A 144,179-nucleotide genomic window follows, 5' to 3' on the forward strand; every position below is an offset into this window, starting at 1 on the left:
GCAAATAGAGGTGTTTTGTCTGATGAAACATGAAGACAAACAGATGATAGCGATAATATATCTGTGTTCATTAAGCTATCTAAGGTATTTTCGTAAGAATGATGTATGACTTTAAATGGATAGTTCATCCAAAAAGGAAAATTAGCCCATGATTTACTCACCCCCAAGTCATCCTAGGTGTAGATGACATTCTTCTTTCAGACGAATGCAATCAGTTATATAAAAAAAATGTCCTGGCTCTTCCAAGCTTTATTATGGCAGTGAACGGCTGGAGAAAATTTGAAGCCCAAAAAAGTGCATCCATCCATGCTAAAAGTGCTTCACTTTTACTCCAGGGGGTTAATAAAGGCCTTCTGAAGTGAAGCCATGCGTTTGTCTAAGGAAAATCCACATATTTAAAACTTTATAAACTATAATCACTAGCTTCCACCAGATGGCCGTACACATTATTTTACGGTGGAAGACTAACCCCTGACCCGACGCACAGCGTAATGATGAACGTGGAAGCTCAGAGGAAAGAGCTAAACAAAACACCGTTCACGAATTAGCAATTTTGAAGAGAAATGTCAGAGGATTTCTATATGATAGAAGAGGAGCTTCAGTTTGTTGCACAGCCCTATTTGAAAAACCACGAGAGGTTTCTAAGGTTACGATACTCCTACATCCTACGTCATATATGCATCACGGGTTACTCTTGTGGCACAAGTCGAATTGCGTAGTATGCGTACGGTCGACTGGCGGAAGCTAGTTATTTTAGATTATAAAGTTATAAATATGGGTATTTTTCTTACAAAAACCCATGGCTCCGTTTCTGAAGGCCTTTATTTACCCACTGGAGCCATGTGGAGTAAATTGTTTTCATCATATATTCTCATATATTCTCAAATCATATATTCTCAGTCCTACTTGAAATATGGATTTATCGCAACAGGTGATTTACACACACCAAGCCCGCTCTGCATAATATGTGGCAACCAGCTCTCTATATGAAGCAATGAAGCTCAATAATATATTCTCACTCTGTGTTAAGAAGCAACATGAAACCACAGAAGTCATTTTAAACATGACTGACATGTATTGTGTTTTTGGAGAAAAACATGATATTAAACTCATAAATTGTAGTGTTTATCGCAACAGGTGATTTACACGCACCAAGCCCGCTCTGCATAATATGTGGCAACCAGCTCTCTAATGAGGCAATGAAGCCTTCAAAACTGCTTCGCCACTTGGAGACCAAGCACCCCGCATTAAAAGACAAGCCTTTTGAGTATTTTGAAAGAAAAAAGTGTGAACAAGAAGGCCAGAAGCAATTACTGAGGGCCACCACATTAATAAATGCGAGTGCACTGAGAGCATCATACTTGGTGGCTAACCGTATTGCTAAGGCTAAGAAGCCATTCACTATTGGTGAAGAATTGATCCTTCCCGCCACAAAAGACATTTGCAGTGAACTTCTAGGAGACGCTGCAGTTAAAAAGATAGCACAGGTGACTCTTTCGGCTAGCACTGTCACTCGGCGCATTGACGAAATAGCAGAGGACATTGAAACACAATTGTTGGAGAGGATAAATACATCACCGTGGTACGCACTCCAGGTTGACGAGTCTACAGATATTGACAACAAAGCAATACTACTTGTTTCTGTGCGATATCTTTATCAGGAGGATGTGCATGAGGATATGTTATGTGCACTATCGTTGCCAACCAAAACCAGCCGCAGAACTATTCAAGTCACTGGATGACTATATATCAGGAAAACTGAAAACTGGGCTGGGTTTCCCGAAACCTTCTTAACGCTACGTCGTTCTTAAGTTACACCTTAAGCTGTACCTTATCGTTAATATGTGTTTCCCGAAACGTTCTTAGTTAAGTATACATTCTGTAAGTCATACTTTCGGAAGGTTGGTCTGGACCACTCTTAGCTTTACCTTATCACTGTTGCAGGTCTATACGAATATAATTCTGAAGTTTTAATACACCCAGACAGTGTTCGATTAGGCTAATTCAAGTGTTTTCATGCAAAGAATAAAATTGTCATTACACTGATTGTTGTTAGAATTTGTATTATATTATTATATAATACAATTTTATAAATTTATTTTAATTAAATAGTGCTTTTAAAGGCCAGTGAAAGCATAGGCTACTGTCCGTTAAGTCCTATTCGGACGCTAATATTGTTTCTCATGGGCTCGTATGGTATTTTAAACATTTACAGGGGTAAGTCGGTTATTTTAGTGCCGTCCGAATCCATATCAGTGTTTTTTCTCACCCAACCCGCGTGAAAAATTCCTGGCCAAATTATACCTACTGTTTTTTGACAAACAGGTCGTGTGGTAATTAAATTGCCGTCTGAATCCACATCTCCAAGTTTACAAGAAGAGATTCAAAATCCACTGTTTAAATCCTTTTTGATCACTGCCGAGCACCGTACGTGACGTACACTTTTATTTACTGAAATGCTGGAAAGTATTTACAAGAACAATATTTCATCGCAGCTCCACCTCAGCGAACAAAAATGGGAAAGAGAAGAAAGCACATAAATTAAAATGGTTATTATGGCAGCAATATATGATAGCCTACAATTTTAAAATATGTAGGCAAGGCTATTATAGGCTATTATAGTTTGGATTATTTTTTTAAATATCCCATGAGTCCTAATAAATGCAATTTAAACTATTTCTGAAGTGCTTCTTTTATAAAGAACACCGCTTTCTCACATAAACAGCCCCTGCACGAGAGAATAATTGATTCTCGAGCCATCGAAATCAACCAATTCAGCACCATCGCCACGGACAGCACCGAGTAACGTCGCACGTAAGAAGGTATATCTTAAGCAGCTTCCTAAGGTATAGATCGGGGAACACACCTAGAAATGGTATACCTTCAGTTAAGTTATACCTTAAGAGTCTTCGTAGCGCGCTAAGAGACAACGTTATCGGGAAACTTAGCCCTGGTCCTTTTGTGTTGGCATATGCACAGTCGGAGCTGCTGGTTTAACTGCTCGGATTAAAGAGGTTGCACCTGAATGTGAGTCTACGCATTGTGTCATTTACAGGGAAATGCTGGATAGCAGAAAAATGCCACCGGATCTTAACAGTGTATTGAATGATGTTTTTAAAGTTATTAACAACATTAAAGCACACGCCTTTAACTCGCATCCATTCGAGCAGCTTTGTGAGGAGATAATATAATTCTTTCTGGGATTTTGGAAGAGACTGAGCCCGAGCCTTCATTCTCCCAGCTGGTCTTCGAGCGCTACTTCCCAACTACAAAAGACCCACGAACTGCCAAGAAATGGATTCGCGACCCATTTGTCAACAAACCAGGTGAATCCAGCATGTCTGTGCAAGAAGAAGATCAACTGCTGGGGATCGCAAATGACGTCGGCCTTAAAAGTATGTTCGAGACAACAACTCTGCCGGTGTTCTGGATAAAAGTCATGGCAGAATACCCTGAGATTGCCACAACAGCACTGAAAACCCTATTGCCATTTCCGACATCCTATATGTGGGAAGCGGGGTTTTCGGCAGAGACAGCAACCAAAACAAAACTATGGAGTAGACTGGACATAAGCAACACACTTCGGGTGTCCTTGTCTCCCATTAGCCCTAGATACGACCCTAGAGAAACAGGCTCAGGGCTCCCACTGATTCAGTGTTATAGTGAGTTGTATTTTTCATGCCCTTTATATTTGTTTTTGTGGTGTATCTTATTTTGAAGGCATATTTAAACGTTACCATAGCGACCAGAGAGCGTTAGGGGGCAGAGAGGATGTTACTCATGTTATGTTGTTGGCGCGATGTTACGAGGACACTGCTAATAAAGTTGCGAGTAGGCCTACACATTGGATTCACGGTTATAATTATATTTAAAAAATACCCCAGTTTTTATGCCGGTCATATTTTGTTGTATTTATCCGCCACACCTTAAAGGCCGGTCCGTGAAAATATTGTCTGATATATTAAACCGGTCCGTGGTGCAAAAAATGGCTATTTTTGCTTATAACTTATGAACAATTTGTCCAAAAATCATAAAAGTGGTCTCGTTAGATTCAGGCCATCATGACGAGTCGATTGATATCCAATTTTGCCATATCAACCATTTTAGGCGTCGACCATTTTGCATTTTGTATCAAAATGCTGTAATTTATGAACGCATGAACGGATTGTTACGAAACTTGGTATGGGTCATCAGCACCATGCCCTGAAAGAGCCTGAGAAGTTCCGGACCAGCGCGACCAAGTGGTAAAATCATTTTTTCAAATGCTTAGAACTTTGGGTGTGGTCAACTTTTTTTCACGGGAGTAACTTTTGTCGGTTCCCGAATCCTTGCCGAGTCCAAAGATATCAAACATGCTAGGTTTTGCCTTTACGGTTTGTGTAGAATTGTGATTTAGCGCTTAAAAAACATTTGTCATTGTCAATCTTCAAAACCGCTAGACCGATCGAGACGAAACCACCGTAGGAAAAACGGAAACATAGGTTGTTAGCTAAACACTAATACCAAAATGTGAAAATATTGATAGTAAGTGGCAATAAAATGCAAACAAAGTCAGGTGTGTGTCATTTTTTATGTGTTTATACATATAAATGTCAATAACTGAGATATTTTCACCAAATTTGACACACACATGTATGGGCTCAGTCTGAGGACACATAACACATGGGGTTTGTGCCTCTTGGTGGCGCTATAATAGAACAAAACATGAAATTCCTATTGACTTCAATACAGAATTGTGATGTAAAATGCTATTCTTAATGAACGCATTAGCGAATCGTTACGAAACTCGTATGAGTCATCGGCACCATGTCTTGAAGGTACTCAAAAAGTTTCAGGGCAGCCCCACCTTGTGGTAAAAAAGTTATAACAAATAATGCTATTTAACTTTTGAATAAATATTCCTATTGTAATGCCTCTGGTCTTAACTACGCCACCTATTGGTCGAAAGTGATAATCCATTAAATCATATTTTTAGTTAATGTAGGCTATGTGATTTTTCAGCCATTTTGCTTAAATTCATCTTTAAATGTCTTTAATTGCTGCAGTTGGTCTGACACTCTATATTGCTATATTGCAGGCTGCTTGTTGATATTCTTGTAATTCTAATTCCATGAGACATATATTTATAACAGTTCTGTCCTTTAATTTCTCCTTTTAAAGTTGGCATGAAATTGAAGTCATAGTCTTTTCTTTCCTATTGTGAAGACATGCTTTTCGATCAAGAAAAATGTAGGGCGGGACTTGATTCACTCCATCACGAGATTCCGACTTGTAAAACGTGTCCACTTGCCCATAGAACTCGTAATTATGTGTAATATTTGAACATTCTGAAAGCTGTGATTTTTACCATGTGACCGCTGCAGATTCATTTTGGCGCTGATAGTGTTGCCACAGAAACAGCTCAGAGTAGAATTTATTCTAATTGGTATTTATGGATGGTTGTGATAAATGGTTGTGATAAATAATTATCACAACCATTGGTTGATGGTTGTGATAAATAATTTATAATAAACTCTGCAATATATATATATGGGTCATTCTATGGAAATGTCCATTTTTCAGTCCCTAGCCTTTACATAAATATTGCACTTAAAAAAACACTTTAGGGTTACAATTTCTTTACATTTTAAAATAAAGTAATATGTTATTTGAACAATTACACCTCCTTGAGCCATCAATTTGGCAATATTTGATTTTTATTAATTATATAGAATTCCAAGCACCACAGAAGTGCTCGTCCCCACACAGGGAAAATGCTTTATTTTGAGGTCAATAACAGGTTTTTACACCATTTAATCAAATATCAAATATATTATGTAAATGATATTAAAAACCTGTTATTGACCTCAAAATAAAGCATTTTCCCATCAATTTGGCAATATTTGATTTTTATTAATTATATAGAATTCCAAGCACCACAGAAGTGCTCGTCCCCACAGAGGGAAAATGCTTTATTTTGAGGTCAATAACAGGTTTTTACACCATTTAATCAAATATCAAATATATTATGTAAATGATATTAAAAAACAAAATTCAGAATAAATATTATAAAATTTATAATGATAGTAGTGGTCCCCTGGTCACTGGTGTTACCATTAAACAAAAATCTCTTATTTTGAAATAAAAATCACACTGATGACATCAATCGACTTCCTTCTTCCAATTTCCTGAATATCTATGAAGAAAAACCCATGGTAGATCCACTGTCTCTTTTCCGTAATCAGAAATCTTCTCATTTATGTCATGATTTCATATGAAGCTTTTAGTTTAACTCACTGGTATGACCTACTTTATTGTTAGGTAATTGTAAAAAAAACTACAATACAAATGGATTAAACTACTTAATTTAGTTAGTATACCATGATTGACAAGATGTGGTTTGATGCCTTGCAACAGCCATTTTGTAAAATGAATTTTTCATGAAAATTGTCACTGGTGTCACTTTTCTTATGGGTAACACCAGTAACACCAGTGACTCACATTTATAGATAAACTTTATTCAAAACTATTAATTTAGATTATATGCCAAATGTAACAATTTAGTCTCATCTACTTAATTATAGTTGAAGAATAAGGATCTTTGATCTTATGTGTGTCATTGGTGATTCATTGTGTCACTGGTGTTACTGTCTTTTTTTTTCTGTCACATGTGACATAATAATAATTTTACATCCATTTAATTCTGCTACACTCAAAAGTTAAGATTTAAAGGATTGCATCATTACTTGATTTTAACTGGTTTTCAAATATTTTCATTGTTATAGCAAACACATGGTTGCGCAAACGAACTAACCTCATTCAAGCACACTTTTAACAAACCTGATTAAAATAAATAAAACATAATCTCCTTATTTGTTGCATTATTATTATTTTTCGTAAAATTTGACTACATGTGCTGAAATAAAAAAATAAAAAAAAATCATAAAAACCTTTAATATTGCCTAAGAAGTAAGGTAACACCAGTGACAAAAAATGGTACATGCGGTCTTTAAATAAATGCACAAAAAATATAAAAAATCATTAAGCTGTCATTTATGCATATTCATAAAGTCAAAGGGTAATATATAATAACGTGGTGTAAGCTTAAATGTTAGAAAAATAAATAAATTTTAAGACATCTTGCCATACCAAAAGTGGACATTTATGACCCATATATATATATATATATATATATATATATATATATATATATATATATATATATATATATATATATATATATATATATATATATATATATATGTTAGGGGTGTAACGGTTCACGAAATTCACGGTTTCGTTCGATACGTCACAGTGGTGATATATATATATATATATATATATATATATATATATATATATATATATATATATATATATATATATAAATTAATTAACGTTTTTACAAACATTTAAAAAAGCAACATATGATGGTAGAGTTTTCAGCTTATAGATTTCCCTATCCTAGGGAGTGAATTGCTAAGTGCTAATCTGTTTACATTTTGCAAAAGAAAACCTCAAAAAGGTTAATTACAGATCAAATAAGACAGAAACACACCTGTTCACCGGTCATTTTCCTCAGCTCTGGGCCATCTACTGTTTTAGAAGAGGAAGTTGCTCAACTGCATTTGTGAGAAAATCTGCCTGGACACATTTGTGACAAAATCGAGCGGAGAGATATCATAAAAAGCCAAGTGTCTCACAATCATAAGAGACAGATATGCATTTGTATGCACTAGATTTGGTATTTGCTCAAAGGTTACATGCAATTTGTAGGATGGTTTGTATTTATTTGTGAAGTATTATCTAGGCTCATTTATTTATACTTGTAAAACACAATACATATTTGTTATTCCACTGCATTTTCACTCAAACTGACTTTGTACTTGCACATTGCTTTCTGTTTGTTTGCAAGTCGAGTTTTCCTTTGCGAAGTAGATCGAGTTTGTTTGCAAAATGCTGGATTTGTTTGTTTAATTATGGCACATAATTCGCTCCAAATGGTTCTCAAACCTGCCTAATGACTGACAGCTTTATACAAACCGTTTTTCCAGCTCCATTAGGTCCCACAAGCACCGTGAGAGGGCTGAAGAAGGAGATCACTTGTTTGTCTTTATCTTCAACTCCAAAACTCCTCACTCCCAGAATACTCATCTTTTCCATCTTTGACATACTGGACCAGTGCTTTGACTTGTAGCCTTGAAATTATATAAAAGTCTAATTAAATATCAGTGCACACAATCAAAACTTGTCAATTTCTTCCTATATTAATGAAAGCATGTTAAGTTTATTAGATCATACACCTAATTACTTGGACAAGAGGCATTTATATGGTTCTCAAACAGAGTCATTTTATAATGACGACAGAGTAGAGTGCAGCTAGCAAAAATACAGACAAATATCAACACAGCTATAAAATAACATTAAATTTTATTAGAATACCTCACACAGGACAAATAACGCTGTAAACTCCACGTAAACTGCGCAGTGCAGTACTTCCGCAGTCAACTCAGCGTCACGAGAATCATCTAGAAACTACATATCCCACAATGCGATTCTGTTCATTTAATGACGAATGCATAAAACATTATATATTATTATAATTAAATAACACTGAAAAATACGTTTTATTCACGCCATGACCATTTAATGAACTTTATCAAAACGCGAACTTTGTATGAATTGCTTTCTGGATTAGCAGCACTCACAACATAAGCTCATGTCACGAAGTGCAACTTCCCTGAGGAAACTGTCGGTTAGTTTAACAGTATCAACATGAACACGAACTAAATGAAACTAAACATGAAATGGTGAAATGATGTTTGATTCAGCATGAACACTACCAAAGTCAAAGTTTGGTTTGTAGATGTGGCTAAACTAAATTGTTGTATATTCAAGGAGAAGATTTCAAAGGTGTTCAGAGACCTGCAAACCTCCACTACACCCACAATCGCTCAAATCTTCCCTCTCATACTGTTTCTTGTTTGTAAGTTTTCCAAAGTAGGATCATATCATTCACATTCCCTTGTGAAAAAGAAGTGTGCTTAATTGTATTGAAAGCGTACTTTTTGTGTGCTTAAAATAATCAAAGTATACTTTTTGAAAAGTGCACTTGCAGATAATATAATAAAATTAAAATTAAAGACCACTTAAGTGTACTTAAAGGGAATACACTTTAATGACAATATTTATTAACACATTTAAGTGCACTTTTTACAAATGCACTTTGTAATAATATCTAATTAAGTTTAACTTAAAGTAAGTACACTTTCATCACAATATTTATAAACACACTTAAGTGCATTTAAAAAAATGCACTTTGTAATAATGTCTAATTAAGCTTAACTTAAAGAAAATACACTTTCATCACAATATTTATAAACACACTTAAGTGCATTTAAAAAAATGCACTTTGTAATAATGTCTAATTAAGCTTAACTTAAAGAAAGTACACTTTCATCACAATATTTATAAACACACTTAAGTACAATTTTTACAAATGCACTTTGTAATAATATCTAATTAAGTCTAATTTAAAGTAAGTACACTTTCATCACAATATTTCTTAACACACTTAAATACACTTTTTAAAAATGCACTTTGTAATAATGTCTAATTAAGTTTTACTTAAAGAAAGTACACTTTTATCACAATATTTATAAACACACTTAAGTGCATTTTTAAAAATGCACTTTGTAATAATGTCTAATTAAGCTTAACTTAAAGAAAGTACACTTTCATTACAATATTTATAAACACACTTAAGTGCACTTTTTACAAATGCACTTTGTAATAATATCTAATTAAGTTTAATGTAAAGTAAGTACACTTTCATCACAATATTTATTAACACACTTAAGTACACTTTTTAAAAATGCACTTTGTAATAATGTCTAATTAAGCTTAACTTAAAGAAAGAACACTTTCATGACAATATTTATTAACACACTTAAGTGCATGTTTTAAAAAATGCACTTTGCAATGTCTACTAAGTTTTGCTTAAACATACATTTTAAATAATTATGATTTATAGTGTTTTAAATTTATTAAAGTTAAAGTTATAAGTTATTAAAGGGAATTTATTTTGATGTATTGACTAATATATAAAATAACAGTTTTAATGGAAAACATGGAAAATAATTGATTTTAATTCCAACTCAAGTGTGTTGTCCAAAATTAATTGGTTAATGTATTTTAAATGTGTTTTGTCTATAATACTGTGTGCATTATGCAGTTGAAATGCATTTTTCCAATACATCTGCTTATACAGTATAATCCAGTACAACTTATTGTTGACATTTTTATCACCAGCCCTTGCTCTATGATCTCAACTAGTGTCAGCTTTCTACATAATATTTGAAAATAAAATGTAATATATGAGAGGAGTCTAATAGTAATGTGTTGTAGCTACTTTACATCTGTGAACATAATACAAGTTTTCAATATCATTATGTTGTTCTAAGTCAATTAAACACACATTTAAAATTGTATTAATTGCGAGCAAAAGTTAAACAAATGTAAACAAAATGAATTTGCATTTAAATTCAGTTAAAATACTTTTAATTTTAATCACACTAGACTACATTGAAAAAAAAGATTGACTTTTAGTTAGGTTAATGAGTAAAGTTTTGTGAACTTACAGAGTTTAACAACACAATGAGTTAGAACAACTTTAACTTAAACAGAAAAGCTGAAGTAACATTTAACCATGCATGATATATGAATATGTTGTTTAATGCGCATGCGCGAGAAATACTACGTCATTATGACGCTCTACTTCACTAGAGTTTGAAAAATGCGCTATGTTTTGCGATCCGTTTGCGATGCGTGATGATACTGAAGCTAGCCAAAAGAGAGAACAAAAGGAGCACCACGTTTGGATGTTTGTTTGCAGATGAGACGTTATGCTGCAAATAATCAGTCAAGTAAGTATATATTGATTCTTTGGTTAATTTTTTTTTTTTCACCGTAACATGCCAGTTGCTGAGTGCATTTTAATCGCAGATATTATAAACTCAATAGACTCGGGAGGTGAATTAATCATGTTTTCAATAATTTATATATGATTGCATTCTAACAATGTCTTACATTGTAATGTGAGGAAGGCGTGTGTGGTCGTTTTCGAGGAATTTGGTTGCTGATTTTTTTTTTAAACCAAACCGACTTTTTTAATTATTTTAAACAAGCTACTAAACATTTGCTGAATGCTGATCCAATATTGTAACACTCGAAGACGTTTATATACATTTAATACAAATAATCAATCTTATAACCACCATAAATATTTAATATATTAACGTTACCCACCTCTAGAAAAAATGCTTGTAATGTGTTCAATTTCATTTTGTATTTAAAGAGTTGTTCAATTACTATTTGTTTTGGAATATGTAATATTTATGTGTTTACCTGGATTTAAACATTCATTTTGAAGGATCAGTTCATATTTGTTATTGGAGATACAGTGCAAGCGGTGTGGAATCACAGACCTGTATTGATGAGGTGATGTTACAAGATTTATCATGACAGCACATCCTGATCAAGCTAAAACACTACTTTCAAGTCACTAACTAACGTTATCCCTATAGCTTTTAAATGCTTTGAATCTTTTGCATGTGCAAGTAATAAATTCCCACCTGTGCATTTACACCTGCCCTATAATTTTATAGGTAACAAACCAAAGGAAGAAGGCTTGCAGCATTGCTGTGTCAACTGTGGTAAATACAGGAACAGGAACATCCTTCATGAAGATAGCTATGTGGGGCAAGCTTAAAATGTAAGAATACCTTTCTTAATTTGCATTGGTCCTGGGTTTGCATGGGTCATATACTGTATCTTTGTGTAATTGATAAAGTTATGCTTAATTCGCTGTAAAGTAGCAATAAAAAGGTTCTCTATTTTTAATCACTTTAAGCCCAGTGTCAGTAAAGATGGCGTAGTCAGTGGAATCCTGGTGTTTGTTTGAAATAGAAGGAACCTTGCCCAGCTTTCTACTACGATGTGGCCCTGATGACTGAGGTAATCAATCACATCACACAATTTATCAACAGTTAACAGTCAAAAGTTTACATACACCTTGCAGAATAAACTGCTTCATCAGGGTAGTACTAAATAAAGATAAAACGTACATTTTGTGATCCCTGTTATTGATAAAATTGTTAACATTTTGCAGATACTGCAAGGTGTATTTCAACTTTGAAGTGCAACTGTATATCTATCTCTTTCATTCAATTGAGCCAAATATAATAATGGACTGGATCTGTATTATAAACAAATTTTCTGTTTTTTTGTTTTTTTCCTCAAGGCATTTTTTCTGACTTTCCTGCATCTTTGAAACATTTCCATTCACATATACTCTGGAGAGCATCTGGGACATTGACATAAACAGCACTTTCCAACAACTTAAAAAATTGGGTGACAAATCATTTTGATTTTTGTGCTTTTGGAGTTCTTCGGTGTTTTTTTTTTTTTTTTAGTGTTTTTTTTTTTTTAGACAAACTTAGATTCACTGTAATGCAAGCATTTGGTCCTGTTTAATGTTGGTGCTGGTAAAGGTTTAAAGGGATACTCCACTTTAAAATGAAAATTCTGTCATCATATACTCACCCTCATGTTGTTTCAAACCTGTATGAATTTCTTTCTTCTGCTGAACACCCCTTTAAGAGCTAAATAACAAGGTTCTGCAACTTTTAATTAGGTCTCATTTGTTAATATTAGTTTATTTTATAGCCAACATGATATAACCGAGACTAATATTATCTTACTTAGACTAATAAATGCTTAAAGTATTATTCATTCTTAGTTCATGTTAACTGAAGTAGGTAACTAGTATATTTTTGTAAAGCATTACCCAAAGGTCTCTTTCCAAAACTGTTTGTGTTTATGCATAGTGTTTCTTGGGGTTTTCTTGTGCATCAACAGAAAGGTTTTTATGTACTTCTTTTAGAGATTATTTTGTCAGTAAATTTAGAGGGTTTTACATTTAGTTTTGTTGATTGTAACATTGCATTTAATTCACACTTAAGTGTATTGTTAACTGACATTAAAGTACATTTTAAATCACATTAATTGCATGTCATTATATTGTGTAGTGCACTTTAAGTATATTTTGAAGATATTAGAAGCAATTATGAAAGTAGATATAAAGTTGTATTAAAGTACCAATTAAGTTGTTCCAAAAAATTACTCTTAATGGCAACTTATTGCATTTTATTTCAACTTAATATGTGATATATTTGAAATTAATTGCAATTAATGTGCATTCAGTGTGTCGAAAACATTGCATTTAATTCAAACTTAAGTGTATTGTTAACTGACATTAAAGTATATTTTAAATCACATTAATTGCGTGTCATATTGTGTAGTGCACTTTAAGTATATTTTAAAAACACTAGAAGCAATTATGAAAGTAGATATAAAGTTGTAATAAAGTACAAATTAAGTTGTTCCAAAAAATCACTCTTGATGGCAACTTATTACATTTTATTTCAACTTAATATGTGATATATTTTAAATTAATTGCAATTAATGTGCATTCAGTGTGTCGAAAACATTGCATTTAATTCACACTTAAGTGTATTATTAACTGACATTAAAGTATATTTTAAATCACATTAATTGCGTGTCATTACATTTTGTAGTGCACTTTAAGTATATTTTAAAAACACTAGAAGCAATTATGAAAGTATATATAAAGTTGTAATAAAGTACCAATTAAGTTGTTCCAAAAAATCACTCTTAATGGCAACTTATTACATTTTATTTCAACTTAATATATGATATATTTGAAATTAATTACACTTAATGTGCATTAAGTGCGCCGAAAAGATGGCATTTAATTCACACTTAAGTGTATATATTTAAAGTATATTATTTATGTAATAAGTACACTTTATAAAAGTACACTTAAGTGCACTTTTTTTTCACAAGGGTTGATTTACTGACCGTGTGAAACAGGTAAAAAGTACATATTCTTATGTGTGGAGTCACATTTGATATTACAGTGGCTTATTCTCAATTATATTTTATACAAATATATAATTTCAAAATCACTATGAAGTTTTTTCCTTCATATTCGTTTATATTCACATTCATTCGGCAGGCACATTTTTGGTTGTCATCACCACATCCTTCCACATGATGTCGGCGTTTCACTGCTGTTTTGGATAAGGATGTTGAGAGTTTACCAACTAGGTCCAGCAGGTTGCTGTTTTGTAAGTAGATTTATAGAAAACGGAGATCAAGTCGCTCTTTGTATTCACAGCCTTTGCCATGACACTCAAAATTATGCTCAGGTGCTGTTTCCACTGATCATCCCTGAGATGTTTACACAACTTGATTGGAGTCCACCTGTTGTAAATTCAGTTGATTGGACATGATTTGGAAAGGCACACACCTGTCTATATAAGGTCCCACAGTTAACAGTGCATGTCAGAATTGATCTTACACTTGTTTCAAATTTACATGCGGGTGTATGCTTATGGGATGTATTTAGAGAAATGACAATAGGAAGTGAGCATTACCCTATAGTGGTGGAAGTTAATTCAAGTCTAGGAGAATGTAATACAGGAGGAGTGTATTGGAGAATGGGCTGGGGTTTTCACTTTTTGCTGATGATGGGGCAATCTGGAAAAGGGGAAGGAACATTGGAGGCTATTACAATAGTTGAAGAATGGTCATATTGATGGGGTTTTAAATTCTCAGTTGACAAGAAAAAATATATTTTTTTAACAAGAAAAAAAATTGGAGGTGAGGTAAATCTAAAATTATATAATCAAGAACTGGAAAGAGTGAAACATTTGAAGTTTTTAGGGTTGTGGTTTGACGAAAGGATTACATGGACGATGCATATCCAGAAAATATTGGACAAATGTAAGAAAGTGATAAATATAATGAGGTGTTTAGTAGGAAGTGAATGAGGGACAGATAGGATGGCATTAAAAGGCCATATATAGTGGGCTGATTAGATCTGTATTAGATAATGGTTGTGTGGTGTATGGATCAGCAACAGATACGTCACAGTTACAGCATCAGGTATTGAGACTATGTACACCAATTGTAGCACTACAGGTAGAATTGGGGGAAATGTCATTAGAAATGAGAAGGATGCAGTTATCACTGAATTATTGGGCTAATTTACAAGGCCATAGTCAAGAGCACCTAACACAAGACACTTTAAAGCCCTGTTGGGAAAAAGAGAGGCAAAAAGCTTCGGATGGACAGTAATACAGAAAGCAACAGAACTTAAAGTTAATCAGTTAAAATTTAGTCCAACTAAACCGATACCAGTAATAAAACCTTGGTTACTTTCAGACGCCACAGTAGATTTTACATTGTTAGAAAAGAAAAACAAGGATAAGGAATGTAATTCATGTAATGTGCAGACATATATTAATGAGTGCCACATCTATGTTCAGATCTACACATTTGGAATAAGGCTGCAACATAAAATGTAGAAAAAGTGAAGCGCAGTGAATACTTTCCAGATGCACTGTATATTGACGATTACAAATTTTAATGTTAGGTGCAATTACTTGTGATTAATTACAGAAGCCTTAACTATTTTTTTTTAAACCAATCGACAGCCCTAATCCAAATATGTTTGATGCCACCATTACAGATCATGACGTGAGGTCACAAATAATTAGATCATGATTCAGAAATTAGAACAAGAAAAGATTTTTTTAATATTTCAGAAAAAAGGCAACTAAATGTACAAACTAATATTAGTAAAGTTGAATCACATTGTGCCTTTCATGAAACAGAACAAATTTGTGTGTAAATTTTACGCAAAACCATTCTTATGTAAAATGTTGCATTTAATTTAACCCGACAATTAATGCATGTATGGTTATGTGGACAATTTACTGCTCGGTGCTTAGATTTGGCCCAGATTTGGTACATGGAGACTGATATGCCTTATGTTTAGATCATGCTAATCAACTGTCTAATAAATTGAACTTTGATTCTGTCACCTCTGAATATAGACTAACAGTCTTTCTTCTCTCATCTGATCTGAGGCATCAGTGCAGGTAGGAGTTGAGTGTATTGATACTGCACTTTGTGATTTCTGAGCACTGGTCCTGGTTCTTCCTGATCCTGTAGAAATGCTCCACATAGTTGGATCGTCCCAGGAGCTCGACAAAATCCTCATCGTGAGTGATAACAAGCAGCTGGAAGTTACGTTGGCGAGAACGACTCTTGATTATCCTGCAAAGAAACCAATGACACATCTTTTAGTTAGTGAAAGTGTCAAATGGCAAAGTTCTTGTTTTGTCATGTTGCTCTTGCTGTAAATAAATTGTGTTTCCTGTTTAAAGACTGGCTGTATTTATGTAAAAAAAAGACTCACTCCACAAGTGCATGTGCCAAGGACTCTATATTCTCTCTGTCTAAATTGGTGGTGGGCTCATCCAGCGCCAGAATCCCACAGTTCAGACAGAACGTCTCAGCCAGAGCCAACCGTATTATGAGGGAGGCGAGAACCTTCAGACAAACATGCAGTAAACATTTAAATGGGAACCTTGGGTGATTCTAAGAGAGATTTTTATTCACTGGGGTGATTGAGAAACACAAGATACACGTAGCTGCTTTTTGACCTTTTGTCCAGCACTGCAACGTCCCCGCATGTCCAAAGCCGTGTCTCCTTTGACCATTACCACTCTATAGTTGTAAGTCCTTCTTTTCAGGCCGGCAGAGGCGTTCTCATCCACATCAGAGCGAATCTCCACGTACTCAATGTCTGTGGGAGATCAGGAGACATACTCATGGTAAAAGGTCATAGACTCATGGTAATATATAGTAAGTCTCAGACAATCAAACAAAGATTTGACACCTTATCAAGCAGGACAAAAGATTCATGAAAACAAAGCCATAATTGCAGACAAACATGTGTGTGTAAAGGCAGACCTTGTCCCCTGTATGTGCTTCGCCATAAATCTCTGATGATTTTATTAATCTCCTCCATCTTCATGCTGTGAAACTTCATTATTGTTCTGTAATAAAAAATAGCTTCATGAATATTCATATATACTAGGGATGCACGATATGTGACCCGTCACGGAAACCAAGGACACAAGTCGGCAGCACAACTTTCGAGCAAAATGAGAAAGAAGCGGGTTTTACTTATTTTATATTTTACTACTTATTATGCAGCGCTCGGGCCGGCTCTATCTGATTTCAAAATTCAATGAAGATGGACATTACGATGTCCAGCAATCGATTTAAATAGTAGCTTACATGGGGTTAAAATGGGGTTTAATTTGTCGTTTAATGAGATGTAGATGTAGATGTCAGTGTGAACACATAGATCCGCCAATGTAGTCAACGTGCATATGAATGGTACAGTGGTAGAGCGTTCGCCAGCTGTGGCAGAGGTTGAGAGTTCGAATCTGCCCTTGAATAAGTTTTTTTTTTTTTCTCGTATAATTTTTTTTCTCTCTTCAAAACGATTATGTTCATCAGTGGTTGTATATCAAGCAGGGACATGCAAACGTTTGAATTATTTTGTTATTTCAACAGAACAAATAGAGAGTATCCGCAATGGATTGAAGCGCGCGTCGAGTGAATACAATGCAGTGTGCGCGCGAGCCACACGAGTAAACACTGTATCTGCGCCACTGATCGCAGCAGCAACGAGCACTTTGATCACTTGATAAAAAAAAAAACACATTTCAGCGCTAGTATCTTATTTAAAAAACGAACTAAATGAATGCTCTGCCAGTTAACTGGAGATGTTTTATTTAGAGAATTTGTAGAATTGGTACATTCAGGGGGGAGGGGGAGACGGGGGAGCTTTACAGGGGGTATGACTTATCTAAATGAGATGTAAATGAGCCCTATTGTCATTCCCAGAAGCGTGAGAACTTGCCAATCTTTAGAAGCAGATTTCTACCATTTCAGTTTTTTTGAGTGCCTACCTTCAAATGGCCACAACTTCTCCAAATATTATCAGATTTCCATGTGTTATACATCGTTGGAAAGCTTGAATACTACACTTTCAGAATATGTGAATAACTCAAAATGCCCCAGAACCGACTTGTGTCCCTACTTTCTGTGACTGGTCACATATCTGTACCATATCTTTTTTTTTTTTATCAGTATCCGTCGATATTGGTTATTTAATTGTGCATGCTAGCCTTGCTGCAGTATTCAGTGTTACAGGTGTTACACAGTGTTACGCTAATATTAGTCTCTCTGTTTATCCCGAGGTTTACCGCAGTCCCCCGGATCCAGGCCGTATCCGTATCTGATGAAGGACCTGCTCCTGGACACAATGACAACGCAGTCCTGAAGTCTCAACTAGTCTCTCCCCTGTGAAAAACGCTGTCGGGATAATTCCGGTTCACGTGGCTACGCGGAAGTGATACATTTTTTTTATCATTTTTTTCAAGGCTTGTACCTTGAAACCTATTTAATGGTTTGTGTTCTCGAGTCACCCGGCACTGTTTTGTGCAAATGGGCGGCCGGATCGCATTAAGAGGGTTTTCTGTTAGAACGGTGTCGTGTTAGCGACCCCTAAGTTAATAACTAATGGTCGTTGCGACAGAAGTGAATCAATCAAAACTAACTTTAGCTGGACAATAACTTTATTGTAGAGCTGCTGTAAAGTAAATCTCTGTTACTTTAATTTCCTATTATCACTGTAAAGCTGCTTTGAAACAATCTATATTGTTAAAAGCGCTATATAAATTAAGTTTACTTGACTTGGCTTGACTTGAGGATTTGGTGCGCAACAGATCCTGAGTGTCATTGACAAATATCTAGTAAAATGTGCTGCCATTCCCTATACACAGTGTACACACACATCATTGTGAAATCGAAATGAAAAGCTACACACTCCATCGATTAGGGTTAGAAGAACTGTTCCCAAACATATAACTAGATATATGCTAGAAACATAATGATCACTGCAATAATAATTAATGATCAAGTCATAGGCTTTTTATTTTCCTATTTAAATTCAAACACCAACTTTTTTTCAGGTCGGGCAGTAATGTAATGTAAAACGTCACCTCGCTAGTGGGGAAGGAGCCTGAGATTGTGCGTGAGGTTGAGAGATTCCGACGGATAGGTCTCTCACTGTCGTGTGTGCCTACGGGCCAAACGGCAGTGCAGAGTACCCGGCCCTCTTGGAGTCTCTGGGAGGGGTGCTGGAAAGTGCTCCGACTGGGGACTCCGTCGTTCTATTGGGGGACTTCAATGCCCACGTGGGGGGCGACAGTGACACCTGGAGGGGCGTGATTGGAAGGAACAGCCCCCCTGATCTGAACTCGAGCGGTATTCTGTTATTGGACTTCTGTGCTAGTTACAGCTAGTCCATAACGAACACCAATTTCAAGCATAAGGGTGTCCATCAGTGCACATTGCACCAGTACACCCTAGGCCGGAGGCTTTGTGGTCGTTTCATCGGGTGAAGAGAGGGGCGGAGCTGTCAACTGATCACCACCTGGTGGTGAGTTGGATCCAATGGCGGGGGAGGAAGCTGGACAGACCCAGCAGACTCAAACGTACTGTGAGGGTCTGTTGGGAATGTTTGGCCGAGTCCCCTGTCAGAGAGATCTTCAATTTCCACCTCCAGTGGAGCTTCGACCAGATCCCGAGGGAGTCTGGAGATATTGAGTCCGAGTGGACCATGTCCTCCACCTCCATTGTCGACACGGCCGCTCGGAGCTGTGGCCGTAAGGTCTCCGGTGCCTGTCGAGAAAGCAATCCTCGAACCCAGTGGTGGACACTGGAAGTAAGGGATGCCGTCAAGCTGAAGGAGGAGTCCTATCGGGCCTGGTTAGCTTGTGGGACTCCTGAGGTAGCTGACGGGTACCGGCAGGCCAAGCGGACTGCAGAAAAAGTCAGTCCGATTTTTTGCCGCCTGCAGGGCACGTGGCAAGACACAAGGGGGTGGATGAGATCCGCCCTGAGTACCTCAAGTCTCTGGATGTTGTGGGGCTGTCTTGGCTGACACGCCTCTGCAACATCGCGTGGCGGTTAGGGACAGTACCTTTGGGGTGGCTTTGGGCTGGCTGCAGTTTTCGTCCCGTCGTGGAACACTGGACCAGCTCTATACCCTCTACAGGGTGCTGGAGGTTTCATGGGTTTCATTGGTTTTCCCAACCAATCCACATGTGCTTTGTGGATTTGGAGAAGGCATTCGTCTGTGTCCCTCGCGGTGTCCTGTGGAGGGTTCTCCGGGAGTATGGGGTCCGGGGCCCTTTGCTAAGGGCTGTCCGGTCCCTGTACCACCGGAGCAGGAGCTTGGTTCGCATTGCCGGCAGTAAGTCAGACTTGTTCCCGGTGCATGTTGGACTCCGGCAGGGCTGCCCTTTGTCACCGGTTCTGTTCGTAATTTTTATGGACAGAATTTCTAGGCGCAGCCAGGGGCCGGAGGGTGTCAGGTTTGGGGACCACACGATTTCGTCTCTGCTTTTTGCGGATGATGTTGTCGTGTTGGCCCCATCAGACCAGGACCTTCAGCATACACTGGGTGAGGAGCTCAGTCACTCGAGAGGAGCTCAGAGTAAAGCCGCTGCTCCTCCACATCGAGAGGGACTCGGGCATCTGTTCCGGATGCCTCCTGGATGCCTTCCCAGGAAGGTGTTCTGGGTGCGTCCCACCGGGAGGAGACCCCAGGGAAGACCTAGGACACGCTGGAGGGATTATGTCTCCTGCCTCGGTGTCCCCCCCGGAAGAGCTGGAGGAAGTGTCTGGGGAGAGGGAAGTCTGGGCATCTCTGCTTAGACTGCTGCCCCCATGACCCAGCCCCGGATAAGCGGAAGATGATGATGATGATGACTTTACAATAAGGTTTCATTAGTTAACAACACTAACTAATGAACTGCACTTCAACAGCATTTGTTAATCTTTGTTAATGTTAATTTCAACATTTACGAATACTATTAAAATCAAAAGTTGTATTTGTTCTGCACTGTAAGGTAACATTAACAAACAACGCACAAATATTGTAACAAATGTATTGCTCATGGTTAGTTAATGTTAGTTAATAGATTAACTAATATTAACAAATTAAACCTTATTGTAAAGTGTTACAAATTTATCTTCTTTGTTAGTGTGCATAAAACATTAAAAGTAGTCGACAAACAAAATGGGAATAAAATCTCTTATTTGATGCAATATTTACTGAAATATCAAAATTTACTGAAGTTATTTTATTTTATTCAATGATAAGCCATATCCGGTGTTTGCTAGAAGCAATGTGACAAACCCTGAAACTTTGAAATAATCTGTTGTGGTTTTAAGAGAGTTGCACAATGTGGCCTAAAAACTGCTATTTCTGGTGCAAACTGAATACAGTCTAAAATAGAGATTATGCAATAAATGCTGTTGATTTATTAATTTATTCACAATGGAGCAGTAATGAGTGACTAATAGACCACTATAGCTACTGTGTCTCAAGTACTGATTATTCAATATTTGGAATGAAATGACTGTACTGACAACTGTGGTCTTTTAAAGAAAAGATCTTGTAAAGAAAAGTCATTGACAATTTAAACTTGATATCTTAAAGAATAAGAATAAGAAACTGAAGATTAACGGCTGAAAAGTCAGGATAACGCCTCTGCACTGTAGATAGGCTGATGACGGCAGAACGATTCAGACAACCACAGGCCTGCTGATGTAACTTCTGTGAAGACACAGGACGATACCGATCTAAACCAAAGATAATGATTTGTCACTTCCTCTGTATATTCCTCAACAGAAACCAGCAACATCATTTTGACCACCATTTTTAATAATAATGCTCAATGCTTTATCATTATTGCTAAAATTGTAAATTTGTGCAGAACAGAGACCAATGAAAATGAGCTCAAATTTGGACGAGGCAAATGAGTGTAAATTGTACACAAATAAACTATAACTGAGTGGTCAGTGCTTGTGCATCAAACCACTTAGCCAGGGTCTTCAGGCAGGAGAGAATCAACATTTAAATATTATCTGAACCAGTATAGTTCCACAAGGACCTGAGTTTAGTGTTAGTACTAGTCCCACAATTGTGTGGAAAAATATCATATGCAAGTGTATTTGCCCATGTGACATCACAGACCCCGTAATATCCTAAAAAAACTGCTTTTGTAGCTTGGTTAAATGCTTTTGTTTTAATGAGGAGGATGTTTTAACAACTTCTAGGGTATTTTAATGATAAAAAAAACTCTTATCTGTCAATTTGATTTCTCATGTCATGAGCCCTTTAAAGTTTAGCATCTTTCTGTGGAGTCCCTGTGATATTAAGCCCACCAGTTAGTGATGATTCAACTGCACCATTAGTGCTAAAAGTTGAGTCAGACTTCCTTTAGTCTAGGTCATCGCACACATGGGCTGTTGCTGATTGTTGCTTCTTGTTCTCTGCCGAACCACATCAAAACCAAACCTACACACTCTGACAAACCGCTACTTGAAATTACCCTTCAGAAAACCCCAGATAGCAAAACCTACTTACTGGTCTAGAGCTTTATAGTAGATGTCCAGGTCTTTATTGGCCAACTCTGTTGTTCTCATGACAATCATTTTGTCTCTGTAGAGATCCTCAGCCCGGCTATATTGATCCTCATTGAGCTCTTTACGAAAACGGAGGATCTCGTCCTCGTAGCCTTTCTGCCGACCGACAGCCACACTGCGGTTCTTTTTCAGGTCATCCAACTTTCGCTCCACTTCTCGCCGCTCACTTGACAACAGAAGATACACTCTTTAAGATACACACTCATTTGAACTCTCACCCTTTTGAACATTTAAAGTGGCGCTATGCAGTTCTCTTACGAGAGTTCTCTCGTACTGCGTTTGAATAAACGCTGCGGGAAAAGTCTCTTTTCACGAAATACTGAAGCAAAATTATCCTTAATTTTCATATTTGTAAAACGCATTGCAGCAGTGCACAGCCATGGCGAGACGGCTCGCTCACTCATTGGCTGTTCTGCGGCAACTGCATGAGCCTATCGAGCGAGGGCTGATGCAACATCAGACCAATGAGAGCGCTTCGCGCGCTCCTCGTCACATCCCGCCGAAACGGGTGTGGCCATCCCCTATAAAAGGAGCTCGAGTAGGCTGATTCAACTGATTTTCATCTCTTCAGCGAAGCTCACGCATCGCTGGATCACGAAGAAGCAAGCGTCGTCGAGGCAAGCTTTTCAGCGGGACGAGCCCTTGAAGCCGCTGGCCTTCGCCGCCTCTACTGCCGTACCTGCTGCGCTTTCCGGCGCTTCATATCCTTTTACCTGCTCTGTTCTGTGTGTGTGTGTGCAGTGTTCCCTGAACACTCACCCCTAAAAGAGCCGCGTCTTTATCAAGATGCCATCCTGTGGCTCGTGCCGAGCCCCGCTCACCGAGGGAGACCGCCACGTTATTTGCGTCTCCTGTCTGGGCGAAGATCACGCAGCGCTCGCGCTCGCTGACGGCGGCTGCCCTCACTGCGAGCTTTTGCCGATGGTGACTCTGCGGACTCGCCTGGCACATTTCTCCGAGCCTGCGCCCCCCGCCGCGGTGCCGCGCCGCAAGAAGCGCCGCTCGCAGCGGGCCCCGGAACCCTCTTCCCGACAAAGCTCGCCGGCTCGCCCGCCAGCTTCGCCGGCTTCCCCCGAAGCACTTCCCGATGCTCAGCGCCCGCAGTCTGCCGCCGCTTCATCTGAGGAAGTTGTTTCTGAAGTCGAGTCGGTCGAAAAGGATTCCTGCTCTCTGCTAGCTTCAGGCAGTGAGGACTGGGCGAGCTCTGCGGACCTCACGCCTCCTGCCCGAAAGCCGTCGGCTAGAGCTAGCATCGAGAGGGAGCTCATGCGAGTACTCGCGTTGGCCGCGGCGAGCCTCGGCCTCGAGTGGTCTGCACCGGAACTCCCCTCGCGCACCCGAACACGTTCGTCTGTATCCCCAGCATTTTCCTCCCTGGATAATGCTCAGGACCGAGGCTACCTCACTCTGCCGCCGGTGGAACAGGCGATAGCAGCCCACCTTTGCCCGCCCTCTGCTGGACGGCGGACTAAGCCAATGCTGCCGTCAAAAGCCTGCCGCATGACGTCGTCGCTGCTCGCGCGGATCTTCTCCGCCGCTGGGCAGGCGGCATCGGCCCTGCACACCATGGCCACGCTTCAGGTTTTCCAAGGCGATCTCCTCCGCAAACTGGACGAGATGGGACCTGAAGCTATCTGCATCACGGACCTGAGAAGCGCGTCGGATCTCTCCCTCCGCGCTACCAAGGCTGCAGCACAAGCCATGGGACGCTGTATGGCTTCCGCTACCGTAGCCGAGAGGCATTTGTGGCTGACGCTCACGGAGATGGCTGATGCAGAGCGCAACGCGTTCCTCGACGCCCCGCTATCCTCCGCTGGCCTCTTTGGATCTTCTCTCTCCGAGTTCGTGGAGAGATTTTCCGAAGCCCAGAAAGCGTCACAGGCATTCAAGCACTTCCTGCCGAAGCGCTCCAGTTCCGCAGCGGGCCGTGAGAAGCAGGCCCCTCGGAGCTCACAGCCTCAGCCCCCGGCCGCCCCCTCACAGCGACAGCAGCGCAGCTCACGCCCTCGCTCTCGCTCTACCAGCCGCCGCCCCACTCACCGCGGGCCGCGACCAAGGGTTGTGTTGAAGCCGGAAGCCCCAAAGAAGTCCTAGCACGCCTAGGAAAGCGCAGGTGTGTAAGCCCCGTTGCGACCGGGCCCTCACCAAAGCGCACCGCTGTCTCAGTCCCAGGAATTGCGACTGCTTCAGCGTTCTCAGCAGAGCACAAGCCCGCACAGCTGCCCGCTTGCCTGCACACAAAAGCCGTTTTTACGGCTACCCAGATAAATCCCGAAAAGAGTGTATTTTCTGGTGTCCCGGCCAAGGCCGATGGTGCTATAAATGTAGTGTTGATGCCCACTTCCCTGTGCCCATCCCTACACACAAGCACAGCCCTGCACACAGGGCCCGTACTCATAAGATCGACGCAGTTCGATCGCGCCACAAACATAGTCAAAGTGCCCACTTCCCAGTGCCCACAAACGCTATGTCTGGCAAGCCACAGGCTCCCTGTAAAAACGGGACCTGTGAGCGCCCGCTCTGTTCAAGCAGACAGCGCGGCCAAAGCAGTAAACGTGCCCGGTCCCCGCCCACGTTCACTTGTAGGCTGCATGAGTCCCATGAGACCTTCTCAGACCTCCCTCGTTCAGATAAACACTGTAGCGGGGTCGAGGATGAGCGTGTTGCCCGCTGTATTACGCGCGCTCCCCGCCTCAAATGTCACAGGCGTAACGCCTATGCTAGCGCGCCCCGAAGCGCCGCCGTCGCACAGCGAACAGAGCGCGCTTCGCATCCAACCCCTAGCCGGCCATGCAGACGCATGGGCCGCGCTTCCAGGGGTTTCGGACTGGGTGCTAGACATTATAAAGAGAGGCTTCTCGCTACAGTTTTGTCGGCGCCCTCCACGCTTCACAGCGCGCGTCGAAACTACGGTGAATTCAGAAGTAGCACACCTACTTCGCGCCGAAATATCAAAACTGTTGAGCAAAGGGGCGATACAACATGTATCCCAAGCTCAAAGCGAAGGGGGGCTATACAGCAGATACTTCCTAGTTCCAAAAAGGACGGTGGTATCAGACCCATACTAGATCTAAGACGACTAAACAGAGCTTTAGTGAAACGCAGTTTCAAAATGCTCACGACCAGCAAAATCCTCGCGCACATTCGCCGAGAAGACTGGTTTATGTCGATAGATCTAAAGGACGCGTATTTCCAAATACAGATAGCGTCACGCCACAGGCGATTCTTGAGATTCGCCTTCGAGGGTCGGGCATACCAGTATACAGTCCTGCCATTCGGCTTGTCCCTGGCACCCCGTACATTTACGAAGTGCATGGACGCAGCGCTCGCCCCCCTCAGACTCAGGGGCATGCGAGTGCTGAACTATTTGGACGACTGGCTGATCATAGCTCAATCACGATCTCAGCTCGTGGAGCACAGAACCATGTTACTCGATCACCTCGAGAATCTTGGTATCACGATCAATTGGACGAAGAGCTCCTTGAACCCCAGCCAAACTATTTCGTTTCTGGGCATCGTTCTGGACTCTCGTTCTATGACGGCGCGGCTGTCGCAACAGCGCGCGCTGCGCATACAGCACGCAGCGAGGTCCTTCCGCTGCGGTGCGATTATCCCGCTCAAACGTTTTCAGAGGATGCTGGGCCTCATGGCCTCAGCATCATCAGTTCTCCAGCTGGGCCTGCTTCGCATGCGCCCTCTGCAGTTCTGGTTGAAAGCGCGAGTGCCACGCGGAGCGTGGGCACTCAGCCGATTGCGCCTCAAAGTCGATCAAGACTGCGCAGCAGCCCTGAGACCATGGGCGGCGGGCGATTGGTACCGTTCAGGTGTAAGCCTGGGGACTTCCTCGAGAGTGAAAGTGGTGTCTACGGACGCATCCACCTCGGGATGGGGAGCGCTGCTCGAGGGCAGGCCGTTCTTTGGCCTCTGGTCAGAACGAGAAAAGCTCCATCATATCAACTGCCTGGAAATGCTAGCAGTTCACAACGCGCTGACGCGCTTTTGTCCCCACATCAAGGACCAACACGTCGTAGTCCGCTCGGACAACACGGCCGTGGTGTCCTACATAAATCGCCAAGGCGGTCTCGGTTCCAGTTCCCTTTACAGGCTGGCCGAGCGCCTCCTAATATGGGCTCAGCGCAACCTGAGCTCGCTGAGAGCGGTGCATGTGCCCGGGACACTCAACCTGGGTCCAGACAGGCTGTCCAGGAACAATGTTCCCACGGGCGAATGGTCTCTACACCCACAAACAGTCCGGCTGTTGTGGCAGAGATTCGGCAGAGCGGTGGTGGACCTATTCGCGCCCCCAGAAAACGCTCATTGCCCCGTGTTCTTTTCAAAGAACGACAGCGCGCTGTCCCACAAGTGGCCGCACTGCCCGCTATACGCGTTTCCCCCAGTCTCCCTCCTACCTCAGGTGCTGGAGCGAGTCAGGGAAGTGAAATGCCCAGTACTGCTTATAGCACCGTTCTGGGACAACCAAGCCTGGTTTCCAGTCCTGATGCAGTTAGCAGACTCCGCTCCATGGCCAGTGCCATTGAGGAGAGATCTCCTCTCGCAGGCCAGGGGCTCGATTTGGCACCCACACCCAGAGCTGTGGTCCCTTCATGCGTGGACGTTCAACGGTTACCCGTTAGCCTCACGGATGGAGTGCTGAACACCATCACTCAGGCTAGAGCGCCTTCCACCAGGCGGCTTTATGCCTCGAAGTGGTCGGTTTTCTCCAGCTGGTGTACAGCTCGGGGCCTGTCACCCCTCGATTGTGAGGTGACGGAGGTTCTCTCCTTCCTACAAGAGCTGTTGGATAAGGGCAGATCCCCTTCCACGCTCAAAGTCTATGTGGCGGCTATCGCAGCGTGCTCGACAGCAACGCCAGGCCAGTCACTGGGAAGGAACGATTTAGTCATCCGCTTCCTCAGGGGAGCTAGGAGGCTGAATCCCCCCAGACCTCCCTCAGTCCCGGTGTGGGACCTTTCTACGGTCTTGGCAGCCATGAAAGGCCCCCCCTTTGAGCCTATCCAATCTGTTAGCCTCAAACATCTGTCTTTCAAAACGGTGTTTTTGATGGCCCTCGCTTCGGTGAAGCGCATAGGCGATCTGCACGCGCTCTCTGTGAGTCCAACGTGCTTGGAGTTTGGGCCCAATGACTCCAAAGTCATACTCAAACCTAAGCACGGCTACGTGCCGAAATCCCTCAACACTCCGTTTAGGGCTCAGGTTATTTCCCTGTCTGCCCTGCCGGGGTCAAACGAGGAAGGGGACTCGAGCTGTCTTTGCCCCGTTAGGGCTTTAAGAGCTTATGTGTCCCGCTCCGCTGCCTTCAGACAGACGGAGCAGCTCTTTGTCTCGTTCAGTGGACGTTCCAAGGGAACGGCTGTTTCGAAACAGAGCCTGTCCAGATGGGTGGTTGACGCCATAACAATGGCTTATACTACCAAGGGCCTTCAGTGCCCGTTGGGCATTAGAGCGCATTCCACGAGAGGCGTTGCCTCATCGTGGGCCTGGTCTAGCGGGATTTCCTTACAGGAAATATGTACGGCGGCGGGCTGGGCCTCGCCGTCTACATTCATAAGGTTCTACAACCTAGAAGTTCCCGCCTTGCAGGCCAGGTTGTTTTCGGTTTAGCCGTATCAGCTGTCTACCACGACACTGATTTCGCAGGCGCACAACGCCACCGAAGACTTCACCGCACTTACAAGCCAAGTATTTTCGGCGTATTCGAGTCAGCTGTCTAAACACGGCACTGATATCGCAGACGCACAGCGCCGCCGAAGTTCTCTGGGCAGAATTGTGTAAGACCCATGTTTTCCCACATTAGCCAGGCTCCCTCCTGCCTATGTGATGTTATATCGCGTCTAGAACGCACCTATTTGGGCGAAAGTGTGTAAGTCCCACATTTCCCACATTAGCCAGGCTCTCCCTGTCTATGTGACGTTGTATCGCGCTTAAGGGCGCATCCATTGGGCGAAATTACGTAAGACCCACATCTCCCACATCAGCCAGGTTTTTCCCCTGCCTATGTGGCGCTGTTTCGTACTGGTCAAATTTCATATATCTGGGCAAATTTGCGTAAGACCCACATTTCCCACATTAGCCAGGCCTTCCCCTGCCTATGTGATGTCATACCGCGTCTTAGGACGCAGCTATCTGAGGGTGGTTGTCCCCCCCCCCCCCCTCCAGACTCTCCGAGTCTACCGGGTGATTATGCACTGTATACCTGGACTAGCTTCCAGTGGTCGGTGTTTTCTCATCCCAGCACGCACGGCGTCTTACAAGTGGTTCCCGCAGCGTTTATTCAAACGCAGTACGAGAGAACTCTCGTAAGAGAACGTACTCGGTTACTAACGTAACCTCGGTTCTCTCTAGAAGAGGGAACGAGTACTGCGTTCCCTGCCGTGCGCGCGGTTCGCTCTGGTTCGCTTCGGCGATGAAAACCAGTTGAATCAGCCTACTCGAGCTCCTTTTATAGGGGATGGCCACACCCGTTTCGGCGGGATGTGACGAGGAGCGCGCGAAGCGCTCTCATTGGTCTGATGTTGCATCAGCCCTCGCTCGATAGGCTCATGCAGTTGCCGCAGAACAGCCAATGAGTGAGCGAGCCGTCTCGCCATGGCTGTGCACTGCTGCAATGCGTTTTACAAATATGAAAATTAAGGATAATTTTGCTTCAGTATTTCGTGAAAAGAGACTTTTCCCGCAGCGTTTATTCAAACGCAGTACTCGTTCCCTCTTCTAGAGAGAACCGAGGTTACGTTAGTAACCAAGTACGTTTTCGTAATTTCTTCGCTGTTTTCTCGCAGGTTTTTCTATAGAGCTTCCCCTACAGCTTCGGAATAGATATTTGACAACACTGTCGTCAAAACTCGTTGGCGCCTCTCCCCCCTCCCATCTTCTAACTCTGGTCATGTGCATTTGTTTTCAAAGAAGCCAGCGAATGCATGGAGCCATGTCCACTGAGGTGTGTATGATACACAGAAGGCCAGCATATAAATGTTTAGATAGTGTATGTGTGCAGTGCCGTAAAGCAATTCGTTACACGCGAGACCAGATATCACACGATACTTCCTGACGCTGAGGTCAGGCCCGCCGGCCCAAAGTTGCAAGGGTGATTTTTCCGCTCCAGGGTTTCTGCAGGTTTCAGTAAGTCAAATTTAAGACCTTTTTAAGACATTTTAAGACCATAAAGATTGAAATTTAAGACCTACACGACGCATTATCCAAGTTAGATAGATAGTTACCTCGGGATCATTAGAGTATCTATCTATCTATCTATCTATCTATCTATCTATCTATCTATCTATCTATCTATCTATCTATCTATCTATCTGATGTGTGTGTGAGAGAGATAGGGAGAGGTAGATATTTTTTTAATAGAAAATTGTACTTTTGCATATTATACTGTAAAAACACAATTATTGTTGATTTTAGTTGATCATAGTTGATCATAACTAGAGAGGAAATGGTGAGATGTTTAAAGTGACCAAAATTATCACGGTTATCACAGAATCCTGTTCAAAAAGTACTAATACTACAGAATGAAGTCAATTCAACAAGTTTTATGTTGAAAAACAGCAAATAACAAATTGATTAGCATCAATATGCACTTTTTGTTTACGTGAACATTAAAAAACCATTAAAAGTGATGGCCAGATTTTAAAAGAGTGTCTTGCAACATGTTATCTACTAACATGTACAAGTTCAAATAAAGTTTTGACAAAAAAGGTTTTATACAAAGATAAACCTCATATTTCAGCCTTTAATTTTTTTTTTTATAAAATAATGAGTCAAAAAAGATAAATAACTGACATTTACACATTAGCTTATATTTATTAGTAGTGTTTGGGTGCACCCCCATCCTTCATATTGACTGAGCTTTCAATGTTGTTATGGAAAGGGGTGATTGGTTGGTTCCTGTCACATGACCTGCGGTCCGTTTGCGGCATTCTGAAAAGTTTAGATTTTTTTCATCTCGTTGCGTCTGGTAAAAAAAATGAGCGCGTTGCTTCAATTATGAGCGCACTTGCCGCGCGCCTACATTTGAACAAACTTGAGCGCGCAAAAGACGCGATATGTGAACGGCCTCTGGCGAGCTAGCTCATATCAAGCCACGAGCTACTGGTAGCACGCGAGCGACGTGTTGGAGACCCCTGCTAGAGCTCCGCTTTGTAGGCTACAACTCGATACTTTTTTGCTACTTTGTAATAACTTTCTGCGGCCAGCGTTTCTGGAAATGAACGAGGGTAAACACTTTTTAAGACCTGACTAAATGAAATTTAAGACCTAGGATGAAAATCTGGCCGTTTTTAAGACTTTTTAAGGCCTTAAATTTAAAGTTCAGAATTTTAGACTTTTTAAGACCCCGCGGAAACCCTGCCGCTCACAGGCACTAGGGGGGTGCGAAAAGACCACCATTCAACCCGAAAAAAGTCATATAACCATTCCAATGACTCCGAAGCTGTTCAGTTAAGGTAAATTAAGCTTAAAAAAACTGCATAGTTCCCCTTTAAACAAACTAGGTTTCATTAAAGTAGCGAGGAGTAAAATCTATGAGTTGGTGAGAGAGATTCATTTAGAGTTATGGTAACCAAAGAACATACTCAGCATATAAAGTCTTCTGAGCTTCAGAAAGTGTCAAACATCATCAGGACTTCCTAACTGGCACTTGGTAGTTGTATATAAGAGGTATAAGTGATCTCATACTTGCGCAACTGCACGACTTGCATGTTTCCCATCTCCTTAAGCAAAGCCTCACGTTTTCTAGACACCTCTTTCAGCTCCTCCACACGCTTCCGTAAGGTCAAGTTATCTTGTAGCCAGCGTTCTTGAACCTATTGGAAATCACAAAATCATATATCATTAAAAATGGAAATTAATAGCTATATTGTATAATTAAATTATACTGTAATGCTAAATTCCTATAATTAATGGCAATAATTTAGAAAAAAATCTATTTACTTGAGACATCAATAGCAGTTTTTGTATCGGTGATATTGGCCTTCTTTCATTAAACAAATATTTAAAATAAAGGCTACTGTCTTTATGTTGTTTCTACATTCATTTGGAGAATAAATATGAAATTATTCCAAATAAAAAAAATATATTAAAAAAAATTAACGTTAGGTACGATTAATCCAGATTAATTTCAGATTAATTTCAGATTAATTTCAGATTAATTTGTTTTTGTAATAATCCAGTGAGATTTTTAAACGCAAAAGGAGTCTGACACCAACCGGTGCTCCACACGGAGATCTGATCTCACCATTATCAAGTTCATCTGTGATTACATGAATGCAACTTTTAATGACTTCAGCAGTCTCAAAATTATTCAACCACCCGAGTAGAATTCCTCACAACAACACAAATCTGGAAAACAGGTGTTGTCTCAAGCACACCTGATGCAATCAATCAAAGGATTCATTAGTTGCACCAGGTGTGCTTGAGCTAGAACACATGAAATATCTGAACTGGCTGGGTTTGTTGAGTGTCACGTTTGATTGCATGTTAGAAATATGCCAAAAGAGTCAAAAGAATGGTCCAAAAAGTTAGAGAAGATATCATTGCATTCACAAACAAGGAACAGGATACAAAAAGATAGCGAAGGCACTAAATGTTCCTAGAGACACCGCTGGAAGCATAGTTTGTAAGTTCAAAGTTAAAGGAACAGTGCTTACACTATCTAGACAGGGCAGAAAAAGGAAGCTATCAACGGCTGCAACCAGATTTCTGAGAAGGCAAGTTTAAGAAAAACCCCTGAGTGACCGCAAAAGACCTGCAGCAAGACTTGGTGGCAACAGGCAGTGAGGTTTCAGCTTGCACAGTAAGGTACTTAATAAACGCATGCGGTTTTCATGCCAGAACTCCAAAACGTACACCACTACTAACCCAAAAGCACAAGAAAAGTCCGCTCCAATTTGCTCAAAATCATATAAATAAGCCACCACAGAGCTTCTGTGGAGCGATGAAACAAAACTGGAACTTTTCGGCCCTATGGATCAGCGGTATGTTTGGAGGAACAAGAATGAAGCATTTGCTGAAAAAAAAAAAAAAAAAAAAAACCTCTGCCAACAGTTAAGCATGGTGGGACTAGGTGATGCTCTGCGGCTGCTTTGCATCCTCTAACACTGGAAACTTGCAGCGTGTGGAAGGAGAGATGGATTCATTAAAGTATCAGGAAATCCTTATGAGGAAGCTAAAGCTTGGGCGTCATTGGACCTTCCAACAGGAAAATGATCCCAAGCATACCTAAAATTACACCAAGGCTTGGTTGCAGAAGAAGTCCTGGAAGATTCTACGGTGGCCTCACAGTCACCTGACTTCCAAAGAAAATATCTGGTGGGATTTGAAGAAGACAGTTGCAGCACGCAAACCCAAGAATATTACTGAAAAATATTCTAATATTCAGAATTAATGAATATTACTGGGGTAATATTGCTCATGAGGAATGGGCTAAGATTCCTCAGAAACGCTGCCAGAAGCTGCTGTCTGGTTAAGCATCTCGTTTGCAGCAGGTCAAACAGCATAAGGATGTTCTACTAAGTAATAAAGATGCTTGCATATAAAGGGTTGAATAATTTTGAGACTGCAGAAGTCATTAAAAGTTGCATTTCTGATGAATTTGGGGAAACCACTTGAAACATTTGTTGTGTTGAGCTATTTAAATTACCTTTGTTTGATTTGTTCATTGCAAACAGCTGAAAGTCTGTAAATTTTGCTAATAAATCTGATTTGCAATGGGGGCTGAATAATTTAGATTACAACTGTATATCTAGGCCTATGCAACAACAAAAGCAAAAACACATGAAGCTTTGCTTGACCTTCTGAGTGTCAATATCTTGTCGGATGTTGGCCATGTCTTTATTGGTCTTCTCTCGCTGTTTTTCAGCCTCGTGTAGTTGTTTTTCCACCTCTTGTAGCTCAGTTTCTTTTTGCTAAATAAGAAAAAGTAAAAAAGAAAATAAATGAGAAAACTTTCTTGCATTTATTAGGAAACGAGAGCTAAGAGATGCACATTATTTTGTCGTACCTCTTTGTAGCTGTCTTTGCCCTCTTCAATGTACTTGGTGATCTCTCTTTCAAGGAGGGTCAAGTTTTTAACTTTTTCCTTGAGTGAATTTATCTAAAAGAAAGTATTAGTCAACTCTGATGATAAGCAATCTTTGATAAGCGACTTTGTCTTGCATTAAAGTAAAAATCCACAACCTTTCATGTAATACATTGTGGTGAATGATTTCACAGTAAACATAAATACGTCACATAAAACCTAAAACACAAATGCAAAAACAAATTAACCAACACCTTTTCTTGCCCTTCTTCCCGTTTCTGCATCCTGCGCTTTGCAATGTCCTGTTTCTCCAGCTGGAGCTTCTCCAGAGTTGCAGCTAGAGGAGACATCTGTTCCTTTGCATCCTAATAAACACAAATCATGACACACCAGTAAAAATGTGATTATATCATCGTTCAAAAGTCTGGGGTCTGTAAGATTTTATGTTTTTGAAAGAATTATCTTATGCTCACCACAGCTGCATTTACTTGATCAAAATACAGTAAAAACTGTTGTGAAATATTACAATTTCAAATAACTGTTTTCTATTTTAATATATATTTAAAATGTAATTTACTCCTGAGATGGCAAAGCTGAATTTTTAGCAGCCATTAAACTATTATACTAAAATGTATATTACTGTCATTTTTGATCAGTTTGATGCATTCTTACTGAATAAATACATAAGTAACCTAGATGTTCCCTTTTATGGGTTCATTTAACGCTGAGTCAGGAGCTGAAGCTATGGGAACAGTAAACCACATCACTACACTACGAGGTAACTGCTGGTTTATCAGTCTGTGATTGCATAAACACAAAACACTGACAAACATGAATAAATAACGCCCCGCTCAAGCAAAAAACAACAAAACTGGGAACCTGGGGTCAGGTTAATTTCAAGATTATAAAATCTGACAAAAGTGTCCAGAGGCGAAGATAATCCACACGCCTCATTTCTCACCCAATGCAACATCAGCTGCTCAGACTTACACCATTAGCTTGAATGGTCAACATAAACCTTTAACTCTCTGGGGTCGATAAACGCACCGGTGCCTTCTGTAACCATTGGATTTTTTCCACATAGCAGCGAAATCGACTTAAAATACTCTTAACTGGGAAACTGGGACAATAAAGTATATTGTATTGTATTGTATATTGTAAACACCTATGCAATCTTTTACATTATCCCAAGACTGAAAGGGTGGAATAGAAAAGCGCAACATTACAACCTAGGAATGAAATTAAGTTGATGCAGTCTTGGGTATATATCCTAAACTAAGTCATAACAATACCTTTGCCAGGCCTGTAAATCTCTGATTCTCTTAAGAGAGGACAGAGCCAATAACAACACTGTCTTAAGTGTCAGACTCTTCTCTAAAACTGATTCCATTGGCTCAAATGGAGAATCTGTTAACCCTTTCAAAAAGATAAATCCAATGAGGGAACATGTACAGAGCAGAAATGTCTTGGCTGCCTCACACCTTGATAGAGCAGAAAACCAGAGAGTCAACCCACAGGCAGTGAATCGGATCGAACTGTCAATCTCTGCACCACGATGCAATAAGACAACACTTGAAGGCACATATGTGCCTCGTAGAGGGTATCCTACCCTTTCTGAAGGTTTAGTGTCAACTCATGGCCCCACAAATCAGAACCAAATTTAAATGATCAAAGTAGTTTAGAACCTGCATGTTTCATACATTTCATGAATATAAGGAGAGCCAGGGCCAATTGAGAAAAAAAAAAAACTGGTAAAATCCAACCTGAGGAAATTCCTGTGCCTCTGGACAATTTGAATACTCATCCTTCAGAAAAATCGTAACAAACCAATCTTCGGTTTGAATCTGAGGAACAAGTGTACCTTCAACCAGCTACATCTCAGAGACAGTTTTAGAGATAGTGGTGAACTCAGAAGCATCTGAGTTTGTGATTGATATACCCTGATGGAGATCCTAGAAGAAAGGCAAAGGCCTGCGGGGCAGATATGCTTTAGGTGGCCTAGAATTGCTCATGTATCTTGAGCCTGAGGCTGTGTTGTCTCCTCCAAGCTTATCCACAGTGGGAGAAACAACATCCAACAACTCACTGCAGGATAAAGATGAACACACCTCTTGGCTGCTAGAAGGACTAAGAATCCGAAGCGGCTGTGGACAAAATATCATAATGATTCTCCAAACCAAATACATTGCACCACGAGCTAACAGATCTGTACACAAATCATCAAGTGCAAACTCATCCGGAGAGGCTTTCAGCATGCAATTTAGAGAGCGATAGGGACAGCATGACATAGAAATTCACTGGCTTACTCTCCATAGCCTCCACTCTCCCCTAACTCAACAATCGGATCCCTAAGCTTTAGGTCATGTAGCACTTTAGCAATAGCAGAACTAGTTAGAGGGGGATGTCCAATCATTGTTTCCTCAGAAAAAAAAAACTAAGCACTTTCATTTTAAAATTCTTGCAGTGCTGACAAGTCATTAAAGGCAGCTTGAGCATGATGATAGCCCAAGCACTTATCATGCGAGTCCTCGCTCGTAATAAAAAAGGACACTGAGCCACATACTTACGAAATGCCATTGTGTTCACCCAGAGGATAATAATCTACGTGATGAAGGCCACCAAACACGACAAATCCATTAAAATCAGAAGAAACACACTACATGGCTCAGATTTCTGAAGAACAGAAATCTGATGAGTGATGCCATGATCACATCCTTTTAAAGCACTGGTGAGACATGCCTTAGTGACCGGTGCAAGCACAATCAGCCAATGAATTGGTGTGATTGTACAGGTTTCAGACAATCGTCATACCTGGAGGGTGTTTCGATAATGTCAGCTAATGACGCTGCATCGAGTGAACCTATGAAAGGGAACTTTTCTCATTATGAATCAAAGGCACATTAAAGTGGAGAGGCGCTCCTCACTCGAATGTCTCGTTGGAGCGTCTGGATTTCAGTGGAGAACTCCACACACTGCTCCTCCAACTGTTGACGCTTCTGCATGTTGCTGGAGATATGGAGCTTTTCTCCACGAATCTCGTTTACGCTGCTTTTCAAGGCCTGGATCTGCTCCTGCTGGTCCTGGATCAGTTTCCTTTTCAGCTCGATCTTACTGCCGGCTAAACACGAGGAGCATCACATGGAGACAGTGATAAACAGGGTCATATACAGTAGGTGTTAGAACTTATTTTACCAGTATTTGAGAATTTGACATAAAATACTTCGTTGACATTTGTTGTGGTGTGACATGCTAAATTTAAAATTCATTTCAATAGCATTTTGCTAATACTTATTTTATATTAACATTGCATGCAGTTTCTTTTACATTATTATATTACATTAATGCATTCAGACTTTAAAAATTAATTGAGGACATTGGATTATTCATCATGACATCAACAGCAAATAACTACTTTAAAACTTAAAACATTAAGGCATAGATTAAGCCAGGATTAAGCCTTAGATAAATTAGGACATTTAAGTAGCTTTTATAAACATGCCTTAGAAAAAACATTACTGGTGTGAATCTTTAGAAAAAACAATTGTACTGATATATTTTAAGATATGTCGGTGCAAGTTGCTTTCAGTTAAAACAGCTCAAACATGAATTTTAGACTGGGACTAGGCTTAAGCCTTGTCATTAAAATGGCATTTTGGTGGGTTGCACCAATAATGATTAAATTAAGCAAAATCTGTTGATACAGTACCCAGGACATACAATTTCCCTTATAAATGTATTTAAATATAAAATAAGAATATCAAAGAACAAATGACAAATGTTTAAATTGATGTACATAAACATTCAAAAGATAGGGGTCAGTAAAAAAAAAAGAAAAAAAAAAGAAATGACTACTTTAATTTAGCAAAAGACTATTTAAACAGATTAAAATTGACAGTAAAGATATTTATTATGTTACAAAAGACTGCGGTTTGAAATGCTGTTCTTTTGAACTTTCTATCCATAAAGACTCCCGAAAAAAGTATCATGGTTTCCACAAAAATGTTAAGCAGCACAACTGTTTTAAGCAGTACCAAATGAACCGAAGGACATTGTGACACTAAAGACTGGAGTAATGATGCTGAAAATTCAGCCTTGCCATCACTGGAATAAATTACACTGCTATTTTTGTATATATTAAAACAGAAAACATTTTAAATTGTAATAATTTTTCACGTTTTTACTGTACTTTTGATCAAATAAATGCAGCCTTGGTGAGCAGAAGAGACTTCTTTCAAAAACTCTTACAGACCCCAAACTTTTGAACAAAAGTGTACATTCACATGAGATTCACAAAAAGTGTTTTGTATTCTACATAAAGAGCTGAACGTACTGGTGTCCAGGCGGTGTTGGGTCTCTTGTTTCTCCTGGCTGACCTGCGTCATGGTTCGGCTGAGGTCAACTCCCTGAAGCTTGGCTGCATGCTGAGCGATCTTTCTCTCCACATCCTTCAGGTCAAGCTACATATGACAGGAAACATTCTGATTACCCACAGTTCAATAAAAATACTGCTTGTTAAGTTGTGCCACGTCCATTATTGTTGCGTCAAAGTTTATACTCCATTTCAAGTAAGAATAATATATTGAAAGCCATTTATGAGAACTATTCATTTATAGCACACCTTTAAGCTAAGCTTTAAAAAAAAACAAAAAAAAAACAAGGAGAACACTAGTGTCTCTGGACTCCAAAATTTTAATGATTCATAAAAAATGAATCAATGTCTGGCCAACTAAGATTTCTATGGAGATAAAGGTTAAGATTGTTATTTTTTCAGGAGTAGTACAGCACACCATGAGTGTATATTAGCACAGTTTGTTTGCTTTTGGGATCCAAAGGAGCATTTGGACCTTGAAACTGTAATGTATGAAATCAGACTTAAAGGTGCAGTTATGCAGGATTTTCAAAAAAAAATTAAGTATAGACTAATAGAAAAATAATGCCTCTCAATCACGGTTTATGGTCCACTAGAAGTGTGCAGCGGTGTTTGTGTCTACAGATATATTCTACTGCCTATATTTTCATATTTTCTTCCTGAATTCCAGTGGAATGTGTAGCCCCAGCCAATAATGATGCATGGCACAGGTGAGGACGGGACTTTATCATGTGAGTCTGAAGCTCGGCTAAGTTGTCCGGTCTGTTGCTATTGCCTTGTTAACAGCTATCTGTAATCCGTCAGAATCATAGGCATTTTAATTATGTTTTTATGATGACACGTAATTATTGTTTATAAGTGACTAGACTGATGATGACTAAACTCGCTCGTAAATTACAAGCAGTCATCTAACTATTAACATTTTATTTTCTGTTTGGGCTAGCTGGAGATGAGCTTAGACCTGAAAGCGATCCATGAGGGAGACGTCCTGCAGACAGGCCTTGGCGGTGTCTTCCTCAGACATCAGTGTGCACAGCAGCGTCTCCTGCTCCTCAGTATCTCCTTTCAACTTCTCAATGTCTCGATTCACACGCTGGAGTTTATTTCTGAGCTCTGGCAGCTCTTTCTCCTGGAGCTCCACTATGGACTGCCTGTCAAGACAAAAAATATTCATCAATATCAATATAAGGGGATAAAATAAGTGGATGGATAGATGAACGATGGGGAATGAAGGGGTAAACAGGAGGAAGGATGGAGGAATGAAGCGGTAAACAGGTGGATTATGGTTGGAAGGATGGGGGAATGAAGGGGTAAACAGGTGGATGATGGTTAGAAGGATGGGGGAATGAAGGGGTAAACAGGAGGAAGGATGGAGGAATGAAGGGGTAAACAGGTGGAAGGATGGATGGATGGAAGGATGGAGGAATGAAGGGGTAAACAGGAAGGATGGATGGAAGGATGGAGGAATGAAGGGTTAAACAGGTGGATGATGGTTGGATGGACGGATGGATGGAATGGGAATGAAGGGATAAACAGGAGGATGGATGGATGGATGGATGGATGGAAGGATTGGGAATGAAGGGGTAAACAGGAGGATGGATGGATGGATGGAAGGATGGGGAATGAAGGGATAAACAGGTGAATGATGGATGGATGCATGAATAGGTGAAGTAAAAGATGGAGGTATAAACATGAAGTAAAGGATGGATAGTTTAAGTGATAAATAGATTGAGGAATGGACAGATAAATAAATAAAGTGATGACTGAATGTCCAGAAAAGTGTTTTTGCCTGATGGGCTTCAGTGCCATCATTTCATCACGCCTGCGCTCTTTCCTCTTCAGGTCCTGCTCGGTGTTCTTCAGTTTGTCTGGGACGAGCCGCAGCTTGGACTGCATGTCATTAATGACGTCCTGGAGCTCGGCCTCTGAGGGGAACACGCGCTGACACACAGGACAGCAGGGCTCGCCCTCCTCTGTCAGCTGACTGATGAACTGACTGTACACGGCGGTGGCGCCCGCCAGCATGGCTGCCAAGAGAAGACAAAAAGATAATGAGAATCAGTGTTGGGGGGAACTCATTACAAGCAACTTGAGTTACGTAAACAGATTACTTTTTCAAGTCACTAGTAAAGTAACGCATTGCTTTTAAAATTTCCAACAAAATATCTGAGTTACTTCTTTTAATAAGTAATGCAAGTTCCCTTTCGTGGTCACTATGAGTTACGTCGTGACGACGAATGGGGTTTCGCTTAGAAAGCTATCTTCGATAAATAAAATGAGCGAATGGGAAAGAAATGCCATGTGTCTGCAGAATTTGCATTGCGTAACTCCGCCTTACCTCGTGGGTATATAAGGAAGTACGCTAGCAACATGCATATATGTTTTTCGCTTCGGAGCCAAGAGTTCTCTTCACTCCCACAAGCCATTCTAAATCATCTTCACTCTACGAGACGAGTGGCTCTTCAGTGTGTTGGTGCGACAGCGCGTTCGCATTGCCTGCTGCTGATCTGTGCAGTGATCTGCCGACAGTGTGTGTGTTTCTCCCTGGACGCTTCAGCACTCTGCTGAGCTTTTCCTCTCTCTAAAAGAGCTGCACGCGGCACGTCTGTTTCAAGACAGTTCGCCCGTGTATTTTCTGGATGTGGGCGCATGATCCATCTGCCTAATGGTCACGAGCACTGTTTCGCATGTTGGGCTTAATCACACTCGGCAGCGCTCGTGGATGAGTCATGTTTTCATCGCAGGAACATGACCATCGCAATGTTTATAGATCGAGACTCAATGATCTCCGTGTGGGTAGAGTCCCCTCTGCCACACCCCAATTTATATCTTCCTCGAGAGGGGACACTTTGGCTGGTGGCCAGGGTGATCTGAGGGTTATTGTGTGGCATATATCTGACGAGTCATTCCTCGGGCCACGCCCCCCTCCACATTGTAAACCGTGGGGCTTCCGTGTGTGGCTGGTTCCTCTTGGGGGCCCAGTTTTTCATTCGGGGCTCCGGCAGATGATGTCATGTTACTCACAGCATCACAAGGCGGGCTTGATTCCTCTGGAAATGAGGATTCAACTGTGTTGCCTCCATCGGGAGTGCCAGCGTTAGTCGAGTCAGATCCAGAGCTGACAGCCATGCTTTCCCAGGCAGCTGAAAGTGTCAGTTGGAGTGGCACCGCCCTCCCTCGAGTGCTGTAGGCTGGACGACTGGTTCCTGGGTGCGGCGCGTGCAACACTACCAGCACTCGCCCCTAGTGCCTTTCTTCCCGGACGTGCATCAGGACGCCTCCGGGTTGCGAGAGTTCCCGTGACTTATCGCGGCCCGCGGGTGTCCTCCGCCTTCACTGCACTCGTTGTTGCGGCGATCATGGTCTGTATGTTCTCTGCCTCTATTAAGGCACAGGCATGCAGTGCTGTGTGTCGTCTTTGTCTTCGAGGCAGTGCTGACCCGGGAGTTCTGTCAAACCTGGCCGCTGTGGAACGCTGGTCCTTCCCTGGCCAACACTGACAGAACGCGGAAACTCGACCACGCCCCCACGCAGGGACACTATGCCTCCCATGTCCGGGCTGGTCGATCCGCAACGCACACTACTGACCTCGCTCTACAGGCGACATCAGTACCAGCGTGATCTCTGGGCCAGGGGATGTCCACAAGTGTGGTCGAGGACTGGGCTCAGCCAGGTTGATGTGAGGGTGTCTGGGAACTCGTTTTCTCAGCTCCCCCATATCCCAGGCTGGGCTCTTCGGCGGTGTGGTTGAGAACCACACGTCTCCGCCCCTTAGCCAGCTAAAACATCAGGCTAAGCAGCAATCCTGATACGGGCAGCTTGGGAGCTGGTAGCAGGACCATTCCTTTCCCCGGTGGAGGGCAAGGGGGAGAATCTTTGTTTTTAAGAACTGATGCCCCTTCCTCCGAGCCCTCAGAGGGATGACAGTGTGCCTGGCTAGAGCTCCCAACCTGTCCCGCTGGGTCGAGAGAACCATCAGGCTCGGCTATGCGATTCAGTTCACACAATCTCCTCCCCGCTTCCGAGGAGTCTGTTGGGTGGAACACTATGTTGGGTGGCAATGCCCCTTTCATGCGTACAGAGGTCACTAACTTACTGGCGAAAGGTGCGGTCGAGATTGTCCCTCTAGCCGAAATGAAGTCCGGGTTCTACAGCCCCTACTTCATTAGTGCTCCGGCACCTAGCCCGTCTGGGCTTTCGGGTCAACCGAGAGAAGAGCAAACTTTGCCCCGTGCAGAGGATCTCTTTTCTCGGTATAGAAATCGACTCGGGTCGTCATGTGCACGCACCTTACGCACCTGGACAGGACCCCAGCGCCTTTGACATGTCAATTGCCTCGAGTTGCTGGCAGTATGTCTCGCCCTGCACCGCTTTCATCTGCTGCTCAAGGGTCAGCACGTACTAGTCCGATCAAACAATACCGCGACAGTAGCGTACATCAAACGACAAGATGGTCTGCACTCCCGTCATATGTCGCAACTCGCCCGCCACCTCCTCCTATGGAGTCAGAAGCATCTGAGGTCGCTTCGAGGCATTTATATCCCAGGAGACCTGAACTGTGCAGCCGACGAGCTCTCACGGCTTCAGCCTCTCCCTGGAGAATGAAGACTCCATCCCTAGACGGTCCAGCTGATTTGGATCAGTTCGGGGACGCACAGGTAGACCTGTTTGCCCCCCCAGACTCGTCCTATTGCGACCTGTTTTACTCCCTGACCGAGGGCACGCACGGACGCACGGGCGCACAGCTGGCCGCGGGGCCTCCGCAAGTATGCATTTCCCCCAGTGAGCCTTCTTGCACAGACCCTGTGCAAGATCAGGGAGGACGAGGAGCAGGTCATTTTGGTTGCCCCTCATTGGCACAACCGGATCTGGTTCTTCGAACTAGTACTCCTCACGACAGCACCTTCATGGCCAATCCCTCTGAGGAAGGACCTCCTTTCTCAGGGACAGGGCACCCTATGGCACCCTCGTCCCGATCTTTGGAACCTCCACGTGTGGCTCCTGGATGGGACGAGGCAGGTTTGAGTACCCTACCACAAGCGGTGGTGGCTACCATCACTTCCACTAGAGCATCGTCCACGAGACATGCCTACGCGTTGAAGTGGAACCTCTTCGTCACCTGGTGCTCTTCTCGCTGAGAAGACCCCAGAAAATGCCCGATCAGTGTCGTGCTTTCCTTCCTGCAAGAAGGGTTTGAGCGAAAGTTGTCTCCCTCCACCCTGACCGGACCTGCTGGCATTTTCGGTTGACGAAGCGTGCCTGGAATTTGGGACGGCCTACTCTCACGTGATCCTGAGACCCCGGCCTGGACATGTGCCCAAGGTTCCTACCACTCCCTTAAACGAGACCAGGTGGTGAACCTGCAAGCGCTGCCCTTGGAGGAGGCAGACCCAGCCTTGGCACTGCTCTGTCCAGTACGTGCCCGCCGTGCCTACGTAGACAGAACGCAGTGTTTCAGGACCACAGACCAGCTCTTTGTCTGTTATGGTGGGAAGGGAAAGGCTCTCTCCAAGCAAAGGTTGTCTCATTGGATAGTGGATGCCATTGCTTTGTCATACCAGCAGCAAGGTCGACCATGCCCCCTTGGGGTGAAGGCCCACTCCTCTTGGCCTCCTTCCCCACTGTGGCCTCCTCTTGGGCTCTAGCGTATGGCGCCTCACTAACAGACATCTACAGAGCTGCAGACTGGACGACACCTGCAGACTGGACGAACCGTCGCCAGGTTCTATAACCTCCGAGTGGAGCCAGTGTCCTCTCACTACTCGCTTGAACCAGTCGGTACTAGGACCCGCTCAGGTATCTTCGCTTGCTCGCCATTCCACTTCACGGACTGGATACGTACGATTGTTCTCCTCAGGTGCGCCTCCCCGAGAGGCCCTGAGTTCCTGACGTCAACGCCAGAGTTATGCCAGCGGCAGCTTTCATGATTGGCTAGGGACCGCCATGTGCATGGTTCCCCCTCTGGGCGACCCCCACATGTGTATTTCCACTGTAAGCCTCTCTGAGCATGTGTCTTTCCCTTGGCAAGCCACCTTGCCACCCCTGGGGTTGAAATATTCCACCTGTGGCTGGACACCCCAGTGGATTCTCCATATGCAGCCCCCTCCAGGGTCATACATGTATTCTGTAAGTCCCCCCCTTTCGGGCTGGCACTGATTGCATATTTCCACTGAGATATGCTTCCCAGTGTACCTTGGTATTCCTGTATTAAGTAGGAGTCCTTTGTCCGTGCTAGTCTCACGACAGGGATCTCAGACTTGCACAGGGCACTGGAAGACAGCCAAGGTGGCGTGATTAGACTGGGAACCCCATTCGTTGTCACAACGTAACTCGTAGTGACCACGAAAGGGAACGTCTCGGTTACGTATGTAACCCTCATTCCCTGAGTAGGGAACGGAGATGTTACATCTCCCTGCCAGTTCTGCTGTACCGCTGGAATGCCGGAGTTCAGTCTCGGCTTCTCAGCGAAGAAACATATCTGCATGTTGCCAGCGTACTTCCATATATACCGACGAGGTAAGGCGGAGTTGCGCAATGCAAATTCCGCAGACCCATGGCATTTCTTTGCAATTGGCTCATTTTATTTCTCGAAGATGAGAGGCTTTCTAAGCGAAACCCCATTAGTCGCCACAACGTAACGTCTCCGTTCCCTACGCAGGGAACGAGGGTTACATACGTAACCGAGACGTTTTCTTTGTTTTCCCATTTATTGACTGACAGCTCTCTTGTCCCCATGTTGAAAGAATCATGAGTAAGTGCAGAGGCGTTGTGTGTGAGTGTGTGTGTGTGTGTGTGTGTGTTTGTGTGCTGTGTGAACATGATGCTTATTGTAGTTCTAGACTAAAAGTGAGCGTGCATTTACTCATCTCACTTGGACAAAAAAAGATTCAAAATTTCTCAAAATTAATAAAATCAGAATACTATGCAAACCTTCAATAACTAAATATGTTAAATAAAACATACATTTTTATGCATTTGATCTCACTTTATTGACCAATGTACTTGCTTCTGACCTTTGATGATTCAGTTAAACCATAAGTAAATATTTATAGATTATTATATATAATAATTTCTGTTTTTATTGGTTAAAGTAAGTGTTGCATCCTAATCTTCCATTATCCAGAAATGGCAGCAGAGCTGATAGGTTTGTTTGAGCTGCGCCCTCTACTGTACATCCGTGAATTTCCTTCAGCCTGAGGCTTATTATTTCACATTTGGTGTGAAAGGGTCTTTACATTTGCCCAAAAATATAACTTTTTTTGTTATAAAAAACAAGCCCAGGCAAGGTGCAAAAAAAGTAACGCAATATTGTAATGCATTACTTTTCAAAGTAACTTTCCCCAACACTTCCGATAATCACATTCAAAACACGGAAGACTGAGAAAATGTTGGATGTTCTGATGGGATGTTCTGAATTTGCACACATACTGAGTTGTGTAACTGCTGTGGACTACATAAACTCAGCTGTGTGGGTCCCAGCTTGACACTTCATATCAACAGTCATTGCTATACTTGGCATAAAGAAAGTCTATATCCTGTTTACCAATAAACAGTAATTTACTGTCAAGCAGGCCCACACAGAATCTGCATCTGAAAAGCTTCAAAGACTTCAGCAGAATTCAAAGGCCATCATACACAAAACGCATCCCTCGACCCTAACAGGCTCATGTATGATTTGTCCATTATATTAGCATTTTCTACCAAATCTATATGATTTTTTGCATTATTCTGAAGACTTGCCTACAAAATCAGCACAGAATGTAGATTTAGTGTGGATCTGAAATGTTTTGTGAGAGCATACCTCTCTGTTTAGAGGACTTCTCCAGCTCATCCTCCAGTTTGCTCAGGTCTGACTGGAAGTCCTGACTGCCGCACACATTGAAAAGTCTCTCTTCATAGTTGACCAGCTGCTCTTCCTTATGTTTGATTTCTGCCATGAAGTGAGTCTTCTTCTGTTCTCCAGATGCAAGCTCCTTACTAGGAAAAATAAAAATGAAAAGTCTTGTCTAGTGATGCTAGTTAATTTATCTCAAGGCTGCAAAGGATGTATTAACATTTATTGGGAATTATTTCAGCACTGTTAAAGTTGGAGAATAATTACATTTTATTGTGCAAATACAGCATTTGGAAAATCGTACATTCATATTGATGTGTGTGAACTTACGAACAGTTTATGTACACTACTACAAGTGCAAGTCATATCTGCCATATTTGCTAGACAGCCCTATTTTAGACATGTCTGTGTAAGCTAAACGTCACCATTTGAAAACTACACTGCATGTTCCACTGACCTGAAGATGACCTGTTCCTCAAGAACCCGGAATCGAAATCAAATATGTATAAATCTAAATATGTGGGTGGTTGTACAAAGGCCAGTATTTTCTGTTACATCAGTGTCAATGCATGTGTGTATGTCGCTCATCACATTATGATTAGAACTGCATGAAACATTATAGGCCCTCACACTGAACATCATCATTTATGGCATTCTCTAGCTTATTGTAATAAACGTTTGCGGAAAAACAAATCAAAGTGCGACAGACTTCATTCTGCTGAGCCGTTCTCTGGTGGAGTTGATCTCTCTGGTTTTGGAGTGGATCCAGTCTGCCAGCTCGCTCTTGCTTGGGAAGTGTCCCAGCAGAGACACCAGCTCTTCATTGTGTCTCGACTTGATCTTCCTCACTTGCTCCTCTTTCTCCATCTGGAATCCAAAGCAGAGATGAACTATTTATTTTCTAGTTGGATAAAGCTGTCACTTTGCAAGCCTCCGTCTGGCATAAGCACTGATCATAAAACTGCTATATTTGAGCATATAGATCACTATCCAGACATTACTGTGCTGTATATTCTGTATACTGTCATAACTGCCTAGAAAGAATGCCTTTTGTCCAAAGTGACGACCAGTTAATATCTCTGTTTGCTCTGATTCAGCACATTTTGATAAAAGTAATAATTTGGTTAATCCATATACTGTATATAAAATCTGCAAACTTCTAAAACATAAATAGTAGCATATATTGTCTTTGCTTTTATGCCACACTCAGATTATATATATATATATATGATGAAATATATATCCCCCCCCCCATTTTGTAGGATATATTATGGTATCTCGAGATTATTAGCTGAATCCTGGATGTTTCTGTATTGTTCAGATGTGCAGTTTAGTATCATTAAGTTATGTTTACCACAGGTTTTTATTTTACTCTTAAATTGAAAAACCTCGTTACAAAACCCCATAGGAAATAATTTTGAAGGAACCAGCAGCGAATTAAACATCCTGGTTCTGATGTCATCTCTGCACCCCTTTATTGTCCGAAGACATTTGTTTTGTTTTATGTTTGCTGCATTTGTTTCAGAATTAAGCATAAAGATGTTATCACAATGGATGATTGAAGCATTTATAAAGCACTTTTCTAATGTACTACTGTACAATACTGTACATACGGTCTCTCCTCAACCACAACTGGAGAGAGGCTGGTTCGGTTTAACGTCTCATCTGAAGGACGTGCTTTTTTTGACAGTATAGTGTCCCCATCACTATAGAGGGACCACACAGACCACAGGGTGAGCAGCGCCCCCTACTGGCCTCAACCTAGTTTTCCCAGGAGTCTCCCATTCAGACTCAACCCTGCTCAGCTTCAGTGGGAAACCAGCCTTGGGCTACAGGTGATATGGCTGCGAGCGAGAATGATGTGTGTGTTCACCTTGTTCTTTTTATGCATGTCCATCTCTGCATGTGCCCTGGTGTGTGTGTTGAGCAGTTCCATCTCTTGGTCCAGTCTGCGCTGGGCCTGATCCAGTTCAGTTTTCTCCTTCTGTAGATCGATTACTTCTGCCTTCAGACTGTCCACAGTACAGGCCTGCGTGGCATTATCAAGCTCACGCTCCTATAAACACACATACATTAAGAAAAACACATATAAAAGCAACGCAGGGTGTCAATGATGGTAGTTGTGTTGGTTGTAGTGTTAGTATTGTTTTCTTTCTACAATTTATTTTCAGATTTTGGGCCACATTTACTAAACAGGGCAAATTAGCGTGAGACTGTAATCCTGACTGACATTAAAAATAATGGCGCAAATACCAGTAAATTGACTACCGCAAATCTTAGTAGATTACGTTGTATAATTTCTTTAAATACACTTCTCCCATAAATTTTACATCTGAAAGGGAAACTCCTACATACGTATGCAATAAGGTCAGCCACAAAAATGACTGTGTCTGTGTCCTTTGCTATTTTTTCACTGCATGTCTTCAGTAAACCTGAAAGTAGTTTTTTAACAGCAAAAGAGGGATTGAGCTGGTGCAAGCTGTTAGCTGACATGAACGCGCTATATAAATAAATGTTTTCCATAGTCATTTTAGTTCAGGTTCAGTTGAGGAAACCAACAGAACATTGACAAATAAATAAGTTTTGTATGCGCAGGTCGCACATGCGGACTGAATTTGTTTTGCACTAATCAGTTGTTCCATAAGCTGGCAACACTGGCCCGGCTGTTGTTTCACAGTAGAAAACCAAACCAAAGAGACGGAACAACAACAATATAGTGAAGACTGTGTAACGACTGAGACAAATCAGACACAAGAATTAGTTATAGTTTAACAAATAATATTTAAAACTCACTCTGGGATCTGTGGTCCCATCCCCCAACAAGGGCAAGAAGGTCTTAGTTACCATGACCACAATCAGATAAGTTGGTTTTATTGCTGTTAAAAAAGTTGGTCACATGCTCAAGACAGAGACAATGGGGAAGACAGAAACAGACTTTAAAACAGACTTTGCTGCATTAATCTGATCTATAAATGAACATGCATCCCAGATAATTGTGAGAATGATTTACTGTCTTGTGTAGCGTTTTTAATTCTATTATTTTTTTGATACTGTGTATTTTATGATAGAACCAACAGTCAATGTAACCTCACCTATACCATGTTTGGTCTCTATAAATTGGTACTTTGAAGATCGAAATGACTGTGTACATCAGGGGTGCCCAATCCTGCTCCTGCCGATCGACTGTCCTGCACAGTTCATCTCCAACCCTAATCAAACACACCTGCCTTTAATTTTCAAGTGATCCTGAAGACCTTAATTGGTTGCTTCAGGAGTTCAACGTCTTCATTCAATGCAGAAGAAGTCCATCGCAACTCCAACCATTTGCTCTGCGTGTCCTCTCCGGCCCAGGGCTGGCAGGGCACGATCTGCACTCCAACCAGAACAGAGTCGAACTAACCATGCAAGTTCCTCATATCTTCTTCATCCAGCGGAGAAGAAAACAATTGCAACTTCGACAACTTCAATTTTCAACCACTTCAAGAATTGTGTCCACTGCACAGACCATGCAAGTATCAATTTAATGAGGTGCTCTGAAATTGATAAGCTGATGGTTCTTTTCATAGTTAAATGGATCTTTTCCATAGTTCCATTTCCTGCTTCTGGTTCCATATCACTCACCATTTTACCTATGCATGTATGTATGTATGTATGTATGTATGTATGTATGTATGTATGTTTAGTTATGTTTGTGATTTAGTTAATAAAACTTATGCACAATATGTTTTTGGGTCTGATTCTCTGCTTGCAACAAAGTCTTTTTAACAATATTGATCTTGTTACATGCTCTAAGCGCTGTACAGGCTAAGAAATAATTATTTTATGGTGGCCATGAAAGATACGCTTTTCTTAGAATAAATGAATAATCAAAAGAGTTCGTTGGACGAACTGATTGATTGTAATATTAATTTAGCTACATCAAGTTAATCCAATTAACTGACCCAAATATTAATCATTAATTATTAATATTTCCCCTTTGAGCTAACTCATTACAACTGCAACAACAACAAACACACATTGACAAGTGTTTGTGTGAGGGGTGTTATGAGAAAGCCGCAACTCTATTTTAAAAGAAGATATTTTTATCAGTCATAACTTCTGGATAAAAATAGGGCAAACACTGGACATAGATGAAACTTTCTAGAGCGCATGTGTCGAACGTCTGCGTTTGTGCATGCTATCAAATGGAGTATACATTGAAAGGCTACGCGCTCGGCTCGACTGTACGCATATGCCAGCGCAAAGAAAATGCTCAAAGCAGGTTTAGTTGTGTAGTGCAGATCTAACCGCTTTCTGAAGCTCAGTGTCCAGCTCCTGCAGTCTGCTAGAGGAGCCCTCCAGTTTTTGGAGATCACACTTGATGTTCTTCAGTTCCTGTTGTTTCTTGGCCTGTATGTCTTTCTTCAGCTCAACGGTTCTCTCTAGACCGGTCTTCTTATCACGGAGATCATCGATGCTTTGTTGCTTCTGTGCCTCTTTCTCCTGCATATCTTGCTAAAAACAACAAATTATTATTCAAAATGGCAACATGCAACAATACTAATATTGAACTTTTGAAAATATATGAAGTTTCAGGATATTTATACATTTTATTTTAGAATTTTCTGTTAAGCATTGAATACTACAAAAAAATATAATTAAAGTGTAACCCAAAAATTACATATGTCTCTATATTGGATAAAACACTTCATAAAGTGTATAAAAAATGGCAATGCAATATATATATATATATATTATATATGTATATAATATACACAAAAGAGCATGAACTGGCTGGTAAATAACGTCCTGCAGTTCAATTATCTACCATAGTTTGGTTGAGGGCTTCAGTGTCCTGGTCCAGTCTCTCTTTGACTTGTCTGTGGAAACTCTGGAGTTGTCTTTCGTTAAGAGGTGTCCGATCATAGCCCTCCAACTCCAGGGAAGACCCTAAACTCTTCACCTGGGTGTCCCTCCTTTTAATGTTCTGTGTGTGTCTATCTGCCTCCAACTGCAGACGGCCTTCAAATGAACAGAAACAATGACGATGAACAGCTCTGAGAAAGAATAAACATTTTTCCTGCTAAAAATGCATTTTGAGCAAAATCACTCAAAGTGAAAGTATTAATTTTAAGTGCATGTCTATAAGTATAGTGTACTTTAGGACTGCAATAACTATAGGACTTAGGACTATATGGTGACTTAGGATTTAAATTTAAAAGGAGGATAAATGATGAAGGCCACAAATTGAGATAAAAGCAAATATATGTGTTTAATGCCAAGTTGCCCAAAGCTCGAGACGAGAGCATTTTATATAAGAACTTCTAAAAAGGTCATGATCATGTTTGTATGTGGCCTTGCAGGTAGCCACACCAAGTGCTTGCGTTATTTAATGGGGCTAAAATATACATTTTTCCCACTTAATCATAGAAGTAATGAACAGATCAAAATAGCTGCTTGTTGCAACTCTAGTGAATCTACCCAATACCACCTTCCTGTGAGTTACAATAGCAAGTAGCAAATCAGGCTGCGATGTAAACTAAAAGGACGTCACTATTCTCCTATTGACTCTTTTAAATACTTCAATCAACGAAACAACCATTTGATCATACATAGAGAACACATTTCCACCACCACCACACAACAATAAATGAATAGCAAAGGAGCAAACGACTACCTTGCTCAACTAGCAAGTCAGATTTGATGCGGTTCATCCTCTGGCACTCTCGGCCGGCCCGTTCAAACTCGCGCTGGCATTCTGTAAGTTTCCTTTCCTTCTCTTTGACAGTCTGCTGGTGGTTCTGATACATGTCCTGCAGCTGATCATCTGAGCCCTGAAACACCTAAAAACACAGCACAACACAGAGTCAAGGCGCCCCAAGGAATGAACACACGGTGTGCTGCAAGGCTCTGTCTTAGGCCCTTCGTTTTTCTTTCCGTACATGCTCTCTTTAGGTGATATGTTTAGAAAACATGGTATTACTTTTCATTGTAATGCTGACAACTCTACATTTCTCCAGACTCCAGACATTTTTAATATTGATGGTTTTCTCTCTGTTTTATTACAACTTAAGAAGAAACCTTTGGGGAGAGAAAGAGGGGAGGAATAAATCGAAACATAACTCAGGTTGAACTCAAATCTGTCACTTGGGGACATTTAAAGGTGCTCTAAGCGATGTCGGGAGACGTAACTTCTTGTTGATATTCGAATTGTTGTCAAACAAAACAGAGGCTAGCTAGACCCTCCCTCCTCCTCATCCCGTCTCCTCCCTCCTCCTCCCCTCCCTTCCAGCATAAAGGAAAGTCAAAGTAGTCAGTCTCACTACAAACAAAGTTGAGTTTTACTGATACTTCATTCAATGTGTAATGTCGCCAAAAACAATCATTCACACAAATTGTCGCCCTACTGTGAATTTGCTTGATCATTATAATAGAGATTGTTTGCTAGCTGCTAGAAACATATGTTGTATTCACCAAAGTTAACGCTGAATGCATAGTTCTAGCTAATTACATCCTTGTGTTGGTTTGGCGAACATGAACGTCTGTTTAGAAATAAAAATGGATTTACCTGTTCTGCAAAAACAGAGCAACTGAATGTCGGATCGGAAGCCCTTCTGCCGGCGGAGTTCTCGCCACCTTTCGAAGGTTTTTCCGATGTAAATTCGATACTTGCGTTTCTTATCCTTGTCGCTCTTCTTTGCAATTTGTTCTTCGGAACGTCGTCTCTTTGGTCGTGTGTCGGCCATAATTCAAACTTCCCTCTTCATGCTTCTCTCTCCTCCACACCCCCTTCATGTGCATGTGCACTAACCCCGCAAACCCCACCCTCAAATACTTCTTGTCGGTGATTGGCTGGAGCACTGTTTGTTGTGTTTCGTGGTGCAGGTGAGCCCAGTTTGTTTTTGTTGCCGTTTGTGGAGCCTGTGGTGTCTAGAGAGACCGCGTTTTTTTACAGTGTGTTCAGGGGACAGGCAGCTAGCGGATAGTGAGGAGATGTTTGCTGTATGTGACAAAAAATGTTTTGGCCTAAAAAACGCGTGGCATCGCTTAGAGCACCTTTAATATTCAACAATATTATTGATCTGCCTGCATTGACACCATTATATGAGAACTGAATTGAGCTGGACGATGACATCACTGTTTTCTCCAGAGCTGCTGTATATATAAATTAACTAAATTAATGAAACATCACTGAGCTTACTTAAGCTGGACTGTGACGCTATTTTCTTCTGGAAACAAACTTTGCCCTATTTGCATTATTTCCCTGTTATCTCTGTAAAGCTGCTTTGAAACAATCTGTATTGTAAAAAGCGCTATATAAATAAAAGAGACTTGACTTGACTACTAGTGGACCAAAGCATCAACACTAATGTGACTTCAATGGGAGCACTGTTGAGAACTAACACATAAAGAGTTTATTTGGATCCACAGTAGTCCAGAAGAACCCTTAGGTAAATTGAGAAAATTGAATGGCTTTTAGTAAGAAAACGTAGTGGATGGACCTCTTCTATTTTCAAACAATATAAAACAAATGGCAAAGATAAGCAAGCAAACGCAAACCCCTCATTCCTACATCAGATGAAAAACAGCAGCAGTAAATATACCTAAGCCATCAATTACTGAACATCCTGTACATGTTTTCAATGCAAAATATTTCCTCTGCTTTCACATGATCATTATCTGGCATTTATGACTAATACTGAGAAGCAGTGAAAGCTTCATAACTGATGACTGATATAAAAAAAAAAAAAACCCTTGGGTTACCTGCTCCATCTTTTCCTCTAGTTCCCGGTTATCATCCTCCATCTGTTGCTTCCTGCTGTCCAGAGCTTTGATGTCATTATCCAACTTCATTATTTTGCTGAGGCTGCTGTCTATGTCATACAGTCGGTTCTGAAAATATGGGGAAAGTGTGTTTAGTGAATATACATCACATGATTGCATGAGTGTATGGGCTAAAATTCAACTGATGTGCAGTCAAGTACACATATTTTACAGTGAGGCTCATCTATCTTTTGTTTTTAAAGGGACACCAGGGAAGCCTAAGTGTTTTTTCTCTACGAAGCTCCCCCTAGTGTCTGGTAGTAAATGCTTTCAAACACACTGTCGTAAAAACAAACTGTTGTCCCTCCCCCCTCACCACGAGCAACCCAGCTGAGCAGAGGAACCGGCTATTTCAAAACCAGTTACCAGTTATGTCTACTGAGGTAAGTAAAGTAATATTTTCTTTCCAACTGATGGCGAGTTTTTTTTTTTTATTGTGATGCCATGTACAGTGAACTCATTGTCATGCATACTAGTATTTTTACCGGGAACGAACGATATGAACGAGGCGAACTACAGCTTTCGGGTTTTGTTTTTTTGGGAGAGTGGGCATGAGCATAAAAAATATATATCGGAGGCTAATATTTGTCTAAAGTTATATTAGCAAGGTCTGTAAGTTCATCTGGGTTTTGTTAGTCTGCCTCTGTGCTGGGATGCTTGCCGTAAAATGATCCTGCTTCTCGCGATGTCTGAGACTTTGTGAGACTGAAAGATGCGGGTGGCGGGTAGGATACACCGAACTTGCAAGCGGGATATTCTTCCTACAGGCAGTAAGGGCGGGCGAGAGAGTCTTCATTCGCCCTGTTATTTAACCATATACCGACTTACGAAGATGGTTAATTAACACGACAACGTTGCCTGGTGTCCCTTTAACTCAACTGATCATAATGTGAAGCTTCTGTTTTTGCACTGATGACAGACTTATCAATAATTTAGGATCAATTTTATATTTTAGTTTGGTATCAAAATAATAAGTATAAGTAAATAACAAGTATCAAATAAAAGGGAAAAAAAGTATCAATCTTGATGATGATTATTTAAAAATATGCATTATAACATGTTAATGTAAATACATACATGTAAAACATATTTTTGGGATGAATTTTCTGACAAAGACAAAAATACTGTGATATATGCTGTAACGGACCCTAATCTGCACTTCAATCATAGGTTTGGACGATATGAATAAAATCTTGTATCACGATATAAGTAATTTTATTTCACGATAACGATATATATATATATCTCACCATATATATAATTTTGCTTTAAATTAGGTTATGATATCAAAAATGTTGATACCATAGAAATGTCATAATTCTTGTCACCAATGTCAATATCACAAAAAACTAATACTAGCCTTAAAAAAAAAGCTCACTGAAGACATGTAAACAGTCAGCAATAAAATAAGAATAAGAAACCAATTTCCAAGCAATATGACAAAAAAAAAAAAACTACAGTAGAACAAATAAATAAGAAATGCTACATATAATTAAATGTATAAAACACATTAAACTAATTTCTTATTAAAGGTACAAAAGTGATTTAGTCAGTGAGAGATTTTCTCTCTTTTGTAGTTTGATTATCATGAATGACAGACAGCAGGAATACAAGGCACTTTAAGACCGAATACCCTGACCCAATATACTGTTACACAAGCATTTTCATTCTCAGCTGTTTACTTTCACTTGACATAACTGAATGTGTTTAAGACAGGCATTGTGACATACAAATTTGTGTATTTATCCATTCAAGGCCAATGCTTGAAAACGCATCCAAATGATACGTTTTCGTGACCATGCCGCACAGCAACGTCACGTGAGCATGTAACTGCGATAGTCCAAAATTTATATCGGTTAATCATGTCTACCGGCCCACCCCTTCACCTGTCTGTATTAAATACAATTTTAAATATTCATTATCCAAAACAATCAACTGCCACAGATCTCAAAAATGGAAAACCTCTATTCTAAAATAAAAGAAAACTGGCTCAGCCAACAAATTGCCGTCACAAATTCACCTCCAGTGGGTCAATCTGATTCTCGATGCGTTGGACATTCTCTTTGGAGGACGACAGCTGAGCCTCTTTAGTGGACAGCAGCTCTCTAATCTCTTGGGCTTTATCTTTGTTCAGTTTTAGGTACTTGAGCTCCATCCTGCAGGAATTAACAGTCTGGGCCTGCTTCTGCCTCAACGTCTTCAGGGTGTCCAATACCTTAATGTACCTTTAAGCAAAAGGTTTTGGTTATTTTCAGTCAATCATTTGCAATGCCAGCTTAATATGAGTAAATGACACCACAGCACAAGCCAATGTGAAGCAAACAGTCTGTTTAAATAGACACTCATTTATCGCCATCTACTGGTGTAGGCATACAGAATTAGACCCATAGAGTTCAAAGCTTCTCTGGCATGATTGTTGAGAATTTACAGTATTTACAAAACATATATTGTGTAGATACTACACAACAGTCATTTATAGGGTAAAAAGATACATAAAACAAAGGGTGAAATAAATAATTATATACAAATATCAAAGTTTTAAAAAGACTTTGGAAGGGGATGATGTTTTCTTGTAGGTTTATATCATTTAACGTTCTGATATATATATATATATATATATATATATATATATATATATATATATATATATATATATATATATATATATATACAAACAATGGGGAGAACAAGTATTTGATACACTGCCGATTTTGCAGGTTTTCCCACTAACAAAGCATGTAGAAGTCTGTAATTTTTATCATAGGTAAAACTGTGAGAGACGGAATCTAAACAAAAAATCCAGAAAATCACATTGTATGATTTTTAAGCAATTAATTTGCATTTGATTGCATGACATAAGTATTTGATACATCAGAAAAGCAGAACTTAATATTTGGTACAGAAACCTTTGTTTGCAATTACAGAGATCATACGTTTCCTGTAGTTCTTGACCAGGTTTGCACACACTGCTGCAGGGATTTTGGCCCACTCCTCCATACAGACCTTCTCCAGATCCTTCAGGTTTCGGGGTTGTCGCTGGGCAATACAGACTTTCAGCTCCCTCCAAAGATTTTCTATTGGGTTCAGGTCTGGAGACTGGCTAGGCCACTCCAGGACCTTGAGATGCTTCTTACGGAGCCACTCCTTAGTTGCCCTGGCTGTGTGTTTCGGGTCGTTGTCATGCTGGAAGACCCAGCCACGACCCATCTTCAATGCTCTTACTGAGGGAAGGAGGTTGTTGGCCAAGATCTTGCGATACATGGCCCCATCCATTCTCCCTCAATACGGTGCAGTCGTCCTGTCCCCTTTGCAGAAAAGCATCCACAAAGAATGATGTTTCCACCTCCATGCTTCACGGTTGGGATGGGTTGTACTCATCCTTCTCTTTCTTCCAAACACGGCGAGTGGAGTTTAGACCAAAAAGCTCTATTTTTGTCTCATCAGACCACTTGAACTTCTTCCATTTTCTAATAATTGCACAAACAGTTGTTGCCTTCTCACCAAGCTGCTTGCCTATTGTCCTGCAGCCCATCCCAGCCTTGTGCAGGTCTACAATATTATCCCTGATGTCCTTACACAGCTCTCTGGTCTTGGCCATTGTGGAGAGGTTGGAGTCTGTTTGAGTGAGTGTGTGGACAGGTGTCTTTTATACAGGTAACGAGTTCAAACAGGTGCAGTTAATATAGGTAATGAGTGGAGAACAGGAGGGCTTCTTAAAGAAAAACTAACAGGTCTGTGAGAGCCGGAATTCTTACTGGTTGGTAGGTGATCAAATACTTATGTCATGCAATAAAATGCAAAAAAAATTAAAACTTAAAAATCATACAATGGGATTTTCTGGATTTTTGTTTTAGATTCCGTCACTCACAGTTAAAGAGTACCTATGATAAAAATTACAGACTTCTACATGCTTTGTAAGTGGGAAAAGCTGCAAAATCGGCAGTGTATCAAATACTTGTTCTCCCCACTGTATACAGTATATATAACATCTGACAACAGCCAGTATGATCTGATCTCACCATCATCGAGTCCATCTGTGATTACATTAAGAAACAGAAAAAACTGAGACAGACTAAATCCAGAAAAACTGCGGGAATGTCTCCAAAATGCTTGAAGAAACTTTCCTGCAAAGCTACCTGAAAAACTATGCGCAAGTGTACCTGGACAAAAGTATTAACATCCCTAAGAGTTTTGCACAGTACTGTGTACATACATTTATATATATATATATATATATATATATATATATATATATATATATATATATATATATATATATATATATATATATATATATATATATATATACACACACACACTCACCTAAAGGATTATTAGGAACGCCATACTAATACTGTGCTTGACCCCCTTTCTCCTTCAGAACTGCCTTAATTCTACGTGGCATTCTTTAGAAATGTTGGCCCATATTGATAGGATAGCATCTTGCAGTTGATGGAGATTTGTGGGATGCACATCCAGGGCATGAAGCTCCCGTTCCACCACATCCCAAAGATGCTCTATTGGGTTGAGATCTGGTGACTGTGGGGGCCATTTTAGTACAGTGTAGAGCCCGACCGATAAAGGATTTTGAAGGCCGATACCAATACAAATATTTGTTGGTTTTAAAATCCGATATTACGATATATCAGCCTATGTATATATATATATATATATATATATATATATATATATATTAAATTTCAGAAACGCGCAACAAAACATTAACAGATTTCCCTAACATTAGTTATTTGTAGTTATTTATGAGTTTTAACTAAAATAATATGATAATGCATTTTAAAAAGAAACTTGTTTCTTTTATTGTCACAACAGAACAGAGGAACATCAAAATATAATTAGTCCCTACATTGCCTTATAAACTACCTTATAATTACAATGTCAGCTTGCTTATCCCTTTACCTGCACTTTTTAAATTCTTTCCATCAAGCTACATCAAACCATTTTCAATCATCAGTTGCTGCCTGCCTTCTAAAACCTACTATTTAGCGATCTAAATCCATTATGTGACTCTTTAATGCTGCGGCTGAACGACAGTCTGCAACGTGTTTACTATTACTACTGTCTCTTTAAGAGCTGTGCGCAACACTTCTAATATACACGCATTTGACAAGCAGATTTTCTCTCAATTTTCTCAAGTTTGCTTTCACTTTAGACATCACCTACTTTGTTTATGTAAACCTTGTGTGTATTTGACAGTATTAGCACAATAAGACTCGAAAGATAACTTAGTCCAGTATCCAGGCGCTGGTAGACAGGCTTTTAGTGCATATGAGCTTCACATGATGTACGCGCTGAGAAACACGTTAGAACAGCGCATCAGCACGCGAATTAAATGTTTAACTGACAAGGCATCAAAGCACATGCAAATTATGAACTTTTGTGAACTGCAGTGTCCCTTTCCGCTGCGTTAACATTTTATGTGAATATACGTTGCGTTGTTCAGTATGATGGGCACCAGAATAGCAACTGATAGAATGCGCGATACTACGATATTTCTTCAAAAGCAGATTGTGGCGACATTTTAATCGTCCACGATCAAAAATCGTCATATCGCACACCCCTACCATGAACACACTTCACCGATGATCTCACTCGCAGATAACTGGTTCTCTCTGCCCGACTCTGTCTGGATCAGCAGGAGTGTTGCCAACAGGGACGGTGTAGAGTGCCCTCTGGTGGACAAACTATACAACGCCAACACTCATGACATGGTTGAAGGGTGTTTCGTCCGTTTTTATTTTATTTTTGAAATATTCATTTATCGGCCATTACAAATGCCGATACCGTTAATTTGGAAAATGCCTAATATCGGCCGATAATATTGGCCTGCCGATAAATCGGTCGGGCTCTAGTACAGTGAACTCATTGTCATGTTCAAGAAACCAATTTGAAATGATTCGAGCTTTGTGACATGGTGCATTATCCTGCTGGAAGTAGCCATCAGAGGATGGGTACATGGTGGTCATAAAGGGATGGACATGGTCAGAAACAATGCTCAGGTAGGCCGTGGCATTTAAACGATGCCCAATTGGCACTAAGGGGCCTAAAGTGTGCCAGGAAAACATCCCCCACACCATTACACCACCACCACCAGCCTGCACAGTGGTAACAAGGCATGATGGATCCATGTTCTCATTATGTTTACGCCAAATTCTGACTCTACCATCTGAATGTCTCAACAGAAATCGAGACTCATCAGACCAGGCAACATTTTTCTTGAACTGTCCAATTTTGGTGAGCTAGTGCAAATTGTAGCCTCTTTTTCCTATTTGTAGTGGAGATGAGTGGTACCCGGTGGGGTCTTCTGCTGTTGTAGCCCATCCGCCTCAAGGTTGTGCATGTTGTGGCTTCACAAATGCTTTGCTGCAAACCTCGGTTGTTATTTCAGCCAAAGTTGCTCTTCTATCAGCTTGAATCAGTCGGCCCATTCTCCTCTGACCTCTAGCATCAACAAGGCATTTTCGCCCACAGGACTGCCGCATACTGGATGTTTTTCCCTTTTCACACCATTCTTTGTAAACCCTAGAAATGGTTGTGCGTGAAAATCCCAGTAACTGAGCAGATTGTGAAATACTCAGACCGGCCCGTATTGGCACCAACAACCATGCCATGCTCAAAATTGCTTATATCACCTTTCTTTCTCATTCTGACATTCAGTTTGGAGTTCAGGAGATTGTCTTGACCAGGACCACACCCCTAAATGCATTGAAGCAACTGCCATGTGATTGGTTGATTAGATAATTGCATTAATAAGAAATTGAACAGGTGTTCCTAGGAAGCAATTTTAAGCGTGGCATGGTTGTTGGTGCCAGACGGGCCGGTCTGAGTATTTCACAATCTGCTCAGAAATAACCACCGCAAATAGAATCTAATTCTGTGGGAAACACTGTATATGTATATATATATATGTATATATGTATATATATATATACATATATATATATATATATATATATATATATATATATATTAATGATTAAAACCTTATTCAAATGCTGTTATGGGGATGAGATATCTATGAGGCAAGAATACATTTTCCTAGATCTTTTGAGATAAAATAACTTGAACAACATATAAACTGAATGAAAACATCCTTCACACTCCAAAAGCATTAATGCTACAAAAATGACTAGCCAAAAATTAAAGGCATTCAGTGTTGTTGCCCGTTAAGCATTTGTGAAGGGGATCGTCTAATTCTAAGGTTCAGAGAGAGGATGTAAAATGAAAAACTAAAACATGATGCAAATCTTACCAAAGAGTCATATGTGGACCACAGGAAAAGAAGAACAATTATAAAAAGTACAATATGACCCTTTCAATGAGAATGAAGCTTCAGGGAGAAAGTTGTTGTCCAGATAAAAATACCTTGTGGCTGAGAAAATCTCATCAAACTTCTGCTTGAGGGCTTTCCCTTCACTGAGAGGCCAGTTGGACTCCTCTTGGTGGCAGAAGATGACATGGCTGATGACAGCTTTGGAGACGCCCAGGGATGAGATCATCTCACGGTCTAGTTCAGCACATTTAGAGCTCAGGCTCACTTTCTCTCCGTGCCTGCCATCAAGAGAGGTCAAGATGTATTAACATCCAACAAGCAAACGAGTGCTTCAAACAGGGACCATAATGTACACTTTTCAAGAGCCAAGTGGGAGCAAGAAATGGCAAACCTCATGAATTTCCAAGTTCTACAAAGGAAACGTACTCGGTTACTAACGTAACCTCGGTTCTCTCTAGAAGAGGGAACGAGTACTGCGTTTTATCAAAACGCTACGGGAAAAGTCTCTTTTCACGAAACACTGAAGCAAAAAATTATCCTTTAATTTTCATATATGTAAAATGCGTTGCGGCAGCAGCAGTCAGCTATGGCGAGACGGCTTGCTCGCTCATTGGCTGCTCTGCGGCAACTGCTTAAGCCTATCGAGCGAGGCCTGAGATGACATCAGGCCAATGAGGGCGCTTTGCGCCCTCCTCGCCACTTCCTGCCGAAACGGGCGTGGCTTACCTCTATAAAAGGAGCTCGAGAAGGCTGATTCACTTGATTTTGATCGGCGAAGCGAACCAGAGTGAACCGTACGCACGGCAGAGAACGCAGTACTCGTTCCCTCTTCTAGAGAGAACCGAGGTTACGTTAGTAACAGAGTACGTTCTCTTACGAGAGTCCTCTCGTACTGCGTTTTATCAAAACGCTACGGGAACCCCTTGCAAAACGCCGTGCGTGCTGGGATAAAAACACTGATCACCGGAAGCTATTTTAGGCATACAGTGCATAATCACCAGATTGACTCACACAGAGTCAGGGAATAAGGGTGGGAGCCTTAATTCCCTATACTGTAGCGTCGTAGAATAGACATGTCCACAGACGCAAGTATAACATCACATAGACAGGGTAGGGAACCTGAACTAATGTGGGAAATGTGGGTCTTACACAGTTCTGCCCAAGATAGTCGGTAGCGCATTGCGCATGGGTTTCAGCGGTCTGACTAGACGGCTGAACAGATTACACCTACAAAAGCTTAGCCTGTAAGGCGGGAACCTCTAGGTTATAAAACCTAGTAAATGTAGACGGAGAGGCCCAGCCCGCCGCTGTACATATATCCTGTAGGGAAATCCCGCTGGACCAAGCCCACGAAGAAGCAACGCTTCTCGTGGAGTGCGCTCTGACTCCCAACGGGCATGGAATGCCCTTGGCAGTATAAGCCAGCGCTATGGCGTCAACTATCCATCTGGATAGACTTTGTTTCGAAACAGCCATTCCTTTGGAACGTCCGCTGAACGAGACAAAGAGCTGCTCTGTCTGTCTGAAGACAGCAGAGAGGGACATATAAGCTCTTAAAGCCCTAACAGGGCAAAGAAAACTCGAGTCCCCTTCCTCACTCGATGCCGGCAGGGCAGCCAGGGAAATGACCTGAGCCCGAAAAGGCGTGTTGAGGGATTTCGGCACATAGCCGTGCTTAGGTTTGAGTATGACTTTAGAATCATTAGGACCAAACTCCAAGCACGCCGGGCTCACAGAGAGCGCGTGCAGGTCGCCTATGCGCTTCACTGAAGCGAGAGCCATCAAAAACACCGTTTTGAAAGACAAATGTTTGAGGCTAATAGACTGGATAGGCTCGAAAGGGGCACCTTTCATGGCCGCCAGGACCGTAGAAAGGTCCCACATAGGGACTGAAGGAGGTCTGGGTGGATTCAGTCTCCTAGCTCCCCTGAGGAAGCGGATGACTAAATCATTCCTTCCCAGCGACTGACCCAGCGTTGAACCAGAGAACGCTGAAATAGCCGCCACATACTCTTTGAGCGTGGAAGGGGATCTGCCCTTATCCAACAGCTCTTGTAGGAAGGAGAGAACCTCCGTTACCTCACATTCGAGGGGTGAAAGGCTCCGGGCTGTACACCAGCCGGAGAAAACCGACCACTTCGAAGCATAAAGCCGCCGAGTCGACGGCGCTCTAGCCTGAGTGATGGTATTCACGACTCCCTCTGCGAGACCAACGGGTATCCGTTGAGCGCCCACACATGAAGGGACCACAGTTCCGGGTGTGGGTGCCAAATCGAGCCCCCGGCCTGCGAGAGGAGATCTCTCCTCAACGGCAGTGGCCATGGAGCGATATCTGCCAACTGCATCAGAACTGGGAACCATGTCTGGTTCTCCCAGAACGGAGCTACAAGCAGCACTGGGCATTTTGTTTTCCTGACCCGTTCCAACACCTGTGGCAGGAGGGAGACGGGGGGAAAAGCGTACAACGGGCAGCGTGGCCACCTTCGGGACAGCGCGCTGTCGGTCTTTGAAAAGAACGCGGGGCAGTGCGCGTTTTCGTGGGACGCGAAAAGGTCCACCTCCGCTCTGCCGAATCTCTCCCACAACAGCCGGACTGTTTGTGGGTGTAGAGACCATTCGCCCGGGGGAACATTGTTCCTGGACAGTCTGTCTGGGCCCACATTCTGAAGCCCAGGTACATGCACTGCTCTCAGCGAGCGTAAGTTGTGCTGAGCCCATAATAGGAGGCGTTTCGCCAGCCTGTACAGGGATATGGATTTCAGACCGCCCTGGCGATTTATGTAGGACACCACAGCCATGTTGTCCGAACGGACTATGACGTGTTCGTCCTTGATGTGGGGACAAAAACGCGTCATCGCGTTGTGCACTGCCAGCATTTCTAGGCAGTTTATGTGTTGGAGCTTTTCTCGTTCCGACCACAGGCCGAAGAACGGTCTGCCCTCGAGCAGCGCTCCCCATCCCGAGGTGGATGCGTCTGTCGACACCATCCTCACTCTCGAGGAAGTCCCCAGGCTTACACCTGATCGGTACCAGTCGTCCGCCATCCAAGGCGCCAGGGCTGAAACACAGCTCTGATCAACATCAAGGCGAATCTCAAGTATCGCCTGTGATGTGACGCTATCTGTATTTGAAAATACGCGTCCTTCAGATCTATCGACATGAACCAGTCTTCTCGGCGAACATGCGCGAGAATTTTGCTGGTTGTGAGCATTTTGAAACTGCGTTTCACGAATACTCTGTTCAGCCGTCTTAGATCCAGTATGGGTCTGATACCGCCGTCCTTTTTGGGGACTAGAAAGTATCTGCTGTATAGCCCCCCTTCGCTTAGAGCTGGGGGAACGCGCTCTATCGCCCCTTTGCTTATCAGTTTTGATATTTCGGCTCGAAGTAGGTGTGCTACTTCCAACGAAACCGTAGTCTCGACGCGCGCTATGAAGCGGGGAGGGCGTCGACAAAACTGTAGCGAGAAGCCTCTCTTTATAATGCCTAGCACCCAGTCCGAAACCCCTGGAAGCGCTGCCCATGCTTCTGCATGGCTGACTAGGGGCTGGATACGGAGCGCGCTCTGTTCGCCGTGCGACAGAGGCGCTTCGGGGGATACAAACATAGGCGTTATGCCTGTGGCATTTGAGGCGGGGCGCGCGCTTAATACAGCGGGCGAAACGCTCGTCCTCGACCTTACTACAGTGCTTAGCTGAGTGAGGGAGGACTGAGAAAGTCTCATAGGACCCATGTGAGCGAGTAGATGTGGGCTGGGAGCGGGCACATTTACTGCTTTGGGCGCGGTGTCTGCCTGAGCAGAGCGCGCGCTCACAGTTCTCGTTTTTACAGAGAGCCTGTGATCTGTTAGACATAGTGTTCGTGGGCACTGGGAAGTGGGCACTCTCACTATGTTGGAAGCGCAATCGACCTGAGTCGATTTTATGTGCGCGGGCCCTAAGTGTAGGGCTGTGCTTATGTGTAGTGATGGGCACTGAGGAGTGGGCATCGAGACTACATTTATAGCACCATCGGCCGTGGCCGGGACACCAGAAAATACACTCTTTTTGAGATTTATCTGGGTAGCCGTGAGAACGGCTTTTGTGTGCAGGCAAGCGGGCAGCAGTGCGGACTTGCTCTCTGCAGAAAACGCTGGAACAGTCGCAAATCTTGGGACTGAAACAGCGGGGCGCTTGGGTGAGAGGCCGGCCGCAACGGGACTCACACACCTGCGCTTTCCTAGGCTTGCTAGGACTTCTTCGGGACTTCCGGTTTTACCACAATCCTCGATCGCGGCCCGCGCGAAGGGCGCCGGGCGCTGGACCGAGAGCGGGGCCTCGAGCTGCGCGGCTTTAGTAGCTCGGAGCGTGAGATCTGAAGCGCTCCTTAAGTCCGCGATGCAGATAGCGTCAGGTCCCATCTCGTCCAGCTTACGGAGGAGATCACCCTGGTAAATCTGCAGCGTAGCCATGGTGTGTAGCGATGACGCGGCCTGCCCAGCGGCGGAGAAAATTCGCGCGAGCAGCGTTGACGTCATGCGGCAGGCTTTCGAAGGCAACACCGGTTTAGTCCGCCGTCCAGCAGAGGGCGGGCAAAGGTGGGTCGCTATCGCCTGTTCCACCGGCGGAAGAGAGAGGTAGCCTCGGTCTTTGGCATTATCCAGAGAGGAAAATGCGGGTGAAACAGATGAGCGCGTCCGCGCAGAGTAGGGCGCGTTCCAGGCCTTCGCAACTTCTTCATGCAACTCAGGAAGAAAAGGAGCGGGCTTAGATTCCGGAGAAGTGCGCTCACCAGGGAGGAAGCTACCATCCAGCCGGGTTCGAGAGGGGGGCTCCGGTGCAGACCACTTGAGGCCGAGGCTCGCCGCGGCCAGCGCGAGTACTCGCATGAGCTCCGTCTCGATGTTGGCTCTCGTTGAGGGCTTGCGGGCAGGAGGCGCGAGATCCTCAGAGCTCGCCCAATCCTAGCTGCCTGAAGCTAGCAGAGAGCAGGAATCCTTCTCCCCCGACACGGCCTCTGAAACGACTTCCTCTGATGAAGCGGCGGCAGACTGCGGGCGCTGAGCATCAGGAAGTGATTCGAGAGAGGCCGGTGAAGCTGGCGGGCGAACCGGCGAGCTTGGTCGGGCTTGAGCGGGTTCCGGGACCCGCTGCGAGCGGCGCTTTTTACGGCGCGGCATCGCGACGGTGAATGCAGGCTTAGAGAAGGATGCCAGGCGAGTCCTCAGAGTCACCATCGGCAAAAGCTCGCAGTGAGGGCAGCCGCCGTCAGCGAGCGCTGCATGGTCCTCACCCAGGCAGGAGACACAGATGACGTGCCTGTCTCCCTCGGTGAGTGGGGCTCGGCACGAGCCGCAGGAAGGCATCTTTACAAAGACGCAGCTCTTTTAGGGGTGAGTGTTGCAGCGAACACACACACACACAGAAAACAGAGCAATATAGTAATAAAGGATATCGGCGTCGGAAAGCGCAGCAGGTACGGCTGTAGAAGGCGGCGTTGGCCAGCGGCTTCGAGGGCTCGTCCCGCTGAAGTGCTTGCTTCGAACGACGCTGCTTCCGTGATCCAGCGAATGCATGCGCTTCGCTGAAGAGATTAAAATCAAGTGAATCAGCCTTCTCGAGCTCCTTTTATAGAGGTAAGCCACGCCCGTTTCGGCGGGAAGTGGCGAGGAGGGCGCAAAGCGCCCTCATTGGCCTGATGTCATCTCAGGCCTCGCTCGATAGGCTTAAGCAGTTGCCGCAGAGCAGCCAATGAGCGAGCAAGCTGTCTCGCCATAGCTGACTGCTGCTGCCGCAACGCGTTTTACATATATGAAAATTAAAGGATAATTTTTTGCTTCAGTGTTTCGTGAAAAGAGACTTTTCCCGTAGCGTTTTGATAAAACGCAGTACGAGAGGACTCTCGTAAGAGAACTGTGTTGTTTCATAAAAATATGCACAAGAGAAAAAAACACAAAAAAAGTACATGTTGTCAATAGCAAAATGTCACAAATATAATTAATTTATATTAAAATGTATATTAATTGAACATTTGAAATTACATAATAAATAAACAGACATACCATTTTCACATTAAACTGATCAAAAAGTGACAGTAAAAACATTAATAATGTAATAAAACATTTATATTCAAACTGATGCTGTTTTTATTATTTTCTATTCACCAAATAATCCTGAACAAAAATGCATCACAGTTTCCACAAAAATATAATAATCAGAAGAAATGTTTCTTGCGCGGCATATTCAGCATATTAAACAGATTTTTGAAGGATCATGTGAGACTGAAGAATGGAGTAAATTCAGATTTGCATCACAGGAATAAATTACATTTTAAATATATTATCAGGGCTCTAGACGTACATTTGAGCGCAGTAGCATCAGATCCACCAAGTTATAGCACCAAAAATAATTAATAATAATATTCACTATTAGTTGTACATGTTTTTTTATGCACCTTTGACAGTATTTGGAGTTGAACTAACATGCAAAAATAACTATATGGTTTATATGATATTTGTTATAATAGCCTAAACACATTTAGTATACAAAAGCAAAAAAGGCATATATCTTAAAAACAAAACAAAAAATACTGTTATTATATTCCGTTACTTCTTTAATACATTTACTGTAATAAAGAAGTACATGTCTACATTAATAATATAACAGAATTCAATATAAATATGTATTTTACAGTTTGTGTAACTAAACGTGTAGTGCGCTTTTTGGCGCATATATCGTTTAATGTTTCTCATACACTACAGAAACGGCAGCGCTTATCAATTTAACAAGTTGGTATCGGCACCAGAGCGACCTCTAACAAAATGATGTCACACCGGCAGGAAAAAAGGTCGCAGTCTAAAGTATAGCATATTAAAATAGAAAATAATATTTTACAGTTTTGTTATTTTTACTGTAGTTTTGCCTAGTGCACATAAGAGATTAGTAAGAGACAACTTAATATTGAACAATATTATTAATCTGCCGTCATTGACGCCTTTAGATGAGAACTGAACTGAGCTGGACAATGACATCGCTGTTTTCTCCAGAGCTGCTGTATATATAAATTAACTAAATTAATAACTAATGATTTTTATAACGGAAATGAATCAACACTGGACTTACTTAAACTTGACAATGACATTATTTTCTTCAAGAGCTGCTGTACAGCAGAAACTAACTTTGTTGTGTTATTTTCAACAATCTGTATAATAAAAAGTGCTATATAAATAAAGGTGACTTGACCTGAAAAAACAAAACTTACTTGATTCTGGTAATGACGCCCTCAAGGGTTTTAAACTCAGTTTTCTTGCCCTTCTGTGTGCTTTGCATAGACCTCTGGACTGCCACAGCATCGCCATTCACATCTCTAAACTGGAGTCTGATCTGTGCCCGTACATCCGTTTCATGAGCATCCTACAACAGACCAACACTATCTATAACACTCTTGCATGGACAATACAACCTGTTTTTACAAAATTTGAATAAGCAAAAATATGTGTAATTGAGAACATTTCTATAACAGCTTATATTTGTTTACTTGAATTACTCCTGTCAAGGACCTACTTTGGGATCGTGGACAAATGTGTTTCCTTTACTTCCTGGTGGAAAGTCTCCTGAAGTGATGTACTTGAGACACTCAATGATGGTCTGGAAATTCATAAAAAGAAATAGTTCATATCCACCTTTTTTCTTGCGCCCCATGACGCAAAGTGTGAATTTTGGGAGTAACTTCTGTTAAACTGAAAAACAATCAGCGAAAAGTTCACTCTATGAACGCAATAAAAGCATTTTCAAAAACTGGGTACAATGAGATGACGTTATTCTACTCACCCTTCAACCATCGAACACCGAAAGGACAGTAAAAGCTTTAACAAAATATTACAACAGACCATAATAATAACCCCCGATTATTTCCACAGCAATATTACGGACGTGTTACATATCGCTGTACATATGTCTGTATTATGTAATGCGTTACCTTAATCAAAAATGTTCATCAACTGGAACATTGAGTGATAAAAATCCAAAGCGATTACCGTCATTGCGACAGACGATAAATATTATCTTTACCTGCCTTAGAAATACTTCAGTAAACACTGTTAATATGGATTAGAAGTAAAAAGGGGAGACGATTACATTTTAAAGCATCCGTGTGGAAACAAACCTGGAAAGAGACGTGAGGATTTGGGAAGGAAAAATACATGGGGTGGATTCAAGTGAATTATTCATGGGATATATCATAAATATATTTGCGAGAGCAGACCACAAATGTGCAGTATATGTAGTCCTTTTTGAATACTGTTACAGCCGAATACAAAAGAAAAAATGAATAATTCAGAAGGCCTTTCTTAACCCCCTGAAGCCGTATGGATTACTTTTATGATGGATGGATGCATTTTTTCGGGCTTCAAAAACAAGGTACCATTACCATTATAAAGCTTGGAAGGGCCAGGACATTTTTACATAACTCCGATTGTGTTTGGCTGAAAGAAGAAAATCATATACACCAAGGATGGCTTGCCTTGAGTGAGTAAATTATGGGATCATTTTCCTTTTTGGGTGAACTATCCCTTTAAAGCTCCCCACCACTGTCAAATGTTAGTGTGCAGCCGTGTTTAAATCTCTTCTAAATACTTTTCTCATTACCAGCATTTCAATGATACACACATACTGACTGACAGCAATATACAAACCGTTTTTCCAGCTCCATTAGGTCCCACAAGCACCGTGAGAGGGCTGAAGAAGGAGATCACTTGTTTGTCTTTATCCTCAACTCCAAAACTCCTAACTCCCAGAATACTCATCTTTTCAATCTTTGACATCTTGGACCAGTGACTTGTAGCCTTGAAATTATATAAAAGTCAAATTAATTATCAGTGCACACAATTAAAAAATCGCATTTTAATAACCAGAACTTGAAAGTGATGTTGTGTCTGTGAAGTTTATTACAAATAATTACTTGAAACACAGTCGTACTAACGTTAGATTGCAGCTGGGCTGGCAAAAATTCAATAAATAATTTAACACGGCTCTAAAATAGCATTACATTTTATTAAAATCACTCACTCACTCAGAATAAATAACGCAGTAAACTCCACGCAAACTGTATTAGCTTGTTTTGACTGCAGGCAGTCTCAGTCAGTCGCGTGTTTCCCGCGTCGGCGCAGTGACGTACTTCCGCATTCAACTCAACGTCATGAGAATCTTCTATAAACTACATATCCCACAATGCAATTTTATTATAACAAAAAAGATCTTAACAGCGATCATTTTCATTTAATAACGAATACATAAAATACAAGCAATTGTTATTTGTATATATAATTAAATAATATTGAAAGAAAAATTATATTCTCTTATTTTCCCCTAAGTCCCCATGATTCCATGCACTGTTTTGATTTTTAATGTAAATTCCTACAGCTGAATTAAAACCGTGAACTTTGTAGTATTTATCATATTATATCCTACATTAAAACAGGATTTGTTGAAGTAGTGCTATTTTGAACACAGCCATTGTATTATTATTAGTTCGCATATTATGAGTTGTAATTGCTTTCAGAACTAGAATGGTTTACTACTAGCAGCACATTCTCAAAACTTATCAAATGCTCTTGTCACGAGATGCAACTTTTCTGAGGAAACTGTTGGTTAGTTTAACAGTATCAACATGAACATTACCAAAGTTTGGTTTGTAGATGTGGACGAAGAAGAGCTTTCAGCTTTAAGGATGTGCGAAATGGTCGAATCGTGTTGAATCGCGTATTCAATGATTTCAAGGGTGTTCAGAGACCTGCAAACCTCCACCCACAATCGCTCAAATCTTCCCTCTCATGCTGTTTCTTGTCTGTAAGTACTCCAAAGTAGGATCATATCATTCACATTGATTTACTGACCGCCTGAAACAGGTGAAAAGTACATATTCTGATGTGTGGAGTCACATTTGACATTACGTTGGCTTCCCAAAACGACAAAATTCTGTAATAGCTCATTATTCTCAATTGCATTTTATACAAATATATAATTTAAAAACACTGTGAATTTTCCTACATATTTTGTTCATATTCACATTAATTCGGCAGGCACATTTTCCCATTTAAAGATTATTGTCGTTGTCATCACCACATCCGTCCACTTGGTGGCGATGGTGTTTCTTTTCTTCAAGCATTTAATAAAAAATAAAAATAATAATAAAAGAGGCTCAAATGAGATTCCAGCTGAAGAGAGTGAGTAGATTCACGAGGGTGAGGATATAATAAAAACAAGAATCTACAGTTTGGAAGAATTAAGATTATTTAAATGAAAAAATAATATTATTACAAAAAATAACCTTGTGAAATATCATTATAATTTAGAATAACTGTTTTCTATTTTAAAATGTAACTTATTCCTGTGTTGTCAAAACTGAATTGTCAGCATCATTACTCCAGTCTTCAGTGTCACATGATCAAGTCAAGTAGCCTAACCTTCATTCATATAGCACTTTTAACAATATAGATAGTTTCAAAGCAGCTTTCCTTCAGATACTTCAGAATCATTCTAATATGAACTTCCGTTTGAAGCCGTTTCAAGATGTTCAATTGCAAGTAGTTTGAAGTTTAAAGTAGTTTCAATTTTGAAGGTTTTGAAGGCAATATAGTCTCTCAGGAAAAAAATAGATGTTTGGATTAGTGCTGCTAGCATGTTTCTAGAATGAATTAGCATGCTAATTCACTAATTGACACACACACACACACACACACACACACACACACATATATATATATATATATATATATATATATATATATATATATATATATATATATATATATATATATATATATTCCTAGGTCCCAAAAACTGTTCCAACTGTGCTTCTTTATAGCATTGCAGCACATGGCTCAGGGGGATGACACGATACGTGAGGCACTTTACCACCTCAGAGACCTCATGGATTATGCACATCTCTTCACATTTGTGAGTAACATGCTCAGTGAACATAAACATGACAATCTTACTTAGCCTCAATCAGCCTCCTAGCTTTCTAGGCCGTGAACCGGTATATCGAGTACATTAATTCGGACACTGTGAGGACAGTATGACAACATCTTCACTATACAACATCACTACTGGTGTTTGTGAACAACAGCAGCACTGAGATCTTTATTATATTATGTTTTAATGTTATTTAAAGTACATTATGATAAATAATTTTCTTGTTATGTATACGCGAAAGATTCCAGCCATAAATAAATTATAAATGTTATGTTCATTACCTGTCTAGCGATGTAGGTTTATGCTGAAATATGATTTAATAATGGTTTGTAATTTAAAAACATCTTTTGTTTTTAAAAATGTCTAAAAATGTCATTATGTGTAGTGAGTTGGCTCACATGATTTATGTTTTATGCTTCCGAACTTCCATTAGGGATAGTTAACCCTATTAGGGATATTAGGGATCCCTTCCATTAGGGATAGTTAATAGTTGTATGAGTTTCTTTTTTCTGTTGAACACAAAAAGAAGATATTTTGAAGAATGTTAGTTACCAAACAGTTGATTGATGGTATTGATTCTTCTATGGAAGTCAATGGGGTCCATCAACTGTCTGGTTACTAACATTCTTCAAAATATCTTCGTTTGTGTTCAACAAAAGAAAGAAACTCCTACAGTAGGTGACAGGTCTGGTTTTCACGGTGCATTGTGGGACTTTGTAGGAAGCGAACGCTTCAGTGCACTGGAAAGATTGAGACAGCTCTTAAAATGGCCGACTCCCTGATCAGTGCCCTGACCACTGAACTAGGAAACTGATTGAGACACACCCTTAAAAAAGATTGTCACTTGTCACTTAAAATTTCTGCATTTACACTAAAAAAAAAAAAAACATTTTTTTTAAAGACCAACACTATAATTTTCTGCTTCTTTTAAAGGACATGAACACCGTATACATGCCGAATGTGCATATTGAAAGCGGAGAGGTGAGTTTCGAGTAGCCTAACAGGCCTGTAGAGGAAAATATGACATTTGAAGATATCATATACTGTATATGAACAAGACTTGGCCTATTTTCTTTCAGATGTGCAGCTGTAAAGAGTTCATTGCTCAAGAGCTTCTGAAGACATTAGTTTCAGCAGAAATCACTGATCAAGACGGCGCTGTCGAATCTCGCACTGCTCTTAGACTCTTACTGCACAACATCAGATTTCTCCTTCAGAATTCGGTAAGCGAGATGTCTCTCTCTCTCTCTCTCTCTCTCTCTCTCTCTCTCTCTCTCTCTCTCTCTCGCTCTCTCTCTCTCTCTCTCTCTCTCTCTCTCTCTCTCTCTCTCTCTCTCTCTCTCTCTCTCTCATATATATGTGTGCCTTGAAAGTTGGCCCATATGATGTATTCAGGTATGTGTATTTTTCTTTCCTTTTTGTTGTTTTGCAAGATTGGAGAACACTGTCTAAAAGACAAAGTCATGATTCGCAAGATTAATTTGAGGACTAATCAAGAGCTGACGTTCATCCGTCGATGTTTCACATTTTTCCAGGACTGGATGTCCAAATGCATAACCAGCAGTGACTTTTGATTCATTCGCTTTGACTTCTGTTTAGATCATTGCATTAAATAGCTGTTTAATTGTCCATCTATTGCTTTTATACAGTAAATGGCTTAGCAGGACAACCTCAAAGTTGAAATCTAGTTTTGATAAGTGCTTTCGACCACATGTTACTACGTGATTTCTTTAATAATGCTGCAATAAATAATAATGTGTGACCATAACTTGGAAAGCTTTCTCTTTGATGTGCTTTTGGTGCACTATATTTATTTACACTCTTAAAAAGAAAGGTTTCAAAAAAAGGGAGGTTTTGCTGCGAAACCATTAAAAAAAACATTTTAGCGATAACTTTCAGTGATGATCAGGTCTTAAAAGAATCCTTTTCCCCCTTTCTGTTCAGTGTAAAGAATGTTTTAATATGCCGAAGAACCTTTTTACACTATAAAGAATCTGTGTTTAAGGTTCTTAATGGAACCGTCGATGCCAATAAAAAAAACTTTATTTTTAAGAGTGTCCGCCAAACCCATGGGCTGCCACTTCATTTTAACAGATGTGGGGGAACACATAGTTGAAATGAGTCAGTGAAATGAGGCTGGATGTGATTAGATTATGAAGTAATGAGTAAGTTACAAGATTATATCTTAAAAGCAACAGAAAGTAACATTGAATAGTTTCTATTTCCTGTCTGGCCCTTGTTTGCTCTATAAAACAAGCTGGTGAAAACAAAAATCCTCTTTGGCCATCTTGCTTTTGTGAGACATTGTCGGTCATGATATATCTAACACAAATTTTGTATTGGAAATAATACAGTTTGTCATGATTATGTAATATAGTTATCCATGAGATTCCCGTAAAAACAGCCCCTAAAGCTGTACTTGAAAGCCTATACAGTGCTAGACAGATTACATACAAATTAAGTTACTGATTCCAAATTACATGACAAAATTTGTAGTTAGTAACATAATCCATTACAATAAACATTTAAGGTAATCTAATCTGATTACTTTTATATTATTTTTGACCTAACTTGTTTATCACATTGATTTTGAATAGGATTGATTTGGCGTAGTATCTGACGGGCTGGGCTCTGGAGACGGGGAGGTCTACTGGCTGGTGATAGTTAGCCCTGATCCAATACAAAGATTTCAGCGTCGGCAGAACTGCAACGAGTAATTCATTTAGTCATGGCCACTCCGGGTCAAAGCAGCAAACCATGCTGCAAAGTCCATAGTTGGTCCGGTCTTCTGTCATGCACGGTTGCAGAGAACACACGATAAAGAATAAGATCAGAGTCTTTAATTGTCCACACGAGCAAACTCAAATCAAGGCAGGCAAAGAAACACAACGCAAAAAATGGATAGAAACAAACTGAAGGTCCATGAAAATGAAGTCAAAAATAACTGAATGTATGTTACAAGTATGCAATGTATAAAACATATAAAGGTATACAGTACCTGAAGCCCACACATACAAAGTTCCTTATCAGGTTCCTGAAACAAAAGCGCAGGCAGGTGAAGTGCGGTACGTGGGCAGGAAGTTATTTCGAGGTGGGTTCGGAAGCAAATCAGCTGGATCTGTTGGGACTCGGATGGTTTCTAGCAGACACTATACATGCTCTGTTACACAAAAGAGAGACAGCGAGAGAGGAGGCAGCTCACTAACACTGATTTAACAAGCTTCAGCCAAGACAGATACCATATTTCCCTGCTCTGACTTTGGAGACATTGGCTGTGTGTGAAAAACTGTCTATATGGGGAAAAGAAGGCATCAGGGCATGCAATTTAAAGCCAGATGATTGGGAGATTAAAAGCAGTGTCTGGTAGACTGGTTGAAAGAACTTACAGTGTGATTATTCTATGTGGAAATAAGCATTATTCATTTGAAAAAATATATTTATCTCAATGGTTTGCTTGTCATTGTGATTTTGGGGTGATTTTGGTTTGAAACCAGATTTCTTAGGAAGAGCACTACCATTTAAAAGGCTGGTGTTGGGATGTTTTTAATGTTTTTGAAAGAAGCCTCAGATGCTCATTAAGACGGCATTTTTTGAACAAGCAAGTAAATGTAAAAACAGTAATACTGTGAAATATTATAACAATTTAAAATAACTTTTTTCTCTCTTTTATTATATTTTAAAATGTAGTTCATTGCTATGATGCAAACCTAAATTTTCAGCATCATTACTCCAGTCTTCAGTGTCACATGATCCTTCAGAAATCATCTGGTGTAGTCTCACGTGGCGAAACCTTCAGACTGACACGAGAAGGTCTGACTCTGGACTCTATCGCAGCTTTGGTTGGCCAAGGACCGCCCAAGAAAATCACAGTTAGTTTTGTTCCGCGTCATGAAGTCGATGCCCGTACAATAACAGACCGGCGTACATTTAATAAATGATTCATTCATGAATGTTGTGCAAGTTTACTGGAACAATGGAGCCGCGAACTTCACATACTTTTGAAAATCCAGTGTTTAGTTGATCCTGGTAAAGCGCTCATTGTCACAGTTGTAAACACGACAGCGTTTTTCTTCCACAAGGGGGTTTGGTGTCACAGCATTTGTTTCCAGGCGGGCCATTAAAGAACGCGTCACACACGTCTCATGGACGTCCTGTATTATTGAACCAATCAGATGACGACTTTGAAAATCCTGAAGTGTTTCCGGTTGAGTGTGCCATATGCATCAGACGTCCAGCCAACGTGACGTCTGAGGCTGAGACTAGATCTGGTGCTCAAGAAACATTGCTTACTTTTATCAATGTTGACAACAGTTTTTCTGCTATTTTTGTTATACTTTTCCAAAATTCTTTATGAATAGAAATTTCTAAAGAACAGCACTTGAAATAGATTTTTTTGTAACATTATGAATGTCTTTGTCACATTTGATCAATTTAATGTGTACATTGAATACAAGATAGGACACATTACGCACCCCAAGTTATTTATTCTTGATCTGAAATACGTTATTAGAATGTAAACTTGACCAATAGTTTTGTAGAGTTTGAACTTTTCTCTTTCAATCAGTTCTTCCAAGGCTGGAAATAGTTGCCTAGGGGCTTTATGATATGAAAATGGCCACCAAGCAGACTGACTTGCCTTAAATGGACTTTAACATTGCAGTAGTTTTCTTTCCACTACTCCATTTTGCATAAAGCAGAATATCATATATCTCACATGGGTGGCCATGAGCGTTCTGCGTGAGGTGCTACATACTAGGGATCAAAGACCAGAACTTCAGTGAGTTCAGGAGATGAGAGGAGATGTCAGTGAGCCAGGTGAGACTTCTGCCAGTCCCCCCAAGTTGTTATTTTTCGTCTGTCTAGAATCTCAGATGAACTGATGGTACTTAAAAAAAAAATCCTTCAAGGCATTGACTGAATGACCAAAGACTGTTAGTTATTTAAAGCTGAGGTTTTACGATCAAAGAGACTTGTTTATTTGGCCTTTTATCACTTCCTTTTTTCACCACTAAAGTATTTGAGAACTTGTTCAAAATAGATCAAACACTTGAAGACTCATAAGATAGTAGTGCGAGCATATTAAACTTAATCACGTAACTCATCCCGCACCGTTTGTGCTATACAGACAGAAATTACGCAGGTTGTTGCGGCCCAAATTTGAACAATAAATGTTCAAAACACTAAAAAAGATTTACATTGATGGAGCATCAAGGGCTCTTTGACTTGGGTTGTGCATTTCCTTTAGGACAAGTTTATAAATAATGTTTTTCGAATCAAGAATAAAATATTGTGACCATTATAAATAGTATAAATAGTGTTCTACCAGTTAGCAACCACCTAACAACTTCCTGGCAACCGTACCCAACCCAGACTCATTGGAAAAGACTGAATAGTATTTCCTTGTGAAACAACTCCAATAATCTTTGTTCTATGTTCTATAACTATGATGGGAAGCTTGAAGTTTGAAGGTGTTAAAGCATCAAAACAATGGTTATTGCATTTTTTTGAGGATTATTGAATGATGGTGATTTTAATTTTGAAAGTAGTTGCACATTTCCTTTAGGACAAGTAGAAACTGCTGTCTGAGGTAAACAACAGTACAGTATAGCTTTGTATAACCGTTGCATAGATATTGCAGTGAATATATTTAAAATAATCCAGAATCCTTAATATCTCCAATATGAAATATCATCTACTATATACTATCTCAGCATGTAGACCTACATAAAACGTACGTTTACCTTTGTAGATTACTAGGAATTTTCTTTGAATTAATATTTGATCAACATAATATTAAAGAATACTTCAAAGAGGCAGGCCACATGTTCATGCTGACCCAAAGAGAATTGAAAATTGAAAGTTCATGTAAGACCGTTTCACTTGTTATCAGAATGACTGCCATCTATTTTTCCTCATTCAGGTTACAGATACTGTATATTGGAAAGCAAGACCAACACAATTCTACAGCCAGAGAAACTGTCAAAAAATCATTCGCAAATTATTTATAATCAGCCAGAAGGAAAGGGCGAATGAAAAAGGTCAGTAGTGAAAGTAGAAATCTCATTACAGTTTTATTGTTTATATGACCCCATATTCAATGTGCACTCTACGCTTGAATTCCTGCCAAATGCTCTTTGCCGTCACATGATATTTGTTGTCACATGATCCAGGGCTACTTTTTAACCATGTTCAAATGCAAAGAGAACATAGAGCAACCTCTATTTTGCAGACACAGCCTAAGGGTACGGATAGACATATTGCATTTCCTATAGACAATCAGTTGATTTACTCCATTATCATGATGATTTATGTAAATCATCAAAGTGTTTGCTTTCAATTTTCATCATTTCCAATTTCCCCTGAAATGTTACATCTTCTCAAGGAAAGAAAACCCAGCCAATTATCATCTGAAAATGCTCGGTGAAGCGAGAGATTAAACACAATGCTTAATCTCTGAACAAGATTCATTCGGTTGGTGGTTGAGCAGTGGTGAAAAAAAAAAAATCGATATATTTCCAAATAAAATATGTGTGGACCGCGTTGGACCAATTGACCGGCTGTTAAAAGTGTGAACGGGTTTAAATTGGATTGCCGGAAATGTCAGTCAAAACATCAAAGTTGAAACGGCTGATGATTAAAGCCAAGGTCACTTGTTTGCCAGAAAGCCTTAAGTCAAACGGCGGCCCGGTTGCTGTTTGAAATGCGGGCCCTTTCGCCTATCCAATTTAGCACACATTTTAAATGGTAGAAAGTAGTATGATTAATTTGCACTCCCATCTCGTGTGCCTTTGGCCTGCTAATGGACCTGTCTGCATCGCTTTGCTTTTCTAATGACACATCATTCTCAGAAAAAGTCGCTGCCTTTGAAAAAGGCTTTTCTTTGTGGGCTGGCAGAAAAGTTGTAGCTTGTCACTCCCTTTCTCTCATCGCTGATAATCACTACTGACAACTACATGCCAGTGTGCAGAATATCACCAGGCAGCAGTTTAATTACGGCACCAAGGTCATAATGGAGTCCAATTATTACCATCCTGATGACAAATTAAATGAACTTAGTGTCATTAGGGACACTCATTACTTTGGCAAATGTCTGCTTTTGCCTCCTCTTGGTTCCCAGACTGATTAGAGAGCAAGGCCTGTCATACTAGACAGGGAAAGTCATTTGAAGTTACTCTTCGGTGCAAATACCGTATCTAATCTTCTTTTTGTTAGATCATGCTCATTTGTGTGCCATACATGTGTTAGCCACATATCAATATAATTGAATTTTTTGGCTTTAGTCTATTCTCTAAATCATGTTGACTTGAGGTCACTAAAGCCAAAAAATAAAATTGATAATTATAACCGGAAAATGTGAGTGGCACTTGTCTGTGTAGTGGGTGGTTTCTAGTGTGGTGCTTGACATTAACAACATATTCATGAGGTTCTAAGATATAAATGTATTTCTACATGGTTGTATGCTACTTGATTCACATATTAATAAGCAGCTTGGGTAATATGTGTGGTTGCTAGGTGGATGTTAGGGTGTTCTGCACAGTTTCTAGGTTGGTTACAGTGAAAAGAGCTATGGAATTTGTTGGCCTTTTTATTGTATACCAATTTTTTGGGGTACAATTTTGTTCAGTCCCTCACTAGTTTCTATATAAAGTTAGTGTGTGTGTATATACACACACACACACACACACACACACACACACATGATCCAGGGCATGATCCATAATACACACACAGTATATATACACTCTTGCTGGCCACTTTATAAGATACACTTTGCTAGCACTGGGTTTGACCCCCTCTAGCCTTCAGAACTGCCTTAATTCTTAGTGGCAGAGATTCAACTAGATGCTGGAAACATTCCTCAGAGATTCTGGTCCATATTGACATGATCGCATCACACAGTTGCTGCAGATTTGTCGGCTGCACATCCATGATGCGAATCTCCCGTTCCTTCACATCTCAAATGTGCTCTATTGGATTGAGATCCGGTGAGTGAGACTTGAGAATAGTGAACTCGTTGTCATGTTCAAGAAACCAGTTTGAGATGATCTGAGCTTTGTGACATGCCACGTTATCCTGCTAGAAGTAGCTTTCAGAAAATAATACACTGTGTTCATAAAGGGATGGACATGATCAGCAACAATACTCAGGTCGGCTGTGGTGTTTAAACGATGCTCAATTGTTACTAAGGGGCCAAAACTGTGCCAAGAAAATATCCTCCACACCATTACACCACCAGCAGCCTGAACCGCTCATACAAGGCAGGATGGATCCATGCGTTTATGTTGTTTATGCCAAATTTCTGCAGAAATCAAGACTCATCAGGCCAAACAACGTTTTTCCAATTTTCTATTGTCCAATTTCGTTGAGCCCGTGTGAATTGTAGCCTAATTTTTCTGTTCTTAGCTGACAGGATTGTCACCGGTGTGTCTTCTGCTGCTGTAGCCCTTCTGCTTCAAGGTTGAGGGATGCTCTTCTGCAGACCTCGGTTGTAACAAACAGTTATTTGAGTTACTGTTGCCTTTCTATCTGCTCGAACCAGTCTGGTCATTCTCCTCTGACCTCTGACATCAACAAGGCATTTCGCACAAAGAACTGCTGCACACTGGATATTTTCTCCTTTGGGTTTACCTCCGTAAACTCTAGAGATGGTTGTGTGTGAAAATGTCAGTTGATCAGCAGTTTCTGAGATACTCAGACCAGCCTGTCTGGCACCAACAATCATGCCATGTATAAAGTCACTTAAATCTATTTTCTTCCCCATTCTGATGCTGAGTTTGAACTTCAGCAGATTGTCTTGACCATGTCTACATGCCTAAATACATTGAGTTTCTGCCATGTGATTGGCTGATTAGATATTTGAATTAACAACCAGTTGAACAGGTGTAGGCCTACCTTATAAAGTGGCCGGTGAGTGTATATATCAAAAGTGAAAGTAGAGACATTTTATAATGGTAAAAAATATATATAAATTTCAAAGGAGAAATTTAGTTTTCTTGACCTTCACTTTCATCAAAGAATCCTGAAAAAAACTTAGTTTTTAAGTAAATGAGTTGTCACTCACATACCAGTCTCAAATAATCCCGAAACCAATAAATCATGGTTTCAACAAAAATATTAAGCAGCACGTTTTCAACATTTGATAATATGCTAAGTCTCTAGAGCAGCAAATAAGCATATTATATATTTTTTTCTAAAGGATCATGACTGAAGACTGGAGTAATGATGCTGGAAATTCACCTTTGCCTTCACTGGAACAAATTACATTTTAAAATATATTAAAATAGAACTGCTATAACTAAAAATGCAACAAAGAAACGTAATTTGTCAGATTATGAGACTTATTAACCCACTATTCTTTAGAAAGACACTCATTGCTGATGTTATACCTGATTTGACCATCATTTTGAAATAGCCAGGAGAGGCAAAATGTAGAATGACTTTGTGTGACTTAATTTTGTGTGTGTGAATAGTCAATCAACACACCTGTCCGATCCATTTACTGGTGTATGAGCCACACTGAACACATAGGATGCAGACTTTTCCTGACACTGTGCTCTTGAAATCCATCCAGGATCCAGGATCGAAATGATGTCAAATATAATCAATAGAAGTTCCCAACAAGACCTTCCCAAGGTTAACTTAAGCATTACTTTCCAGGTATTGAGGTGACACTGAGCAGCTCTCTTGAGAAACCTATCTTTTTTAGATAACATACATAATAGTTTGCCCATCACAACTATATTATTTGACTCATATTCAGACAACAAGGAATAGAAATGGAGTGACTTCTAGTTTAATTTAAAGAGATGGTTCGGAGTAAAATCAACCTAGGCTCCTTTGCACCATGACCTCGAGCCAAACACCCCCCAGAAGCCTTGTTTTCTTTGGTTGAACATTATTAATGTTAGAGCTTATTTAGAGAAATCAGCCAAATGGCTTAGTGCAGGCGCTAACGGATCCTATATGTATCTGGTAAATTATCCCACTAATAATGCGAGAATGGTACCAAACTTATACAGTAGTACAAATAGGTTCTGTACTCATAAAACGAGGCATTGGAAAGTTTGTAAGTACATCAGGAGTTTTATTAAATTACACTTGCCTGACGGCTAATGCTACCGCTAACCTGGACGTCAAGGTCACTTCCGTGATTTGGGAAGTCCTGGCAGAAAGCGATGCATAAGGATGTAGTGTAACGACGCCCAGTTCGAGGAATGCACTAATGTTTTGTTGGTAGTACCAGTTTGCAACAATTATTAATTAACACTAAGTTGTCAACACTTCAGAAAAAAATATTAAGTCGTCGTTACACTACATCCTTATGCATCGCTTTCTGCCAGGACTTGTACATGCTTTTCCCAAATCACGGAAGTGACGTCAACGTCCGGGTTAGCGGTAGCATTAGCCGTCAGGCAAGTGTTATTTAAATAAACTCCTGATGTACTTACAAACTTTCCAATGCCTCGTTTTATGAGTACAGAACCTATTTGTACTACTGTAGAAGTTTGGTACCATTCTGGGCATTAGGGATAATTTACGAGATACATCCTTGGATCCATTAGTGCCTGCACTAAGCCATTAGGCTGACATCTCTAAATAAGCTCAAACTTTAATAATGTTCAACCAAGGGAAAAAAAGGCTTCTTGGGGGGGGGGGGGGGGGGTTGGCTCGAAGTCATGGTGCTAAGGACCCTACAGTATAGGTAGATTTTACTCCGAACCATCCCTTTAACATGTGTGTATAGGAATGTTGTCACTCACATACCAGTCTCATCTATTTCCTGTCATACTGTATGTGGCAACCTGATAAAAATAAATAAAAATAAATGCTGTTCTTTTTAAATTTCTATCATCAAATAATCCCGAAAACAATAAATCATGGTTTCAACAAAAATATTAAGCAGCACGTTTTTAACTTTTGATAATAAGTAAAGTCTCTTGAGCAGCAAATAAGCATATTGTAGATTTTTTCTAAAGGATCATGACTGAAGACTGGAGTAATGATGCTGGAAATTCAGCTTTGCCCTCACAGAATAAATTAGATTTTAAAAAGTAAAAAGGCTATTTATTTTATTTTTATTTTTATATTATTTCACAATATTACTGTTTTTACAGTATTTTCATTCAAATAAATGCTGTCTTTGGTGAGCATATATAAATATATACATATTTTCCAAATGTTCTTTCATAATGATACATTGTTGTGTATAAAATATAAATACATTGATGTACCAAATTAAAAAAATCAAGTTTTGTAGTTATGTGGCAACCCACTTGTAGTTGGCAAGCAACCTAATTTGCAGCAGATTAATATGGAAATATTATGTTTTATTAGGCACAAAAAAAACTGTTTACATATGTTACTGAATATATTGGAAATTTTATCTTGCCAACAAATAATTTGTTCATATAATAAACAGCTGAACTCTGTTATACGCTCAGGGGGTGCACACATTTTTTTTCCGTCTGGTTCTCAAGGGAGCACTTGGAGATGCTGCTTGGTATTTAAGCTGCCGTCATCACTTTCATCCTGACTTTTTTTTTTCTAATTACGATTAATGACATAGACAACAGCAGGAATATTAGGCTGCTGTCACTTTAAGATCGAATGCACGCACCGAATATACTGACACACATCCGGTTTCTTTCTCAAATGTTCACTTATGACATAACTGAGAGAATACTTGCCGACACAGTTTTGACATAATTTTGTGTGTATGTGTCTGTTCAAGCGCAAGTAAACGCGAAAGAGGAATAAATTTAGTGTTCGAGCGATATCTGAAACTCTCTCTCTCTCTCTCTCTGCATGCACGCACAATTCGGGTGTGTCGAGCTTCTCTTCCGCGTTAAAAATCATTTGAATGTGTAAATTGGCAAGACAAAACACGTCCAAATGATATACTTTCACTCTACGATGGTTAAACTTATAGCAGTTAATCCGTTATTAACTTTTGGTACTCAAAAGCGCTTTCTGCACGTTTTCTGCTGCGCATCGTTTACTTTTACCATGCATGCGCACCAGTTATATGCACTCCTGCTTATACTGCATAACTTTTGCCTTATTTTAAAACAGAAAAAAAAAACACAGTATTGTTTTTTTCTAGGGAAAGTGCTGGGTGATGATCAAAATTATCTGTAAAACATGTTGCCAGGAGAACACAGTGCTTTCCCAAGGTTAAAGCAAAAATCTGTTAGCAGGCACTGAGGGAAGAATGAATAGCCCTCTCCAGGGAATCTATCCTCTTTAAAACGATACGCTCAAGAGAATTATAACCGCAAGAAAAAAACGCATCTGGTGCCTCGTGGGCTTTTCTATTTTCTTGCCTTTTCGATTAAAGGTTTATTGTAAGCCTGAGGGAAAATCTTCCACTCGAAAGACCATAGCCTATACCACAGACCATATACAAACCAAGCATCCCATAAAAATACACAGACCAATCATAACTAATAATGGACGTAAAGATTTTTACGTGAAATCCACCATAGCTGCTCGGCTGTTGTAATATGGAAACTCTCAATTGGAGGATTAGAATTCGATGTTGAATCTCTGCTCTCGTCTAATACCCGCCGGAGACCCAGAGTCAGATATGTGCTGACATGTCAAAGAGGATTTGTGGTCCTTGATGTTCCAAGTCATAAGCTTGACATTGCTCTTAGCAGTGGGTGGTAATGTGAAATTGGACTCTTTGTATCTCAAAAATCCCTTTTATGACTTCTAGCCATCTTGGAAGAGATCTTGATGAGAGGAAACATCAGGGTGGCTCATGTTAACCTGTTTAAATGAGGTCTTTGCTCTTCTTGGCAGCTGAAAGTTTCTTTAGACAAGCCAAATGATTAGCAATTTCTCCCTCGAGAAAACGTAAGTGTCTGAGTCTAAAGGGTGCAAATGAAGAGGTTGAAATAAAATGGTACAAATCTGTGCCCCAGTGTGCCAGTTACTGCTCTTAAACTCAACGAGAGCAATTGACTATAAAACTGCAGCTGTGCAAACGTCAGCTCTGGAAATCTCAGTTCACCCCACACTGCAAAAATATGCATTTTAATATTATTATATTTATACATTTTTATTAACTCACTATTTTTGTCTTTTTCCCCCCAATAAAAATATCTAAACATTGTTATAATTAAGATGCAAAAAAAACATTTGAACCCTGTTTTCCAATGATAAAATGAACAAATGTTATTACATTATGCTACACTTTGTTGACCTAGTTTCTCAATTAACTAGAATTATAATTAATATATACTGTTACTGTGTGTGTGTGTGTGTGTGTGTGTGTATATATATATATATATACACACACATAGTCTGGTATATTTTTGTGCATGGCACACTGTTTCGTTTGTTGTCTCCTGTTGGATTACCTGAGTTTGTTTTAATTTGGGAATTTTGTCCATCTTTATCGAAGTAGACGTTATATATAAATCCAACAACCCTTACATCCCCACATGTTGTTAGAGAGGGTTTCAAGAAAAATCCTTTGCTCTCATCCAAAAACAAACTCCAGCATATTCAGTTGCAGACATGACTGAACCTTCAAATGGGACCTGATTCTATGGTCAGATGAAACTAAACAAGCTTTTTGGCAGCAAACTCACCAGATGTGTTTGGTGCAAAAGGGATAAAAAGTATCCAGTGGTTATATACTGCTGGATCTTTAATGTTGTGGGCCTATTTTTCTGCTGGAGGTCCTGGACATCTTGTTCAGATACATCAGATTTCATGGAATCTAGCAAATGCCAAACAACAAACTTTTATTAACTTTTATTTCAGTACACGCAAATGCATTGGGAACACTGCAGATTCTATTCTAAATCAAAACACGAAGAAAATTGGATTAAATTTGTTATTACTTTATAGAAAGTGAAGAAAAGGGAATATAAGGCTGTTCAAAAAATAGCAGTGTCTGCATTTTTTTTTTTTTTTTTTTTACAAAAAATGCTGAAAGATTTAGCTTTCTTGTGAATCACTGAACTAATATTTAGTTGTATAACCACGGTTTCTGAAAACTGCTTCACATCTGTGTTGCATGGAGTTGACCAACTTCTGGCACCCGTGAATAGGTATTCCAGCCCAGGACGATTGCACTACATACCACAGTTCCTCTGCATTTCTTGTTTTTTGCCTCAAAAACAGCATTTTTGATGTCACCCCACAAGTTTTCTATTGGATTAAGGTCCGGGGATTGGGCTGGCCACTCTAGACGTAACACCAATGATTGGAGTAATGGCTGCTGAAAATTCAGCTTTGCCATCACATGAATAAATTACATTTTAAAATAGATTAAAATAGAAAAGTTATTTTCCATTTGAATAATTTCTCAAAATATTTCAGCAGAAATGTCATTATCCATTACTCCGGTCCTGTCACAAGAACCTTTATTTTGTGTATATGTAAATTATATATAAATCCAAATATTATGCCATGCCAGGTTTGATGTATATAATGGTAAACGTCATTGGTTCTCATGTTGTGCCTTGCCCAATTTTAATATGCGCATACTCAAGTGTATGAATGTGATTTGAGAAGTGGTGGAGGAGGATACAGTATTATCAATGAATAAATTTCGGTCTCTTCACACACTTAAAGGGATAGTTCACTTTGAAAATAAATTTTGGTATGTTTTAGCTTACCTCAAGGGCATCCAAGATGTAGGTGTCTTTTTTTCCGCTGGAGTTTCAATTTGGATATTTTTAGGTCAAACTGTTCTTGTCTGTCAGTCATATAATGCAGGTCGATGGACACTGTATCAAAACACAAGCACAGAGTCCAAATTAAAACAATTCCCCATCGTCCAAATGAAACAATTCCCCATCGTAAGTACACATTGATGGCCTAAGACACGAAACGAGCGGTTTGTGTGAGAAAATGAACAGTATTTATATCGTTTTTACCTCTTGTAACACAGCACACGTCCAAATGATCTGAACATATATAGATGTCGCCTTGGCTACGGTTTCGTTCCAATGAATTGCAGTAGCTAAGGCGACGTCTAGTGTATATATCTATACCCGCCCGCGCCGTCCGATCATTTAGACGTGTGCTGTTTTCAAGAGATAACAACGATATAAATACTGTTCGTTTTCTCACACAAACCGCTCGTTTCGTGTCTTAGGCCATCAATGTGTACTTACGATGGGGAATTGTTTAATTTGGACGATGGGGAATTGTTTTAATTTGGACTCTGTGCTTGTGTTTTGATACAGTGACCATAGACCTGCATTATATGACTGACAGACAAGAACGGTTTGACCTAAAAATATCAAAATTGAAACTACTGCGGAAACAAAGACACCTACATCTTGGATGCCCTTGAGGTAAGCTAAAACATATCAAAAATTAATTTCAAAGTGAACTATCCCTTTAATGTGTGTCTCCGGGCAACTTGTAACATACACAGAAAAGTCATACAGAAAACGTTTATGGTGTTTGACCTTTTCAGAGCTTGACCTCAGCTTTCATTATATTAAAAACAGTGGCCATGATATTCTTCAGAAATGTCACTTTTATCTTCCACAGAAAAAAAACAAAATCATATGGCACTGGAACTGGGATATTTCTATTTTAAGTTTTTACTTTGGTGAATTGAGTCACTAAAGTCTTATTTTAGAGGATATACCTGTAAACCGCCCTTGTCGCATATCTTGTGATCTGTTTTATTTTTAGGGAAGATCTAGTTGATTACTTCATCTAAAACTCTATAGCTCTTCCATCTCAGACAGGGATCAAAATCAAAGACAGTAATAAAGAAGGAACAAGAATATGTGAGTGGTTCTTCTTCTACAGTTGAATGAAATGCCCACTGCCATAATGCTATAATATTTTGGGGAGTTTCTAGAGGGTTTTGGGGTCGTTGCTTAATTGCCCAGAGTCAAAAATCTCTGGTTTCACCCACTAGGTGAAAAATGTAAATCTGATCCGTTATCTTGGTAATACTGGTAGTATTTTTCCATTTATAACATTAACAAACATATTTACTGTACATTATGCTATACAGGTATATTAAATGTTTATATTTAGTTTCTCTTTGAAATTTTTATAACTCAAATATAGTTTTTTGCCATGGATCTTCGGAATTCATTTTATATTTGCTTCAATTGATTGTTTTAAAAGCTACAGAATAAACCGAACTTGATGAGCTTAGAGCCAGGTTGTAAAGTAAGCTGTGCAAAAAATTAATTCACTCATTAATAATTTGTTACAGTATTTATTCATCTTTGTGCATTCATTGTAAATTCGTTTAAATTAACTAATGCTAAACTTATTGTAAAGTGTTGCCAAATACTTTGTCCTATTATAAATTAAAAAACATGCTTTGATTACATAAAATAATGCGGTTATACTTTATTTTAGGTGTCCTTGTTACAGTGCAATTATACATTTAAGTACTGAGTAATATTAATTAACAACATGCTCTTGCTTAGTTGCATGTTATTATTACTATAGCAAGTACATGTAACGTGTGTAACAAAGACACTGTAAAATAAAAGTGTTACCAATAATGCTGCTGAAGACCATCATAAACCCCAAAGTGTTCATGGACCCCCATTTCCATGGGCATAAGGAAAACAACCAAGTAAACTATATCCGTTTATGTTTTACACAGTTAAGTCAAGGATACAATCCCAGCTGTCTAGCCATCTCATTCTATGTGAAGATTGCTCATCAAAAATAATGGTGCCTCTGATATACTCAAGCAATCGACTGAACGTATCAATAGCTTTGTGTTTGTCTTTCCTCTTTCTGGACCTCTTTGTAATTCACTTCATTCACTGAATTTCTAGGAAAACAATGTAGAGAATATCAAGCAGAAAGGCAGATCTTTCCCCCAACTGTATAGTGTCTTATCAGCTGAATTTCATATCATTATCTGTCAAAGGTAGCTTGTGTTGGCCTTAGCAGACGCAACCATAAAGTTTCAGGAGATCATAAGCCTATACTTGAAAACGCTTTAGATAAAGTTAAAGTTTCGACCTCGCTGTCCTTGCCAAGCCAGAACTAATCAAGGAACTCCACCTTTGGAAGGTATATTACAACTCTATCAACGCTCCGATAACACTGACTCATTTGTGCTGTGGCCTGAAACTGTCACTTGATTCTTGCTGACTTTTGTGCAAGGGCTAAATGAGCTTGAAAATCCTTCTAACTGAATGGCTATCAAATCTTCCTTTTGAAACCAATGGAAAGCTTGACCCCCATGTACTCAGAGCAGCAAGTCCAATGACAGGGTTGGTGTTAAGCTGTAGGATTTGAGTTAATAACCCAGGAACTGTATTTGCGGGCGCTGTGCAAGTCGACTGTCATTGACCTAATGTTCTGCTGGATGAAGCTGAACATCTGGCTTGCTTTAGGATTGAACATCCTATGAAAACACATAAGCGAATTAAATATGTATACTTGTGTGCACTGAAACATTTACATGACCATTTTCTATTTCCATTGACAAAATGTACCAAAAGTACTACTATCATGTGTTTTTTTTTTTTTTTTTGACATGTACCAATATTACATTTCTATGTCCATTTTACTTCACAATGTGAAAAGATTTTCACACAGAAATAAAGTTAGAGATTGCAGGATTTCTATGCAGTCATCAGGCTGACACCAATTCACTTATCTAAATAATCTGTTCCAGCAGATGGCCTCATTGAGCCATTTCATATGCAAAAAGCCTGCTTAAGCCCTGCTTTTCACAAATAAACCTGCACTGCTTTAGTTTTACGCTTATTTAATCAGTATTAATGGCATGTTCGAAAGAGCATACCATGTATTGATTACTGGGGTGTATTGGTTTATAACCCTTTAAAGCAACAATAAAATTGATGCATGGTGGATGTGTATTTATTTTGTGGCTAAGAGAAATGAAATGTTCATGAATATTTAAAAAATCGATTTGTGAAGGTTTTGGAGGTACTTCAGTATGGCAAGCCTTCTTAATGTGTATTCCTATATCAGACTAAATACGACCTATTTTTATGTTACTAGCCCTTATATTGATAGTAAGTAATCCATAAGTGACCAGCATGTTTTTTTTTTTTCGTTTTTTTTTTCTTTCAGTAGCAGTATGTATTACATAGGCCTACTAGTATTTATTCCTTTGCTACTGCTGGATAATTGTACCTATATATGAGACACTAATATCTATCACAACTGTTACTAGTAACATTTATGATCTCATTAGTGATTTTTACTAGTCATATATAGTCAGAATGTTGAATAGTTTGAATATTTAAAAGTAACTAAAGAAAGTTAAACTGCCACTTAATGAATCGTTATGAGTAACAAATTCATAAACATAACATAAATTCAAGTTAGTTGGAAGAAATACATGTTAAAATAGCTTGCCATAACTTGCTATACTATAACTCAGACATTTCAGAGCTTTTTAGTAGAGCCCAGCACAGTAGACAGCAAGCCTTCTGAAAAACTCAAGCAAACTATTGCACTGCCAGAAACAAACCCGACGATGCTCAAGACTTGCATCAATCTCTAGAGGCAGAACGACACGCAAATGTAACGGTGCATACACTTTTAAAACGAATTGTTTTTTTGTTTGTTTGTTTGTTTGTTTGTTTTTAATCTATCCAGTGTCTTTTATTATTTTTATTTTATTTTTATTAATTCATTGTGAAGTTGACATTGTACGAATATGCACGCTCCACTGTCACTGCTGATGCAGATGTGATGCTGCGCGACCAGACGAGTTAGTATGAGCTGTAATTCCACATGATGTGCTTGGGACGAAAACAGCCTTTCCTTATAGGACCGATGCAAACGCTTCAAAACCACTTTTAAGGAAAACTAATGGAAGAAATATGTTTGTCTTAACGCACAAGATGGAACGGGGACAAATCGGACGCCTGAAACGTGAGAAGTGCGCTCGAATTGAGATGCGCTGAACGCAACACAATATTGGATGTATACAGGAACGCACCGCAAAGAGGACTTTGTTGCCAGTTAAGTGAAGCCCTTTGGCAAAAAAGCTTGGGGAAAAAAAAGGAGCGGAGAAATATAATTCGACAGAAACGATGTGAAATGCGCGTCTCTTGTTGTTTCTCAAACGAACTGTCACCCGTTCCCTCTCTGTAACAGAGTCTGCTTTGGGAACAACATGACACGGACGCGCTGTCATTAGCGGGGACAAATCAGACCAACACAGCAGCAATCTAATCAATACTATCGATAAGCTTATATATAAGGCTAATCATCACGCCTGCCTATGTTTGCTTAACCTGTTTTGGAGAGTATGCTGTGGGACCTCGAACAAACTGACAAGGTATGAAAGCAGAAATTAATTTGATGCTAATATTTTTATAAGCATGATTAAGTAATTACTAGTCTAAATGTATGTCTTTTTTCTTCTTTTGGTCATATTATGTTCATTGGGAAGGTCTGTGGGAGATCATGGATCCGTTTTTGAGCTCTTCAAGAGATTTTAACATTGAAATTATGATATTTGTTTTGCAAGATGACTGCTACAGTCAGCATAGCAACGGACAAAGCAGATCAACTAGTTGCTCCGATTCCTGTGTAAGCACTCTTGGTTTGGTCTGGAATTATGGGGTGACTGCTCATTCGACTCGGTGAAAAAGCCATGGATGTGAACTACTCCACGGTTCTGGACAGCAGTGTGTCGCAGCGCGGTTCGTCGAAGCGAGTTCTGACTGGTTGTTTTCTCTCGCTCCTCATCCTGACCACCTTACTGGGCAACACATTGGTCTGCGCTGCCGTCACAAAGTTTCGCCACCTGCGCTCAAAAGTCACCAACTTCTTTGTTATATCGCTGGCTATTTCTGACTTGCTGGTGGCCATTTTGGTGATGCCATGGAAAGCGGCCACCGAGATTGTAGGTTTTTGGCCATTCGGCGCCTTCTGCGATGTGTGGGTGGCCTTTGACATCATGTGCTCCACCGCCTCCATCTTGAATCTGTGCGTCATCAGCGTGGACCGATACTGGGCCATTTCTAGCCCATTTCGCTATGAGCGCAAGATGACGCCCAAAGTGGCGTTCATCATGATAAGCGTGGCGTGGACGTTGTCCATCCTTATCTCCTTCATCCCAGTGCAGCTAAACTGGCACAAAGCCCAGACAACCAGTTACACAGAGCTGAACGGCACCTACGGCGAGCTTCCCCCAGACAACTGCGACTCCAGCCTTAATCGGACATATGCCATCTCCTCTTCCCTGATCAGTTTTTACATACCTGTGGCCATTATGCTGGTCACTTACACCCGCATCTACCGCATCGCTCAGATACAGATACGCCGGATCTCTGCGCTAGAAAGAGCGGCCGAGAGCGCCAAGAACCGCCACAGTAGCATGGGTAACAATGGCAGTATGGAGTCCGAAAGTTCCTTCAAGATGTCCTTCAAGCGTGAAACCAAAGTTCTCAAGACCCTCTCGGTCATCATGGGTGTTTTCGTGTTCTGCTGGCTGCCCTTCTTCGTCTTGAACTGCATGGTTCCTTTCTGCAACCCGAACGAGAGCGAGAGCGACTTCTTGTGCATCAGTTCCACCACCTTTGATGTCTTCGTCTGGTTCGGTTGGGCCAATTCCTCACTCAACCCCATAATCTATGCCTTCAATGCTGACTTCCGCAAGGCGTTCTCCATCCTGCTGGGCTGTCATCGGCTCTGCCCGGGCAGCAACGCTATAGAGATTGTGAGTATCAACAACAATGGTGGCCCTCCGTCTACTTCTCAGTATCAGCCTAAGGGCCACATCCCCAAAGAGGGCAATAACAGCAACTATGTGATCCCTCACAGTATCCTCTGCCAAGAGGAGGAGACCCAGAAGAAGGAGGACGACTCTGGGATAAAGACCTTTGAGAAACTGTCACCTTCCATGTCGGGTAACTTGGATAGCGATGCGGAAATCTCGCTAGAAAAGATCAACCCCATAACACAAAACGGGCAGCACAAATCCGTACCCTGCTGAGTATTGGGTGAGATTTGACCCCAACAAAGAATCCTTGTTTCTATACGGTACTGAATCCAAAAAAAGCTTCACTGAGGACCTTAATAACAATTCTTGGACTAAATGAAACTTGCGGGAAAACAAACGAATGTTCCAATTGAAGGCACTTTATTCTGGATAACTATCTGCAAAATATTCGCAGCATTTATTATTGACTTTAACAGGTCAGTTGTCGCAAGACATCAATGGAAAGTAATGTGAATAAACCGTGTATGCATATGTATACATATGATGAATTTGAAATGTGTATACATGTGCATGCCCATGTGGTTGTGGTTAAACTACTGTTGTTAGTATAAGGACAAGAGTTAGGTCACTAGTAAAATATCTTGTAGGTGAGTTTACGTAAATGGCTCACAAGTAGTGAAACTTGGTTGCGTCTACTGTCGACAATAAAATGTACATAGTGTTGTTTATATTTTTCACCATTTATCAGAGTTGGCTAAGTCAACATCTCCATACGCTGCTAGTTGTGAAATTGTATGTGCAAACCACCCCATAATGTGACTTGAGAGCAGTAGCCATTCTTACCTTGTCTTCTGTGTGTGCGTTGGTGTGATGTCAAAGAAGTCAGGGGGCAGTGGATTTTTCTGCTATGTGATTTATGAGTTGTGGAAGTGGCCATGAAATTTGGATGTAATTTTTAACGCTTAGATGTCAAAGAAATCTCCCAACCCCCTTCCTCACCATTAGCCCTACACATGTCACAGTGCAGGACAGCACAGGGAAAATATGATCCCAGCAGTAATCTCACCGGTCGTTACCTACATTTCAATCGTCATTATGCTCACATATATACTTGTATCCATCACAGGGTGTATTTAAATGTTAGAAGTCGTCTCATGTGGATCCTAGTTCTGCTTTTCCTCTTTAAATCCATCCACTTTAAACATACAAAAGTAGTTGCAGGCACCACGGCTGCCTTTAAACCGTTTCTTTTGCCAACTCTATGTGGATGAACTTTGCTCTAGGACAGTGTGGAATACCACTAATGCACAATGGAAAAATGTAATTACTGCATCTTATGCAACACATCTGTCCAGCCACCCAGAAAGATGTTGTGACCTTGCCGGAAACACCATAGGAAGCACTCTGTAGGTCTTTCTAGTGTGTCCAAGCATATCCAGGATGAAAACCATCTTGCATCATGCATATAGTTTATTGTGCAGAATCCAGCCCCTGAACTGTTATGTCAGCTGTCAGATGGGAGGGTGTACTGTATGATTACCAACATACGTCACATCCATAGGTACATTGTCTCTCAATTTGCCTTGGAACACTTTAACCAGTTTAGCTCACTTGCCCAAACAGAATTTGTGGCATATAAACAGCTGTCCCACTTTTAATAATTTGTTGAGCTGATTTTTTTTTTTTTTTTTTTTTTTTTGGTTACGTAACTGCCCTTGATCTAAGTTAATTCCAGGGCCAACCATCCATTGAGCACTTCCCATGAACTTCAGGATTTGATAGAACTGACGCGCATGAGCTTGTTCTCAGAGTGCATTGGGGGGAAAAATGCAAGCAAGATACAAACCAGACCAACATATTTACTCTAAATCAATGGCAGCAGCTTTTAGATCAGTTTGCCCATTTTTAGCTGATCATAGAAACCCATTTAGTTCACACTGACTCTCATGTAACTGAGAGAAAATCTCTAATATTTTGCCTTCTGTAATACTCTGTGCCAAAATGCTGAGGACATCATGATCAGCAGACTTTGCCAGTGTCCTTCTCTCTTACTCCAATATTCTCCTCCTGTCTAAAAGCTTGACAGAATGAACTTAAACTGTTCGGTAACATAGTAAGTGAATATGTACGTGCAACTTGGACAAATTTGAGAGAGAGACTAGATAAACAGAGACTTCAGTACACATATTTGTCTAAAATTGGACATTTGCTCCAGGGAATTTTCCAAAAGACTCTGTTTACTCACCCGCCTGTCAAAGACCCGTTCTTCATAATGCTGCTATGGAAATATTCAGCTATACGTTTTATTTAGTTCCAGGAAGTTTGTCTAAATGACCTTTACGTGTCAAACTCAAATGCTAATGTTGGAATATTTAGGATGGTTGGTTTCGGCAGCATTCAGTTAAGCAATATTGGATTTATTTTCTCCAATGAGGTGATTAGCATTTAAAATGAACCTCAGTGACATTCTGAAAAGTCCCAGGTGCTTCTTTTTTTGCAAACGCTAAGGTATTCCCAAGATTGCTGGGGAACCACGGGTAGTCTTTTAATTAGAAGTGAATAACATAAAAGTGGGCCAAGTTGCTCGTTTTCTTTCTTACCAAAGATTGCAGGTTTATCTTTTGATTTTGCAGGTGTTGCTCTGTATACTTACACAAACCAGTGATTTCAGGTTGAGAGCTGTCATTTTCCTGTTTCTTTTGGAGAAGGCTGAAAATGACAACTGCAATGACAATGGCAAGAACGTACAATACTGAGTGATGGTGGCAGCACAACCCCCTTGAAACATTACTTTATCAGCTGCATTGTACCACTGTTTATGGACATTCATTCCAAGGTGATAGAAAAAGGACTATTTGACACCTTAATCTCAGATGGTCAACGAGTATACGCATTGTAACATAAACGGGAGAAAAAACTGTGTTGTAAGATGTTAAAATAGAGATGTGAACACAAGTGCTTTTTTTATCTTTAAGTCCTTAATTGTGAGCAGAGGGAACAAATGTACCTGATGTTTTCATGTGGGTTTGTCATGCAGTTAAAGCACTGTACCGGTTTCCGTGATCCCATCAAGTAGGATGTGATCCTGGATTAACATGTTTTGTTTGTCCTGGAACAACATTGTTCTGACGTTAACATGATCTACCGCTGAAACCCGATTGGTTGGTAATGTTTTTGAAGCCCCAACCTCAGCCTTGAAGGAATATTCCGGGTTCAGCACAAGTTCAATCAACAGCAAACATATTTCTCAAGAAAATAAGTTTAAAGGTCCTTGGTTGAGTCCGAAATTTTCATATGCGTTTTTTTCCGTGTTCGTCATCCTAAAAATTTGTCACGCAGTGAAACCTTGCACATTGAGTCTGATGCGTATTAATCCATTGCGGAAAAAAAACGCAAAACAATACAAAATGGAGTCTTCAAGCAGTGAGGATGATTTTAATGTAAAAATCTCAAAAAGAGAAATGGAAAGAGGAAATATTGGGTCCATCCAATCCTGAGATTGTGTAGAGAGGAAGGAGAGTTCCGGCTCCTTATCAAGGAGCTACGGGATTATGCAGAGTGATTCAAAGTTTACTTCAGGATGTCAGTGGCTCAGTTTGATGCTTTGCTAGTGATACTGGAGCCACATATTAAAAAGAAGACCACCAATTTCTGTGAACCAGTTGATCTTGAACAGTTCTGGATTTTGGGGTCTGCTTGTATGGTGGCTCTGAATTGTCAAATGACCTCTCAAATGACCTCATCCGTAGCCTCTTTTGCTACGGATGCGAAAAATGCTGAAAATTTAACCCAATCCAAATTTTTTTAGTGTGTAAAGTGTGTAAAAAGGCAGTGTGTAAATGTTATTGACACAACCTGAGGTTGTATTTATTCTTTAACGTGGGGAAATTTGAGAGAATTGTGTGCAAGGACCTTAACTCTGTGTTAATGTTACAGTAAGGCACATTAAATGGAAATGTATTAGGACAATTTTTGAGAGCAGAAATGTGAAGCCAATAGTTTTATAAAAACATTCTTCTGTTAAAACTTATGCATTATTTAAGATCTTAATTTCACTAAAATCAAGCTAACATGCATATTGTGGCTATACTTTTGAAGCAGAGTATTTCATTATTTACGGATTGGCCCCATTCATTTCCATTGTAAAGCTAGAGTTTTGCTTTTCCTAAAGGAAATGAAGGATGAGCGGAAATTAATTTTTGTTTCAATCAACATCACGACTGAGCTTGCACTGAACCCAGTATATTCCTTTAATCCTATGCCTAACCTCAAACCTAACCTAAAAATTTGATACGCTGACATGAATGTTGTTCCAGGATCATCAAGGATGTCGATCGGGGAACATGTCCTACTTGGCAAAATCGCTGACCGTCTCTGTACAGGTTCATATGTGTGCTGCAGTTCTTCAAGGTATACCCAACAAATTTATTACAGTACCTAGTTTACAGTTTGTATAAAACGGTCCCTTTCTATTTGCTAAATAAAAGTGTATGTTGTTTTTATAATCTTGTTTGCTGTGTATTTTCATTATACGAGGTGTCACGGAATCTTTTATGAGATATGTCACTGCCATTTTTTTTTATTTAAAGGTCAGCTCTTTGCAGAAAATCAATCCTTATTGATTACACCATCAATGACGCACTTTTGTCAGCTAGAAGTGTGTCCTCAATCGGGTTATTTACATAACATTTTTTATTGAGAAGGAAAGTTAAGCTCCTTTGATTGATAACACTTTTTTTAACCTTTATTTTCATTCTGTGTCCAGAAGGCTTGCACGGTGACAGGTATGAGGAGTAATGTGACATGTCACCGGGCCCCTGGAGTGAACTGGAGTTAAGGGTTTTTATCCGAGGGCAAAAAGGATGGTCATAGGGGAGACCAGAATATTAGTCTCAGTAACTCAAGGGCAAGAACTAGCTCTTACTCCCCTGCCGACCCACCTGGATATGAATCAATGACATAGTTCACCCCAAAATGATAAAAAAAAAACATCATTTAATCACCCAAACCTGAATGACGTGGTTTATATTTTTGGTTGAACTATCCCTTTAACGCTCTCTGGATGTGCCCTTTCTGAGCAGTCTGTGATCAGACTCTTATTATTGATTTAATACACATTTTAAATCAGGATGCCAGCAGAATTTGAACCTTGTAAAGTGTTATTTTACACTGAAAGTTGGCGAAAAGGTTTCAACTCATAATGAAAATGCTGAATGCAGGAATTCAGCTTTAGTTCCGATATTTGTTGAAGGTCAAAATAAATGAGGAGAAGATATGAACAACTATTATAACACAATCACATACATTCCCATCCAGATGGGATTAGATTTCTCAGAGGGAACCGTGAGTTATCCAAAGAACAGTTGGTAATTGGTTATATATATATATATATATATACATAAGTAAACCTGTAATATTGTGAAATATTATTACAATTTAAAATAATGGTTTCTATTTTAATATACTTTAAAATATTATTTATTCCTGTGATGCAAAGCTGGATTTTCAGCATCATTACTCCAGTCTTAAGTGTCACATGATCCTTCAGAAATCATCCTAAAATGCGGATTTTAGATCAAGATCAAGATGCAGCATACTGGGTGACAATCCTCAAATATAAATTTATGATAAACAAACTTAAAATAACTGCATAAAATATAACACTGTGAGCTGTGCTACAGTTAATGTGTGAATATACAAGGGATAGTGCAGACACAGATAATCGTTGAGATTCTACAGCACAATGATGTTACATCACAGCCATTTCATGCTCCTGTTCACCATGAAGTCGGTATGCAGTTGCCTTATATCTGTAGGCAGCTGTAATTAATTCCAAAAAAAAAAAAAACTAGTTCTGTAAAAGCAACCAGTCACCAAAGAATGTACTTTTCAAGTTTAATAGATAGATTTGGGATACTAGATGGATTAACAGCATAGAAGCACATTTTACAAAATATTCAGGTCAAATTAATCATAAATGAGTGCATTTTTTGATACTCTTTTCATTGTATTGCAATCTTAACAAGTTATGATGTTTTCTTATTTGACACAGAGAACAATGCATTTCTCACAACAGCTGAATGAGTCAAAGCCAGTACACACAGAGGTCGCCTTTAAAGGGATGGTTTGGAGTAATTTCAACCTTCAGTTTCAAATTTGCATCATGACTTTGAGCCAAACACCCCCAAGAAGCTTTTTTTGGTTGAAAATTATTCAAGTTAGAGCTTATTTAGAGATATCAGCCGTATGGCTTAGTGCAGGCGCTAATGGATCCAAGGTTGTATCTCGTTAATTACCCCACTAATAATGCCCAGAATGGTACCAAACTACTACAGTAGTACAAAACAAGGCATTGGAAAGTTTGTAAGTACATCAGGAGTTTATTTAAATAACACTTGCCTGATGGCTTATGCTACCGCTAACCCGGACCTCGAGGTCACTTCCGTGATTTGGGAAAAGCCCCAAAAGCTTCTGGGGGGGTGTTTGGCTCGAGGTCTTGGTGCAAAAGACCCTAGGTTGAAATTACTCCGAACCATCCCTTTAAGGTGTTTTTAGTTTGGCTCTTGTTTTCATTCATAAGGCGTTGCAGTGCTTGGCCATTCAAGTGTAAAATACAGTATTATGAATAGTCAAATGCCTTGCTCTCCATCGGTGCCAGTATGAGAATGTGATGAGTAATAATAGCCACGGGCCCAGCACAGACCCCTGAGGGTTCTCAACTGTAGATATCTGACCTGGTCTTTATTTCTGAGCGGACACAACACACAAACCCACCAACATGCACCATGAGTTTACAAAGTCCCCGTTTGGAAAAACACATAGTCAAGGTTAATGACTGGCCTGAGGCAATGCTCATTGTGGTGGAAAAGGGATGTCTATGAGCCGTTGTAATGTTCTTATGTAACTGGCGCTCAGGCCCGATTTTACCACTGAACACTCTTTTAAAACCGGCGCTGGCAGAGTGTTCGCTAAAAATATCACGTATGCATGCAAAGACACCAGATCCCCTTTGCTTGCATTGGTAGGTGGATGTTGTTAGTTCAATCCTGGCTGTTCACCGGGTGCGGAATAACACGATTTCATTTTCCCGGGACGCATGTGACAGCTGTAGCATTCCCATTATTTCCAATATGAGTCAGCAGCGCACGCAAACTCGAACAGCATCGCTCTTGCCAGTTTTGAAGCTATGCTGCCCTTGCTGAAAGGCATTGAGATAGATAACAGTGTGATGTGACTTTGACTGAGCAACGTTCTGAAAGCGACTCTTCACGGTCTCTCTAAGAACGAGGCACTTTTCCTTTCTGCGGCTAGCGTTAGCATCAGAGACAGTAGGTAAACAAAGCTTCACGTGCAGTGCAAACAGAGTACATTATAGTTGTCTCTGCTGCTGTGGCAGATGAAATATTAATGAGGCAATTTGAAGCTGACTCAAATATTCATTTGTTTACAGTTGGGACACTTCATGTGCTGTTGCCTTTTTAGCTAAAATGTTGTGACTACCAGGTTGTGGGTGCTTGGAAATAATGCTCTCCAATAGACCTTATTCACAGCTGAAATCACATCTTTGATTTTTAATGGGAATGAAAGCGAGAATGTGAGGGACAGACATGCATCTCTTCAATGGGCTGTACTGTTATTTAATGTGTTTTTGGATTGTTCTGCTCATGAAACACTGGAAAAATATCTTTCCAAGTAATTCCAGTTGACAACAAAAACTCCCGACAATATAAGCTGTGGAAAATTGTAAGTAATCTAGGAGCTTTATACAGCTTTTTACAGCGGATGCCATTGGAAACACGGCAAGTCTATCCCTCACAGCCTCGCTTTCATACCTGTCATGGCGCTGCTCTGAATAAGGTCTATAGCTCACGGTAAAAGCTTAGTGTGCCTGTCCTGCTTTTTTCAGAGCTCTAGGCATTATGACATTACAGTGCTGGATTGATTGTTAGTTTGCTGCCTGTGGCCATGCAGTTCGTAGGTTCGGTGACAGCACAACGGGAATATAGCAAACATCTATTAGCAACACTAGCACACTGGAGGCATTCTGAAGGTGTTCACATCACTTGAAGTGGAAGTGGAAGTGGAAATTTGACTTTATCTGTCATTTGTCTTACTATTCTACATTCTCAGCTAGCATTTTATGTATTTTACATACATACCTTTTTTCTTCATGGAAATATTTTATTCACAAGTGATATTTACTTTGATTTTCCTTTCCTTTCCTTTCCTTTCCTTTCCTTTCCTTTCCTTTCCTTTCCTTTCCTTTCCTTTCCTTTCCTTTCCTTTCCTTTCCTTTCCTTTCCTTTCCTTTCCTTTCCTTTCCTTTCCTTTCCTTTCCTTTCCTTTCATATCAAGCATGCATTTTCCTGGCACTGTATCCTTCGTAAATAAGTAAAATAGCTTTTGAAAATACCAGTGGGAAATCATGGACGTAATTATTGTGGTGTAAATTGCACTACAATATTGATATAATCATTTTTAAACAATAATACAGTACTTTATTGTTTTTGGCTCTGGCAGATCACCAACTTACTGATTAAACTAACTAAATAGATGTTAGTTTTAATAAAAAGAAATGGTAGGTAAAAACTTTCCAATACTAGATAGATAGATAGATAGATAGATAGAAGAGCTGCACAATTCTGTTTAAATTGAGAATCACAATTTTTTTGTTTCAAACAGAGATCACGATTCTCCCTCGATTCTGAACTGACAACTGAACAAAACAACATGTCATTTACTAGAGGTTCTGACAAAATGTTATTTGCTGCAGTCTATCTGAAATGTTTAATTAATCTGAATGAATTATTTTTTAAAAAGTTGGAATGAATGAATGATTTAATAGCCAAGTTTCAGCCACTTTTGCAGTTTTATTATCAACAAAGTGAATATGCATAAAAAAAACCCTGCAAGTTTCGTTGTATCGCTAAAAAAAGTCCTCGAGTCGTTTCCATACATAATTTCGTGTATATTGCAAAATATATCATATCTTTCGCATCCCAAAAACATTTGTAAAATGCAGAGAGTAATGAGACAATTGAAACCATTTTAACAATTCTAAAATTCGTTTAGAGCTTTTTGGATTAACCCACTTTATTTTCCTAATTTGTTTGAGATAATTTTATATTACATAATAAATTGTATTTATAAAATTATTTTATTGTCATGTTTGTGATTTTTATTTGTCAAGTAGCCAGCTTCAGATCATGAAATCATGATTTTATGACATACTTTTGTATCTGAGTAAATAAAATTAATATTTCTTTTTGTCAATATCGGAAACAAACTCCAACAGCCTTCCTTCATTTTACAGACGCCCCATTTTGATTTTTGATGAGCTGCAGAGATTTTCAAGGCACTATTTTCCATCCATTTTGAAGCAAAATTGTATTATATATTATTATAGTATATTTTATTAACAAGTGTCATGTTTTTTGTACTTCGTTATAAAGACTATTTAGATCAATACTTCAATACTTAGATCAATACTTGATCATACATCAAGCAGGCCTGTGTGTGCGTGTATACAGTATATATATTGAAATTAGCTATCATAACTTAGTGTCAGAATAACTTTCCCAGATTTGACTTAAGATAACTCAAATATCTAAGTTGTCGCTACAACACATTTAAAGTTGACTAAACTTTAAATTTTTAGGCAGCATGAACACTTAGTTAAAAAAATTAAATAAATAGCGTCCATAATGCAATTGGACTTTTCATCTTCAGAACAAAATGAATAAATTTTAACTTGTTATAAAAGAAACATCAAATCAAGATGTGTAATCAAGAAAACATACTGTAGAATTTATATTAATTTGAATATATAATAATGTTGTGTATGAGGGTTCAGGAGAGGTGAAAGCTGATGGCTTTTCAGATCCTTGTCTCTGTCTTTGTATTCTCTGTGCTGACTTTGCTGTCATCGTATCAAAAAGACCTGAGCAGTTTTCCCTGAGGGAACGTTGTCGTGAAAACTTGTTGCTAGCATGTGATCAGAATAATGTTGGTTCAGTTTCAGTTCAGTTTACTTCATTCTTTTAAGAATGTTCATTCTTATGCAAAACTCAACAAGGTTTTTACATTTTCTGAATAAATTGCATGGTGCTTTCCCATGCAAAGCTCTCTGCATGATAAAGAGGTTACCAAGGTGTTGCTGTGTGATTGCTAATGTGTTGTTAATATGTCATGAGCCGTGGTAAAACAGTTGTGCATTTTCGCGAACCTGTTTTTTTTCTCTACGTTTTTGCGATTGTACATTCTGCATTGTACATTGAAGCATTCTGACATAGTGTGACCCTAATGGCCACTATATACATCCTAGTGTGTGTTACGTTTCTGTTCTTGTCTAGACTTGTCAAAGAGACTTGTATGTATTTTGATTGGTATGTATTTTGATTGGTATGTATTTTGATTGGTTTTCCTTTGTTCTGTTTCCCACCACTCCTTTGTTGCTATAGTTACTGTTATTATGAGTTAATTTGCCCGAGCTGTGTCTCGTTTCCCTGATCTGTTCTTAGTGTATTTAAGCCCTGTGTTTCATTATGTTCCTTGTCTTGCATTATTTCAGTTCAAAGTGATATGTGGTTGTATATTTCCTTGTTTAAGTTTTGAATTAAAGTCTTCTATAGTATCTCCTTCGTCGTGCACTTGATTACAGCCACCTAATCAGTGACAGAGTGATGTCATTTTGATTAAAATTATAGGCCAAAATTAAGTTAGTTTTACCTTCAAACTTGGTCTGCAGCGATAACGGAATAGGCAGGTGTGCTATGGGGCTCTTTGATATTAAAATCTTCTCCAGTTCATTTTTTGTGTGTGTAGTCCGTCGAGGACAGAAGCAAGTAAAAACACGAACGCACTGGAGAATTGCTTTATAGTAGCGATTGGGTTGTATTTCTAATTGAAAGTGACACTGACAATGTTTCTTTGTTTTCATGCTTAAAGGTGCGGTCACATATGGAAGCTTGTTTCCGTCAGAGAATAAAAAATAAAAAAGGTAATTGCGACTTTTTATCTCACATTTCTGACTTTTTTTCTTGCAATTGCGAATTTACATCTCGCAATCCTGACTTTTCATCTCAGAATTGTGTATTATGAAGTCGCAATTGAGTTTTATAAAGTCGCAATTGCGTGATAAAAAGTCAGAATTGCGTGATATAAAGTCAGAATTGCGTGATATAAAGTCGCAATTATGTGATATAAAGTCGCAATTGTGTGTTATAAAGTCGCATTTACGTGTTATAAAGTCAGAATTGCGTGATATAAAGTTGCAATTGCATGTTATAAAGTCAGAATAGCGAGTTTATTTCTCGCAATTGCGACTTTATATCATGCAATTCTGACTTTATAACACACAAGTGTGACTTTATCACACAATTATGACTTTATATCTTGCAATTCTGAGAAATTCAGTCAGAATTTCGAGATGTAAACTCGCAATTGTGTGATAAAAAGTCGTAATGGTCTTTTAAAATGTTTTATTCTGTGGCGGAAACAAGCTTAGTCACATTTTTGGTTGTTTGGTGAATTTTCACAGGCGTAATTCAAATAGGAATCCACACGACTGGGAATTTTGCATGACAGAGAAATGTTTCCAAATGCTGATTTTGCAAAGAGTTCAAGATGGTCATGTGGTATTTAGCAACAGAAAGCTGCTTGGTTTGAAATGGACTTTGACTGTGTGAGCAGTGCTTCATATCGCACATTTCTAAACTGGACAATGTTTCTTTTGCCCACAATATTTCGCTAAGCTGACAGCATCTTAATACTATAAACTGCTTGCTTTAAAGCAATCTATTGTATAAATCGCTATTTAAATAAATGTTTTGTTTTGACTGGAGCCGAATTGCAGAGCTATGATCAGATGTTTTCTTATCAGCATAGCTTCTCACCACTGTCCTATTTGTCATGTGTTTTATTTCGTTATTAGGAAGAAAGCGCAGCTCAAATGTACATATTCATCTTAAAGCCTCTCATTTTTCGATTTACTTTGAAGTATATCAGGGTATTAATGAAGAACGAAATATAACTTCACCATGATCATATCACAGGGCCTTTAGCTGCATGATTTGAGGCGGCGTTCATGCTTGAAATCTCTAGCCTTGTGAATAAGCAACAGCACTTATGACTTTCTATGCATTTTTGACTTGGCTGCACTGAAAAAGTCTCGACTCCAACCCTTGTGTTATTCATTTAGGCCCTGTTTACTCCCGTCAACGTCATTGTTCTTCATAGCATGCTCCTCTTGTGCCTTGTTTGCGCTTACTTGGGAACAGCACTTAAAGCTAAGAATAAAACACTGCTGATGTGCTCTCCCAGACTCGCTCCTGCAGTGTTTAAATGGGTGTAGAGAGTCCATTGGGAGATTCTTCCACTGGCTTCTTAATTCATCTCATGCACTTCTATCCTGTCCTGAGCACCCAGGGAAAACAAACTAGCAAACCAACCCCCCTGCCCCGAAAGAGCATGAAATACTCTGTTGACTTGTGAAGGAATGAAATCTGCTTCAAACGCGCATTATTCACTCTGAAGGAGCACATAAACAGTGTTGCACACGTGGAAACCCAAAGGCATTTGGAGGACAGCAGTGACAGCTCTAATGTTCATCAAACTTCAAGTATGAACAATGTCATTTTTCCTCTTTCTGCTTGTCATTCTGGGGCTTTATAAGAAGTTCCTGTAGAATATGGCATCCTAGACAGGGATGAATGGATATCGCTGTCCTCTTATGAATATTAATGAGGTTAAGTTGATGAGACACCCTGTCTGCAGTGCGCAGTGCCGATCATAACAAACCACTGAATGACATGGTCACAGCTGTACAACTATTGGACTTGTGCCTGTGAGAAAGTCAGACATGAGCTGACACACGATCACAGATGGCTGGGTCAAGATGTTACCCTTGTGAGACATGCTTTAGAGATGAAAAAGAACACAGCAATTTCTCTGATTAATTTGATACCTCATAATACCAGCATGATTGAATTTTTTTTTTTTTTTTTTTACTTTTTTAAAGATACACTTTAAAGCAACTCTATGAAACATTTTTTACCTTAAAATAATGTTTCCAAAATCATTTCAGTGGTTCATCAAGTCATAACAGGGTGAAAGGCACTTATGCCTCCACTTTGCGGTCCTTTATCTTCTATAACCACACTATGTGAGACTGCCAGATTGGGTCGCGTTTCTGTAGTGCTAATGAGACATGAGAAAACTACAAATTTGACTTGCTTTAAATCAAGCATTACAATAGTCATTATTTAGTTTTTCTTCATTTCTGATGTCGCAATACATCATACTTTCATGAAATCATGCAACATACTCTACCTTGTCTGTGGACATCGTTCATTCCAAAGCCGGTGCTGGATAAACAGTGAGCGTGCGTTAGGGGTGTGAACCGACACTGGTCTCACGGTTCGGTTCGATTGCGATTATCATGTCATCAATTCAGTTCAATTCGATATCATGATGCATCGCGATGCACTGCATCCTCAATTTTAAATTTTACTTCAAAAGTGATGTGTGCGCGCGTGTCTGTGCGTGTGCTCGCCTGTTCGGGAAGTCGCAGTGACAGAAACAGTGACATTCCACTCCAGTTTCAAGGGAGTAAAGCTTGTTTATGCCATTAAGAAAAGGAAAATCTGTCAAATAAATTTTGTTTCAAAGAAATGTTCATTTAAAAGCAGCGCTCATTAAACAGTGTGTTATGTTACCATTAAAGATGCACGCATCAACCGTCGCCGAATCCGCTGTTGAAGGCGACGATCATCCATTTATAATCCCGCGTAACAACACCGAATAATTGTAATTTGACCATCGGGTGCGGATACTTAAATCAGAGAAAATTTTTGGGGCGGGTGGATGATTTATTTTTGGCTGCGGATTCGGCGTCGGAGCTCATCCGCGCATCTCTAAAGCAGTCAGACTGCCAGCTCGGGGTGAAAACGGCAAATCGTGTTTATCAAGTTAGTGATAGTTAGTGAAGTTAGTTAGGTATTACCTCATGTATATTCTATTTGTGCGTGACATGAGCACACACAGCGCGTCTTCTGCAGGTCGTGCTTACCAGGTTGTTCATAAAAGCCGAAATGTGCCCAGATGTAGGCTTTTAAAGTAGTTGGAGCATTTTTAATTTTCTCGCACTCACGTCTCACCTCCCTCTGCCATTGTATGCTACCGCGACAAAGCTTGTACGCGACAAATGATGTCAGAAAAGCGTCAGTACGTTATAATCGGTTATGGTCTATTACTGAACCGATACCGAATCGTCCTCATCTGCATCGCGATGCATCGTAGAAACAAAGAATTTTTACACCCCTAGCATGCGTGCGACAGTAGGCTGCTGTAGGCTAAATGATTTACGACAGCGGTAATGGACAATTCCGCTTCCAAACTGTAGGGGGACCACATAGTTCCATAGTGTTGCTTTAATGCAAAAGGAACGAGGAACAAATTTAAATAATACCACCAGAATTCTCAGATATTTGCAATAAGTAACATAAACATGCTCACAAGACTGCATTTATTTGATCAAATATATTGTGAAATATTGTTACAATTGAAATTCAGCAGCCATTGCTCCTGTCTTCAATGTCACACGGACCTTCAGAAATCATTCTAATTAACAAAAACATGTTAAGCAGCAAAAATATTGTTTATATAATAATTGGATAGCAATATAATGATAAATGAGCAGCAAATCATCATTTCAGAATGATTTCTGAAGGATCATGTGACACTGAAGACTGGAGTAATGATGCAGCTTAACAGAAATAAATTACATTTTAAATTGTAATAATATTTCACAATAGTAGTCTTTTTTGATCACCTTGGTGAGAAACTTCTTTTCAAAAGACGTGTGTGTGTGTCTGATAAAAAAAAAAAAAAATATATATATATATATATATATATATATATATATATATATATATATATATATATATATATATATATATATATATATATTGTTTGTGTATTAGTGTGGGCAGGAACATAGGTTTCCTATCAAGTCAATCCCTGAATATTGACTTCATTTCAAATAATTTTGTATAATAACTAACCAGATCATATTCATTAACTTTCATTTAGAATAATAGGCAAACCTTGTATTACTGTAATTGTCTAGATTGGCAATATGTTTAATGTGCTCTATTGTCATGATTCCTGTATTGTGTGGACTTGGTTCTGTGCCATGTTTTGTAGTCCTTTGTAGTTTTTCTTGTTGATTAGTTCATGATTGTTCTCAGGTGTGTCTTGTTTGCCAGTCTCCCCTTGAGTGTATATATACCCAAGTGTTTCTCATGTTCTTTGTCTGGTGTTGTCCTTCTATGGATGTGATGTGTGCGCTTGTTGTCAGTTTTGTTTGCCTTCCTTGCCTGTGTCTGCATTTATCAGTTTTGCCTGGATTTACTTTTATTATGTTTGTTTGAATAAATATTTGTTGCATCTGGATCCCACTCTCGTTCCTCTGAAACAGCCACCGTCACATCTATATTATACAATTCCTTTTTTTCTTTTAAAAAAACAAACAGAATCTATCAATGTTCCACTTCTATAATTCAAAGTGACATCAAAAACCACCAATCCCTTTACTCTAAGGCTATAAATGTCACAATCAGCTGCTGCGTCATTATTTAGCAGAACGTAGTAACTGCATGATGTTTCTCTGTCTCTGTCTCTCAGTTTACATCAGTGCATTGACTGAGTGTTGTCTGTCGCTGCACTGAAAAAGAACTTTTCACAAATCTTTTGTCAAATCAGCTTAGGTTCACAAACGTTGTTCAGATAACAACATTTTGAGTTTCTGTTGAATAAACTATTCTCTTTCTTTGTGTCAACTCAAATTTTTAGTTTAAAACCAGGTCAGGCTACTTTTAAGTTAAACCAACAAATCATTTTTACAGTGTGATTGTGTTTTTATTAATGTCTGTGCATGATGTTAATCTACTGCCACATAAGCAATAATACGTTTTCATTAAAAAATGACATTTTCAAATGAAATGCATAATAAAACATTCAATCCATATACACATGACTTATAATGACTGTTAATAATGAATTACATAGTCAAGAATGTCAGAGTGATATAATTAACGTTATCATAAAAAAAAAATCCATTAACAAAATTATAAAATCATTTTTTCTAAATTATAAAATCAAATATTTCTTGGCATACACTGTTATCATTATATCTTAAAATGTTTTAATAATATTTGAAAATGTTTATGCAATATATATATATATATATATATAAATGTGGATAAACATTTTCAAATATTAATAAAACATTTTAAGATATAATGATAAAAGTCATTACAGTCATACAGTCTGTATAAAGTCTCTCTCTCTCACACACACACACACACACACACACACACACACACACACACACACACACACATTTATTTCAATTCAAACTAATCCTACCTGTATATCCCGTGTGTGTATGTTCAAATTGTAAAATTCGATATGGTGCATCTCCACAAAAATATAATAATTTATTATTTATTTATAAAAAATAAAATAAAAATTCACCTTGAAAAATATATATTTGAAGAATTGAATTAAGTTATGTTCTCTTACATGTATTCAAGCAGTAAGTAAAACACAGAATTACCTTTTAACATCATACCACGATTTAAACTTCTTTTTTTAAATGATACAAAATTATTTCACAAAAAGCTTTCACAAAAAAAGTTTTCTTTTTTTTTATTACAGACACTCTTATTTCTTGTCCCATTTAAAGAGGAGGTAAGTACAGTTTGGGAATTTAAAGGCATGAACATTCTGTTTGTGGTCAATGAAACAGCATCAGTTTAAATATATATTGTATAGCATATTCTCATCTTCTGACTGTCTGCTAATGCTCCCACAATTTCAGAATGAACAGCAAATCATAAAATACACAAGACGAATTAATGCAAGCTAGCTGTAGCAGAGAGCTGTTAATCTTAACAACGAATGAGCTGCAAAATCAGCGTGAATCATCAGCCTGCAGGTGATCATGCATATTCTCACTCACAAATTTAATAAGCTTCACAATTACCATACAACACCATAGCAGCAAGGGAGTCAGATGTAGATGGAAGTTGATCTATATGGTTTGTGGACACGGTGTATCCTTCTCTTCAATGTAATGAATAAACTTGCATAAATGAGTAATGAGTGAATTCAGACAAAGCTGTAGGCACTGCTGCAATTTGTATATGACTTTTAAAGTCACCATGAAATCAATATGGACAATTTCTCTCTTTTTTTTGAATATTGGAGTGTTTATTATAAATGTTTTATCGATGCATACATGAGTTGAATTTATAGGGATGATAGGGACATGTCCTGACCAATACCTGAATCTTCCCTAGCAATAATTTTGAAAATTAGACATTTTAAAATGAGAAAACGAATGAAAAGTGTCTATTACAGCATTACATTTAGATCTGCTCAGGTAGCGTCAAAGATTTCCTTTTACGTCTTTTCTTTCTCTCTTTTTTAAAGCCAAACACAGACGTGTCAGTTGAGCACATGAATGCAGTGGCCAATCAAAAGCATTTAAATGAGTCGCCGAGTGATGGGGCGTTCTTTATTCTTCTGACGGTTTTAAGTCCCCACCAATGTCAAAATCAAACTTCTGCCCTTGTGTGCACATCAATCTTTCAGATTCATATGCCCTTGTAATTTTTAATCAATAAAACTTCTCCTCCCTCTTGCATACACAACCATCCAATTAATTCCCCACGGAAAAAATCCAGTCACACCCCCTTTTTTTTTTTGTTCAATTTACAAGATAGGTAAGAAAACACTATTGCAACTTCCATTTCATGTCATTTCATGTCCCGAATTTATCTGACCAAGGGGTCATTCTGAAGAGTATTTATGCTTTAAAATGTATTTATTTATTTATTTACACAGCAATTTTATTCAAAATTAAAACAACTGATTTCTATTTGAATATATTTTAAAATGCAATTTATTCCTGCTACGCAAAGCAGAATTTTCAGCGTCATTACTCCAGTCTTCAGTGTCACATGATCCTTCAGAAATCATTCTAATATGATGATTTGCTGCTTAAAAACATTTCTGATTATTACTATAAATGTTGAAAACAGTTTTTCTGCTTAATATTTTTGTGGAAATGGGGAAACTTTTTCAGGATTATTTTATGAATAGAATTTTATTTATAAAATGTATAAAAGCATTCATTAAATATAATGTTTTTGTAACATTATAAATGACTTCACTGTCACTTTTGGCCATCAATTTTGGCTATCAATTTAATGCATCCTTGATTAATAAAATGATTAATTTCTCTCTTTTTTAATCTTATCATAAATGTTGGAATGGTGTCATTTAAGCAGCAAAAGCTGGTTTCAACATTGATAAAAATAAGAAATGTTTCTTGAGCAGCAAATCATCATATCAGAATGATTTCTGAAGGATCATGTGACACTGAAGACTGGAGTAATGATGCTGAAAATTCAGCTTTAATCACAGGAAAAAAATTACATTTTAAGATATATTCAAATACAAAAACAGTTATTCTAATATGTAATAATATTTCATAATATTACCTTTTTTTACTGTATTTTTGATTAAATAAATGCAGCTTTGGTGAGCAGAAGAGACTTATTAAAAAAAAAAGTAATGTTTTTTTCAAACATTTGACAGATACTGTATAAAATAAAAAAGTTTTTTTTTTTTTTAAACATACTTTTAGGCATGTTTGTCTATATCCAAATATATGAAAAATATTTCCTCATTTTGCATGTTTCTTTCAGTGCAATGTAATGAAGGAGTCAGCAGTTGTAATATAATTAGAACAATAAATACAGTTTTACAATGCTGAATGTAACAAACTTGGTGAGTCATCAGGATTGCACTGTAAGCATAAGGTCAGTGTGGCAGTTCTGTGACTTCCACCTTTCTAATTTACAGTATAGTGTTACGGCAGGTACAAGCATTTCTGAATTATAATGAGATGAAACTTCACTTTTCACTCAGAGTGGACGTTCTGGAGATAGACCTCACTGTGGTGGTGTGATATACAAGTCTTACTTGTGCGCACACACACACACACACACACACACACATGCACTCACAAACTTAAAGGGAACTCATTCATTATGTAGCAGTGTAGAAGCCATGTGTAGACTCGACTCCAGCTTAGACCAGCATGGATTTCCACTCCAAAACCATTTTTGTTGACCAGCAATCCTATAAGATCATTACAGATACGACATGGATCTAATAAACTTGGGTACGACATGTATGTTGACTTTATGATGATGACACCTATTCAATCGTAGGCTACGACGCAAGATAGTATTGAAGAATCAAACACCATCAGCATGTGCTAGTGGTAAACAAGATGAATCGCACTTTGGCAATTGTGGTTTTTATCTGCGCTGAAAGAGGGGAATACGGACGCGGTCATGGCTAGGGAAAAGAGGCCAACTTAGCATGCCAATTTTGCAAATGGAGCTTGAGGTAAGTAGTTTTAAGTTTTAGCATCAGGATCAATACACCGTTTCATGTTGCATTTTATTGGCTAGTCCAACCATAGACTGTAAAAAAAATATGGACGACGCCCCTTCGCTCTCTTCCATTAGTGAGAAGTGAAGCCGCCAGTGTCCCGATATGGCGCTGGCATCTTGGGCTTGAGTCTTCGCAGTAGCGATTTCGGGACCAGACCTGCGCAGTAGTGAGCAGGAAGTAAAGCCGCGAAACCAATGCTCCGCCCTCACTCTCGGTGTGAAATAATTAATTATAGAAATTTAGATATTAAAGCTCCAATCTCCTCAGTCCTCTGAAAGATCCCGAAAAAAAGTCTGTTGGTGCTTCAGTGACTACTTCGCTCAGAGAACCTGTCAATCACAGCTGTCAATCATGACGTTACACCACCGTTTTTATAGCATCAAGTAACTAACTAAAAACAAACTTATTTTAAAAACAAACACTTGAATTTACATCAGCGTGATAACAACTACAGTAAATGACAGAAACCACCTTCGGAAAAAAGGTATTTGAAGTGTAATTAAATTGTTTAGTTGGTCTCAAGTCCCGTTGAATAACACGGGGAGGCGGGGTTTATGACCTATACTAGGACCAGTCACTGGGGGGCGATCAAGAAGTTTTGGCTTCACTTTTCAGGGCTTGTGCGGCACGCTTGAGTCCAACCCGATCTCACAGCAATTAGTACAAATTTTACGAGTTACCCAATTCGTATGAATTGATACAAATGACCTACCCCTGACCCCGCCCCTAAACCTACCATACACTGGGGTTTAGACAAATCGTACAAATTAGCCACCTTTACTCACTCGTACGAATTCGTCCGAATTCGTCGTGAGATAGTGTTGGCTAGTCAGTATAGCTGTAGGCTGTAGCAGCAAACACACTGTGAGATGATCATGTGAAATTTCTGACACTGTCAGAAAATTATCGCAGGCTATCTTTGGTCTCAAGACTGTGACGATGGCCACTGTATGATGTAGAACCACCGTTTAGGAGCCACGACCACAGAAAGCGCCATGATTGGTCATCTTTCGTCTGGAACAGCACAAAATCGTACGATACCAGGTATAATAGGAGAGCATCCACACACACACACACATACTCAGGATGAGCTATAAATGGACTCCACAAGGCTTTGGGGTCTGAAACGGAGCAGGGCGACACTGAAAATTCAGAAATTGCTGTTGGGCCACTTTTTGCTCAGCGATCATGTCTCTTTATTGCCTTTGGCCTATCAGCCTAATGAGATGCTGTGATGTTAGCAAATTAGTTTTTTGTTGTTGTTGTTGTTGTTCCAGCCCTCTAGAGGCTCTGGCAGTTAAATAAATAAACATGAAACGGGTAAATGTGCAATAAACAGAATCTCTTTGTGGTTTATTTTGAAGAGGAAGCAGAAAATCGTTCTGAGCGGACTGAAACTGGCTCTCGTTTGCTGATCAAAATCCTCAATTAAAAAAAAAAACAATTTGGCACAGATTATCAGATCAGCAAAATTCCCTGAAATGTTGTCTCAACAGAGTCGTCTGGAGAAACATTTTCATTAAACAAAGTTGCTGATTGTAAAGGAATTGCCAGCTCCCAGCATGCTTTGCTGCATGCATACATTTTGCAGTTACTGATTTAAGATAATTTGTTTGAAATAGTTTGCTAACTTTATGCTGTTTACGCTGCCATTATTTATGTGTTAATTTTTTTTGTTAAAGGAATAGTTCATCATTTACTCATCCTCATGTCGTTCCAAACCCGTAAGTTTTTCGTTCATCTTCGGAACACAAATGAAGATATTTCGAATAAAATCTGAGAGATTTCTGTCCCTCCAATGACAGCTACGCAACTACCACTTTGACACTTCATTGAGTTAATAAAGAGATCGTAAAACTAATCCATATGAATTCAGCCGTTTAGTTAGAATTTTCCTGAAGAGACTCGATCGCTTTATATGATGAACAGATTGAATTTAGGCTTTTATTCACATATAAACATTCATCAACTCACATATTAGTTAAGATAAAAGGAAGCTTGAAATGAAGAAAGTCTAAACTCAACCTGTTCATCATATAAAGTGATCGTGGTTTGGCATGTTTAAGGATGGGTTAAAAGGGAAGGGAAGGGTCAACAGTGTAATTATAGATGTAATGACATGCAGGTTTTTTTTTTAAATAATTTATTGTGTTGACATTAAATTGATAGAAATCTGAATTTCAGAATTTTAATGAAAATGAACTCTACAACATATTAAAAATTTACCATAAGATATGCAACAACAAATAGGCAAACAACTACAAATAGGCAAACAAAAAACTAAATAAGAGGAATGTTTTATTTAAAGTTCCCCTGTAGTCAATAATTGTATCCCTTAAAACTCATATTTGATCACCAAAATTACATATTTAAATGTTTTTTCCTTGAAAAAAAAGAAAAAAAATCTGTAGAGTAAACTTGTTACTTGCCTCATTTAACATATGCAGTTCTGTGAATATGCAAATGAGCCCCGCCTCCACTCACTCACAGCAGCTCAGAGATCCACTCGTTGACGATCACATGTTGATCTGATTGGTTACAAGTACAGATGCAAACGTTATCAAAAGGATTCCCATCCACGTGGATCCGCGGAAACGGCTGAAAACTCCAGACACGTAAATGGCGATGTCACTTTGTAAAGAAAGACTACACGTCCGCGCTTATCCGCATTCAAACGTGCTTTATAGACTAAACAGGTAAAATGCATGTGCATGCCGTCACTGTTTTCACAGATTCACGTTTTTGAATTTTAACAGAGATGATAACGGTATTGCTTTCAAAACACATTTTCGAAAAACCTATTTCAAATTTTATGTTTTCAAGCCACCAAAACGCCTTTGTCATGTATGAACTTTTTTCATATGTTCTGTTTTCAGTTGAAAACTGTGTTGTGTAAGTGGCCTCTAAGTTAATAAATAATGATTTTTACAACGGAAATAGATCAATCAAAAACTTATCTGTAAAGCTGCTTTGAAACAATCTGTATTGTAAAAAGCGCTATATAAATAAATGAAGGTGACTTGGCCTTCTTGGACTTCTTTGAATTTTATTTCCTGTTGACAGCAGTAACAAACAAAACAGGAACTGTGACAATAATATTTGTTTACATTTAATGAGCAACCTTATAAGATAGAAATGAAACTGAACGTCAAAGGGCCAGAGTATTACCCCCAGTATAGGTAAGTTTAGGATGAGGTACGGTTAGGTTTAGGCAGTCAGTCAACGAGGGGGGTAATCATTTGTTTTGGAGCACATGGGACAGAGACTTAATGGCATCACACACTTATAACAGTTTTGTAGTACACAATTGACTTGACTGCTTAACAATGAACCGATTCATATATGTGACCCTGGATCACAAAACCAGTCACATGTCGCACGGGTATATTTGTGGCAATAGCCAACAATGCATTGTATGGGTCAAAATTATCGAATTTTCTTTTATGCCAAACATCATTAGGATATTAAGTAAAGATCATGTTCCATGAAGATATTTTGTAAATTGCCTACCGTACACATATAAAACATTTATTTTTGTGAGTGAATGTAGCACAATCGCAAACATAAATGGACAAATTTAAAGGAGATTTTCTCAATGTTTAGATTTTTTTGCACCCTCAGATTCCAGATGTTCAAATAGTTGTATCTCGACCAAATATTGTCCTATTCACATCCACCATCAATGGAATGTTTATTCAGCTTTCAGATTATGAATAAATCTAAAATTTAAAAAAATTGACCCATGTGACAATGGTTTTGTGGTCCAGGGTCACATATATCGCGGTTGTTTGTGTACGAAGGTTACTTGCTTTATACTCACTTTGTCACTTTAATATATCAATAGGAAAAGCTCAATGGATGGTATCCCACCTGTTTATTGTGTTTTCATTCTGAGATTTAGGAAAGTATGTTACAATTTTAAAGTATGATACGAAAAACTAAATACATGACTTGTATTCACTTGTGAAAAATAAGTAAAGTCGAGTCAAATTTATTTCTATAGAGCTTTATACAATACAGATTCAAAGCAGCATAGAAATAAACAGGAAAATAACTTTCAAAATTCATCAATAATTTAATGACTTTTTTAGAAGACAACTGTCATTTTCAGCTCAGTTTAGTTCAGAGTTGGTTCAGTTTGGTTCAGTAACAGTCAATGTTTCAAAGTTCATCAGTAATGAATCAAATTCAACTCAGCTATAAAGCAGCTCTACAGAAGACAGTAATATTATTATCCTACTCAAGTCAGTTGAATGTTGATTCAATTCAGTTCGAAGACAGGGTTGATTTAGCAATGTCTTTTAGTTTCAAAATGAATTTGGTTCGCCTACAAAGCAGAAGACAATAGAGTCATTATTGATTCAATTCAGTTCAAATACTGTTTGTGTTCCAAAGGTCATCAATTATGAAACAAAGAAGTCTATTAATCACTTAAAGATAGCGGTTTCTGACAGGCAGTAATGACTAATATGATATGGTGATATGAGAAACAGCTCCGCAGAGATTTTTCATATGTTCACACTATGCGAGTAGTCATGTCATACCATATATTTGTTGTTTTGGATGCCAGATAATTTAGAGGATGTTTAAGATACGCAAGTTGTATACAGTTAGTGATGATACACAGTGTAATTCTGTACACCTAAGTGCATATTATCATTTAATGTTCATTTATAGTTTGTCTGTCTAGCAGTCAAGTGTATTTGAAATGAGTCAATCTCAGTAACTGATAATGTGTGAATATTATCTTCATTTATTTGTTCTAAATACCACAACTATACAACTTTCCATAACTTTACCTAGAAATCATTGTCCCTATAAGAGACACATATATTCTACAAAAAGGTTTTAAACAAGCGGTATATAGAGTATTTAGACGGGATAAAGTTGGTAAAGATGTACCAGACATCAGCAGTTCTATGTTATAATGATGTGTATGGGAGTGTGGCACATACATGGTATTACACAATAGAAGAATGTGTAGGCATGCCTGAATGACTAGTAACCCAGCAACAGTCACCCAGTTGCTTTTTAGCCAAAATTCAAAGCCATGCTGCAAATCTAACAATGCTCACAAACCTTAAAACCAGCATATCTACAGTAGTGTTTGTTGGAGGAAGCACCATGCCGTGGGACAGCTTTTCATCAGGGACTCAACATAGTGTTAAAACAGAAGGAAGAAAATGAAAATTCTGTCATCATTTACTCATTCCAAACCTAAAACAGTGAATGTTTTTAATATTCTCTCATCATTTTTGGCCATCCATTGAAGCTTCAAAAAGACATTGTAAAAGTACAGTATTTCCAGGAGAATAGGTCACACCATGGACAAAGTTGCAGTTTGAGAGAGAAAAAAAATTGCATTGTCGCATTGTCATGAATATGCAAGTGTGCATGATGGAGATAATCAATTGAGATACTTTTAATCAATACAATGGAAAAAAAAACATGCTAACACCACTTAACTCAAAGACAAGAACTGACAAGGGACTGTACTAAACTGAAAAGGGAGTTTATACACACAGAGTTAACAAGGGAACTAAATGAACAAATTCTGTGGTTTGAAAAAATTCAGAGATCAACGATCCTATCATACATGCCAGGCGCGATGCAAGTGTTTTTTGCTAGTTTCAGCCCGACGCAGTTATCATTTTCACGTCCTGCGCCACGCTGTTCAAATAGCAAATGCATTTGCGCCCTTTTATGAGCCCATGGGTGAGCTGGTCTGAAAACGAGGTGTGTTGAGGCGTGTTGCTATTTTGAGGACACTGAAATAGACTGCGCCATTGAGCAAATGAAAGCTGGTTTAAAGTCGATGGCGCAATATTTTTTTTGTTATGTAAAGAACGCGTTAGTAATGTGCGTCTATAGGCGGGTCCACAACGCGCGTACACTTTGTCCCATAGATGAACTGCTTGCTCGCTTTCACCTCGCGCACGAGCAGATCCGTTTGCTCTCTGGAGATGCATTCAGTCTTTCCGATACCAAATTTCTCCATGTATATAGCAAATCCACACAATTGGCTTTTAAAGGGAATAGGAGATGAGAATCTGATTGGTTTATTGCACGTTATGTCCCAAGACACACCTATTACTCATTAAGAGAATAGGGACAACCCTTTTAGACCATGCGCCTGGCATCCCTGGAATGCATTGGTGTATAAATCGCATTTAATTATTATGTTAAAAAATAATGTAATACATCAGTAAATAAAGTTTTTACAAACATTACAAACACTGTATTTTAGTTCCCCTCACTCCACAACAAATTGTTTAAATTTACTGGTATTCAGAACAGGAATGAGCAATACAAGTATAAAACAAGCATAAATTAGTGGCATATGGCATTCTTTACAAACAACATTTATTATAAACGCCAAGCCTAAACAAATTCATTTAAAGTAAAACTGAAACTACCGGCATGTGGGTAATGCGCTGTATAAATAAACTTGGGCTCACGTACCTCTCTCATTGCATTATATAAGTGGCTTATATAATATGGAATATTGGAATAAGTTGCAGTATGTGTCAGATGATACAAAACATAACTTATATTCCAGAAAATACGATAATCCATATGAATTGAGCAGTTTAATCCGAATCTTCTGAAGAGATGAGGTTTGTTACTGTATATGATGATCAGATTTAATTTAGCCATTGTTGCTTACATATAGGCCAAAACATTTGTCAATGCACATGCATATACAGCACATCAAATATGATAAACAAAATCTCCATCGTGCTTTCTGTGTGTGGTCATTGAAAATGTGTTCAGATTCTTCACAGAAAATGAGTTTGAGAAAAATAATTAATCGTATCATATTTCTTTTGATAAAAAATGAAAACGGGTCCTACAGACCCGAACACCATACAAGGGTTAAGAGACAAACCAAAACCATGTCATAAAGCAGACTGAATGTTAAATGTTCCCAAGTGGTGCTTTTGCTTTAAGACTGATTGCCAACGCAAAGATTAATGTTATACTCACCGGACCCTAGTGGATATTTAGCAAACACAATGTTCTTCTATTCCAGCCAGGGCAGTTTTTTAAACATTTAGGATATAGTGCTTCAATCGTACAGTGGCACTTGTTCTGTTCTCAGATTTTAAAGTAGAAGATATCCATCGATTTAGATAAACTTTCTTCAGAGTTGCAAAGGAAAGCTCAAACCTCCTGCTGTACAACTGACAGCTTTTGAGGCCTCATTTCAAACGATGGGATATTAGAGTTGCTGTGTTGATGTCTGTGTCAGTCTAATAAAATAAAACATGGTAAATGCAACAGTGTAATGACTGTGCTCTAAAATATGCATCAATGTTCCCTTTACTAAAACATATATTTGCTAAGAATAAGTCAGAAGAAACTGAACTTGAGCAAAAAAAAAAGTAAGATATTTCAGCACTCCTTATCTTCAGTTGTCAACAGAAGAAACTTCTCGGATGAGTGGTGAAACTCATGTGAGTGGATGAGAACTGGATGTTTTAGCCGACACAGTACTCTAGCAAACTTAATGATTAAAATGCTCCATCATCTTGGCATAACATGATTTATACACAAAGTGACTGACAAAAGAACAGAAGCAATTTGTTAATGTTTTAAGTGCTGACAATATTCGTAATATGCAATGCCAGGTTTATTAGACAACTACATAAGGAAGCAAAAGGAGAAATGCAGAGAATAAATAGAAGTGTTATGTGTGTGTGGTCCTGGTAAACTCTATTTTATGGGGACAAAATGTCCCCACAAGGATGGCAATATCCAAAATACTTGTCCTTGTGGGGAATTTTTTTGGTCCCCATGACGAAAACAGATTATTCCAACACATTCTCACTCCCAAGGCCTCAAAAACTGAAGTATGGTCAGTTGCTTTCAATGGGAAACCTGTGGAGTCAACAACAGATGCAAATTTTATCAGTAGGAAATCGCGCTGAAGTCTCATTCCGAACACATCGCGATATTTGGCATCAGTTCACGTGTGCCAGATGTTGGTAAGTAGTCGTAAATACGCTGTCATAATCATGTTTGATATAATGTATTTTCTGTTTGTCAATATTAATCAGATTAGCTCATGTTCAGTCTCTGCATTATATCTGTCATCTCCACGGAGGCTTTGCATTTCATTGCTTTCTAATTCAAAACAGGGTGGATTAAACACTGTCTGTCACGTGACGTGCTATAGGCCTAGACCTTCAATCAGTTCATCATATTCATATCAGGTTTAAAGTAGTACAATTAGTTACAAATTGGTATTTGTAGTAGAAGCACAGTAAAAACAACACTTACCATGCTTTTACCACAGTAACATTAGTTTTACTGTGATAAGTGTAGTAAAAAAGACAGTAATCACAAAACTTACCATGTTGTTACCACACTATTGGTAGTTTTAATGTGATACTTATTGTAAATGCACAGTAACCACAACACTTACAATGATTTTACCACAGTAACCCTAGTTTTACTGTGATATTTGTTGTAAATGCATATTAACCACAACACTTACCATACTTTTAATGCATAATAATGTAAAATCCAATATTTGTAAGGTAAATCGGTACTTTTTCCTTTAAATAATCCTATATATTATACATAATGATATTCTCTTTTCTCTTTTTTCAGCTGAAAAGACCAAAAGGGCCTTTCGGACTCAGTCAGCCCATTATTGTTTGAGGAGAAGTAAATTGAGGAGACGGAAAGCTGCATAGGCAAATATTCGCAATGGTGTGTATGTGTTGGTTTTAACCCTAAATCAAAAATTTTATCAAGCATTTGTTGTTTCTTAAACCTTTTCTTACAAAACCCATAGCCCAATCAGTACGAACATAGTCTCAAAGTCTCTCATAGTCTCAAACATGGTGCTGTAGTTCATTGAAATGTGCAGAAATGCTTAGGGTTAGGGTTGGAATCTCGGTAAAGGAGTAATTTCTCACAACATAGAGACACTTTATAGTTAACTTAATGTATAACTAACGTAATAATAACACCAAAACATACTTTGTAACATGAAGCGCCGTTTTATATGGGTTAAAAGAAAGTCCAATCACAGCGAGTTCTGCGATAAAGTCACAGCCAGCTGAACAGATGTGTCACACTTACTTGCCCTGGTTTATGGTAAATGATGACAGATCTCTTCTGGTTCCGGCTGCAAGGATAGATAACTTAAATATTTAATATTTGGGCTGTTAAATATGTATTCCTTCTAATTAAATTATAAAACTCACATTTAAAAACAAAATACTCCTTTGTGTGTTTACCATCCAAAAACGAGTTCACATGATCAATGACAAATTTGCTTATTTGATTAGACTGATGGATAAATACATTTGAAAGAGAAACTTTTTTCTAAGCAATGGCCCACAGCAGGGGTAGTTTTGCAGTATTTTAATTAAAGATAATGTACTAAAGTGCTTCTAACATTTACAGTGTATGTATAGTATATCAAAGGTATATCAATTATACAAAAAAATTTAACAAAAGCATAATGAATGCACACCATTTTGAAGGCATATTCCAATATTTAATGTCAAACTGTTTAAAGACAAATGTTGTGCAAAAACTACTGCACAAAAGTATAAAAATCAGTTGATTATACATACATATATATATATAGATATAGATACAGAGGCAATCTATTATAGTGACATACAGTAACGTAAAAAAATAAATAAAAAATTGCTATGATGAAGTAATATTTTTACAAACCAAGAGATGAGATTCAACTTTGTTATGTGAAAATAAAAAATATATTTGTTTCTTCCCTTTAAAGAACAAATAGGCAAAAGCTTAAGCACAACATTTTACATTCTCAACTTTAATTCTATATCCTTGTGATTATTGTTCACTTTTATTGTAACTAAATGAAAGGCAACTTAAAATAGTTAATGGTTATAAATGTCAGCAAGAATATGCTTCTTTAAAATACACTCACGGGTATATTACATTAACCAGGTAGTGATATAATGATACCATAGATGTAGTTATGGTGACTGTACAGGGTTTAACGAAGCTAAATGTAAGACATTAAGTCCATCTAAATGTAAAGGTAACAAACTCAGAATAATGTCCAGTATGTCCAGTGTGTCATTTCTGTAATATTCTTTCAGCACCAAAAATAATTCCCCAAATATTAATTGTTTTCAAAAGGTTTTTCTGAACACTCTCACTATCTTCAATTGTTCAGACAAACACCTGCTATATACACTTGCAGAAATATACATTTGTCTATTGCATCATGAAGTCGCTGCATGACTAGAACTAATGGATGGCAATGAATATGTCCTTTAGCAAAACACCTGATGAGCACTGACGCTTTTTTGATAAAGGCATTAGGCAGACATCAAGTACAGTTTATGAAGCTGAAAAGCGAAAACAAAATGCTTAAACAATATGGAAAAAGATAAATCACTATTTTCAATATTGGTTCTGCATATATCAAAGAGATCCTGAGGAGGAGTGGGACTTCACATGAAGACTTTCAGAAACTGAGACAGAGCAAAGTGTGCACCTCGCTGGACACATCCTATACACATGCCCAAACAACACCCAAAGACAGTGATGAAGTGGACACCCTCAGGAGGATGCAGGAGACAGGGAAGATCAAGGAAGACACGGAGACAGATGTTTCACGAAGACCTGAAGAATGTCAGTGTCCCATGGGAAGATGTGGAGAACTTGGCCACGGATCGAATACGCTGGAGGACACTTGTTGCCCAATGTGCCCAGCACAGGACTTGATGATGATGTTGTGAGTTTATCCATAACTGTGCGATATTTTTCTGTAAAGAGTGTTGCATAATTAAATGTTAAATGCATTTATGTAATAAGTTCACTGATATGTGGGCATGATTAAAAGTATGTCTTTAATAGCAAGCAATAATCATATGAACTCGTTTAAAAATAACATGATTTACATGCAAACGGGACAGTTATCATCAGTGTAACTGATCTGATTATGACAAAATAAACGAGTATCTGATGTCATGTGACAAGTCAGATTAGCTTTTCCACTCTTGCAAACAGAGGTAGTTTATGAGGTGTGGAGAGACATCATGTATCATTGGAACATGAACAGACAGGGTCCAATTTGTAATAATTTTAAAGGTGCTCTAAGGGATGTTGGGTTACGTCACTTCTTGTTGACATTCAAAGTATTGTCAAACAAAACAGAGGCTAGCTCGACCCTCCCTCCTCCTCATCCCATCCCCCCACCCCCCTCCCTTCCGTGCTTCCTGAAACAGTCATGAACCATTTAGAAAAACCAAACTGGATTTACCCTGTCCAGCAAAAACAGAGCCACCTGAATGTCGGATTGGAAGGCCTTCTGTTCTCGCCACCTTTTGAACGCTTTTCCGATGTAAATTCGGGACTTTGCGTTCCTTCTCGTTTTCCCTATTCTTTGTTATTTGTTCATCGGAGCATCGTCTCTTTGGTCTTGTGTCAGCCACATCAAAATTCTCAAGAATATAAAATTTTACTGTTAGTCGTTGTTAGGACATCTCTCCTCTAGCTAACTTCCCTCTTCATGCTTCTCTCTCCTCCTCTCCCCACACCCCCCTTCATTTGTACGCGCACTAATCTCCCAACCCCCACCCCCAAATCATTCTAGACAGTTATTGGCTGGAACACTGTTTGTTATGTTTCGTGGTCCAGGCTGGGCCAGTTTGTTTTCCTTGCCGTTTGTGGAGCCTGGGCTGTCTACAGAGACTGCGTTTTTTTACAGTGTGTTCAGTGGACAGGCAGCTAGCGGATAGTGAGGAGATGTTAGCTGCATGTGACAAAAAAAAATTTTGGCCTAAAAAAACGTGCGACATCGCTTAGAGCACCTTTAATTAATACAATGCAATTAATATAAACTTCCTGAGAGTGTGTGGGACATCCGACTACTTTCCAAGAAGGGGCGCTACTGATTTACAAATATCTCAATAAATATTAGGGATGCAACGGTACACGGTAAAATACCGGACCGTTCGGTCAGCCCTGCACGGGACAATCTACCCTCGTGTCCCGCGGTACTTCGGTTTTGCCATTGAGTTCACACTGATCCTTTTAGTTTTTGCTTTAGGCGCCGTTCACATATCACGCCTAAAAACGCGTAGAAAACGCTAAGCGCGCCGCGTTCTCCTTTTTCCAAAGCGCTAGGGTGGTTGCGCTCCGGAGGCGTCTGTCGTTGCTAAAGCAACCATCAGCTGCGCTCTGGTTGGTTCTTGTCACGTGACCTACGGTGCGCTTGCGGCATTCTGAAAGGTTGAGAATTTTCTCCACTGCTGGGGACATCGTCGTTAGTGCCAACCGGTCTCGCCTTGCCCCAGACAGTGTTGATAGACTCATCTTTTTGCACAAGAATCTCTCAATATTGGATGAGTAAATAACATTGCACTTTGTATCCTGAATGCAGTATTTTTTTATTATATTATTTTGCTCAGTTTTTTTTTTTTTTTTTTTCAAAGCACAAGCTAATTTATGTTTGTTAAAGGTAAAAGTGCACTTTTTCTTTCACATTGATCACTTCATATACCAGTTATCAAGGTTTGGAATTGGGATCCACTTGAATATTTTGAAGTGTGTTTGTTTACATTTTGTATTTCATCTAAGTGATAGTTGAAGAGCTTGTATTACTTAGTGTTGTTCAGTACAGACTAGAGTGTTAATTTATTCCATACATTGATGTTCTTCCTACTGTGACATTCTGTTTATGCTCATAAGAAAAATAAAACATATTTTTGGGATGAAATAGCAGTCTCTTTCTGCACAAAACACGTACCGAAACCGAACCGAGACCGTGGCCCAAAAACCGAGGTACGGACCGTACCGTGGGCTATCTGTACCGTTGCACCCCTAATAAATATGTACAGGAATTGAGGCAGTGGCCAATGAAAGCACTAGGAGTAAAAGCTGCAGGATTATGTACGAGTATACAAATATGTTCGAGTATCGTACAAATTTTACAACTTGAGAAAAAAGACTTTGAGACTATGTTCGTACTGATTGGGCTATGGGTTTTGTAAGAAAAGGGTTAAAACCAACACTTACACACCATTGCGAATATTTGCCTATGCAGCTTTCCGTCTCCTCCGTTTACTTCTCCTCAAACAATAATGGGCTGACTGAGTCCGAAAGGCCCTTTTGGTCTTTTCAGCTGAAAAAGAGAAAATAAAATATCATTATGTATAATATAAAGGATTATTTAAAGGAAAAAGTACAGATTTACCTTACAAATATTGGATTTTACATTATTATGCATTAAAAGCATGGTAAGTGTTGTGGTTAATATGCATTTACAACAAATATCACTTTAAAACTACCAATACTGAGGCAAAAGCATGGTAAGTTTTGTGATTATTTTTACTACACTTATCTCAGTAAAACTAATGTTACTGTGGTAAAAGCATGGTAAGTGTTGTTTTTACTGTGCTTCTACTACAAATACCACTTTGGAACTAATTGTACTACTTTAAACCTGATATGAATATGATGAACTGATTAAAGGTCTACTATAGCACATCACGTGACAGACAGTGTTTAATCACCCTGTTTTGAATTAGAAAGCAATGAAATGCAAAGCCTCCGTGGAGATGACAGATATAATGCAGTGACTGAACATGAGCTAATCTGATTAATATCGACAAACAGAAAATACATTATATCAAACATGATTATGACAGCGTATTTACGACTACTTACCAACATCTGGCACACGTGAACTGATGCCAAATATCGCGATGTGTTCGGAATGAGACTTCTTTTAGCTTTATAGTAGTGCCTATAGAGAGCCTAAGTCCCTCCCCTTCCGGTCGACCACCATGGGACCTTATTTTGGAAAAATATTGTATGGTAGTCAATGGCGAGAGACAACAAATATTTTGATCTCGTTTGAATTGTGCCCTGAATTACACATATGATGTTTGTCAATTTAAAAGATACATTTTAAAGTCAAGAAAGTCGCAGTTTAATGTAAAACTGTTGAGGTATAAGACTGTGAAAATACGTAATTACAAAGACTACAAACCCAAAATGCGCACATGTGACGTCATACCTTTTCTCTCAATGAATGAAGCTAACTTTACTAAAGCTAACGTCTGTCATTTTTTCTATAGTCTTACGTTATAATCGTAACTTTACGCCGTCATGCCTGAGTGTTTTGTTCCAGACTGCACACATACGAGCAACGGATCTTGCTCGTTGTTTCACTTCCCGGGTGATGATGAGAGATGTAGTTCATTGAGCGATTTTCACATAAAACTAAATGTTACTCTTCTGTTTTATGACAAACTGCGATTTTCTTGGCTTTCATAATTATCTTTTAAATTGACAAACATCATATGTGTAATTCAGGGCACAGTTCGGAATAAAAAGATAAGTTGTCTCTCGCCATTGACTTCCATACATATTTTTTTTCCGAAATAAGGTCCCATGAGCCGGAAGTGGAGGGGAGGGACTTAGGCTCTCTATTACCAACAGAATCCAATCAGAATTTAATTAATAAATCGTTCGACCGGAACTAACTGTTATATATAGGTTATATATGTAAGGATGGACTTTTACTAAGACTGAATTCAAGAATTTGAACCTGCAATAAAACAATAAAACTCACTAATCTGAAGAAGAGATCTATGGGACAGAGAGCACACCAAAACTTCTCCAATCTCGTCTCCTCCCCCCATGCTGAGTTCCTGACCCCTCACACTATCTTCTACCCTCCAGGTCTCATTCAGTCATGCAAAATTCAGTCTCCAGTTGTTTTATGAGAGGTCAAAAAAAAATATACTTCTGGTGCGAATGGTACAGGAGTTTCATTCCCGCAGCAGCAGAACAGTCAGAAAAAAGAAAACAATGCCTGTTCTTCTGTTGTGGGAGATAAAGATCAATAAAGATCGTTGATAACATTTGTATTTATCCCCCAAACTCAGGCGTGACCACTTTGGGCATGAGAAAGGGTCCAGCAAAAGCTGAATTAATATTTGGGTGCTAGATGTTTATTGTTATTTTGTTCCACTTGGGTATTTAAAGGGAATTGGCAAACCACTCAAGGAAGCATCTGTAAACAGAACTTCCCACACTGTTGCTGTGTGTCTCTATTGCCAGGTATGCTGACTCTTTTAAACTATTTTTGATATTGCATTTTGAATTATGTTTGTATTTTATGCTGATCAGTTATGTATTGTGTATTCTGTTTAATCCTTTTAATTGATGCTTAACCTTGCCTGGCAAAATAAATGTTACATCTTGATTTATTCTTAAGTATTCTGATATCATTATTTTACCGCAAACTTAGTTAAGGTAGGTCAAACTAAAGGCGCATGTATGAACGGAGCAGTAGGCACGTCATCTGAAGACCTTTTGATTTCTGTCTATCACTGATTTAGCAAGTTGTATGGAAATGGCTAAAATAAACCATTAACCATAAACCGAGTGAGCAGTAGGCAACCGACTTAAGAGGTATTAGCAAACCCTACACCCTCTGACTAAAATTTAGAATTAGCAAGTTTGTGTCTGTGAGAAACACGATCTGGCCGACGTGATCTATATGCGGCATTGGGTCCATAATGAATTAATAACTGAAAGTATGGAATGTCAAGAATAATAAAAGATCTAAATTAAATCACAATTCATCCTTTGATCAGCTGTTAAGAGAGAAAATCAGTAAAAACAAAGAGTCAATTAAATTTGGAGTCAGATTAAATTATTCATGGAGTCAGAATTAAAATTGGAACTGTTTAATAAATTAAAGTGATTTTTCCAGAAGCGCCCGAAAAGACATACAGTACACGCTGAATTCCCTTCGACCAAGACACCGGAACACCGTCTTTGGGCCGGTGATTGGAGCTACAGTATATATATATATATATATATATATATATATATATATATATATATATATATATATATATATATATATATATATATATATGTGTTTGCACCTTTGTTTTACTGTCTATGGTTTGCGCAAGTGATATCAGGAAGCAAATGCCGACAGGAGGGTGACAGCGGTGTGTAAATCGAGTTACCCCTCCCACTTCTGCTAGTTTTACTGAGATTTCTAATCTCGTGCGAATTGGTCATTAATAATATTATATTTCCTGGTAAAATTACATTACTCCATCTACTCTTGTAAAATTAATCCTGTCCAAATTGGGTTTATGTTATGTTTTATTTTTTTGTGAAGATGTGTGTGTGTGTGTGTGTGTGTGTGTGTGTGTGTGTGTGTGTGTGTGTGTGTGTGTGTGTGTGTGATCTGTTTTTTTTGGGGGGGAAATCATGATACACTACCATTCAAAAGTTTGGGGTAAGTACGTTTTAAAAAAAGCAAAAGAAAACAAAGCTGTTTAAACTTTACAGAAATGTATTTTTATATCAGATTGCAGAGGCTTAGTTTCATTTCAGTTATGTTTTCTGGAGGTGTACAGGAATGTTTTATTTTCTATGGCATTGCAGAGGTTTATTTTTCATTATAAGTTACCAGTTGTACAGTTTCATTTTTTGCATCTTGAAATAAATATTTCTATGTTCTGTATCACTCTGTGTTGTATTTGTTTCCTTTTTCTGTTTAGAAGATAACTGAGCCTTTAAATCTCCTTTAAAAAAGCTTTATGAAGCATAAATATTACTCACTTTAGATGAGCTCACAAATATAGTTAACTGACAACTACTAAGTGCTTTAAAACTACCTGAATTAATCATTAATTACAATAGGAATACATGTTAATAAAGCATTTATTAACACACTGAGTGACTATTACTATATGTCTAAATAATAAGCTGTATAAATATACATTTAAATAGTTTATTAATCATTTACTTTCACTTTCTAAATGATCTTATGAACCACTGACAACTCCTAAATAACTGCTTTGTAAATAATGTACTTAGTTTAGAATTGATAAATTGATCATTAATAAAGTATGAAAATAAAATTATTAAACACATTATAGATATGCTTATAAACCATGAATAAAGTATTTATAGCTGTATTTATAAACTGCTTATTAATGTCTATTAATGCTTTATACATTATGATTTAATTATTTTCTAATGCTTAACTAATGATTCATAGCATGCAGTTATAATTAAGTGTTACAGACTATTTTAGTCATTAATAAATTGTGACTTAATGTCACAGTATCACTTGACGTAAGCATTGTATCTCATAACGTGACTTTGTTTTCACAATTACATCTTTATATCGGGCAGTGAGAGTTGATTTCCAAGATTCTTGATCAAGAATTCTAACTAACATTGAATCCAACATTAAGATTTCCTGACTGTTTCCAACCTACCTACTAGTAAGATTTTGATGTTTTTTTCTTCTTCTTCCAATTATAATGGTTCATGCTGTATTTACGGTGAGTGATAGCCTGGTACCTATACACAAATCAACTCTATTTTCTGTTAGCCTTTACGAGTCACCCTTGTGATTCATTCTTGTCTCTATTTACATTCCTATTTAAGTGGTTTGATTTATGTCTATACCATCTGGTGCTCAGTTATGATAATGGCCTACTTTTCCCCAACCTCCATGTTTGTCTTGGAGTTCAGCACAAAACTTTCCTCCACTGTTGGATTCATTTACAATCTGAATTGAGCTTTGCACTAGAGACTCATTTGCCTCAGTGAGTCAAAACTTGGAAATGGATTCTGATGCAGTTCACTGCCTCAGCATGGTGATGTGAGATTTCAGTAAATTACATTTTAAAGTGGTTTATCCCCTCTGAGCTCCTTTAATGAAACTGTTTCCTTCCAGTCACAGGGTGTAATTTATTGTGCAAACATAATTGTGTTTCCGTAAAGTCCAACAAAAAAAGAACATAATTCCTTATTTCAATAAAACCTATTTGGTCAACTGATCAGTAGTCTATGCAAGGGGTTTTCAAACTTTTTGATACCAAGTATCCCCTAATATGATGATGGCGACTCCAGGGATCCTCTTCCTAAAAGACCCATTTAAGATTGTTCTGATTGACCCGTGTAAGATGTCATTGTACTAATGGCAAAACAAATTCTCAATATCTTTTCAGGAAAATATTTACTTTGCATTAAGTTTACAGAGTGCATTTTTTGGGTTTGCGCTGGCGCAAAATATTATTATTTAAAAAAAAAAAAAAAAAATCTTCTGCAGACCCCTTGGCATTGCTTTGTGATTTCATACTCTAAATATGCAAGTACGAATTCTTAAATAACAAAAAAAAAAAAAATAACATTAACCCAGAATGACTTGCATTGCTAGCTCACCCCAACACTTTTGCACTATAATAATGATAAATGCTGACCAATACTCAATTATATTACATACTGTATTTTCTTACTGAAAATTATATGTTGTAGTAAAACATGCCTAATTTACTGTTATTGTCATAACATACTATGCATGAATAGTGGACAAATGCAGCCAATACATCAATTTTCAGTCAAGAAATGAATTAATGTATGAATTAATGAAAAAATTATATTTAATTGACAACAGGAAACATGAACAATGAGTAATCAAATGGATAAAACTAAAACTAACCATCACAATAAACAAATACAAGTCAACAACACATGAAACAAAGCTATATTCAAATTTCTCGTTCTAACAAACTATCACATATTTACAGGCAGTGGACCCCACATCCAATTGCCATCTCAACAGAGCTGTTCCCACTCTGCGGCTTTATTTTGATGAAGCAGCTGACCACCGTTCCCACCTTCTCCTGTCTGTGCCGTCCATCATGTCCCTGATGTCACGATCCACACACCAAGGAAAGGGAGAGAAACAGGTGGATCCAAATACAAAACTTTTATTTGTAGGGCAATCCAATTCGTCGTCATCCATGCAGGGGTCAAAATCCATGTTAGCAGTCCAATAACAAAATAAACAAACAAGGAACAAAACAAACTCAAACCAGGAAACAGACTTCAAGAAGTGTAAGTGACATACCACAATGACTCCGTGACAAGGACTAAAACAGAAAGGGTATTTATACACAGAACTAAACAATGTAATGGGAAACAGCTGCGTGCAATGATGAGTGAAAAGGGACAGCTGAGTGCAATGATGAGACAAGGATCGTGGGGAATGTAGTTCAAGAATGTGACAGACACCGTGGGGAAGGAGGACATCTAGTGGTGACCCAGGGAACACAAACCAGACACTGTGACACCTGATTGCTGCAGTCAGACTGGGATCTGACCATGGATGGGAAAGGGATATTGAGGTGCTTGTGTTCCTCTACTGGCTGGCCCATGCAGCATCCTACAGGAAGGTGTTACAGACCTTTGATATCCCCAAGTCCTCTGTGCATGACATTGTGCACAGAGTGAGCAAGGCCATCATGGGAATTTTGAGGAGGGTGATTTGCTTTCCGACCAGAGATGACGTGGAGGCAGTGGGAGCAGGATTTGCACAGCTGGCTGGGTCACCAGCTTTCAGCAGAGCAGTTGGTGCAATAGACGGCTGTCATATCCGAATCAAACCTCCAGCAAATAACTCCCACTGTTTCTTCAACAGGAAGCTGTTTCACTCCATCACTGATCACCGGGGGAAATTCCTTGATGTCTTTGTAGGATATCCTGGGTCTGTGCATGATGCCAGGGTGCTGAGGAACAGTCTTTTGTATGCTGGCAGTGTATATCCACCTGCAGGCAAGTGCATCCTTGGGGATGGAGGCTATCCTTGCCTGAGTGCATCCATCTGCCTCATCACTCCTGTAAGCCCGACACAATCAACCCAATGGAGGTATCCGATCAGCGGGTGAAGGTTTTCTGCGCGTTACTCTTTCCTCTTGGCAGAGTAATTTGATTAAATGAAATACATTTTTTCGTATGTATTTTCTCGTTATTTCATCTGACTCCATAAATGAAAAGGTTTTAATGATATCTGTGCATCATTAAATGTGAGCGAATGTTTGACTATTCCTTTAACTCTTTAATGAAAATAATGTCAGAGTCCGTTAGAATAAAATCAAATGTAACAATTTATTATGTCAGGTAAATGTATCATGCCAATTTCATAATCAGTTCAAAGATAATAAATACAAAACATCAAATGCTCTGGAATAAAGAGAAAAGATGCAAACCTGACTTTAGAAAATACGTAATGCTGAAGTCCTTGAGGTCCTACAACATTATGGGCTGATCTGAGTTACAGAATCGCCCAGAATCGCCCAAGAGTATCTTGTTGCATTTCATTATGTACTGTATAGACAGAAACTTCTTTTCACATGGAAACATTTGCTAACAATGGGAATTTGCATTCAGAGTTTACACCTTTCGAGAGCAGAGGCCATATGCCTGGAAGACCCACCCTCCTTTGTGTGCCAGTTATCTCTAAACTCTTATAAACCTTATTACCTTTTGTTTTGAACTGCCCCTTAACGTGGTGGAGGGGTTTGAGTACCTGAATGACCCTAGGAGCTATGTTGTCTGGGGCTATATGCCCCTGGTAGGGTCTCCCAAGGCAAACAGGTTCTAGGTGACGGGTCAGACTAAGAGCGGTTCAAAAACCCTTTATGATGGTATTAAATCCAAGGACCGTGACGTCGCCCGGCATGGCGCAGCCGGGGCCCCACCCTGGAGCCAGGCCCAGGGTTGGGGCTCGTATGCGAGCGCCTGGTGGTCGGGCCTTCCCCCATGGGGTCCGGCCGGGCTCAGCCCGAAGGAGCGATGTGGGGCCACCCTCCCGTGGACCCACCACCTGCAGGAGGGACCGTAAGGGGCCGGTGCTTAGTGGATCGGGCGGCAGTCGAAAGCGGGGGCCTTCACAACCCGATCCCTGGACACGGAATCTAGCTCTAGGGACATGGAACGTCACCTCTCTGGCGGGGAAGGAGCCTGAGATTGTGCATGAGGTTCAGAGATTCCGACTAGAGATAGTTGGGATCACCTCCACGCACGGCTTGGGCTCTGGAACCACACTCCTTGAGAGAGGATGGACTCTTCACCACTCTGGAGTTGCCCATGGTGAGAGGCGGCGGGCTGGTGTGGGTTTGCTTATAGCCCCCCAGCTCAGCCGCCATGTGTTGGAGTTCACCCCGGTGAACGAGAGGGTCGCTTCCCTGAGCCTTCGGGTTGGGGATAGGTCTCTCACTGACGTGTGTGCCTACGGGCCAAACGGCAGTGTAGAGTACCCGGCCTTCTTGGGGTCTCTGTGAGGGGTGCTGGAAAGTGCTCCGACTGGGGACTCCGTCGTTCTACTGGGGGACTTCAGTGCCCACGTGGGCAGTGACAGTGACACCTGGAGGGGCGTGATTGGGAGGAACGGCCCCCCTGATCTGAACCCGAGTGGTGTTTTGTTATTGGACTTCTGTGCTAGTTACGGCTTGTCCATAACGAACACCATGTTCAAGCATAAGGGTGTCCATCAGTGCACATGGCACCAGGACACCCTAGGTCGGAGGTCGATGATCGACTTTGTGGTTGTTTCCTCTGACCTCCGACCGTATGTCTTGGACACTCAGGTGAAGAATGGGGCGGAGCTGTCAACTGATCACCACCTGGTGGTGAGTTGGATCCGATGGCGGGGGAGGAAGCTGGACAAACTCGGCAGACCCAAACGTACTGTGAGGGTCTGTTGGGAACGTTTGGCCGAATCCCCTGTCAGAGAGATCTTCATCTTCCACCTCCGGCAGAGCTTCGATCAGATCCCGAAGGAGTCTGATATTGGCCCTCATTTATCAAAAGTGCGTACACCAAATTTCCAGCGTACACCTGGCGTACACCCAAAACCACGGTGACTTTGAGATTTATCAATATGAACGTTGGCGTACGGCACGCTCAAATCCTACGCCAGCTCAGGAGGTGGTGTACGCACGTTTTGAGTGCGGGAATGCGCAGAAAAACAATTCCTAACACCACAAAACGCACTGAGAAACTAAAAGATATGATATATTATGACCCACTGTAAAAAAACAACAACATAGTAATTATAAACTTCAGTGTTTATTTTTGTGCAACATGGACTTTGTAGGATTATCCTTGAACAGTCCATTTCATATTAACCCAACACCACATTCCACAGTTCGGAACAATTCCCCAGTGAATCATTAGTAAGTCATAAAACACAGTCATGGTGCCGAGATGGCTAAAGGAGATGTCACCCCCCTTTCCCTTGTTGTGTGTGTCTAATCTCAAACCAGCGATGCCAGGACAGCAGGAAAAGATTCCTCTTTGTTCTACAAACTTAAGACCAAATGGCCAAGAACCCTGTGGTGACCCCAATGCATAAATCCAAAACCCTAATCAGGAAACGAAGGATGCTAAAGCATTCTTATGGCCCAGAATCACCAGAAACCCTCAACCAGGGGACACCCCCCTTTCTGCAGTTGTAAATTCCAGAGACTTTTTGTCTCCAAAACCAATAGACTGAAATTAACCCACTCGTTGTTTAATACAAACAACGGTCTCAAAATTGCTTCCAATAAGCTGAACTGATCACCAGTATTTACCTCACATATATCTTAAGTATCATGTATATTTTATGTAACCTGTGGAGTTATTTCTGTGTGTTTAACTTCCATTACAGCCTATTTGTAAGGTTTTCTACCTCAGCTATAGGAACTAATCACCAGAAGTTGCCTCATACATGTGTATTCTCTGTAGTCTGTATGCTTTATATTACTCAAGTTAATTTTGTGTGTTAAACACTTATCACAGCTAAATCCTTATTTACTCCCACCTCAACTATGGGAAGTATATGTATTTTGGTACCTACTTGATGGGTAAATGATTTCTAGAATTTTGATATAAAGTAGATGTGTGTAGGATGCACCATATTTAAACTATTAAGTTTACTTATTAAAGCGTTTAACTAAACTCTCAGGAGTTTGGGCACACGTGATCATGTGGACTTTACGCTAATTACATGCAAGAACCGGAGAACAGGGCGTAGGTCCCGCCCAAGACAATATCTGATTGGCTGTCGCACTAGGAAGGACGGGTCAGATGGACACGCTTATAACCCAATGACAAGCAGCTATGAGTTGCTTTTTGCCTTGCTTTTTGCCTGCCTTGTGCCTCGCTTTTGCAGTGACTTTTGCTCTCGCTGACCTTTCCATCGTCCAGCGTGTATGCTTACATACTCTTCAAACCACCAAGAGCTCACGCAAAACTCATCAACTCTTCCGTAAGATCCTTCGCTGAACTTCGTCAAAGAAACCCCTCTCAGAGTCGCTCCAGACTCAGAGGAAACTCCGTTGCATAGCAACCCGCAATCCAGGAAATCCCGCGAACGAAGCGCCACCCGGCAAAGCCAACCAACCACTCACCATCGAGTGCTGTCCCTCAGAACGCATCATCGACCGACTGCCAGCCAATCAGCGCCGAAGAGATTCCCTCTCCAGCAACTTCGTCACAGGGAACGCACGCGCTCAGGAGCATCTAAACGCAAGTACACAATTCTCCTAATTCTGGCTGAAGTGAACTGGTGCAAATCTTATTAAGAAAACGAACTAAGATTAAAGTGCTAGTAGTTTGATTCTCTCAGGTTGCGGTCAAGAAATAGTGTCTAACGCTAGACATTTGGGACTCCATTCACACTCCGTTAACAACATCACTCTCTGTCACTGTTTGAATGAATGTTTGTGTGTTTTTGTTAGTTTAGTTTGTGTGTATTAGAGTAGTTCAATAAAGTCTTGGTTGATTTTACATACAAGCGTCTTGTGCTGTGTGCTTACAAGTTACTGCCTTAAACTGTAGATTTTGCTACCTTGCTCATATTAATCAGTTATCATAACTTTATGATATTATTACCGTAGGCCACGGGATAATATTCTGTCCAGAATTGATAAAATACCCTAATCTCAACTTATCGGTGGACGAATAGTTGATAAAGTGTTAAATATTAATTCTGAATAATTTGCATATTAATTCGGTTCTTATTCCCTGTAATTCAATCCCCTTTGAGTTATATTGATGCTATTCCCTTATTAATCTTACATATCTGGTGGAGAATGCGGGCAGTTTAAACTAAATTGTAAGCACAAAACAAGTCATTTGTGATTGTATCTAATCTATTGGTCCGGAAAGATAGATTAGAGACACAGGAAAACGAGTATTTTATTGTTGATGTGTAACGTTAAGAGCGCATAACAGGGCGTTGTGTGAATGAATGGAAATCTAAACTCACGTTTAGTTTGTATAAGTGTTTTGTTGTTATTGTTAAAACTGCAGTAAACGAATTTAAGATTGTCTGTTGAGACAAAAGGAAGTCGCCTTACAGCGCACCAGGAGAGAAGTAAGCGTGTTCCTTACTTTCTTTCTAAAAGGCCTTGTTATAGCTAGATTGATTAATTATTGCGTGTTCCAATATTAAATCAACTAAGCTGTCTCCCTAGGTTGACATTAGAGTAGCTAACTAATGTACCTGTTTGTATTGACTCACTTGGTGAAGTAGATACTGTTACTCGTGAAACACCACGTGTCCGAGTCTGATTTGAATGGGAGTATTTTGTTAATCTTGATCAAGTAAATTGATGCAGTAAATCCTGCATGCTGTGTTGCGTGTCCACAGAAACTGACACGAAGAATTCCGATCCGCCGAGATCGCAATAACGTTATTGTTTTAACAGTGCATCTGCAGTGCACGAAATATTTTGCCTCACTCACAAAGAGCTGAGATTTATTGAGCGCCATATCGTAAAGAATAAGCGCCCAGTGTTTGTGTAATACTGAAATGCGCCGCCATTTCATGTAATGTTTTGAACTTTGTCTGCACGCAGACATACCCACGTGCGTCTTGAACTGTTAGGCTGTGCGTCACCATAGTAACAGCCGTGACACGGAAGTCTTAAAAGATTTTCGGGTTGACCCTCAAGCGCACTTTTGTAAACAACTCAGGTGTTCACGGAAGTCTATGCTAAAGCCATTAGCCTCGTAGGTTAGCGCAAGCATTGGTGTGGCTCGCTGAAGCTGGATGCAGTGTGTTGTGTAGCAGTGTTGAAATGATTTAACCTTTTCACATCTCCACTCTAACAATCTGTGAACATTCCCATTTTATGTTTTACTTTATTTTTTTTCACCTCCCTATCCCCATTAAAGGAATATTGACTCAGAAGTATTTAATTTGTGACGAATATACAATTAACTAGAGTTAAATCTAGGCTAATCGTAATCACCAATACCCTAAGCATTACATTGGCAATAGCTCTTCAATTGTGTAATAGGAAATCTTGACCTTCAAAGTTTAAGTAAACCAGTTACCAATTAGATCAGCCATTTTATTTTTCTTTATTTTTGTATTATTTTATTATTATTAATTTTTTTTCTTCCTTTTTTTTTTATTCCTTTATTTTACTTTATTTATTCACTCTGTTTTGTTGTTTATTTCCCATTTTCATTTGTTTTCTCTCTCATTCTGTACCGTCATGGGCGGTCCCTTTGCATGTTAATTATTATTAACGCTTGGATTACACTGTTAGTCTCATTTCTTTTAAACAAATAACGAGGAACTTCATCGTTCATTTGTTTTAAATAAAGAGACTACGATAATTAAAATTTTGTTTATTTACTTTTAATTTTACATTAATTTTATTTTATTTTTATTTTATTTTATTTTCTTATTTTCTTTTTAATTAATTTTGTTTTCAAAATCTCCTATTGCCAGTATTGTTTTCCCTTCCGCTCCATTTTCCCTTCTCCTATTTTCAGTGGGAGCAGTAATGTATGTATATATTTATTGACATAAATGTATAGATAAAACACTCTGCGAGTTTAATGATAAAGTGGAAACAACTCCCTTTTGACATTGTTTTATTTAGATGTGCACCAAATAAAAGCAGCCTTTAATCGCAACAAGGCTTAGTGGATTAGCATATAACCATAGCATAACTATTGGTCAACTAGATCCACATGCTAATTGAGTCAGTATCCCTTCCCTCACTTGCATTTAACTCCTTCCTTGTCTTTTCTGCTTCTTCTCTCTTCTACCCATGATATTTCTGGAACTGAACCTGTGAGAATCAATCAGTAATTACAGGAAGTTTTCAAAGAAACTGTTCGCAAACATTCTGAAGTTTTAACAGTTGTGTGAATTCACCCTCCTTGCACCGCACGCTACCCTACATTTTGGCATCCTACACAGTCGAATAAATTGGAATAAAATTAAAATAAATTTATTGGCAAATAAATAAATTAATTAATAAATAAATTGATAGGAGGAACCATAAACGACTACCGCTCACTTAACGCATTCCAAAAAAAAAAAAAGGAGCACGTAACAGGTGTATGGTGTCGATCCTATAAGAAGGAGCACGATTATTGTCGTTAACACTTTCTTTCTACCAGGAGGAAGTTATAACGACAATAATACACAGAATTAAGAGATTCCAGGTACCGTTCAATTTGACCTTCATTGAAGTATCTCTATTGAATTATTTACAAAAAAAAAAATCTTCCCTTCCTTGAGAATATTACTATTATTTTATTTTTAGTTCTTTGTTTCACAGCCCTGATTGCTATCTACTGTCTTTGAATATCACCTTGCTTTGTCTGGTCTTTGCTCACTCTCCCTCCTCTCAGCTGTATCCTCCAAGCTGCACTATTTTCTCCCACAGAGACTACGAGTAGCAGTACACGTCAAAGGAGGCCCACAGCTCCAGCAAACCACACTTAACCACCCATCACATACTTAGCTCACACACACTTTCACAGATCTGTGCCAGTCTCTTTTCCAGGTTTTCCCTACCTTGTGCCAACATGTCTCGCACTGATGATCACACCACCCACTGGGAAGACTTAGAGAACTGGTTAAGTATCGTGACATGCAACTTCTTGCCCCAGGCTGCCAACAACCTACGACAGCACACGCAAGAACAACTGGATGCCAACATCTCTGACATCACAACACAGGATCCAACGCGCAGCTACAACCACAAAGAGATAGCAAAGATCACTGGCTCCCTAAGTCACACGCTGATAGCCTCACTCAAACTGAGTGATGAGCAAGAAGCTCACCTCCAGGAGGAGCTGACTCGCGCAAAACAACGCATCAAGCAGTTAGAACTGGAAGCACAGGACCAACAGGAAGGGTCCGACGAGGTGGAGCCAGGCGCCAAAGAGGAAATCGAAAGGCTTCAAGAAACATTGACAACCACCAACAGAGAATTAGAACAAGCTAGGGCTGCCCAGGATGATCTGGCCAACAAGTTACAGTATGCAGAGCAGCTACTGGAAAAAGCCAAGGCTGACTTCAGAGACAAGAACAGCCGAATAAAGGCCCTCGAAAACCATCTTGAAAGGTCACGAAATCAGATCAGCGACTTGACTCAACAGCTTGACTACGTAAAAGAAGAATCTGACTCAATCAGAGAAGAACTCAAGCATGCTTATGAGCTGCACCCTCAGCCAACCAGGACAAGGCGTCCTCTGGTCTCACCCCTACCCAGCAGAGCTGCGTCCCCTATCCTGGGACTGCCACATCAAAGAAAAAGTGAAGAATCACCACCAAAGCCCTATACAGCTGTCATGGAGGAGCGCTACCCTGCTGACAAGAGAAGGGGGTCTCTCCGAACCGACTATGAAGCTGCACATGGCCTGGAACTCAAGGACCTTGACAAGCTGGCCAGGAACATCAACAAATTCACCCCAAATGTGGCAGGAAGTCAAGATGTCCAGGCCTACCTGCAAGATATTGAATTCCACTTGGAAATGAGATCCAATGTGACAGACAGAGACAGACTTTATTTGCTTCGAACAACATCCAGTCCTGAGGTGCGAAGTTTCTTGGATAGACAGCCTACACACACCAAGTCAGACTTCCACCTCCTCCGAGAAGCCCTAATTAAAGAATTTGCAGACCCAGAGGCAGACCAAGGACTGGTGGCCGCCCTAGAAACCAAACAAGGCCGGCACGAGACACCCCAAGCCTTTTACAACAGACTCAGACGAGCATACTTTGGCGCACGTAATGAACCTGACATGGAGGATGACTTGAATTTCAAAACCCTCTTTCTGAGAAACCTCCACCCTGGAGTAAGCCACCACCTAGGCGTCATGGCCTGTCCACGCACAATGACTACACAACAGTTGAGGGACTTGGCCCACAAAGCCTATGGCAAACAAAAGATGGCCTCAGAAAAGGGATCCAAACCCCCAGCAGTTTGTGATTTCAATACTCAACATCAAGGATTAGCCCTAGAGGGCACCCAGCATCACGAAAGCACCAATCTGCCACCTAAAGAACAAAGACAATCCTCCTTCAGAAAAGAACGGGACTCTCATGACAGTGTCAGACCCAAACAACCAAACAATCACTGGCACAAGCAACGAGACACGCCACACACGTCTGGACACCACTGGGAGAAATCATGGGACCAGTCATGGCCGCACGAAAACCGCTGGGATAATTCATGGAACCAGACACGGTCATATGGAAACTCAAGAGGAAAAGGTTCATGGGAGCCCAACTGGACGTCTAAAGGAAAGCGACACACGCCCCCAGGAACAACTAGCCCAAGGGGTCGACGACGAAATCCACCCAGGCGTCAATCAGACCAACCCCACACTGAGTCCACACAAGAACAACAGACTGCACCAGGTATCAGTTCACAAGAAATGATGCAGATGTTCATGAAAGAATTCTTCAAACGCAATGAAGAGGACAGGAAATGGGAAAAGAAAGACAAGTCAGATTCGGCGTGACTAGAGGTGAAGCAAGGGAACAGCGACCACCTGGTACACATCAACCAGAGCAATAACCACCTCTCTCACACTCCCCACCCTCAAAACATGACAAGTCAAGCTGCCATAACCCCATTGTCAAGGAAACAAGAGACTGAACCTGAATGCCTAGCAACAGATTCAGAACCTGATCCGACACATGTCAACTCATACCATGGAAACCTCCAACAACCAGAGGAGGATGGAACCACTCAAGTACCAGAAAGTGCCATCTTGGTTGTCTGTCACCCCTGCGAGCAACAGCAAACAAACCACAACACTCTACCTGTCTCAACCCAAACTCCAGTTCCTCAACTTCTGGGTGACCTCATCGAGAAAGGTGTGGCAAGAAAGTTCTATCTCTCCATCACACTAGAACACCGTGTCAAACTAGAGGCCCTGGTAGACACGGGAGCCGACATCACCCTAATGTCCACTCAGCTCTTAGAAGAAATTCAAGAAAGAACCAAAAGAACCAGTGGAACCCTCAGACTTCAAAAGTGTGCACTCAACGTTCAAGCCTATTCCCACACGGGACTGCAGTTGGAGCAGGTGGCCCCAATCCACCTGACCGTCGGACCAATGAGCCTTATACACCCTGTGTACATCTCGCCGTTGGACACATATCCCCTTCTCATCGGCAAAGACCTGCTGAATCGCTTTGAGCCCTTAATAGACTTTAAGCACCTAAAGATATGGGCCCAAGTTCGGGAGCCCCTTCCCTTTCACTCACAATGCTCCACAGAAGCGCAGTGTCAAGTCACAGACACTGGTTCCAGCTCACTGAGCGAAAACTCAAGCCCAAGATCAAAGCAAGTCTCTAACTTGGTGCCACATGGCAAGAGTCAAACTTCTCTTCTGTGCGCATTCAAAACCACAGAACCAGGCTTAAATGGCTTTCAACTGATGACAGCTATAGACATTCAAGGCATGACAGTACCTGACTCTGTGCTAGCCCTATGGGCCGAAAACTCAGCCATCAGCCTGAAGCTCTTCAGAGCCTTAAAGAAAGACAAGCCTGAACTGCCACATGCCAACAAGCATAACCGCTTCCCTCTGAATCCATGCTCCTTAACCATGATTACCTCTAAGACTGTCTGTGCCTTAGACATATGCTGGAATGACAGACACCTGAGTCACTACTTCCTCGTTGTCCCCGACCTGCCACACGATATCTACATCGGAGCAGACATTATGGTCAGCATGCTAAAGAAGTATGTGTCTGCGAACCAAAAGGATTGGGATATCAAGCTCCCGCTAGTGCTAATGGCTATCAGAGCAACTCCTAACAAGTCCACCGGGGTGCCACCCTTTGAGCTAATGACAGGACGGCAAATGACACTGCCGCTCCACCTGCTCTACCAGCCAGGTGACATGAGCCTTGTCACGGCATATACCACCCACCAGTATCTTGAAGAGTTGCATCGCCATCTAAGAACCGCCTTTGCTTTTACGCAACAACAACTACAGAAAAGTGCAGAAGGTCGCAAAGCCTATTACGACCAGAAGGCCTCTCACCAAGAATTCAACATCGGAGACAAAGTGTGGTACTACAGTTTTGTGCAGTCACAACAATCGGGTCCCCATCGCCTGTCAAAGAAGTTCCTGCCTCGCTGGACAGGACCCCATGAAATCGTGGACAAGCTCTCACCTGTCGCATACCGAATCAAGATGAGCCAAAAGCGCAATGAGCCAGTCCTACGTTGGGTCCACCGAAACCAGATAAAAGGGCACTTGGGCTCCAACAGACAAGAAAAGGGGGAAACCAAAAGTGACTGACACAGATCAATTACACCACACACTACACCCTATTTCATGAAACACTCAATTGTCTTCATAAACACCTTACTCAGAGTTGTTCAAATGATATGCACCCACTCTTTTGAGATTGCCCCACTAACAAGAAGTAATTACTAGAAGTCATTACTAATGCTCACTTTCTTTATTCCCTTCCTTCTCTTCCACTCTCCACTCCTCTCACCTAAACAATCTTAAACCTACAGAAACTTGGTATAGGGCCTGACGATAGGATTGACTCACTACGTCCACTGTGCAAAAACGTGGATTGCAGAGTCCCGTGAGCTACCCGTCATGGCACTCTCGCAACCGATTAAATAATTATAACCATGCAGTTGTACGTAGATCCTCCATACCGATGATTTAGCTTCGATCACCTATCAGGCGACGAATCTCATACGGAACGCGAAATTCTAGGAAAAACGCTGGCAACCAAGAGCGAGCAGAACCAGATCCCGAATCTGAGAACTCGACCAATTTAATTGGGATTACGCCCCTACCCGTGCGTCGCACAACCAAAACTAGGGTAATCAAGAAAAGCCACCATCATCATCATAATTGTTAACCTGTCGCGCCATAGGCCCACAATATTCTCAAAAGCGAAATCTTGCACCAGAACTCAGCTAAGTGATGGAGTGTTGTGTTGTGTTTGTATGTGTTGTCTCTCTCTCTCTGCCTATTTTATCCAGCGCTCGCCGATGTCCTCACCTGGAACATCACCGACCGAAAGGGGGAATATGTAGGATTATCCTTGAACAGTCCATTTCATATTAACCCAACACCACATTCCACAGTTCGGAACAATTCCCCAGTGAATCATTAGTAAGTCATAAAACACAGTCATGGTGCCGAGATGGCTAAAGGAGATGTCACCCCCCTTTCCCTTGTTGTGTGTGTCTAATCTCAAACCAGCGATGCCAGGACAGCAGGAAAAGATTCCTCTTTGTTCTACAAACTTAAGACCAAATGGCCAAGAACCCTGTGGTGACCCCAATGCATAAATCCAAAACCCTAATCAGGAAACGAAGGATGCTAAAGCATTCTTATGGCCCAGAATCACCAGAAACCCTCAACCAGGGGACACCCCCCTTTCTGCAGTTGTAAATTCCAGAGACTTTTTGTCTCCAAAACCAATAGACTGAAATTAACCCACTCGTTGTTTAATACAAACAACGGTCTCAAAATTGCTTCCAATAAGCTGAACTGATCACCAGTATTTACCTCACATATATCTTAAGTATCATGTATATTTTATGTAACCTGTGGAGTTATTTCTGTGTGTTTAACTTCCATTACAGCCTATTTGTAAGGTTTTCTACCTCAGCTATAGGAACTAATCACCAGAAGTTGCCTCATACATGTGTATTCTCTGTAGTCTGTATGCTTTATATTACTCAAGTTAATTTTGTGTGTTAAACACTTATCACAGCTAAATCCTTATTTACTCCCACCTCAACTATGGGAAGTATATGTATTTTGGTACCTACTTGATGGGTAAATGATTTCTAGAATTTTGATATAAAGTAGATGTGTGTAGGATGCACCATATTTAAACTATTAAGTTTACTTATTAAAGCGTTTAACTAAACTCTCAGGAGTTTGGGCACACGTGATCATGTGGACTTTACGCTAATTACATGCAAGAACCGGAGAACAGGGCGTAGGTCCCGCCCAAGACAATATCTGATTGGCTGTCGCACTAGGAAGGACGGGTCAGATGGACACGCTTATAACCCAATGACAAGCAGCTATGAGTTGCTTTTTGCCTTGCTTTTTGCCTGCCTTGTGC

The 144,179-nt window shown here is 39.8% G+C and overlaps 4 protein-coding genes across 13 annotated transcripts in view; 2 read left to right on the forward strand and 2 right to left on the reverse strand.

Annotated features, from left to right (window-relative positions):
* The window catches only part of LOC308705953 (DNA repair protein RAD50-like), a 75,128-nt gene extending 66,623 nt beyond the window's left edge, over nt 1-8,505 (reverse strand). For 2 of the 4 annotated variants that reach the window (XM_081391276.1, XM_081391274.1), the window contains exons 1-2: nt 8,422-8,505; nt 8,023-8,177 (exon numbers count right to left, since the gene is read on the reverse strand). In XM_081391276.1, the coding sequence (XP_081247402.1) occupies nt 8,023-8,151 (129 nt within the window). In that variant the 5' untranslated portion in view covers nt 8,152-8,177; nt 8,422-8,505. Of the gene's footprint in view, nt 1-7,537; nt 7,620-8,022; nt 8,178-8,421 lie in introns of those variants that run through there. The other 2 variants (XM_081391275.1, XM_081391277.1) reach the window with 2 other exon arrangements.
* Nucleotides 8,506-15,332: 6,827 nt separating this feature from the next.
* LOC308705728 (DNA repair protein RAD50-like) lies at nt 15,333-70,938 on the reverse strand. 7 transcript variants are annotated; one of them, XM_081390890.1, is made up of 26 exons: nt 70,865-70,938; nt 69,492-69,641; nt 68,362-68,445; nt 68,060-68,211; nt 60,913-61,098; nt 55,550-55,754; nt 53,470-53,598; nt 51,383-51,548; nt 50,534-50,727; nt 50,014-50,220; nt 47,600-47,782; nt 46,436-46,593; nt 45,694-45,869; nt 39,682-39,919; nt 38,854-39,043; nt 37,854-37,980; nt 36,448-36,641; nt 33,778-33,888; nt 33,506-33,598; nt 33,297-33,410; nt 31,183-31,310; nt 22,427-22,651; nt 16,885-16,970; nt 16,575-16,717; nt 16,328-16,461; nt 15,333-16,185 (listed from the first exon to the last, which is right to left on the reverse strand). In XM_081390890.1, the coding sequence occupies exons 1-26, from the start codon at nt 70,889-70,891 to the stop codon at nt 15,999-16,001; spliced, it is 3,987 nt and encodes a 1,328-aa protein (XP_081247016.1). In that variant the 5' UTR covers nt 70,892-70,938; the 3' UTR covers nt 15,333-15,998. The 7 variants fall into 7 exon arrangements, with proteins under 7 accessions (XP_081247016.1, XP_081247020.1, XP_081247019.1 ...); XM_081390894.1 differs by having other exon boundaries at nt 70,846-70,938; XM_081390893.1 differs by lacking the exon at nt 70,865-70,938 and adding an exon at nt 70,477-70,694.
* A 58-nt stretch (nt 70,939-70,996) lies between these two features.
* LOC308705730 (uncharacterized protein) lies at nt 70,997-74,035 on the forward strand. Its single transcript, XM_081390898.1, has 5 exons — nt 70,997-71,021; nt 71,663-71,754; nt 72,706-72,753; nt 72,852-72,995; nt 73,206-74,035. Exons 2-5 carry the CDS (start codon nt 71,674-71,676, stop codon nt 73,344-73,346), a joined length of 414 nt encoding a protein of 137 aa, XP_081247024.1. The 5' UTR covers nt 70,997-71,021; nt 71,663-71,673; the 3' UTR covers nt 73,347-74,035.
* Nucleotides 74,036-91,366: 17,331 nt separating this feature from the next.
* Nucleotides 91,367-92,710, forward strand: drd1b (dopamine receptor D1b; the record flags this gene model as incomplete). The annotated part of the gene is made up of 1 exon (XM_081391591.1): nt 91,367-92,710. The coding sequence occupies one exon, from the start codon at nt 91,367-91,369 to the stop codon at nt 92,708-92,710; it is 1,344 nt and encodes a 447-aa protein (XP_081247717.1).
* Nucleotides 92,711-144,179: the final 51,469 nt, after the last annotated feature.

The sequence above is a fragment of the Scardinius erythrophthalmus genome (genome assembly GCF_964197995.2).
Source record: "Scardinius erythrophthalmus genome assembly, chromosome: 17".
Classification (NCBI taxonomy): domain Eukaryota; kingdom Metazoa; phylum Chordata; class Actinopteri; order Cypriniformes; family Leuciscidae; genus Scardinius; species Scardinius erythrophthalmus.

Excerpts from the sequence above, each read along its gene's own strand:
- LOC308705728 (XM_081390890.1), bottom strand. The coding sequence starts at position 70,891 with ATGGGAAAATGTGCCTGCCGAATTAAT. Across the intron at positions 55,755-60,912 it reads GAGATTTTCTCAGCCACAAG|GTACATTAAGGTATTGGACA; the intron begins GTATTTTTATCT and ends TTTTGCTTAAAG. Across the intron at positions 33,889-36,447 it reads CGCTCCAACGAGACATTCGA|GATGCAAAGGAACAGATGTC; the intron begins GTGAGGAGCGCC and ends TGTGTTTATTAG.
- LOC308705730 (XM_081390898.1), top strand. The coding sequence starts at position 71,674 with ATGGCTCAGGGGGATGACACGATACGTGAGGCACTTTACCACCTCAGA. Across the intron at positions 71,755-72,705 it reads ATGCACATCTCTTCACATTT|GACATGAACACCGTATACAT; the intron begins GTGAGTAACATG and ends CTTCTTTTAAAG. Across the intron at positions 72,754-72,851 it reads TGCATATTGAAAGCGGAGAG|ATGTGCAGCTGTAAAGAGTT; the intron begins GTGAGTTTCGAG and ends ATTTTCTTTCAG.